Genomic DNA, 134,668 nt, shown 5'->3' on the forward strand with positions numbered 1-134,668 from the left:
TCAAAGAGTCAAATAGAATAAAAAGACGTATTTATTAATTTAAAATATTAGTAATTATAATTATATTATTTAAATGTATTTTTTAGAAAGAAATTTTAATATTTAAATTTTATAAATTAATTATAATAAAGAAATAACAATACTAAGAATAGATTAAGAAAAATATGTAATATGGATGCATTAAATTTTAATAAATAAATAAATAAATATAATGAAAACCAATAAAAATAATGTTCGAAATTAATTTTGTGGTGAAGAATTATTTACGAGGTAAATCATTGTTGAGAAAGGTAGTCATAAACACCAATCATTAATAGTAAAAGAAATATGAAAAATACAAAATAAGTTAAAGTTAAAATATGACATAAGACCTTGTATTTTTTGTAAATTTTGAATTTAATTTCTTTACTTTTAAGATTTCAAAATTTAGGTTCGACTATTAACACTATTAAAATTTATTTTGTTAAAATTAGTTTGATTACAACATCAATTTTAGTTACATTACTACCAAAATGTCATACAAATAAAATGTAAAAAAAAAAAATAGCAGATTAACAATTGGACCTGAATTTTAAAACACGAAAATAAGAGTATAGAGACTAAATTCCAAATTTGTAAAAATAAGGGACCTTTGGATATTTAACCAAATATTAGATATGTAAAATAATAATTAAGCCTCTATATGTTAAAAAAACTTTAAGAAAATACAAAAAAATAATTAAGCTTCTATATTAAATTACGCACCCAATTAAGCTGCTACCATTAACTAAAATAATATATTAAGCTCCTCCATTAACGGTGTCCGTCATTGACCATATTAACCATTAAAATAAATGGATGAACCAATTAGATGATAACACGTGACAGCTTTTGATTTCATATAATAGTTTTCCATAAAAAATTTTAAAAAAATTAAAATATATGAAAATTGATATAAAATTATAAATATTTTAAAAATTATAAAAATCTAAGAAATTATAAAATATATAATATTAATAAAATATATTTAAAATTTTATAAAAAGTATAAAATCATAAAAATAATATAAAAAGTATTAAAATTGATATAAAATTATAAAAATTATAAAAAAAATCGTAATAACTTGAACTAGATCGGATTAGTCGGTCGGACTAATTAGGCAAAAATCAACAAGGGTATCAATCCGGAGAAAACCATTAGACCGAGTGATCTAGGAACCAGATGGTTGAACCAATTTTTTATTTTTAATATTTTATTTAATCGAACTAGACAAACCAGTTGAATTGGCATACCGGTGGCCTGATCAGTTCAACCATCAATCCAGTTCTAAAAGCATTAGTTAGAATATTTCATTCTGACATATATTAATAATTGGGTAATAAATTTCGGTTTGATAAAATTATTAAAAAAACAGTTAAATCGCCCGTCCGGTTCCTAAATCAACCGATGTAATGACTTTCCTTGGACCAGTACCCTTACTGATTTTGGGCTAACTTCAAGTTTTTATGATTTTCTTTTTGTAATTTTTATAAGTTTATATCAATTTTAATATATTTTTATTATTTTTAAAAAATTTAATACTTTTTTAATATTTTTTAATTATTATATTTTTTATATTTTACAATATTTATAATTTTATATCATTTTTAATATTTTACAATTTTTATGATTTGTTAATAATTTTTTATGGGAAAAATATTAGATTAAACCAGAAATTTTCACGTGTCACCATCTGATTGGTCTGTCAATTTATTTTAACGGTTAACATGGTCAATGATAAAAACTGTTAACGGATGGACCTAATTAATTATTTTAGTCAACAAAAAATATTTAATTAAGTGCGAATTTAATATAAGAGCTTCATTAATTTTTTGCATTTTTAAGAGGGGTTTTTTTTTTACATATAAGCTTAAATAAAATATTTGATAATTATTTAATTCCATTTATTTCTTTCCCTAGGTGGAAGCCCAAAAGAAGGAATTAATCAAACAATTATACCTTTTTGAGTTTTGAACAAGGAGAAAGGATTACAAGTACGAACCTGCCACCTACCACCATTTGTCGAACTAAACATTTAACACGTTTCCTCCACCTGTGACGCCATTTCTTTTGACAAAAAAATTTCCCTACTTAAATGTCTTTTTTGAATAACCTACACAAAGTATCCGCATTTATTTTGAATAAGGATTTTCAAAATATAGAGCAAAACATTGGCCACTGTTCGATGATTAATGCATTATTGTCAAACATGTGGAAACCCGCTGTATACCATTGTCCGTTTCTGCAATTGGGTTGGTGAATTAACGTTAGGTATATCCGTTTAAGGTCTTAATTAAATTCTCATCTATACAAGCATCCGCTTATTGCAGTCCGCATACTGATGAAAGCATGACCCCCTCCCCCATCAACTTTTGACTTTTCAATTCTAATCTGATTTTTTTCTATATTTTCATAACTAATCCTGATTAATGTTAACAACACAACAAGAGGTTTTAACTTTTTCTTTTTGATCGTATACTGCATGTGGGATATGAGTGGCTACCTTAGATCCCCCACTTGCATGATATATTTATCTTTTTGTGTTTGACAAAGATGTTTCCAAGGATGGGATGGAGTCAATCTTGTACCCAGGCTTCCCATTCCAATCCAAATTCAGCATGCAATTTCACACGTCAAGTTACCTAGTATTTTAATGAACAAAACATTTGTTTATCTTTCTCAAAACACTTGATTGTTTGCTGCAAACATCTCTATAAAGATAAAACGACAGAAACTATAGACATTATAAGCAAACTGTGCCTCACTAGATCTGCTATTTTTTAAAGCTTTGGAAAGCATTCCCAACGACCACAAGTCTTTGTTTGTCTTGATTTTCATAATATTGTTATAAATATATTACAACACAACTCGCTTTATATAGAAATGATAGTTTCTAACACTACATAAAGTCTATGTTTTATTTAAAGATAGTATGATATGGTATTATTGCAGGCATGGAACGAACAATTCTCACCTTCCTTCTCCAAGTATCTCCTGGAATTCAGTAATATTGACTGGAGAGTGTATTGTTTGATCATCTGTCCCTACAGTAGTTTTGTTGTTACTGTTGACGTTATTGCTGCTATGATCCGATGCATTGGATGTTTGTGATTCTTCCTTCATGAAGCTGCGTGTTATATCCTTATACGCCCAGTCAGTTATGTAACTTGGTTTTGTTGTAACTTTGCTCACTTTGAAATCTCCTGCGAGCATACCAACAATACGGGACATGGGCGGCCGCATACCAAAAAGGAAACGATTGGGCTAGATTGAAGAAAAGAGTAAATAAGGTGGGCCAAAGCAGAATTTTTTCAAGATGTAATTAGCTGAAATTTTATGTTGACTTAGTGTGAGATTATGTAGGGATTTTTATATATCATGGAATATTTTATTTCCTTGATTTTCTATGGCTAGTGGCTCTTAATTTAGCAAAGCCACTAGTATAAATAGGGGACTACTTTGTTCATTTTAGCATCAAGTCTTGAATCAAGTCATTAATCAAGTTTTTAATTACCAAGTTTTTATTATTATTAAGTATCCATTTCAGCTTTAGGCCGATGTTAACTTCGTCAAGATCCGTGAGTTACGAACCCGAGCAATTTGACTCCTAAATTCCAGTACTTATTATTTCTCCGGATTAAGAGTATGACTTCGTCAACTCACAAAGTCAAATCAACACCAAGTCAAAAAAGACGTCGTTTGAGTTAGTGTGGTTAGACGAACAGTTGGAATTCCGAAAGGATCGATTGTCTAATCGGTTTTCTGTGAACACATTGGCGTGCCAAATGGGGATTGTTGTTTGGTTCCGCCAAGGGAAGTAGTAACCGGATTTAAATGTCCCATGCAGTTGAGGGCATTGGTTCGAGCTAGGCTCTTCTAGAACGCAAAGCTGCCAGAGTTCTAAATCACGAACGTTTTGTTGGTTGTTCAATCGGTAAGGGTTAGTTATTGGACGTTCCATAACTAATTTACACAAGGAAGAGTTGGTGTCCGAGGCGTCCTTGGTAGCTATAACTAGCTTATTGGAAAAGAGAAGTTCATCTAATTTCGAGGATCGGTTCAGAGACGAGAAAAACCCGTACCTAAAACTGAGCTTAGTTTAATTTATTTTTCTTCAGATTTATTTAACTGTTTTTTATTATTTTATTTTCAGCTTTTACTTTTCATGCATTTTATTTATTTATTTCAGATTTCAAATTTTATCCCCCCGAACTTCTTGGGCACGACAATTGCCCTGACATAAATCTGGTCAAGAGAGCAACAATTTGCAGTTTGCAGTAAACCCAGTCTCTGAGGGATCGACCCTACTCCCTATACTGCTTAAATTGCAAATTAGGCGTAGGTTTATATTGGTGGATTCGACACCTATCAAATTTAATTTCTTTACTTTTTAAGATTTCAAAATTTAGGTTCAACTATTAACACTATTAAAATTTATTTTGTTAAAATTAATTTCATTATTACCAAAATGTCATACAAATAAAATGTAAAAAATAATAATAACAATATTAACAATTGGACCTAAATTTTAAAACCTGAAAAATAAGAGTATAGAGACTAAATTTCAAATTTGTAAAAAGTAAGGACCTATGGGTATTTAACCAAATATTAGATATGTATATATATATGTACATATAAATAAAAGGCTTATATGGAAAAAAACTTAAGAAAATACAAAAAAATAATTAAGCCTCGATATTAAATTTGCACCCAATTAAGTTGTTACCATTAACTAAAATAATATCTTAAGCCCATCCGTTAACGATTCCCGCCATTGATCATATTGACCATTAAAATAAATGGACAACCAATCAAATGATAACACGTGACAACATTTGGTTTAATATAATAGTTTTTCCATTAAAAAATTTAAAAAATTATAAATATTTCAAAAATATAAAAATATAAGAAATTATAAAAAAAATATTAATAAAACATATTTAAAATTTTATAAAACGTATAAAATCATAAAAATAATATAAAAAAGTATTAAAATTGATATAAAATTATAAAAAATTATAAAAAATCGTAAGAACTTGAACTAGATCGGATTAGTCGGTTGGATTAATTAGACAAAAATTAGAAAGGGTATCAATCCGGAGAAAATCAGTTGAACTGGCATAACGGTGGCTTGATCAATTCAACTATCAATCTAGTTCTGAAAGCATTAGTTAGAATATTTCATTCTGACATATATTAATAATTGGGTAATGAAATTTGGTTGATAAAATTATTAAAAAACAGTTCAACCACCCGTCCGGTTCCTAAATTAACCGATGTAATGACTTTCCTTGGACCAGTACTCTTACTGATTCTAGGCTAACTTTAAGTTTTTATGATTTTATTTTTGTAATTTTTATAAGTTTATATCAATTTTAATATTTTTATTATTTTTAAAATTTTAATATGTTTTTAATTTTAAATAGGTTTTAATATTTTTAATTATTATATTTTATATTTTACAATTTTAATAATTTTATATCATTTTAATATTTTATAATTTTTATGATTTTTAATAATTTTTATGGGAAACATATTAGATTAAACCGAAATTTTACGTGTTACCATCGATTGGTTCGTCAATTTATTTTAACAGTTAATATAGTCAATGATGAAAATGATAATCTAAGAGACCTAATTAATTATTTTAGTCAACGAAAAATATTTAATTAAATACGAATTTAATATAAGAGCGTCATTAATTTTTGCATTTTAAGAGGTTTTTTAAAATATAAGCTTAAATAAAATATTTGATAATTATTTAATTCCATTTATTTCTTTTCCTCGGTGGAAGCCCAAAGAAGGAATTAATCAAACAATTACACCTTTTTGAGTTTTGAACAAGGAGAAAGGATTACAAGTACGAACCTGCCACCTACCACCATTTGTCGAACTAAACATTTGACACGTTCCCTCCACCTGTGACGCCATTTCTTTTGACAAAAAAATTTCCCTGCTTAAATGTCTTTTTTGAATAACCTACTTAATTGACACCGAGTATCCGCATTTATTTTGAATTAGGATTTTCAAAATATAGTGCAAAACATTGGCCAAAGCTGTTCGATGATTAATGCATTATTGTCAAACATGTGGAAACCCGCTGTATACCATTGTCCGTTTCTGCAATTGGGATGGTGAATTAACGTTAGGTATATCCGTTTAAGGTCTTAATTAAATTCACATCTATACAAGCATCCGCTTATTGCAGTCCGCATACTGATGAAAGCATGACCCCCTCCCCCATCAACTTTTGACTTTTCAATTCTAATCTGCTTTTTTTTTTCTATATCTTCATAACTAATCCTGATTAATATTAACAACACAACAAGAGGTTTTAGCTCTTTCTTTTTGATCGTATACTGCATGTGGGATATGAGTGGCTAGCTTAGATCCCCCACTTGCATGATATATTTATCTTTTTGTGTTTGACAAGGATGTTTCCAAGGATGGGATGGAGTCAATCTTGTACCCAGGCTTCCCATTCCAATCCAAATTCAGCATGCAATTTCACACGTCAAGTTACCTAGTATTTTAATGAACAAAACATTTGTTTATCTTTCTCAAAACACTTGATTGTTTGCTGCCAACATCTCTATAAAGATAAAACGACAGAAACTATAGACATTATAAGCAAACTGTGTCTCACTAGATCTGCTATTTTTTAAAGCTTCGCAAAGCATTCCCAACGACCACAAGTCTTTGTTTGTCTTGATTTTCATAATATTGTTATAAATATATTACAACACAACTCGCTTTATATAGAAATGATAGTTTCTAACACTACATAAAGTCTATGTTTTATTTAAAGATAGTATGATATGGTATTGTTGCAGGCATGGAACGAACAATTCTCACCTTCCTTCTCCAATTATCTCATGGAATTCAGTAATATTGACTGGAGAGTGTCTTGGTTGATCATCTGTCCCTACAGTAGTCTTGTTGTTACTCTTGACGTTATTGCTGCTATGATCCGATGCATTGGATGTTTGTGATTCTTCCTTCATGAAGCTGCGTGTTATATCCTTATACGCCCAGTCAGTTATGTAACTTGGTTTTGTTGCAACTTTGCTCACTTCGAAATCTCCTGCGAGCATACCAACAACACGGGACATGGGCGGCCGCATTAATGGCGATCCCTGAGTGCATAAAAATGCCACCCCTATCACCCTGAGAGCTTCGTCTTCGTTGAACTCCAGTAATGTTGGATCAACCAAGTTCAAGAGTTGGTTATTTTCATGCAGGGTCCAGGCCTGGAGACATTGTAGAAACAAATTGATGATCAAGAGCAAGTCTTTCAGAATTTAATAGGTTCTTCAACAAATAGTACTGCAAAGGGAAAGATTTCTTTATGCATTACCCATTCAAGAAGATAAATTTTGTCATTTTCTAAGGTGTTATCAGCGTTTGGTCTACCACTTAAAATCTCAAAAGCAACAATCCCAAAGCCGAAAACATCAGCTTTCTCTGTAAGATGCCCGCGCATTGCATACTCCGGTGCCAAGTAACCACTTCAAGATAATTACATTGCATCGGTGAATAATCTAACCATTCAAAAACATAAATCCTATGCTGCTAATTAGGCAGGATTCATGAACAAAAAGGTTGAAAGGTCTTACATTGTTCCGGCAGCGCGAGTGGTGACATGTGTTTTCTTGTCATCATAAAGTTTTGCCAACCCAAAATCAGATATCTTTGGGCAGAGCTCTGCATCAAGCAAAATATTGCTTGCCTTGACATCCCTATGAACAAACCTTGGCCTAGACTCCTCGTGAAGATAAGCTAGTCCTCTTGCAGTTGATAAGCAGATATTGAAGCGGGTTGGCCAATCAAGACGCAAGTCAATTTTTCCTGCATTTATGGTGCAAGGAAATCAAACAACTGATTCATTAATAAACAAAGGTATAAAAACATGGTATTATCATATTAGCATGTTCTGTTACCAAAGAGTGCCTGATCAAGGCTTTTGTTCTCAAGATACTCGTAAACAAGGAGGCGTCGTTTTCCCGCAATGCAACACCCTAATAGTTTGACAAGATTACGATGTTGCACGGCTGTTATGGTAGCTATCTCAGTAACAAATTGTTCTTTCCCCTGGTTTGATGCTACAGAAAGTCGTTTCACAGCTACAACTGTCCCATCAGAAAGTGTACCCTAAAGCATTATACGATTTAATAACACTGTAATAAATCATCCTCTCTCTCGATAATTTCATTATCGTATGACAAGCTATTATCATAGTTAAGCATGCTAAGAATAATAAGACATTGTTTACCTTGTATACAGGTCCGAACCCCCCTTCTCCTAACTTATTTGAAGAACTGAAGTTTTCAGTGGCAGCTTTTAACTCTGAATAACTGTATGTGTTTGGTCTAGGGTTGATGCCAAGAAGCACTGCAGAGTACTCAAGTAAGTCAATTAGTAGTCTGTAATTACAAACATGATATATATTATATGATACAGAATGATGCTCTTACATTCCTCATCATCATCATCTCTTTGACTCTTCGCATAAATAATTACAAATACAAGAATGAAAGCCAATGCCACAATAGGAACTGTAACACCAACAATTAATGCTACGTGGTTCTTCTCTTCAGGAATGCCCGGTGGTATCCCACTGACATTTGGTTTAAAATCTGAGAAACAAAATAAATGTATTAGAAAGAGAAAAACTAAATATAAGCACATGAAGCTTATGTTATATAAAGATTCACATGTGTTAAGGTGTCTTACTTGGAACAACAGTAATAGCCGAAATGGATGGACCGTAATAACCTTGTGTTGGTACGCAGCAAGTCCCCTTACCAGCCCAAAACAGGTGAATTTCAAGATGGTTCTCAGTTACATTAGCAGTAAAATTCGTAATTATTGCTCTCTCAACACCACCTGCTGCCTTCGATATATCAAAATCCCTCAATCGCCGAGTTCCCTGATAAAGCATTATAGCAATAAAGATTTCTAAGTGTGAAATTAAGTGAACATCATTATGATCATGAAAGCATTGCAAATAGGGGTATGAAATGAATGATATACAGCTTAGAATGATATGAATTTCTACATTAAAAAAAATATTACCTGAATATAAACATCAAAAACTCGCCTTGCTAGACTCTTCCAAGACTGTGTGGTTCGGTCTGGGAAACCTGTTTCCGCAAAGAACAATCTTACAGTATAGGGTCCATTCTGAAGGCCTAGGCCATAGTATCTGAGTGATCCAGGGGATAGCCTTGAAGTCTGATACAGCTCCGGAGTGTTGGTACTTTTCACTTGTGCTGAAGTGTCCTGCACAAACAGTGGATCCTGTCTATCTGCAAACAAGCCTGCATTGCTGACTGCCCATTTCTGTGTGCTGGTTACATTAAATGTTGCTGCCCCGAGTTTGCTATTCTCAGCCTCAAATAGTATCCCAGTAGATGTCATCTGTGGTCCACCACACTTGATCGCGAAGTTTGCATCTACCAATGGCGACACCGAAATATGTTAGCAAATTATTAAGCATTAGTCATGACTCATGATTAAATCTTATAATTAAGACCCTGACAACATATACTGGTTCAAAAGTTTTAGTTAGTACATCGTGGAGCATTTCTATTGCATGGGAAGCTCCTTTGAAGGCATTCTAATCCTGGTAAAAGCCTGAGGAGATCAAAACAATTTCTGGATTAGGAAATTTAAAGGGATGCGTTGCATAGTAGGTAAAATAGTAAGCACCTGTCTTCGTAGAGGTGAAAGAACTCTTTCAAGGTAGGTGTTGCGGAAATGATAACTCACCTTATGTTTGTGCTGTTAAGAGTGAAGTTGTTGGCTACAAGGTTCCTACATAAAATTCCATGAAACAAGCTCTTATTGGTATTGATTTTCAATTGGTTCCTTGTCAATAATAATAATCTCCATTTGAGCACCATAAAGGCCATAATCTACAAAGAGGTGTTAAAATTTGAAAGCAAAGGTAAGTTTAGTATTCTAGTTTAAGATACATACAGTTGTAAGCCTGAGTTTACCCAAGAAGGCAAGTTTCCTGATAGAAAATTATATGATAAATCTCTGCACGGAGAAGTAGATTAGCAGAAAGTGAGTATAGAGTATGAATATATTACCAGAATCAGGAGATTTAATTGCTTTCTCTATTTGATGGTTCACTAAATGAATATTATATGAAATATGTTGGTGTGACTGTGATATAATGGCTTACATAGTCCGAAGACTTTCACTCTTTTGGCTGGGAATGGCACCTGATAGACTATTATTTCCAAGAAACCTGACACATTTCAATTGCATGAATGAGGGGAGTAATGTCAAAGTGAAAACCGTAAGGCCAGAGCTGAGATTTTCTACTGATAGTGGGCATGCCTTTTTTTTTTATTTACTTACAAGTATTGGAGAGAATTCATTGTGAACAAAGCTCTTGGAATTTCGCCTGTTAAGTTGTTAAAACTCAAATCTCTGAAACAGACAAAAATTAGAAACATAAAGCAAGAAAATACAGCACTTAACTTTTAAATAAAACTTACAGCTTTTGTAAAGATTGTAATTCCGTGATATAAGATGGTAAAGTACCCGTAAGCAACACATTTCTTAGAACCCTATTGGAAAAACAAGTATATTAATTCATAAATTTATATAAATACATGGCTAATGTATTAAATAAGCCTTTAAACTTTATCATATATATAAGCTTTATACTTTTCTTACATCCAAATAACCCTTTAAACTTTAATTGATATTCAAATAAACTTTTAAATTAATTTAAAAACTTATATTGAATTATCTATAATTATAATTACGTTAGAATTCATCTAATCAAAACATCATATAAACCCATATAAAAATAACATGCTATATATGTTAAAATTTATATAAAATGAAGTTGGTATACACTTATTGTTATGTATTACAATTAATTAAGCTTTTAATATAAAAATAACATGCTATGTCAAAATTTATATAAAAATGAAGTTGGTATTCACTTATTGTTATATATTACAATTAAGCTTTTAATGAAGCTGGTATCATGAATTAACTGGACACAATTTAATAGAAAAATGATAAAAGACACATTCTTTTTATTAAGTAGTAAATATAACTATGAAGATATTTTTATCTTTTATGTTTTATGTTAACAAAATCTAGTTAACCCAGAATAAATTTATAAGAATAATCACATATGATAGATTTAAACTTGAGGAAACTTTAAAGTTTTAATTTTATCATTTCAACTTTAAAGATTTAATTATACGTATTTTTTTCATTTAGATTGTGGGTGACTCATAATCTAGTATTAAATATTTTATTTATATATAAATTAAAGGTTAAGAGCCTATTTGGATACAATACAAGTTAAAAGCTGAAGGGCTTATATGGATACCAATTAAAGTTGTAAAGACTTAGTTGGGCGTAAAAAAGATATAAGGGCTTATTAAAAAATAATAATAAATTTCAAGTACTTATTTAGTCTATTAGCCAAAAAGAGAATAGATTAATATAAGTAAACGTATGCACTCACAAGTCAGTCAGGTTCTTTAGATTTCTTACAAAGTTAAGAGAAGAACTCCCATTGTATATACGGCCAATTCTCCTACATGACGTACGAGCTTAAGATTACAATACATGTATACATGCACGTATAAATTAAGAGAGTCCACCAGTGGTAGGGAGGAGATACTATTAGAAAAGTAAGATATCTCTACTTACAAACAAGTCAATGAGGTTAAATTCGCAAAACTGGATGGTATTGGTCCTTGAAAAGAGTTCCCTCCAATTCTCCTGTATAAACATTTGACAAACTAGTCAATCGCATAAAAAATTTAGGTAAAAGCTATCATTCTTGATGTCTTATTCATAAAGGACTTATATGAAGATTATAACAAAGATGTTTCGATAAATTACAATGATGTAAGCTTCGTCCAGTTATTGCCAATAAAGTCCGGTATTTTGCCTGTGAATGCAGTATCAGATGCCCACCTAAAATTCAACAAAGCTTACTGTTAGATAAGGTAGACAAATTTGCAGGAGCAGGAAATAGAAAAGGGTCTTTCTTACACAATTTCCAGGTTTTCAAGGTTGGCAAATGTTGAGGGAATCTCACCACCTAATCCACAACTGTTAATGTATCTGTCAAATTCATAAACTACTCATTGTCATAATTTCATATGGTAGCCTGTAAACTTGATCATGCACATTCCCCACAAAGAAATAACTTACATTTGCTGAAGTTTGACTAAACTACCAAGTTCTGGAGGCAATGTTCCAGAGAAGTTGTTATTACCAACAGACCTGCATTACGTTGATCCACATATAATTTCGTTTGAAGAAACTTGAAAACAAAAATAATAAAAAGGCATTTTTATTTCTTCATAAATTATATCCTTAATTTTAATAGAGAGAACTTTAGATTCATATGGTATTGATGCAACCACACTATTACCTTTCCAATCAAAAGTTTTCAATTATTAATCCTTTAAAGGCCATATAATAGTATTTTTAAGAGTAAAAATTTTCTCAAGAACACCACTATTCGATCCTTCACATGGCCATGGAAACGGAAAGGATTTCATTGGGACTACTTTTCAGTTCTTACAGTAAACATAATTCCTTAAGGTTTCCAAGCTCCCGTGGAATGGATCCATAGAAAAAGTTGTGGGCAACTGACCTATACAAATAAATAAACCAAAGAAATTAGCCAACAAGTAATGTAAGAAAATGAAAAATATACAAATGCTTTTATCAAAATATGTTTGCGCACTCACAGTGTCCCTAGTCTAGACATATTTCCAATAAATGCTGGCAAAGGACCAGAGAAGAAGTTTCGATCAATCCTCCTGCATTGTGAAACAATAAAAATGATTATCATCAGTTACTGTAAACATTATAAAATATGTGCTCATTTGGAAAATCAACATTGGCTTATGAAGATCAAAAGTGGGAAAACATTCTTACAGGAATGTCAGATAAGGCAAATCCAAAAGCTCCTCTGGTAATTCTCCTCGTTTATCTAGACCATCTATCTTCCTGGTCAAAGTGTTCAAAAATATGTGAAGTAATAATACAGATGATATATTAATTATTATAAACTTCCCAACAAAAGCCCTTTAATAGTGAAGATCTTTGTTGTTGAAAAACCATGTGCGCTTAAACTTTTCTTTACCCTCAATATTGAAGAACCATTTCAACTTATTAGTAATTAACACGAATGGGGTAGCTTTTGGATTGTTATACTATAATGATAAAACTGGCTTAAAAGTATTGCAGAAGAGTGAGAGTGCAAGAAGCATACAGCCGAGTAATGTGGCAAACAGTACTAGCGTTGAAAGAACAATCACATCTGATCGCAGGGTTATTAGAAGCAGCCTCAAACACAGAATCAACTTGGCTGAGAGCAGATCCACTGCATGGGTCTCCTGTGGTGTTCCATGAATCCACTGCTTGTACATCCCATTGTTGGAAGATTGAATTCAATGCCCTTACTATTTCCCCATTCATTAAACAATTGGCAAAAGAAAAAGGAAATCATGTTAAGTGATTACCATTTTTAAAAATTCCTAATTACTATTAACATTAATAATCAGAAAAAATTAAATAACACTTAGGATAAATTTGGTTAGTATAAATTTTTAAAATTGTTTTTTGTTAGGGTTTGTGATCCAAATTCCTGTTAAAAAAAAAGTGGTAAGATAGAAGGATCTGTAGGGCGGTACGGTAGACTGTGTTGCTTCTATCAAACTTTGATTAGAATAAGGTTATAAATAGATATAGTTGTCTCTCTTATTGTATTATTTGAATTCAATAGGTAGTGAATTTTTTTTCCCTTCTACCTTTCTCGAAAAGGTTCCCACGTAAAATCTGTGTGTTCTATTTTTCTCTCTTTTTTTGTGATTCGTTGTTATTATTAATAAATTTTGTTGGCACTGCCAAGGTGTCCTTCATGTCTGTTTTACAGTCCATGAAGACTAATCTTTTCAGGGATCTATGACTACCCCTCTCAATAATATTGTATTCAAGGTTTGAACTTGTGTTCTTCCTTAGTAGTGTAATATGTATAACCACTATATTCAATACTTGTTAAATATGAAATATGTTACTTGGTTTGAATCCATTTCAATGTATTAATTTTTTATTTTATTTCTTATGTTTCAATTATAAGAAAATAGGTAGTAAACATGTTTTTCTATTTTATTATTTAAAATAAATTTTATTTCTATTTATCAAATGTATTTTTTTCAATTTAAAAATGTAAAAATGTAAAATGAAAATAAAAATAAAAATTATTTTTAGAAAACAAACGGAGGCTAAAAGATGCCGAGACCTTCGCCATGCTATTATGCTACGACCTCGTTAACTAAAATATATTTATATTTAATCAAAGATTTAATTGGTTTTATGAAAAATGGCTATAATTTTTATAGTTTTTTTCTCATATAACTAATTATTTGGATAAATTTTAAAATTATACATTAATTTTGTTTTAATGATAATGTGATACATAGACTTTGATACGATGTTGATATGAGTTTAAGTAAGATTTTAGATATTTATTTTAATTTAGGATTTTTATTAAAAGCTTTATATTTAATTATTAGAAACATATTGTAAATAAAACTCTTTGGTTAGAGAAGTTAATTTAGGAGATTTAATTAGAGGTTTGGTTAGATAAAACTTATAAAATCAAATTTTAATTAGTTTTTAGGAGTTCATATTTACTTTAAACTGTAGCATATTAAAGGCCTATAAATGCTTGAAAACTTGCCTATGAGCTTTTCTTTTCGATTTCGATTCATCCTCTTTTTCAAGGATTTCATAATTGGACATTGAACTCATTTCATATGATGGGAGTTGCCGGTGTATTGGGCACGGCCCTGCTATGCACTATTCATGGTGCTACCGTAGAGAATACTTTATTTGAAGATGGTGATGATGCAATTCCGTGCTTTTAACCCAACTCAAGTCGAAGAAACTTATTCAATGGTTACTGCTAACCGCTTTTGGTCCCAAATCTTTGGGGCTGCTTTTTCCAATAAACGTTGGTTACATTTCTTTATGTTATTTGTACCAATAACCGATTTATGGATGAGTGCTCTTGGAGTAGTCGGTCTGGCTCTAAACCTATGTGCCTATGACTTCATTTCCCAAGAAATCTATACAACAGAAGATCTTGAATTTGAGACTTTCTACACCAAAAATATTCTTTTAAACAAAGGTATCCGTGATTGGATGGCAGCTCAAGATCAGCCTCATGAAAACCTTATATTCTGTAACAGCCTGATTTTAAGTGGTGTCAAAAATAGTGGTTTGAGGCCACCAAATCCAACGATTAACCTTGTATATTATATTATTTAGTATTTACTAGTCAAATGTGATTTTAGAAAGATGTTTTTTTGAATTCGTGATTTGTGTTTTATAAGGATTTATTAGGTTAAATGGTTTAGAAAATGAGGTATCGAGACCTCGATTTTATAAACTGAGCCATAAATATTTTTATAAATATTTACGGAGAGCCATTAAGGTAGTGTTAAAGTTTCGTTAGAAAATTTTAACTTTTTCATAGTTAATTAATTAAAAAGGACTAAATTGAAAAAGGTAAAAAACTTGCTAATTAAAGAAATAGTGATTAAATAGCCCAAATGATAAATAAGGGAGGACCAAAAGGGCAAATTGACACACAAGGGATGGCTGAGGCGGCATAAGCAGAAAAATCATGAAATTACGTGAAACAAGGGCAAAATGGGAAATAAAATAAAAATTAAAATAGCTAAAATGGGCAATTCTTCATCAATCTTCAGCCTAAAAACACCATTGAAGAACCCTTAAGAAGCTGATTTTCATATTTTGCTACAAGTGAGTTCAATTCTCATCTTTTTCTTGGAATGTTCATTTTTTAAAACTTTTACAATTACATCCAACCATCTATTTCATTAGTTTTTTATTTTATTGGAAATTTTTGAAGTTACCATTGATGAATATGGGATGAATTAGATGAATAACCATGGATTTAGAGCTTTAATTTTGTTATATGATGATTTTATGAAGTGATTTTGTTAAATATTGATTTTAGGACCAAATTGTGAAAAGGATAAGTATTAGGGTTTGATATTAAATTTCTGTTTACTAAGGGCTGTATGATAGCGTAGAATATTTAGATGAATTGTCAATTTAGAAAAATAGTTCATTTGATAGACTAATTAGTAAGGGACTAAATTGAAAAATTTGTAAATATTGGGGTAATTGTGTAATTTTAAAAATTAAGGGTATTAAGTGTGATGTGAATTGGAACTAAAATATATGCTAATGAATGAATAGTTTCATATTTTAGATCAAGAGCCCATAAATAATCATAAAAAGAGAAATTAGCAGAATAGCCCCTGAACTTCTACAAATCTTACAATTTAACCCAGGTAAGTTCGTATGGTTAAAGTTTAATAATTATATTGAATTAATGTATGATATTATGTATTTGTTATATCGTTGAAAAATGGAATATTGTTAAATTATGAATTTGAAGTGAATATCCGATTTAAATGGAACGCGAGATTGAGTACAATCGTTGTGTGGCGATCAGCAAAGGAAGAACTGACAAAAAATTACCCAAGTAAACCGAGGTTCAGCATTTGTTGTGAACTTTTGTGTTTACTTTCCATTTAGCTCTCACGAGCTTCTGTTTAACTCATATAAGTTTCCATTCAACCCTAATAAGTTTTCGTTCAGCTCTTTTAAGATTCTGTTTAACCCATACGGGTTTTCGTTCAGCTCTTATGAGCTTTCGTTCAACCCTTACCGGTTTCTGTTTAGCACTTAGGTGCTTCTGTTTAGCCTTCGTGCTTTTGAAAATGATGTACTCATATCCGTAACCCGTTCTCCAATCCGGTAAGATTTGATAAATGACTTATGTGATTGAAATTGAAAGATTTATTGTTTATTATTGATATTGATTTGAAAGAAGTGTGTTCATCGATTTATGTTGTGTTTAACAGGGAAAGTGCATGATTAATTTACTATTTAATTTATTATATTAAGTCCGGCAAGATTTATGTTTAACCTATCAAACTGACTAAGCTTCATTAAGCTTACTTGTGTTGTTTAATGTTCTTGTAGATTAACGTGAGGTCGGGAGATCGGATCAACACATCAAGCCACACTATCCAACTTAATCTGGTATCTTTTTCAACATGTACTAAGATTTATTTGGCATGTATAGGGTTGGAATGATTTTGAGTATAGTTGGTTTGTGTAAATGCTATGAGTTACATTTTGTTTGTATTTCCAATCAACTTATATAAGTATGGTTTAATCATACTTGATGTGTGTTTGAAATGGTTAAATGATGATATTTAATAGACATATTGAGGCATGGTTTGAGCTAGTGATTTTGTAAAATATGCATATATATGTGTATGATTAATTTGGTAAGATTAGATATTTGAACATATATGATGATATGTTAGGTATAAAACTTAGTTTAGCTTGAATTGAAAGCATTGTTGTGATTTGTGAATGTGCAAATGGTTATGCTTAGGTTGATACAAAGATTGGGTGAGAAAAGTGGCTATTTTCGTCCACACGGACAGGGACATGGGTGTGTGTCTCAATCGTGTGTGATACACGACCTAGCACATGGGTGTATGGTCTGGCTGTATGTCCCCTGCATCCTTAAAATTAAGAAACAGAATGCCTAGGTTTTTGCACACAAGCGTGTGGCTTGGCCGTGTGACCCAAGTCAGAGTGTTACACGGGCATGGACACGGGCTGAGACACAGTCGTGTGTCTCACATCGATGTCCACAAAGCCTAAGACACAGGCGTATCTCTTGGCCATGTGAGCCACACGGGCGTGTGATCCCTGTACTTAAGGAAAAATTTTAGAATTTTAGGAAAAATTCTCTGAGTTTTTGGTTTAGTCCCGACTTATTTCTATTGCATATTTTGGGCCTCGAGGGCTCGTACAAGGGATAATATGAATGATTTATGAATAATTTCTGTTATGTATGTTAAATGATATAAGATATTTATTTTTGATCTGAAAAGTTAGGTAATGTTTTGTAACCCTATTTTGATGACGAATAAGGGTTAAGGGTATTACATTTAGTAGTATCAGAGCTACGATTTAGCCGATTCTCAAATTGAACGTAGCGTGTAAAATGTTTAGAAATACATGCCATATAAATCTGTGATAGTGTAATTTGTGATGTGTATGATCTAATTTAACCTTTGTTTTCTTATAGATTGTAAAGATGTCAGAAAGATCTAAACGTGCTAACCATGATGAGGTTAATAGTAGAGGACCAACTTCTGAACATGGGACAAGCAGTAATGTCTCAATTCCTACGACTCAAGAACAAGAACTTAAAAATATGTTCTTTGGGTTTATGAATTAATAGTTTAGTGAATTCATGCAAGAGAGAAATTTGGCTCAACAAACTCCTCCCCCTACTATACCACCTGTAGAGCCTCTGGTTGCAACTCTACCTCCTCCAGTGACTGAATCCAGTAAACATACTCTAATAGAAAAATTCAAAAAGTGTGGAGCCGAAGAATTTCAGGGTAGGTCAGATGATGACCCAGTCAAAGCTGAATATTGGCTTCAGAATACAATAAGAGTTTTTGAAGAAATAATTTATTCTTCCGATGATTATCTGAGATGTGATGTTTCATTACTGAAAGTGGAAGCTTCTAATTAGTGGTCAACAGTAGTGGCTGTAATGACAAAAAAGAAAATTTCTTAAGAATTCTTTCAGAACGAATTTAAAAAAGAAATATGTTGGCAAGAGGTATTTAGACAAGAAAAAAGAGGGAATTTCTTGACTTGCGCCAAGAAAATAGATCCGTAGTCGAGTGTGAGAATGATTTTGTATACATCAGTAAATATACCCTAGAAATTGTACCACTCGAAGAAGAAATGTGCATTTGGTTTGAAAAAGGGTTGAATGATGAAATTAGAATGATGATTAGGAGCATTGAAATACGATAATTTGTCGTTCTGTCAGATCGTGCACAATAGATAGAAGAGGTGTATAATAGAAAAATGCAGCGAGATAGACGAAATAAAGAGTCTTACAAAAGAAGTTCTTCCAAATCATTTTCAGCATTGCCGGCTAAAAAGTCTAGAGATGATTTTAGTCGAGCCACCTCAATGCCTGAACGATCAAATAAAAATAAGGTGACTCAACCTGATTACGGGGTATCTACTAGAACTGTTGCTAGTATGGGTAGTGTCCAAAATGCTCCTCAGCCTAAATACAAGTACTATGGGAAATGCTATCCTAGTGAATGTAAAAGTAAAGTGGGGGCTTGTTATAAATGTGGAGCCACTGACCATTTTATCCGAAATTGTCCTCAATTGCAAAAATAAGAGCAAGAGCAGAAAGAAAAGCAAGTGGCTACTTCTCAGAAAAGTAGGTGTTCGAGCTAAAATAGTGCCACTAGGACTACTCGTTCAGGAATGAAAGATACGACTGCTCAGTCAGAAGCTAAAGTACCTGCACGTACTTATATTATTCGAGCAAGGGAGAAAGCTACTGCTCCAAATGTGATTACTGGTATATTATATCTCTTTGATGTTACTGTGTATGTACTGATTGACCCTGGGTCGACTTATTCTTATATCTGCACTCCATTGGTAACGAAAAAGAAATTGCCTATTGAATCTATTGATTATGATATTCAAGTTACTAATCCATTAGGTCAAAGTATGATAGTTAATTTAGTGTGTCGCAATTGTCCACTGAAAGTGAAAGGCTGTGAATTCCCTGTTGATTCGATGTTGCTACCTTTCCTAGAATTTGATGTTATTCTGGGAATAGATTGGTTATCTTTGCATAATGATATAGTAAATTGGAGACAGAAACGGATTGAGTTGAAATGTCAGATAGGAGAGATTATTTCAATTGAGTCTGAGAATCCGAAAGATATTGTTAGAATCATTTTAACTTTTTTAGCTCATAGATTGATGCGAAAAGGTAATGGGATATTTCTAGCTTACATTCTTGATACCCGGAATTCAGAATTAAAGCTAAAACAGTTACCGATTGTTAGTGAGTTTGCTGATGTATTTCTTGAGAAATTACTAGGTTTACCACCTGATCGTGAAGTTGAGTTTGTAATTGATGTGATTCTTGAAACTGCTCCGATATCAGTAACACCATACCGTATGGCACTAGTTGAACTAAAGGAATTAAAGACATAGTTGCAAGAGTTATTAGACCAAGGGTTTATCAGACCGAGCATATCTTCCTGGGGTGCACCTGTATTATTTTTGAAAAAGAAATACGGTTCTTTGAGACTGTGTATAGATTACAGACAGTTGAACAAGGTCACAATTAAAAATAAATACCCTTTGCCACATATCGGTGACTTATTTGATCAACTGAAATGTGTTGTGGTGTTTTCGAAGATAGACCTTAGATCTGGGTATTATCAGTTGAAGGTTAATGAGTGTGATGTGCCAAAGACTGCTTTAAGAACTCGATACGGTCGTTATGAATTCTTGGTAATGTCATTCGGTTTGAGCTTTCATGGATTTAATGAATCAGATTTTTAATCTTATTTGGATAGATTTATGGTTGTGTTTATTGATGATATACTAATTTATTCCAAGATAGAATCTAAGCATGCATAACATTTGAGAGTTGTACTACAAACCTTGAGAGAAAAGTAGTTGTATGCAAAGTTTAGCAAATCTAAATTCTGGCTTTGTGAGGTACAATTTTTGGGTCACATTGTATCAGTTGATGGGATTCGAGTTAATCCAAGCAAGGTATTTGCAATGCTAAATTGGAATACTCCGAAGAATGTTTCAGAAGTGCGAAGTTTTCTGGGTTTAGCAAGTACTATCGATATTTTGTCAAAAACTTTTCGATGATTGTTTCACCTTTGACTTGATTATTACAGAAAAATGTTGAATTTGTTTGGTCTGATGAGTGTCAGCAGAGTTTTGATCAGTTGAAGAATCTGTTGACAGAAGCTCCGGTCTTGACTCAGCCAGAATCTGGTGTATCGTATATTGTTTATAGTGATGCGTCTCTAAATGATTTTGGTTGTGTATTGATGCAGTTAGAAAAAGTAGCCGCTTATGCTTCTCGGCAGTTAAAGCTGCATGAGAAGAATTATCCTACATATAATTTTGAATTGGTTGTAATTGTATTCACTTTGACGATTTAGAGACACTATTTATACGGCGAGAAATGTTACATGTTTACGAATCACAAGTTTGAAGTATTTGATGACTCAAAAATAGCTAAATTTGAGATAGAGACGGTGGCTAGAATTACTGAAAGATTATGACCTGGTTATTGATTACCATCCGGGAAAGGCTAATGTAGTTGCGGATGCACTTAGTCAAAAGCCATCATTGTTTGCACTTCGAGCTTTGAACGCTCATTTATCTCTTGATGAATATGGTTCCGTATCAGCAGAGTTGTGAATGAAACATCTGTTCCTTCAACAAATTCAAGAATTGCAAGATGATGATCTAAAATTGGTGCTAAAACGACAAATGGTTCAGGACGATCTAAGTTCAGAGTATTGCATTGATGAAAGTGGTATGTTGCGTTATCGCAATAGAATTTGTATTCCGAATAATTTGAATTTAAAAAATAATATTATTTCTGAAGCTCACAGTAGCATGTACTCTATTCATCCGGGTAGTACGAAGATGTATTGTGATTTAAAACAGATGTATTGGTGGTCGGGTATGAAATGGGAAAATTATGAGCTTGTAGCTAACTGTTTGATTTGTCAACAAGTGAAAGTAGAACACAATGTACCAACAAGTTTATTACAACCTGTCATGATACCTAAATGGAAGTAGGAGCATGTCACGATGGATTTTGTATCCGATCTACCTGTGACTCCGAGAAAGAAAGATTCGATTTGGGTGACTATTGATAGATTAACACATTTTATCCTAGTCAGAACAGACTTTTCACTTGAGAAGTTAGCAGAATTGTATATAGCAGTGAGGTTACATAGGGTCCTAACATCCATTATTTCAGATCGAGATCTGAGGTTTACATCGAGATTTTAGAGTAAATTGCAAGAGGCTCTAGGTACAAAGCTAAATTTCAGCACATCGTTTCATCCTCAAACCGATGGGCAATTTGAACGAGTGATTTAGATTCTGGAAGATATTTTGAGATGTTGTACATTTCAATTTAGAGGTAGCTAGGAAAAGTATGTACCATTAGCTGAATTTGCGTATAACAACAACTATTAATCCAGTATAAAAATGACACCGTTTGAAGCTCTTTATGAGAGAAAATATAAGACACAATTGTATTAGTCTAAATTGAGTGAATCCAAACCAGTGGGAATTAATTTGATCCGAGAGGCTGAGGATAAAGTTTGGATTATTCGGATAGTTTGAAAGTTGCTTCTGACCGTCAGAAATCATATACAGATTTGAAAAGAAGAGATATAGAATTTGCGGTTGGTGATCCAGTGTTCTTAAAATTCTCTCCATGGAAGAAGGTGTTACAATTCGGTGGAAAAGAAAAACTAAGCCCAAGATTTATTGGACCGTGTAAAATTGTTGAAAGAATCGACTCAGTAGCTTATAGATTAGCTTTGCCTTTGGAACTTGAGAAAATTCATAATGTGTTTCACGTATCAATGTTGAGATGGTACGGAGCTGATCCTTTACACGTAATTCTTCATAGCGAGATTGAGCTACAGCTAAATATGACGTATTCAAAAGAACAAGTGAGAATTTTAGCTCAAGAGGTTAAAGAATTGCGGAACAAACGAGTACTGTTAGTAAAAGTATCGTGGCATCGTCATGATTCGGAGGAGGCTACTTGGGACATAGAAGAATCAATGAGATCACAATATTCGAACTTGTTCCCAGGTAACAATTTCGAGGTTGAAATTCCCTAAAGGGGGAGAGTTGTAACAACCTGATTTTCAGAGGTGTCAGAAATAGTGGTACGAGACCACCAAATTCGACGATTAAGCTCATAAATTATATTATTTAGTATTTACGAGTCAAATATGATTTTAGAAAGATTTTTTTTGAATTAGTGATTTGTGTTTTATAAGGATTTATTAGTTTAAATGGTTTAGAAAACGAGGTATCGAGACCTCGATTTTATAAACCGAGCTGTAAATATTTTTATAAATATTTAAGGAGAGTGATTAAGGTAGTATTAAATTTTCGTTAGAAAATTTTAACGTTTTGATAATTAATTAATTAAAAAAGACTAAATTGAAAAAGGTGCAAAACTTGCTAATTAAAGAAATAGTGATTAAATAGCCCAAATGATAAATAAAGGAGGACCAAAAGGGAAAATTGACACACAATGGATGGCTGATGCGGCATAAGCAGAAAAAAATCATGAAATTAGGTGAAATAAGGGCAAAATGGGAAATAAAATAAAAATAAAAATAACTAAAATGGGATTTAATAGTTTCTTGGCAATTCTTCATCAATCTCCAGCCTAAAAATACCATTGAAGAACCCTTAAGAAGCTAATTTTCATATTTTGCTACAAGTGAGTTCAATTCTTGTCTTTTTCTTGGAATGTTCATGTTTTTAAGACTTTTACAATTAGGTCCAACTATCTATTTCATTAGTTTTTACTTTTATTGGAAATTTTGGAAGTAACCATTAATGAATATAGGATGTATTAGATGAGTAAAATGGATTTAGAGCTTTAATTTTGTTATATGATGATTTTATGAAATGATTTTGTTAAATATTGATTTTAGGACCAAATTGTGAAAAGGTTAAGTATTAGGGTTTGGTATTAAATTTCTATTTACTAAGGGCTGTATAATAGCCTAGAATATTTAGATAAATTGTCAATTGAGAAAAATTGGTTCATTTGAGAAAAATTGAGAAAAATTGTGAAAATGTATTGAAATTGTTGGTGAGTTTTATGAATAGGGTTTTGTGAGGGCTTGAATGGTGGTTGGGGAATGATGTTGCTCGGTGGTTTTGATTTAGAAAAGGTTGTTGGATGATGAGTAGGTTAATGGTGATGATGGTTTTTGCAATCGGGAAATTGAGAATTTGAAGTGTGATGGTGATTGGATTTGTGTGTGGGTGTCAAGTGAGTGATTTAAACGATGATGAGTTTAGTTTTTAGTGGCTTAGGGTGAGTAATAGTTAATAGTTTAGGTTGAGAAGTGATGATCCGATGGAAGACAATAAGGATAGAGTGAGATTTGACATAAGTCAATGCGTGAGAGAAAAACAAAAGGAATAAATTTTAATAATGTTTATAGTTTTTCTCTAGTTTTTTTTATATTTTAACTTTATATATATTTATACTTTTATACTTTTCCATAAATTTTGTCTAATTTTATAAATTTTGATAATTTTAATTCTTTAAAATTTTATATATTTTTATAAAAGTAATATTTTTAATATTTCTTTGTCGCGCTAATATGAGTAAAATGTGACATGTCACGTGTCATTATCATATGTTGTTTGACATTAGCCATTAAATGAAATAGCTGCACATTCCTAACCTATTTACTTCCTCTTGAAATGCCAAATAGCCATTAAATTAAAAATAACAAATTCAAAATAAATACTAAAAGTTTAAATTTAAAATATATTTTAAAATTATTTAGTACCGATTGATACCCATATTTCGATTAGTACGGACGAAATCAAGTAATACGTATCAATACCGATAATATCACCAAAATTTGCACTAAAACAAAACATATGAATAAACCCTATGATTAACCAAGTTTTCAAATCCACCCTACCCACCAACCTAAACTAAGATTAAAGAGTAGGTTTAATGATAAGGTTGGTAGTTTAGAAATTTGACTTTTATGTATCATATGTAAATATCTTATTAAATCCATACTATATTTTAGTGTTTGATTTTATTTATATATTTGTAGCTTGTTAAAAAATTCAAACTTATACCAACAAAACCCTTTAGGAACAAAGATTAAGACTTTCAAGATTTTTTCAAAGATGAAAATGGAACTTAAATCTTTTAATATATATCTCAAAATGAATGAGAGATATTATATAAAGAAAAAGTCAATGTGACAATAGGAAGGCTTCAAAGTTTCAACATATTGACAAAATATATACCAAGTTAAAATCATTGAATCCTGACAGCAATTGTCAGGTAAGTCTCATTGTACATCGTCATGGTTTGATTATGTTCACTGAAGAAAATTTCAAATGTCTTAAAAGTATATGTTTGACACAGAGATAAATGAGAGATAATTTTTTAGTATTGTCAATTGATAAAAAAAATCTTATGATATTTATTATATAATTGTCAAACCCGAACAAGTTTCAACATATTAACATGATTACGAGAAGTTAAAATCATTGAATACATGGATAGCAATGAAGAGACGAAATGATGGAATCGCTAGAGTGCATTAATATTCGACTTAAAACTCACAAAATATCTGTAAGTGGTTATAAAGTGATGTATAAAGAGAAAGACTATAACAATGAAAAATTGAAAAGGTGCAAAACTTGCTAATTAAAGAAATAGTGATTAAATAGCCCAAATGATAAATAAAGGAGGACCAAAAGGAAAATTGACACACAATGGATGGCTGATGCGGCATAAGCAGAAAAAATCATGAAATTAGGTGAAATAAGGGCAAAATGGGAAATAAAATAAAATAAAAATAACTAAAATGGGATTTAATAGTTTCTTGGCAATTCTTCATCAATCTCCAGCCTAAAAATACCATTGAAGAACCCTTAAGAAGCTAATTTTCATATTTTGCTACAAGTGAGTTCAATTCTTGTCTTTTCTTGGAATGTTCATGTTTTTAAGACTTTTACAATTAGGTCCAACTATCTATTTCATTAGTTTTTACTTTTTATTGGAAATTTTGGAAGTAACCATTAATGAATATAGGATGTATTAGATGAGTAAAATGGATTTAGAGCTTTAATTTTGTTATATGATGATTTTATGAAATGATTTTGTTAAATATTGATTTTAGGACCAAATTGTGAAAAGGTTAAGTATTAGGGTTTGGTATTAAATTTCTATTTACTAAGGGCTGTATAATAGCCTAGAATATTTAGATAAATTGTCAATTGAGAAAAATTGGTTCATTTGAGAAAAATTGAGAAAATTGTGAAAATGTATTGAAATTGTTGGTGAGTTTTATGAATAGGGTTTTGTGAGGGCTTGAATGGTGGTTGGGGAATGATGTTGCTCGGTGGTTTTGATTTAGAAAAGGTTGTTGGATGATGAGTAGGTTAATGGTGATGATGGTTTTTGCAATCGGGAAATTGAGAATTTGAAGTGTGATGGTGATTGGATTTGTGTGTGGGTGTCAAGTGAGTGATTTAAACGATGATGAGTTTAGTTTTTAGTGGCTTAGGGTGAGTAATAGTTAATAGTTTAGGTTGAGAAGTGATGATCCGATGGAAGACAATAAGGATAGAGTGAGATTTGACATAAGTCAATGCGTGAGAGAAAAACAAAAGGAATAAATTTTAATAATGTTTATAGTTTTCTCTAGTTTTTTTTATATTTTAACTTTATATATATTTATACTTTTATACTTTTCCATAAATTTTGTCTAATTTTTATAAATTTTTGATAATTTTAATTCTTTAAAAATTTTATATATTTTTTATAAAAGTAATATTTTTAATATTTCTTTGTCGCGCTAATATGAGTAAAATGTGACATGTCACGTGTCATTATCATATGTTGTTTGACACATCAACAAATTTAAAGTCCAACACGGTTAACGTTAACAAAGAGGTCTAATTAATTAATTTATTGTGATAAGGACTCAATTAGAAAATCAATAAAATAAAAAAATATAAGAATAGTAAAAGATATATATAAATATTAAATATTAAATAAAAATAATTATGTGCAACTTATGTGCAACTGCAAGCTGATGAACCGTTTGCTAGCTTAGCAGCATGGTTTTGGAAATATGAAGGGAGAGAAAGAAAGAGAAGAGCACCTTCGGAAGGATGGGTGGTGGCAGTGACGTTAGCCTGGGCATTAATGGATTGGTTGCATGAAAACAAAACAACCACCAAGATTAAGAACAAGCCTTTCCAAGAAGATGGTACTCGTGGCTTCATCATTAATCTTAAGATTATCTATCTTCTTTTTTCTTTTTTCACTTCAGAAATGTTTCTCATAATCTGTGATCAGCGATCACCACTTATATTAGTATCTAGTCGTACGGTAACTAGATATTTTTTTCTCATCATCATACCACGCCATGACTCCAATGCTTCTAATCTTCGTCTTGGTCACCACTGACATGAATGGACAGAAACTGAAAGCTAGTAAGTTGGCGGTGTCTCATTCGATAGGAAATACTTTTAGGCAATATTGAATTGGAAGCCGTACCCCGCGGAGGAAGTTTTGTGAAGACAGTTCAAAGGTTTATCGTCCACCCTTTGGCCTACAAACTGACAATCAAGAAAAAAGCGGTCGAATAAATTATAATGACAATCATAGTACGATGGAAGTCGGTGATGGCAAAAGTTATTGAGACATTGCCCATGTGATATGTGCGATGACGGTGGGAAGTAGGGACGCAAATGTGCTAAAAGCTAAAAAAACAAATTGATAGATAAAATAAAATTTAAAAGATAATTCTAAAAAAAATAAAAGAAAATCTAAAAATTCATTTCGGACACTTGAACATTCTCAAATTGTTTCTTTTTAAGAACCAAAAAGATTTGTGCAAAAACAATAGATGTGAAGAAGAACAAAAGATCTTGGATGCGTAGTGGGTCTTGAAGTACTATTTTTACATCTCCTGACCCCTTTAATTAGTTTCTCATCATTAGGGAAAAATAATTAATTACGGATCTTAACATTAAATGTTGAGAGTTAATTACATGATTAATTTTATTTATAATTTAATTAAGATATTTTTTTATGTTTTATCAATATAAAATATAGTGTTAAATCATTATTTGGGATTTGAACTAGAGGTGCTCATGGGCCGGGCCAGGCCGGGTTCGGGCCGGGCCCAGAAAAAATTTTGGCCCGGGGCTAGCGGCCCGGCCCGAAATATGGGCCTAGAATTTTGCCCATGCCCGGCTCGGGAAAAAATTCATAAGCCCGGGCCCAGCCCGGCCCGTTTTTAAATAAATACCAAAAATTTATTTTAAAAATTAAAAAAGTATTTTAAAAATATTTTAAAATTAAAAAAATTAAAAAAGTATTTAAAAAAATTTTAAAATTTAAAAAATTTTAAAAAAAATATTTTAAAAGTATTTTAAAATTAAAAAAAATATTTATTATATTCGGGTCGGGCCGGGCCGGGCCCGGGCCAAAAAAGTGGTGCCCGAGGCCTAGCTCGTTTTTTATCGGGCCTCATTTTTTTGCCCAAGCCCATATTTCGGGCCTATATTTTTACCCAAACCCTCCCATATTTCGGGCGGGCCGTCGGGCCGGGCGGAACTTGGTAACTTTTTCTACACTGGAGTATAATTTTTTTTTGGTTCAAGTTAGACTTTGAACTTGACAACTGTTCTCACATTGGGGTCTAGCCTAGGCAATTGTTTTCACATTGGGGCTTGAATTTTTTTTCAAGTTAGTTCAAGAACTTGACAATTATTCTCACATCGAGGCTTGACCTGAACTTTTAGGGTTTTTAAAGACTAATTTGGAAAAAAAAATTCAACCCTAATATTACAAAAATTGTTAATTCAGGATCTATCTTGAATAAAAAGAGTTTAGTTCCCAATGGAAGAACAATTGCTAAGTTCATGACCTAACTTGAAAAAAAATTCAAACCCCAATATAAAAATGTTACCATGTTATATATGTGATTTAACTTAGTAATGATTCATTATCATTATCGACGTTTAATTTTAACATCGTGTATATATGTCATATCATATCATTACCAATTACCATATCATTAAACAATAATTACATATATCATTATTCTTTCATATTTACGTCATATCTCGTTTTCATTAAACTATACATATTGCAAATCATCATACCAATACACCATTTTATTAAACATATATCAAAGTTCTGATGCACCCTCAAAATATTTGTTCGATCTCATATGCCAAACATGCCACATTTCAGTACTATATCATAACTGCATTCCATTTATATATGTTTAGCCCTGTTAATAGAGTGCTAACTCAATGATTAGATATATGGGATTATCCATCGCACCAATGAACTCACAAGAGCATAATCATCCAATACACCATATAGTATAGAGCCCGAAAGTATTGTATCATATCCCCCAACACATCAAGACACATAAGTGCAAGGCCAGAAAGCATAGAATTCCATAGCACATATCATTTATATTACTCATACTAATAACTCTACCAAATTGCCATATCACGAAAGTCATTTTCAAACCATTAAATCATAGTAACATATTTGATAATGTCAAGCCATTCATAAAAGTTTCTTAAGCCTAATTACTTAATAAATTCATATAAAGAAAGAAAATTATATCAAAACAAACCAAAGCTGTCACGCGTCTATTGGTTTTTTTTTTTTAGCATTTTCGTCTTGACTCTAGCTACAGTAATCGATCCAAATCTTAATATAAAATTAGATTCATAGTCAACCAATAAATCATCTAAATTCAAACATGCTATGCATAACCTCAACTTAACTTCTTAGAGCCCATAATGTTCAATTTTCACATATCTCATAATTATCCCCTTTGTATTTGATTCTAATTTTAGAACTATAATTTAAGTACTTCAAACTACCCAAAAACATGTTTATCGTCCAAGTTCTTTTCTCTCTCTCTAAGCTTTCTAAGTACTCATTTTTTTATCAAAATTTAAGCTTCAATCATGGCCATTAAGCATTTTCCTATCAAAATTCAAGCTTCAAATGTATGGGTTCATACCTAGCTATCACCTAAAGTCATCAATTTCACTAAAGGTTCAAAGAAGACTTACCATTTTTTATGAGCAATCCACGGCATGACTAGCTTCCTTCCAATATACTATATATTTTTATAATTATTTAATTTAATTAATTATATAATCTAATGGCTAACAAGTAATCTTAAAAATGTTAGTCGCTATCCACGACTCTTGTAACACACTATATACCCGACTCAATCGTCGGATCCAGCTACAAAGTACTATGCTTCATATTTGAAATTTAACTAATACATTGTTTAATATATATTCTGCCATTCATGCTCAATATAGTTGTTATCAAAACACGATTATCTAATTGACCTCACCACCTACATGAATTTAATTCAATTATGTAACTTTAATTTAATATATAAATTATTTCACAAAGTAGCTTTCACACTTAAACACAATTTCAACCGTGATCCTGAGGCTCCGCCTCTAGGTTTTCTTGCTATATGCATATTAAAAATTTGGAGGTTTGAGGTAAAAATGTAAAATATTATTGTTTAGCATTCGGTTTATTCAAATTATTCGAGTTATTCGAAATAAAAAATTGAACTCGATTCGAACTCGAAATTTGAAAAAAAAAATTGAATTGACTTGAATAACTTAAAATTCAAAAAAAAAATTGATTTTTTTAATAGAATCAAATTTTAATCACCCTAAATCAGATTAACACAATCAACGGGTTTTCAAAACTAAGTTTGATGATGAGAGAACCTGTTTTTCGCCTCATACTTTTCACTGAATGAATTACCTCGTTAGCTATAAGCACTGTGTCCAAAATTTGACGTCCAGCTATGCAGGCGGTTTGAGTGTCGCTGATGATACTCCCCATAACTAGTTTCAGCCTTCTCACAAGGAGTTTAGCCAGAATTTTATACAACGAACTAACCAAGCTAATGGGCCCCTAATCTTTGAGGTAATCAATACGAGAAATGAAGAATTAAGGCCAGGTTCAAATTTCCCTTTCGTGACGAAATCATTTGCAAACTTCCAAAGTAGATCCACGTTGCTCTGAAGAACCCCAAGTTGAATCCGTCAGGTCCGGTGACCTTGAAGCTATCACAACACCAAACTGTTTCTTTTAGCTCATCTAAAGTACAGGGATTATCTAGTAGATAAATAAAAATATATTTTAATACTAAGATAAACTCATCATAATATTTTAATTCAATATTGAATTTTGCGTTTATATGTGATTGATTGAATTTTACTAGTAAATTTTTATTTTGAATTTCCTTTTGGGATTCAATTTTAATTTTGAATAATTTGAAAACAAGACTGAATTAAAATAAATTTTTTTATTTTTTTATTTTAACATTTAAAAATAATAAATTCGTTAACGAAATGTTTATTTTACACAAACTAAATTTAGTTTTTGTTTTTGTTATTTTTAAAATTTTCAAGTTTTTTACTAAACAAAAATTATTTATTTTATTAATGTTTTATAAATTGATTTCTTCAAACCCAAAATCAATATTGAATGGTAAATTTTAATTAAAAATAAAACTAGTGGCAAAATTCAAAGTTAGATGTAAACAATATTTTAAAATTAAATCAATGATTAAATCGCAGACTATTGATTTTTGATTGAGACGTTAGTTCAACAATAATTAAAAATAAAATTCATAAGAATTGTTAAAATTATAAAAGATTTCATAATCGGTTAAACAAGTTGAATAATTAATTTTATTATCTTGATTTTTTTCGATTCACAACAGTTTGTTCTAATATCTTATTATATATCACTAATCGGATCGCTGGTTTTTAGTTCAATCAATTGATTCGGTCACATTCTAAAATTTTAAATATAACTATAAATTTATAAAATAAAATGACAAATATCAATTTGGTGGCAAATTTCATTATTCACGTATGGCGACAATTTGCCCAATAACCTCTTCTTCCTTTTTCATTATTCCATATATTTTTTTAAGACCGACTCATATGCCATTATAGCATGCATGCATGGAACAAACAACTCACCTTCCTTCTCCAATGCTCTCCCTGAATCCAGAAACATTTACTGGGGAGAGCATCCGTTGATCATTTAGCGCTGAAAGAGTATTGTTCTTACTCTTGATTCCATTGCTGCCTGAGTGCATAAAAATGCTACCCCTATCACTCGAAGAGCTTCGTTTTCATCGAACTCCGCTAACGTACGATCAAGAAGGCTCAAGAGTTGGTTATTTTCATGCAGGGTCCATGCCTAGAGCCATTTGTAGGAACAAATTAATAATGCGTAAGTCCTTTAAATTTTAATAGGTGCTTGAATAAAAAGTATTGCAAAAGGGAAAGCTATCCTTTTGGATTACCCAATTAAGAAGATAAACTCTACCATCTTCTAATCTATTGTCAGAGTTTGGTCTACCAGTTATAATCTCCAAAGCAACAACACCAAAGCTAAAAACATCTACTTTCTCTGTAAGATGACCGCGCATTGCATACTCTGGTGCCAGACAGCCACTTCAAGATAATTACATTGCACTGGTGATTAATTTCTGCTAATAAAACTACTAAATCTAGCAATTTGGGAACATAAGTTACATGCTACTAAGGTTGAAAGGCCTTACACTGTTCCAGCAGCGCGACTGGTGATATGTGTTTTCTTGTCATCATAAAGCTTTGCCAATCCAAAATCAGATATTTTGGGGCACAGCTCTGCATCAAGCAAAATATTGCTTGCCTTGACATCCCTATGAACAATCTTTGGCCTAGACTCCTCGTGAAGATAAGCCAGCCCTTTTGCAGTTAAAAGGCAAATATTGAAGCGAGTTGGCCAATCAAGATGCAAGTCCTTTTTTCCTGCATTAGTAGTACAATGACTCTCGTACATCTATTCAAAAAAAAAAAATGGAAAGCACAAAATTTTATATTTGACTTTTCTTGTACCCCAAAGTGCATGATCAAGGCTTTTGTTCACAAGATACTCGTAAACAAGGAGGCGCCTATTTCCTCCGATGCAGCACCCGTATAGTTTGACAAGATTACGATGTTGTACTGCTGATATGGTAGCTATCTCAGTAACAAACTGATCTTTCCCCTGGTTTGATGCTACTGAAAGTTGTTTTACAGCTACAACTTTCCCATCTGAAAGTGTACCCTAAAGCATACTAGGATTTAGTAACACTGTGTAATAAATCATCCTCTCTTCGTAATTTAATCATTACATGACAAGCATGTCAGCATGCTAAAAATGATAAACACTGTTTACCTTGTACACAGGTCCGAACCCCCCTTCTCCTAACTTGTTTGAAGGATTAAAGTCTTCGGTGGCAGCTTTTAACTCGGAATAACTAAATGTGTTTGGTCTAGGGCTGATTCCAAGAAGCACTACAGAGTAAAGTAAAGCAATTAGCAACATGTGACTCAGAATAACCATAGAATATACAATATTTTATAATAAACTAATGCTCTTACCCTCATCATCATCATCATCATCTTCTTCTTCTTTTTCTCTCTTCATATAAAGAATTGAAAATATAAGTATCAAAGCCAATGCTACTACAGGAATTGTAACAACAGCAATCAATGCTGTGTGCTTCTTTTTGTTCCCGTGGTAACCCACTGACAGATGGTTTGAAATCTCAAGAACAAAATAGATGTATTAGAAATAGAGAACCAAAGATAGACACGTGAAACATATATAACATGAGGATTCATAAGTTTAAGGTCTCCTACTTGGAACAACACTAATAGCTGAAATGGCTGGACCGTAAGTACCGGTTGTTGGTATGCCAGTAGTCCCTTTACCAGCCCAAAACAGGTGAATTTCAAGATGGTTCCCAGTTACACTAATTAGGAACTTGAAAAGAATGCATCGCATAGCAGAGATAAAGCAAGCCTTTCTTTCATAAAGGTAAAAGAATTCTTTCAATGAAGTTTAGAAGGGAAAATCGAATGCTCCGATACGATAACTCACCTATTGATTGAACTGTTAAATGTAAAGTTGTTGGCCACAAGGTTCCTACATAAAATTCCATGAAACAATATCTTGTTGGTATTGATTTGTAATTGATTCCTATTTTGCAATGCGATATGAACAATAAGAAAATAAGGTCCATTTGAGCATTAGAAAAGTCACAAGCTACAAAGTGGTGTTAAAATTAGAAAGCAAAGGTAGGTAAAGTATCCTGGATTAAGATACATACAGCTGTAAGCGTGAGTTTACCCAAGAAGGCAAGTTCTCTGATAGAAAATTGTATGACAAATCTCTGCATAGAAAAGTATACTAGTCAGAAACCTGACAGACTGTGACTTCTATTTGATGGTTCACCAAATGGAAGAAGCTAACAATGGTTAACGTTCAGATGGTAGACATCTAAAACTAACAGTATATGGAATAAGTTGACGAGATAGTGACTTACATGGTCGTAAGAGTTTCACTCTTTTGGCTGGGAATAGAACCTGACAGACCATTATTTCCAAGAAACATAACCATTTCAATAGCATGAAAGAGATGAATAATGTTAAGTGAAAACCATAAGTCTTATGCTATATTTTCAATTCTTGATGGGATGGTTTTTTTTTTTTTGTTGTTCTTGCTTACAAGTATTCAAGAGATTTCATAGTGAACAAAACTCTTGGAATTCGGCCTGTTAAGTTGTTGAAACTCAAATCCCTGGAGCAGAAAGAAATTTGAAACATGAAGCAAGCAAATACCATAGATTTTTGAAGCAGTTAACTTTTAAATGGAACTTACAGCTTTTGCAAATATTGTAATTCCGTGATATAAGATGGCAAATTACCAGTGAGCAACACATTTCTTAGAACCCTATAAGAAAATGAAAAAATATATTAATTCCACAAATTTAGATGAAAACATTTCATCTTTTTCCCAAGAAAAGAAAACATAAGAATTGTTGAATGTTGGTCAGCATGTAGCAAAAGAGCAGGCAGCAAGCAAGCCATGCAGAAGCTAGTGCAGCTAGTAGAACTGTTCTTATTTTACTCATTTTGTAACCTTAAGTTGATGTAATGTGATTTAGTTCATTTTGAACTAAGTTAAGTTATTGAATGATGTAATTAGATGGTGTATGAGCTGTAAATTCAGCTTTATCCATGCTTGCAAGTTTTGTTTTACAAACTTCAATGTATTAGTGGAGGTAGGTATAGTTTAGGTGATTACTGTTTTTTGACAAGCTTAATGCTTGGTTTATGTATTGGCATTATGCCATTATTCAAATTTGAATGAAATCAGTTTGTTTTCTTCCATATACTAAAAATTTTCTTGCTTTTTCTTCTTTCTTTTTGCTTCAAATCTGATTGTTTGCTCAGCAAGTATCGAGGCTTGCTGCACAAGACACAAGCTGAGCTTGTCTGTTCCTTGAGTTTATTAACACCAACAATTGGTATCTAGAGCTGTAATCTTGAGAGACCTGTTGAACAAAAGATGGCCTCATCAAACTTCTCACCAGCTGCACCACAAGTCTTCAATGGAGAAGGCTATCACATATGGGTGGTAAAAATGAAGACCTACCTGCAGGCTTTCGATCTGTGGGAGGTGGTCAACTCCGATGTTGAACCAGAGCCACTTAGAGTCAATCCAACAGTGGCTCAAATTAGGCAACATGCTGATGAAAGGACCAAGAGGCACAAGGCCATGTCTTGCATCCAGAACTCAGTATCAGATGTGATTTTCACAAGGATTATGGCCTGTGAAACACCAAAGCAAGCCTGGGACAAGTTGAAAGAGGAGTTTCAAGGGATAGAGAGGACAAGGCAGCAACAGTTGTTGAACTTGAGAAGGGACTTTGAGAATTTGAAGATGAAGGAAGAAGAAACTGTCAAACAGTACTCAGACAGGATTATGGCTGTGGTAAACAGCATAAGACTCCTTGGTGAGCAGTTTAATGAAGCAAGGATAGTGGAGAAGGCTATTTGAACCTTGCCTGAGAGGTATGAGGCAAAAATCTCATCCCTCGAAGACTCAAGGTATCTGACCAGCATCTCCTTGATAGAGCTGATCAATGCTCTTTATGCACAAGAGCGGAGAAGAGCTAGCAGACTGGAGGAGCACCAAGAAGGTGCCTTTCAGGCAAAGACTAATACTGCCTACAAAGGCAAGAAGGCCTGGAAAGACAAGCCAAAGTATGATGCTGCAAGGAAAGGAGATCAAATTTGTAGGCATTGTAAAAAGCCTGGTCATCCAGAAGAAAAATGTTGGTTTAGACCAGATGCCTTGTCTCAACATTGCAAGAAGAGGGGGCATGTTGAAAGGGTCTGCAAAAACAAAAGCAAACCAAGGCAGAATCAACCTCAACAGATGAAGGCTGAGGCTCGAGTTGCTAAGGAAGATAGTGTAACACCCCTAACCCATATCCTTCCCCAGAATAGGGTTATGAGCATTACCGGAGTTTACAAATAAATTTTCAGACATTTCATTTCATCAAGCATTCATATTTATAACCAATCAAAATCAAAACATTTATGAGCTAACATTAACCAATTTAACTTATATAAGTCATTATAACCAGAATCAAATCATTCAAAATTACCGATAGAACCAATGGATAATATGATATATCTCCAACAAGCTTCCAACCCAATTAAGCTTCCGATAATCATTTCAAAACATCTAATAATTATACATATTACCAATAATAATTCAATTCCAATAATAAAACACACATATATATAATATTCATTACCAAATAGCATTCAATTCAATTAAAATTACACAAAATATAGTTCATACGAACTTACCAAGCTAAATTGCAGAAATACCAAAATTCGGGGACGTTTTAAAAAATTTCTATTTTTTCTCAATTTCCACCCAACCTTGATCTAAATTAATATTTCATTCAATTTAGTAATTTAAATAATAAAACAATTCATTTCATGCAATTTGGTCACTTTTTGACATTTTTATAAATTTACCCTTAAAGTTTCACATTTGTTCAATTTAGTCCCTGAACCTATAACATGTAAATTGGCCATTTTTAATGAAAACTCATGCTAGTTGAGTAATCATATATTTTCCTCCTCCTCCTCTCCATTCCACATCCTTAATATATATAACATGCTTATATGTAACATTATCTATAATTTCACATTTATTTATATTCATTCAAAGCTGTCCACTTGAGTCATAGTCACTAAATTATTTATATCTTAGGCTAAAGAACTCCAAATTGAGATCCGTTAATTTTATCTGAAACTAGACTCACATATCTTCTTACCATAAAATTTTCAGAATTTTTGGTTTATCCAATAAGTACAGTTTATTCTCTAAAGTCATCCCTGTTTTACTGTCTGACAGTTCCGACCCTTCACTAAAACTTAATTATCTCTTCATACAGAATTCAAATTATGTTACCGTTTGTTTGTATTGAAAATAGAATCATTAAGGATTTAAAAATATAAATTTAAGTCTCTAATTATTTTTCTCCAATTTTTGATGATTTTCCAAAGTCAGAACAGGGGAACCCGAAATTATTCTGACCTTATATCACAAAACCTATTATATCTCATAATTTACTGTTCCATTTCTTAAATATTTCTTCTATGAGAAACTAGACTCAATAAGCTTTAATTTCATTTTTTTTTCATCCTCTAATTTCTTTTCCACAATTTATGGTGATTTTTCAAAGTTAACCTACTGTTGCTGCCCAAAACTGTTTTAGTGCAACATGTTAATTACTAAGTTTATAACTTCCTTATTCCCTTTCTCCATAATATTTCCCATCACTTTCACTTATTTTTCTTCACTAATATATCAAGAACATAAGACTTTATATAAGAAAACTCTACTATAACATCTTTTCCATGCTATTTTCAATAATATCAAACTCAAAAGTACATAAAAGTCTTGATGTTCTTACCTTGTGCTATTTATTTCAATCTTTAACTTGATTTTCTCTCTCCTCCAGCTTATATTTCTTGAATCTAACTTGATATTCTAGCTCCCCATAGTCTCCTTGTTATCTTTCTCTCTTGATGAATATGAAAATTCTTTTGATTTCTAGGTGAAAACGATAAATTTTTGGTAAAATGACCAAATTGTAAAGGAAGCAAGATTTTCTTTCTTCCCTTCCCTTCTAACGTGAAATGCGTGAAAAGATGGTGAAATGGTTGCTTTTCATCTTTCTTTTCATATATATATATACTAAATAAATTAATAATAAAATAATAAAATATCATTTAAAAATCAAATTAAAATATTAATAAACTAATATTTATTTAATTAATTAATCTAAAATATCACCAACATCATCATTGCCTTCTAGATTTCTCTCTCTTCTAATTGACCATTTTGCCCTTTATGTTCTTTTAAAATTCCATGTCATCACTTAATTTGGTAAAATTATAATTTAGTCCCTCATAATTCCTTCATCTATTCAATTTGGTCACAATTCATCCATCTTTCTTAGTTTCTAGATTATTCCACCCTTTAAATATTTACACTATTGGTCCTTCGACTTTTTAATATTTACACTTTAACCGCTCAATTTTTTAGTATTTACTCTTGGGTAACAAAACTTTTCTCACTTTTGCAATTTAATCCTTTCTTGGATCAATATGTCATAATATACTTTCCAATGTTGACATAACTCAATTACCCTTTTTATCACTTTATTTCCTTATTTTACCATATCAGTATTTTCATGCAACATTCCTATCATAATGCAACCCATGTCATAATTTTAAAATAAATTTTTCCTTGTCGGATTTGTGGTCCCGAAACCACTGTTCCATCTAGCCCCAAAATTGGGCTGTTACAGATAGTGACCATGAAGAGCAAGTTTTTGCTGTATCTTGCTCAGCTGCTCAGGAGAAGCTTACATATGGCTGGCTCTTAGACAGTGGAGCACCAATCACATGACACCAAATGCAACCATCTTCAAGTCCTTAGACAGAAGCTGCAAGACCAAGGTAAAAATTGGAAATGGTCACTTTATAAAGGCAGAAGGTAGAGGAGATGTGTTGATATGCACTCCTACACGTAACAAACTTATCTCAAATGTGTTGTTGGTGCCTGAAATTGACATAAACCTGCTCAGCATAGCTCAGTTGTTAGAGAAAGGGTATTCTGTGGTGTTCAAAGGTAAAGAGTGCCAAATCAGTGATCCAAATGGATCCTGTAACACCCATTACCCGTATTCGACACCGGATTAGGGTACGAGGCATTACCAGGACACATACACTTGTAAACGTATTGAACCGAGTTATAAAATTTCATCCAAATTAAAATTTTTCAAATTATTAACATACTTTTATAATTCTTCACAATATTTATAATGTAACATTTCCTGCCAACCACAAATTCAAATAATGAATTTACTCAATTGAGCTCAATATCATATGTCAACTTATATTTCAACATTTAGCTTCAATTGCACTACAAATACTTGTCAAATTAAGGATCGTCTTATGGATTTGAGTACATCGTTTGCCCGGTACCACGATTTGCTTGAATGTTTCACAATGCTATAACTCAGTATGGTTTTCTTCACGGAAATACCATACCTACTTTTCACAACTCGGTATGGTTTTCTTCACCGAAATACCATACCTACTTTTTACAACTCGGTATGGTTTTCTTCACCGAAATGTCATACCTACTTTTCACAACTCGGTATGGTTTTCTTCACGAAAATACCATACCTACTTTTCACAACTCAGTATGGTTTTCTTCACCAAAACACCATACCTACTTTTCACACTTTGCCATGGATCCACCATGGACTTATTCGTCAATTCATCATTGGCTACTGAACGCACGTACTCAATCCTGCGTATTCCTTAATTTGAACTAACAATCTCATTTTCTTCTCATTTTTACCATAATCATAATTCAACAAAAATATACAAATTGTTACATTATATCATTCCCACATTAACAATTAATTATAAAAGTTCAGCCGTATGAACTTACTATTTCATTACCTTTCCACACCCATTTTCTATGCACATTGTTGACACCATTTTTTTGATAAAACGGGGTCGACTTGGATTTTGAAAATAAACGAAAATAGGAGTCGCCACCAATCTTTTTTTGATGAGGTGTGATCGGGTCACCTCGTAAAATGATTATTTTTTTATAAACAATTTGATTTTATTAAAACAACGAGTTTGGTCTATGAAATCCAAAAAACGGGTTCGGGAGTCGGTTACGCACGAGGAAGGATTAACACCCTCGTAACGTCCAAAATTGGTACCTAGTTGATTATTTAATGTCTTTATGTCGAAAGTTGAAAGTTTGAAAAGATTTAAAATACGATCCCTCTTTATATTGTGTTATTTTAAAAATTACTCGAATAAATCAAAATGAAAAATGCCTTCTTATCTCGAATTAACAAGATGTCACATCCAGTAAGTTAGGACACGGCACCTCGTATTTTGAGAGTAAGCTTGCCTTTTATTTTTTCTTTAAACCTCATTTATTTTAATTTTAAAAGGATATTCGGTTATTTAGAATCAACGAAAAAAAAATCGAAGCCCAGTAAGTTAGGACACGACTTCTCGAATTTCCTAAATATAGAATGTTACCTTTATTTTTGAAATTTTATGCGTTTGGAAATTTAAAAGGATATTTTTCTATTTAGGTTTAACGAAAAAAATCGAGACCCAGTAAGTTAGGGTACGATTCTTCGAATTTCCTAAAACGCGAGATATTGCCTTATTTTAAAATTTTTCTTTTTGAATAATGACAAGTGTAACACTTGTGCGAGGTGAATTTGTTTTTTGTGATAAAATAAAACGGTTTATTATGGGTATATAAAAATACATTAAGTGCCCTTTTAGAAATGATAGAATGATAGGATGCTTATATAAAACATAGAATGACAATTTATAAATAAAACGTTACAATAATGAACGACAAATATGCAAAAACAAAAGAGCACATGATGGTAATAAACGCATGATGTATATCATTTTAATACTAACATTAACAATCAAGTAAGCAAAACACAATATCATGCAAATCAATTCAAAGTAAATAATAAATAATTTACAACAACAATTAAAAAGTAATAATAAAAGGCTTCAAATAAACAGCATATAAAAACTTAAAACGAATAATAATAGTTTAAAACAAATAAATAAAAGACACACAACATTTAAAATATATATATACATATACATATACATATAAGAGTTCAAAAGATTATGTACATATAATGGTTTAAAATGAATAACTTATTAAGAGAATTAAATAAATAGCATGTAAGACAATTTACCATAAATGGTAAATAATAACAAAATTAACAAAAATAATAAAAGAGTTTTTTGAAAACAAATAAATGAATTAAAAGGACCAGGGATGATACTGAAATCAAATCAAAGCTTGGGGTTTTAATTGCAAAAACCATGAACAAGACACGAGGGATTAAAAAGGCGCGCGCATGAAGAGTAGAGGACTAATCGGGCAATATACCCCAGTCCTAGAGTGCAACGTTTCAGCGCAAGGGACTGTACATGGTCAAAGGACCTGATTGAAGCAAAAACAAAATTTGCAGCCCAAATCAAAAAAACAAAAGGTTGGATTGCGCTTCAGCGCAAGACGGAGGGACTAAATGCATAAATTACCCATTAGGGCAAAGCACGCGCAAATCTCCCCCTTTGAACGGCGCCGTATCACAATCACAATAAAGGCTAAAAATTTGTTTTATTTTCTGCTACTTCATTCTCTACAGAGAACATAAGGAAAAAAATTTAAAGGGAAATCCCCTTTCTCTGCTAGGGTTCCAAGGCCCGCCGCCGTCCCTCCTTCCCACTACTCTGATCGCGCCGCCGTAATAGTCGACGGGCAGAGGCGAAAGACGGGGCTTTTAATCCCGCTTTTAAGTGTGGTGGATGACACCAGTAAGGAGGAGCCGAAAGAGAAAGAGGAGAAGTCTAACCCCCTTTAGCTCGACCCCGACGACAACGAAGGGATCTCCGTCGACGAAGCCACACGGAGGTTTCAGGTATTTCCTTTTCTTTTCTTTTTATTATTAATTTTTTTACTAAAACCGACTTGCAAAGGAATGAATAAAAGAAATAAAAGAGAAAAAAAACGCAAGGAAAAACAGTAGAGCAAAAGGAAAATGATCAGATTCAACCTTTTAAAACTCCGTTCTATTTCTGATTTTTCTTATGTGCATTCGTAAAAAAAAAAGTACAACGAGCATATCTTGGCTTTTATAGCCCTATTACAACTGTTCGTTTTTCATTTTTTGTTTTCTTGCTCTTTATTTCGCCTTCTTCTATTGCTTTGCATTCATTTCTCTCTGCAGGTGTCAAAGAGGCGTGACGATGGCGTGTAGTGGCAGAAGCAGGCGTGAGGAGGCTGGAGGTTGGGGGTGGCAGACGAGGAGGCATGCGGCACAAAGAGTAGCCAGGGTTTTAGTTTCCTGGGCTAGGGGTTTTGTTTTTTAATTTTGGGCCTGCTAGGTTAAACTTGATTTGGGCTGGTCTCTTGGGTTTGTTATTATTTGGGTTATTTGTTATTGGGCCCCGGACAGATTTTGGGCTTTACACACATCACACAGAATATAAACATATCATTCAACCATAGTCGCAAGCTATTGTATTTAAATATAACCCTTTTTGGGGCTAACCACATGATAAACCATTTCACTATAGATTACATAATTTAAATCTTACAGCCCTTTTCATGATCACAAGCATATTTCCAATTAGGCACTTACCATTTCAGTGCATAACTTATAAATTTAACGTGGCATAATCCAACAACTACTTGGCCAAAGCCAACATGTGTTAATTCATAAACCATTCATGACATTATTTCATGCCAAATCATATCCTGAATATACCATACACACATACTATGAAACTCTATTTTCACACGAGTTTAGACCATAACCAATAATGCACAAATATAAGCATCATTTCTATTTCATCGTTTATCAATTAAAATCAAGCATATGACCAATTATACACAAATCATTTATATATTCCCCAATTTTTCCTCCTCCTCCTCTCCATTCCACATCCTTAATGTGTATAACACACTTAAACAACATTAACTATAATTTCACTATTCACTCACATGTATATTCAAAGCTGTTTATCCGAGTCAGAGTCACTAGATTATTTTTCTCCGGAGCTACAGAACTCCAAATTACGATCCGTAGATTTTCCCCGAAACTAGATTCACATATCTTCTTACCATAAAAATTTCAAAATTTTTGGTTTATCCAAATAATACACTTTATTCTTCAAAGTTTCCTCTGTTTTGCTGCTCGACAGTTCTGACCTCTCTTCACTAAAAATTAATTATCTCATTGTAAAAAATTCGGATGATGTTTCCGTTTGTTTCCTTTGAAAATAGACTCATTAAGTATTCTAGGAATATAAATTATAACTTGTAATTATTTTTGTACAATTTTTAAAAATTTTCCAAAATCAGAACAGGGGAACTCAAAATCATTCTGACTTTGTCTCACAAAATTAATTATATCTCATGATTTACAATTCCATTGCTTACATCATTTCTTCTATGATAAACTAGACTCAATAAGGTTTAATTTCATATTTTATTCATATTCTAATTCAATTCCCAAAATTTTTGGTGATTTTTCAAAGTTAGACCACTGCTGCTGCCCAAAACTGTTTTAGTGTAAAATATTGATTACCAATTTGACTCTAAACTTTTAATACATGACAACTTCGTCCCTAGGCTCGGAAATGAAATTCTTGCAATATAATCCTTGATTCAAGACTAATAATTCTCATACATATCAATAACAGCCCATGGATTCCATGAAATTTCAGAAGTTATCCACAATTTCAATACTTTTCAATTTAATCCCTAAAACATGTTTTCATCCAAAATTCTTTAATAAAACACCTTTAAACATCCATTAACATCTCAATTTCATCATAAAATAATAAAAATCATATGAACTTATCATTGGTATCTTCCAAAACTTTCAACAAAATGAGAAACTAGTAGAATACTAAGTTAGACCTAATTGTAAAAGTCCAAAAATATAAAAATTTCAAGGAAAAAGCAAGAATTAAACTTACTTGAAGCCAAAATATGGAATACCAGCTCCAAACCCTCTTCCATGGCTGTTTCCCACCGAAATTTCAAGAAGAAATGGTCTTGAAATCCTTAAAATAAAATTTGGCCACATAAACTTTTTGTAATTCCAATTTTGTCCTTAAATACATAAAAATCCTAGATTTTTTTAACGGTACGCCATCTCAGCCACTTAAATTGGTCTATTTGCTCTTTTAGCCCTTCCTTATTTAATTGTTAAACTATTTACTCACTTTAGTAAGTTTTGCATCTTTTCAATTCAGTCCTTTTTAATTAATTAACTGCCGAAACATTAAAATTTTCTGACGAAACTTGAACACTACCATATTGACACTTCGTAAATATTTATAAAAATATTTACTGCTCGATTTATAACATCGAGATCTCGATACCTCTTTTCCTCAATTTCTTGACTTAATAAATTTTTATAAAACACAAATTACTAATTCAAAAATCTCTTAAAAATCATATTTGGCTCGTAATTATTAATAATAAAATTTACGAGCTTATTTTCTAAACTTGATGATCTCGTACCACTATTTTCGACATTTTTGAAAATCGGGCTATTACAGATCCAATCTCATGGCAGTCACCATGGCTGATAAGAGCTTTGTTGTAGACTAGACAAATGGCCTAGATACTGCCTATGCTGCCACAACAGGTGAATCCAAGCTTTGGCATCAAAGGCTTGGTCATGCTAACTACAGATCATTGGACCAGTTATCCAGAGAAGACTTGGCAGAAAACTTCATTGGTTCAGTTGAAAAACAAGAAGTTTGTGAAGTTTGCCAGCTAGGAAAGTAAGCTAGGCTCCCATTTCCTTCAAATCAGGCCTGGAGAGCCTCAGAAAGGCTGCAGCTCGTGCACACTGATGTGTGTGGCCCTATGAAGACTGAGTCACTGAATGGAAGTAGGTATTTCATCCTATTCATTGATGATTTCTCAAGATTTTTCCGGATTTACTTTTTAAAACAGAAATCAGAGGTAGGCTCAGTGTTTTCAAAGTTTAAAATTGCTGCTGAAATTGAAACAGGCTGCAAGCTGAAAACTATAAGGTTTGATAATGGAACTGAATACACATCAACTCAGTTCTAAGCCTTTTGTGATGAGGCAGGCATAAAACACCAGCTCACCAACACCTATACTCCTCAACAAAATGGAGCAAGTGAGAGGAAGAATAGGAGCTTAATGGATATGGCTAGGTGCCTACTGTTTGAGAAGAATCCGCCAAAAACCATATGGGCAGAAGCAGCCAATACTGCTATGTACATTCAAAATAGGCTTCCAACCAAAGCCCTGGCTCATAAGACTCCATTTGAAGCCTGGTTCGGGTTCAAGCCTTCACTAGATCACCTAAGGGTCTTTGGTAGCATATGCTATGCACATGTACCAAAGAAGAAGAGAGACAAATTAGGCGAAAAAAGTGAACTCGTATATCTTGGTAGGGTATAGCTCAGTCAAAAAGGGCTATAGGATCTTGGATCCTTTAACCAAGAAAGTGCTAGTGAGCAGAGATGTGGTGTTTGATGAGAAGTTATGCTGGAATTGAGAAAGGAATGAGCCACAAGTAGTTTCTGAAGATCTTGCAACAGATCAAGCTGAGCCAGATCAAAATGGTCCTGAATTGGATATTGATGATGAACCAGTCAAGGGCACTAGACCATTGGCCGAGATTTATGAAAGGGCTCATGTAGCCATAGCAGAACCAATCTGTTTTGAAGAGGCTGAAGCTCAGCAAGGGTGGAAGCAAGCAATGACTGAAGAAATCAGTATGATTCAGAAGAACTAGACTTGGGAATTGGTTGAAAGACCAATCAAAAGGAAGGTTATTGGAGTGAAATGGGTGTATAAAGCCAATCACAATGCTGATGGGAGTTTGAACAAGCTAAAAGCAAGGCTCGTTGTTAAGGGATTCTGCCAGAAATATGGCTTGGACTATCTAGAGACCTTTGCACCAGTGGCCAGGCTCGATACCATCAGACTGCTGATTGCCTTAGCAGCTCAAATGGAATGGAAAATCCATCAGCTTGATGTGAAGTCAGCCTTTCTCAATGGTTTTCTTGAGGAAGACATCTATGTTGAACAACCACAGGGCTTTGTGATAGCTGGCAAGGAGCATATGGTTTACAAGCTAAAGAAAGCCTTGTATGGCTTGAAACAGGCTCCAAGGGCCTAGTATAGCAGGATCGATAGCTATCTGGTTAGTTTGGGGTTTGATAGAAGCAATAGCGAGCCAATTTTGTATGTTAAGAAGGTAGGAGTACAAACACAGCTTATTGTGTCTCTGTATGTTGATGACCTGTTGGTGACAGGAGGAGACCAAGCAATGCTAATTGATTTCAAGACCAGAATGAAGGAGATGTTTGAAATGTCTGATCTAGGGAAAATGTCCTACTTTCTTGGGATGGAGGTGACACAAACACAGGATGGGATATTCCTAAGTCAGAAGGCCTTTGCCTCGAAGATTTTGACCAAGTTCTCCAAACAAAACAGCAAAGCAACAAAGACTCCTGTTGTTGTTGGAGAGAAGCTATCGAGCCATGGTGATTTTGAAAGGGTTTGTGAATCAACTTACAGAAGTTTAGTTGGTTGTTTGCTGTATTTAACAGCCATTAGACCTGACATTATGTTTTCTATAAGTTTACTCTCAAGATTCTTGCATTATAGCAATGAGAAACACTTTCAAGCTGCAAAGAGGGTGATCAGGTATATCAAAGGTACATTGAGCTATGGCTTGATGTATAGCAAGACTGAAAGCTTGAAGTTAGTTGGCTATACTGACAGTGACTGGGCTGGCTCGATGGATGACATGAAAAGCACCTCAGGGTATGCTTTCAATCTTAGTTCAGCCATGTTCTGTTGGAGCTCAAAGAAGCAAACTTTGGTGGCTCAATCTACTGCTGAAGCAGAATATGTTGCAGCAACAAGTGCTGTTAACTAAGCCATTTGGCTAAAGAAAATCATGGCTGATTTAAATGTGGATCAAAGGGAAGCAACAGAGATCTTTTGTGACAATCAATCTGCTGTTGCAATTGCAAAGAATCCAGTGTTTCATGGAAGAACAAAGCATTTCAGCGTTAAACTTAATGTTGTTCGAGAAATGGAGCAAGCACAAGAAGTGAACTTGATTCATTGCAGTTCACAGGATTTGCTGTGTATAATACTATTCAAAGATAAAAAATAATTGAGAGATTAATATTAACTATATGTATTTTTTATAAGAATATTACTATGTATCAAGTCGGTAAAAAATACCACAAAATTCTTTATATTATATTATAAATTATATTTTAGTTTCTTTATTGAAAAATGGGTAAATTAGCTCTTGTAAAGTTTGGTGTTTATACACAAATTTATCCTCAACCTTTACACAATTATTCAATTTGACCCTACTCTTTTATTAGAAGTAAATTAAATATTTTGAAACTAATAAGACTAAAGGTCAAAAGACTTAGTAACAAATTAAAAGTTCAATTAAACCCTTTTAAATTTTAAAAAATCAAAAAATTTATAAACAAAATCTATAACAAAAAGTTATAAAATTTTTAAATTTAAATATTTATAAATAATTTTATGCCCATAATTATCTGTCTTTTGTATTATAATTTTCAAGGGATAAAATACGGTGCCGTTTCACTTCGTTTCGTTTTATCACTTTAAAAAATATATATTATTTAATATTTTCTTTTAAACCCCACCTAGTGCGAGGAAACTAGTGAATAACAGCTGCAGTAGTACTTCGAAAATTAACCCAAATTCCTTATGTAAGCTAGCTTAGCTGCATATAATATAGAGGTGCTCATGGGCCGGGCGGCCCGGCCTGGCCCGACGGCCCGCCCGAAATATGGGAGGGTTTGGGTAAAAATATAGGCCCGAAATATGGGCTTGGGCAAAAAAACGAGGCTCGTTTAGAAAACGGGCCGGGCCTCGGGTACCACTTTTTCGGCCCGGGCCCGGACCGGCCCGGCCCGATATAATAAATATATTTATTTTTTTAATTTTAAAATATTTTTTACATACTTTTTTAATTTTTTTTAAATTTTAAAATATTTTTAAAATACTTTTTTTTAAATTTTTTAATTTTAAAAATATTTTTAAAATACTTTTTTAATTTTTTAATTTTAAAATACTTTTTTAATTTTTAAAATTTTAAAATAAAATGGGCGGGCCGGGCAGGCCCGGCTTATGATTTTTCTCGGGCGAGCCAGGCAAAATCTTAGGCCCATATTTCGGCCGGGCAAAATTTTTATGGGCCCGGCCCGCCCATGAGCACCTCTAATATAATATATACAAAGTTAGTTATTAAATTATGGGTAAATCTCCGTTTTAGCCATTTAACTTAAAAGAGTTATAATTTGATCATTAACGTTTATGAAATTATTTTCTTATCACTCATTTTTAATAAAATTATCATCCAATTGTTAAGTGGCACTTTTAAATTAATATAATAATAATTTTAGTCCTCAACTTTTATATTTTCTATCAACTTGAACTTGATTCTATATAAAACTTATAAAAAAACTCAAATTTATTTAAAATTGAAAATTCTATATTAAGACTCTAGAAAAATAAAACAGAACAAAATTTAAAAAAAGAAGAAGTTAAATCATTACATGCTTCCTCAATATTTCTCTAAGGCAAATTAATAATATTTTTAAGCCGAGTTTCATATCCTTTAAGAACATCTATAGTTGATATTACATAAGCTTGTGAAATTAACTTTGATGTCAATTTTTAGCCAAAAATACAAAATATACCACAATTTTTTCAAACTCATTTTAAATTTTAATTCAATTAAATTATTTTTCAAAACCCTAATTTTAAAAACAAATTATATTCTGATTTTTTCTTTTCTTATGACAAAGAAACTACGTCAAGAAACATAAAAGGTAAAAAATAGAAAAAGGTAAAAAAATAGAAAATCAATATTTTTACTTTTTATGTTTTTTAGAGAATACATAAAAGGTAAATAAAATAGAAAATCAATATTTTATTTTTTATGTTTTTAGGAATGGATATTCGATATTTCTATATAGACAACAGAAAGAGAAATTTTGGAGAGTTTAAAAGCAATTCTCCTTACTTTCTCTCCCTCTATCTGCTTTTAAAATTATTATCTACTTTTATTTAAATTCTATTTTTAGAATTTTATAACTTTTGAAAAGAGAATTTCAAATTTTTATCATTGCATATATAATAAGGGTTAAATTAAACAAAAAATATAAAAATTAAGTACTAAAATTGTAATGCCACTTAATAGTCGGGTGAAAAAGAATAATTTCGAAAATGTTGATAGTTAAATTATAATTTTTTTAATTAAGTGACTAAAATAAAAATTTATTCATAATTTAGTAACAGTTTACCATAATATATAAAGAGAGAGAGAGAGAAGAAAACCTTCGGAAGGATCGGTGGTGGCGTTAGTCTGGGCAGTAATGGATTGACTGCATGAAAACAAAACCCCCTAAAATCAATTATTTGTTCGTTGTTATACATATATACAGAGAGAGGGAGAGAGAGAACCTTCAGAAGGATCGGTTGTGGCGTTAGTCTGGTTAGTCTGGGCATTAACGGATTGGCTGCATGAAAACAAAACAACCAAGTAGAAGAAGAGCAAGCCTTTGGAAGATGACAGTGGTGGCTTCATCATCAACCTTAAAGCCATCTCTTTTTTTGTTCTTTCTTCACAAAATAAATACGGGATTTGGGCGTACAAGTGTTTCTAATTATCAGTCACCACTCACATCTACTCCACGCAATGAGCCAATGGCTCTCTCGACTTCGTCTTCGATAAGAATTATTACTGGGCATGAATTAATCTGAGCTTTATTTGCTTGGAGATTTCACCATACTTCAAATTGTCAAATTTCTGTTGATGCCCAGGTCAACTTGAAAACATTATTGGTGCTCAACAAAAAAGAAAAGAGAGAGAGAGAGAGGAAGAAGACATGATTGCTGAACCAAAAGTATCAGCAAGTTGGAATAAATTAATAGCCCACTCCAACAGATATTAAAAAAATATTATTCGATATTTAGTTTTAACTAAACTCCTTTTGGATATTTACCAAAATTAGAAGGCGAAAGGAGACTCAATCCCCAAAATTGTCAACAACATTTAATTTCTATTTTGACCGCTGATCTTAGACTTTGCTCACCGCTCCCATCCATCTGTTTCACATTATGCTAGGAAGTTTTTAGACTTTACAAAGAGTCAAATAGAATAAAAAGATGTATTTATTAATTTAAAATATTAGTAATTATAATTATATTATTTAAATGTATATTTTTAGAAAGAAATTTTTAATATTTAAATTTTATAAATTAATTATAATAAAGAAATAACAATACTAAGAATTGATTGAGAAAATATGTAATATGGATGCATTAAATTTTAATAAATAAATAAATAAATATAATGAAAATCAATAAAAATAATGTTCGAAATTAATTTTATGGTGAAGAATTATTTACGAGGTAGATCGCATTGTTGAGAAAGGTAGTCATGAACACCAATCATTAATAGTAAAAGGAATATGAAAAATGCAAAATAAATTAAAGTTAAAATATGACATAAGACCTTGTATTTTTTGTAAATTTTGAATTTAATTGATTAAATGCTAAAGTTACATATTTTGTGTAATTAAATTAGTTAATTTATGAGAGTGCACCACTAATTTTTCCATGTTTATATTGAATTTTGTGCACGGGTGCAATTTGGGGCTAAATAGAAGAAAAAGGAAACAATTGGGCTAGATTGAAGAAAATAGTAAAGAATGCGGGCCAAAGCAGAATTTTTTCAAGATGTAATTAGCTGAAATTTTATGTTAACTTAGTGGGAGATTATGTAGGGATTTTTATATATCATGGAATATTTTATTTCCTTGATTTTCTATGGCCAGTGGCTCTTAATTTAGCAAAGCCACTAGTATAAATAGGGGACTACTTTGTTCATTTTAGCATCAAGTCTTGAATCAAGTCATTAATCAAGTTTTTAATTACCAAGTTTTTTTTTATTAAGTATTCATTTTAGCTTTAGGCCGGTGTTAACTTAATCAAGATCCGTGAGTTACGAACTCGAGCAATTTGACTCCTAAATTCCAGTACTTATTATTTCTCCAGATTAAGGGTATGACTTCGTCAACTCACAAAGTCAAATCAACACCAAGTCAAAAAAGACGTCGGTTGAATTAGTGTGGTTAGACGTACAGTTGGAATTCCGAAAAGATATTTGTCTAATTGGTTTTCTGTGAATACATTGGCATGCCAAATGGGGATTGTTGTTTGGTTCCGCCAAGGGAAGTAGTAACCGGATTTAAATGTCCCACGCAGTTGAGGGCATTGATTCGAGCTAGGCTCTTCTACAACGCAAAGCTGCCGGAGTTCTAAATCACGAACGTTTCGTTGGTTGTTCAATCGGTAAGGGTTAGTTATTGGACGTTCCATAACTAATTTACACAAGGAAGAGTTGGTGTCCGAGGCGTCCTTGGTAGCTATAACTAGTTTATTGGAAAAGAGGAGTTCATCTAATTTCGAGGATCGGTTCAGAGACGAGAAAAACCCGTGCCTAAAACTGATCTTAGTTTAATTTATTTTTCTTCAGATTTATTTAACTATTTTTTATTATTTTATTTTCAGCTTTTACTTTTCACGCATTTTATTTATTTATTTCAGGTTTCAAATGTAACACCCCTTACCCATATTCGACACTGGAATGAGTACGAGGCATTACCAGAATACATGCACTTGTAAACGTATTGAATCGAGTTATAAAATTCCATTAATTATTAAAACTTTCAAATTAATAATATGCTTTTATAATTCTTCATAATATAAATAATACAACATTTCCTACCAACCACAATCGAGCTTCCGATAATCATCTCACTACATCTAATAATTGTACATATTACCAATAATAATTCAATTTCAATAATAGAACACATATCTATATAATATTCATCATCAAATAACATTCACTTTAATTAAAACTATACGAATATAGTTCATACGAACTTACCCCTTTTTAGCACTTTATTTCCTTATTTTACTATATCAAAGATATTATCTTACTTTCCTTCTTGTAGAAATTTTCGGCTATTACATTTCTCTCCCCTTAAAATAAATTTCGTCCTCAAAATTTCATTGTTTTATTTTGATCATGAACTTCATCATTTCTATATTCTGTCAATTATCCTTTTTTATTCATTCCTATCATTAACATTTCAGCTCTGGAATTTCATCGTAGCAAAACAGTACACTTTTTAAATATGCATGCAAAACAGAACAATAACTGTTCACAAACCGGCCAATCCAATAGGGCTTTTGTCTGACATCATAATTAGTTAACATTCTCATAACATAAGAACTCCATTAGAAACTGAACAGTTATACAAATATCTCTAAGGATAAAAGAATATATAGAATATCCAGAAAAGATCATTGTTTTCATTTCGATTGTAATCGTCTCACATAGGCATCTTTACCACTTAATTATCATTTCTCTGACTAATTCTGTTATCACGGACCTCACATTATTTTATTCACTAACAATCTGATATTTCTTTAAAAATTGAGTTTATTTATTATACTATACTCAACTCTGTTTGCATTACTAATTATTTGACCACTGAACTCTTTAGTTCACATTTATGAGCTTATTCAACATAATTATCGTAAAAATTTTCTTCATAAAGCAATACTAATAAAGGGGTGATGGTGAGGTCATAAAGCCTTTAACTTATTCTCATAAATACATATATACATATATAAGACTTAACATTCCTCTTCAATGTAATACCATCATAACCACCTAGTTCATTCATATATTTTCTCACATATAGGGGTCACACGCCCATGTGTCTACCCGTGTGGACAAAAATCAAGCTATTTTTCAAGCCTTATTTCTCACCCATTTGATCTTTTAACTTCACCATTTGTTCACTTTATAGCCACATCAATAATCACCATTTTCTTATATTTCAGATAAATACATATAACCATACATAAGCATGCAAATCACTATTTCTTCTTGTCAATCACAATTTCAACTGACAGGTTCATGTAAATGAGCTCAATATTATTATCTGTTTAATTTCTATCACTTAAATTCACATACATATAATTTATTAACATAATCTGACAAACATAATCTCTGAATGGTGAGATCACATAATTGAGCTTAATTTTATTGTTCAATATGTTTTATCACATAAAATTTGCTTAACACTTACCACAATTTATCAAATTTGAGAACGTCTTACGAAATTGAGTACCACGTTTTCTCGATACCATAGTTCAACTATGGTCTTACATGTAATCACTTATCATACACCGATGCCATAGCCCAGCTATGGTCTTATACGGAATCACATATCACTTATCGAAAGTACTGATTCCTGCGTTCTACTCAATTTAATCTTCCAATTCAATTTCCAGCAAGCTGATTTTCTGTGTCACAGTCACTAATTTATTTTTATCTGGAGTTATAGGGCTCCAAATTGAATTTTGTAAATTTTCCCTGAATCTAGACTCATATACCTTTCCACCATAAATTTTTTAGAATTTTTGAATTTAGTCCATTAGTACAGTTTATTCATTAAACCTTCCCCTGTTTCACTGCCCGACAGTCCTGACCTCTCCTTACTAAAATTTACTTATCTCCCTGTACAAAATTCAAACAATGTTCTCGTTTCTTTCTCTTAAAAAAAACTTACTAAGGATTTCAAGAATGTAAATTTCAAGCCATAATTATTTTTTTACAATTTTTGGTGATTTTCCAAAGTTAGAACAGGGGATTTCAAAATCAATCCAACCCTGTCTCAATAAAATTTAAATATCTCCAAATATACAATTCCTTTGCTTGCTCTATTTCTTTCATATGAAAATAGACTCACTCAGCTTCAATTTCATATATTATTCAACCTCTAATTCATTTTCCACCATTTATGGTGATTTTTTCAAAGTTGCCCAACTGCTGTTGTTCAAAACAGTTTTGTATTTAAATTGTTTCTTTTGTATTTTTGATATCTCCTCCCATCTTATACATGGGTCGATTAAGTATCAAACCCAATATTCCTCCCATAAACTTTTCCACCACATATAAATATTCACCTTCCCAATTTACTCGTTTAACACTTGGAATATTAACCGTTATCGGTGGATTCAGCACTTAGCAACCACCAGTGATTCGGGGAATCATCACTTAGCAACCTCTTGGGGGAATCAGCACTTAGCAACCCCCTTTATATTCAAGATATGGTGGAATCAGCACTTAGCAACCACCAATGAGTCGGGGAATCAGCACTTAACAACCCCCTAATAGTCAATGATACCCGGTTCACATAGTAGCCTGCACATAGTACTACACATGTGACCATTTTCATCCGATACACGTAGTAGCCTGCACATAGTACTACACACGTGATCGAAGCTATTCGGTATGCATAGTAGCCTGCACATAGTACTACACATGCGACCCATCATTCCGGTACACGTAGTAGCCTGCACATAGTACTACACACGTGAGCATCACTTTCACTTTTACATAGTGGCCTACACACAGTCTGTGCCACACATGTGGTCATTTCTATCACTTCATTCGTATCCCCTTTTTATTCTGAAGGTTCATTCGAGAATTTTTCTCTTTTTCTCACTTCTCTTTTTATCGATCAATTTCAATTTCTCGTCTTTCTTGATTTATAACAATACATTTAACTTATATAACATTCACACTATTCATTCCAGTCCAAAAATCATACTTTGGAAAAATTATATTTTTACCCCTAAAGTTTCACAAAATTATGATTTTGCCCCTCGGCTTGTAAAATATTTTTTATTCAATTTCCTTGCATTTTAGGACTAGTTGAACCATTTTATGACAATTTCAATCCAAAATTTTCACTTATTCACACACTTATGAATAAAATAAATCTCATCAAGGTCGGGAGATATCACACTATCACAGATTATATAATGATATGTATATTCCAGACATCACATATGCTACATTCGGTCCGAGAATCGACTAAATCGTAGCTCTGATACCACTAAATGTAACACCCCTTACCCATATTCGACACCGGAATAAAGTACGAGGCATTACCAGAATACATGCACTTGTAAACGTATTGAACCGAGTTATAAAATTCCATTAATTATTAAAACTTTCAAATTAATAACATGCTTTTATAATTCTTCATAATATAAATAATACAACATTTCCTACCAACCACAATCGAGCTTCCGATAATCATCTCACTACATCTAATAATTGTACATATTACCAATAATAATTCAATTTCAATAATGGAACACATATCTATATAATATTCATCATCAAATAACATTCACTTTAATTAAAATTATACAGAATATAGTTCATACGAACTTACCAAGCTAAATTGCGAAATACCAAAATCTAGGGACATTTTGGAAATTTTTATTTTCTCAATTTCCATCCAATCTTGATCTAAATTAATATTTCCTTCAATTTACTAATTTAAATAATAAAACAATTCATTTAATGTAATTTGATCCTTTTTTACATTTTAAAAATTTACCCTTAAATTTCCACATTTGTTCAATTTAGTCCTGAAACATATAAATTGGTCATTTTAATAAAAACTCATGCTAGTTGAATAATCATATATTTTCCTCCTCCTCCTCTCCATTCCACATCCTTAATGTATATAACATGCTTATAGGTAACATTATCTATAATTTCACCATTTACTTATATATTCATTTAAAGTTGTCCACTTGAGTCGTAGTCACTAAATTATTTATATCTCGAGCTACAAAACTCAAAATTAAGATCCGTTAATTTTATCTGAAACTAGACTCATGTATCTTCTTATCATAAAAGTTTCAGAATTTTTGGTTTAGCCAATAAGTACAGTTTATTCTTTAAAGTCATCCCTATTCTGCTGTCTGACAGTTCCGACCCTTCTTCACTAAAAATTAAGTATCTCCTCGTACAGAATTTTAATGATGTTACCGTTTATTTCTATTAAAAATAGACTCAGTAAGGATTTAAATATATAAATTTAAGCCTCTAATTATTTTTCTCCAATTTTTTATGATTTTCCAAAGTCAGTACAGGGGAACCCGAAATCATTCAGACCTTATCTTACAAAACCTATTGTATCTCATAATTTACAATTCCATTGCTTACAATGTTTCTTTTATGAGAAACTAGACTCAATAATATTTAATTTCATATTTTGTTCATCCTCTAATTTAATTTATACGATTTTTGGTAGATTTTCAAAGTCAGACTACTGCTGCTGTTTCAAAACTATTTTAGTTTACAATGTTGATTACTAAGTCTATAACACTCTTATTTTCCTTCACTACACTATTTCTCAACACTTTCTCTTATTTTCTCTTCACTAACATATCAAGAACATATAACCTTATACAATAAAACCCTACATTAACATCAATCTCATACTTTTTTTAATAATATCAAACTCAAAAATATATTGAAATCATGATGTTCTTACCTTGCTCAATTGACTTCAATCTTTAACTTAATTTTCTCTCTCCTCCAGCCTCTATTTCTTGAATCTAACTTGATATTCTAGCTCCCCATAGTCTCCTTGTCAATTTTCTCTCTTGGTGGCTATGAAAATTTCTTTGATTTCTAAGTGAAAATGGTGGATTTTTGGTGAAAGGACCAAATTGTAAAGAAAACAAAGATTTCTTTCTTCTCCTCTTCTTCTCACGTTAATGCATGCAAAAATGGTGGGGATGGATGCTTTTCATCCTTCTTTCCACTTATATATATACTAAATAAATTTATAATAATAAAATAATATCATTTAAAAAAAATAAAATTAAAATATTAATAAACTAATATTTATTTATTAATCTAAAATATCTCCAACAACATCATTATCTTCTAGATTTCTCTCTCTTCTAATTGACCATTTTTCCCTTTATGATCTTTTAAAATTCCATCCTTGAGTCATCGTTTAATTTGGTAAAATTGTGATTTAGTCCCTCAAACTTCTTCACCCTTTTCAATTTGGTCCCAATCCTTCCATTTTTCTTAGTTTCTACATTATTCCACCCTTAAAATATTTACACCATTGGTCCTTCAACTTTTTCATATTTACACTTTAACCCCTCAACTTTTGAGTATTTACTCTTGGGTAACAAAACTTTTCTCACTTTTGCAATTTAATCCTTTATTGAATTAATATGTTATAATATACTTCCCAATATTGCTATAACTCAAAATTACCCCCTTTTTAGCACTTTATTTCCTTATTTTACTATATCAGAGATATTATCTTACTTTCCTTACTGTAGAAATTTTCGGGCTATTACATCAAATTTTATCCCCCCGAAATTCTTGGGCACGACAATTGCCCTGACATAAATCTGGTCAAGAGAGCAACAATTTGTAGTAAACTCAGTCTCTGAGGAATCGACCCTACTCCCTATACTGCTTAAATTGCAAATTAGGCATAGGTTTATATTGGTGGATTCGACACCCATCAAATTTAATTCAGTACTTTTTAAGATTTCAAAATTTATGTTCAACTATTAACACTATTAAAATTTATTTTGTTAAAATTAGTTTCATTACTACCAAAATGTCATACAAATAAAATGTAAATAATAATAATAATAATATTAACAATTGGACCTAAATTTTAAAACACGAAAAATAAGAGTATAGAGACTAAATTCCAAATTTGTAAAAAGTAAGGACCTATGGATATTTAACCAAATATTAGATATGTATATATATATGTACATATAAATAAAAGGCTTATATGTAAAAAAAAAAACCCTTAAGAAAATACAAAAAATAATTGAGCCTCTATATTAAATTTGCACCCAATTAAGTTGTTACCATTAACTAAAATAATATATTAAGCCCATCCGTTAACGATTCCCGTCATTGATCATATTGATTAAAATAAATGGACGAACCAATCAGATGATAACACGTGACAACGTTTGGTTTAATATAATAGTTTTTCTATTAAAAAAATTTAAAAAATTATAAATATTTCAAAAAATATAAAAAATATAAGAAATTATAAAAAAATATATAATATTAATAAAACATATTTAAAATTTTATAAAACGTATAAAATCATAAAAATAATATAAAAAAGTATTAAAATTGATAAAAAATTATAAAAAATCGTAAGAACTTGAACTAGATCGGATTAGTCGGTTGGATTAATTAGACAAAAATTAGCAAGGGTATCAATCTGGAGAAAATCAATTGAACTGGCATACCGGTGGCCTGATCAATTCAACCATTAATCTAGTTCTGAAAGCATTAGTTAGAATATTTCATTCTGACATATATTAATAATTGGGTAATGAAATTTGGTTTGATATTTTAAAATTATTAAAAAAACAGTTCAACCACCCGTCCGGTTCCTAAATTAACCGATGTAATGACTTTCCCTGGACCAGTACCCTACTGATCTAGGCTAACTTTAAGTTTTTATGATTAAGTTTATATCAATTTTAATATTTTTTATTATTTTTAAAAATTTTAATATGTTTTTTAATTTTAAATAGGTTTTAATATTTTTTAATTATTATATTTTATATTTTACAATTTTAATAATTTTATATCATTTTTAATATTTTATAATTTTTATGATTTTTAATAATTTTTATGGGAAACATATTAGATTAAACCAGAATTTTTACGTGTTATCATCGATTGGTTCGTCAATTTATTTTAACAGTTAATATAGTCAATGATGAAAACTGTTAACGAAGAGACCTAATTAATTATTTTAGTCAACGAAAAATATTTAATTAAATACGAATTTAATATAAGAGCGTCATTAATTTTTTGCATTTTTAAGAGGTTTTTTTTAAAAATATAAGCTTAAATAAAATATTTGATAATTATTTAATTCCATTTATTTCTTTTCCTCGGTGGAAGCCCAAAAGAAGGAATTAATCAAACAATTACACCTTTTTGAGTTTTGAACAAGGAGAAAGGATTACAAGTACGAACCTGCCACCTACCACCATTTGTCGAACTAAACATTTGACACGTTCCCTCCACCTGTGACGCGATTTCTTTTGACAAAAAAATTTCCCTGCTTAAATGTCTTTTTTGAATAACCTACTTAATTGACACCGAGTATCCGCATTTATTTTGAATTAGGATTTTCAAAATATAGTGCAAAACATTGGCCAAAGCTGTTCGATGATTAATGCATTATTGTCAAACATGTGGAAACCCGCTGTATACCATTGTCCGTTTCTGCAATTGGGATGGTGAATTAACGTTAGGTATATCCGTTTAAGGTCTTAATTAAATTCACATCTATACAAGCATCCGCTTATTGCAGTCCGCATACTGATGAAAGCATGACCCCCTCCCCCATCAACTTTTGACTTTTCAATTCTAATCTGCTTTTTTTTTTCTATATCTTCATAACTAATCCTGATTAATATTAACAACACAACAAGAGGTTTTAGCTCTTTCTTTTTGATCGTATACTGCATGTGGGATATGAGTGGCTAGCTTAGATCCCCCACTTGCATGATATATTTATCTTTTTGTGTTTGACAAGGATGTTTCCAAGGATGGGATGGAGTCAATCTTGTACCCAGGCTTCCCATTCCAATCCAAATTCAGCATGCAATTTCACACGTCAAGTTACCTAGTATTTTAATGAACAAAACATTTGTTTATCTTTCTCAAAACACTTGATTGTTTGCTGCCAACATCTCTATAAAGATAAAACGACAGAAACTATAGACATTATAAGCAAACTGTGTCTCACTAGATCTGCTATTTTTTAAAGCTTCGCAAAGCATTCCCAACGACCACAAGTCTTTGTTTGTCTTGATTTTCATAATATTGTTATAAATATATTACAACACAACTCGCTTTATATAGAAATGATAGTTTCTAACACTACATAAAGTCTATGTTTTATTTAAAGATAGTATGATATGGTATTGTTGCAGGCATGGAACGAACAATTCTCACCTTCCTTCTCCAATTATCTCATGGAATTCAGTAATATTGACTGGAGAGTGTATTGGTTGATCATCTGTCCCTACAGTAGTCTTGTTGTTACTCTTGACGTTATTGCTGCTATGATCCGATGCATTGGATGTTTGTGATTCTTCCTTCATGAAACTGCGTGTTATATCCTTATACGCCCAGTCAGTTATGTAACTTGGTTTTGTTGTAACTTTGCTCACTTCGAAATCTCCTGCGAGCATACCAACAACACGGGACATGGGCGGCCGCATTAATGGCGATCCCTGAGTGCATAAAAATGCCACCCCTATCACTCTGAGAGCTTCGTCTTCGTTGAACTCCAGTAATGTTGGATCAACCAAGCTCAAGAGTTGGTTATTTTCATGCAGGGTCCAGGCCTGGGGACATTGTAGAAACAAATTGATGATCAAGAGCAAGTCTTTCAGAATTTAATAGGTTCTTCAACAAATAGTACTGCAAAGGGAAAGATCTCTTTATGGATTACCCATTCAAGAAGATAAATTTTGTCATTTTCTAGGTGTTATCAGCGTTTGGCCTACCACTTAAAATCTCCAAAGCAACAACCCCAAAGCCGAAAACATCAGCTTTCTCTGTAAGATGCCCGCGCATTGCATACTCAGGTGCCAAGTAACCACTTCAAGATAATTACATTGCATTGGTGAATAATCTAACCATTCAAAAACATAAATTTTATGCTGCTAATTTGGCAGGATTCATGAACAAAAAGTTTGAAAGGTCTTACATTGTTCCGGCAGCGCGAGTGGTGACATGTGTTTTCTTGTCATCATAAAGTTTTGCCAACCCAAAATCAGATATCTTTGGGCAGAGCTCTGCATCAAGCAAAATATTGCTTGCCTTGACATCCCTACGAACAAACCTTGGCCTAGACTCCTCGTGAAGATAAGCTAGTCCTCTTGCAGTTGATAAGCAGATATTGAATCGGGTTGGCCAATCAAGACGCAAGTCAATTTTTCCTGCATTTATGGTGCAAGGAATATCAAACAACTGATTCATTAATAAACAAAGATATAAAAACATGGTATTATTATATTAGCATGTTCTGTTACCAAACAGTGCCTGATCAAGGCTTTTGTTCTCAAGATACTCGTAAACAAGGAGGCGTCGTTTCCCCTCAATGCAACACCCTAATAGTTTGACAAGATTACGATGTTGCACTGCTGATATAGTAGCTATCTCAGTAACAAATTGTTCTTTCCCCTGGTTTGATGCTACAGAAAGTCGTTTCACAGCTACAACTGTCCCGTCAGAAAGTGTACCCTAAAGCATTATACGCTTTAGTAACACTGTGTAATAAATCATCCTCTCTCTCGATAATTTCATCATCGTATGACAAGCTATTATCATCGTTAAGCATGCTAAGAATAATAAGACATTGTTTACCTTGTATACAGGTCCGAACCCCCCTTCTCCTAACTTATTTGAAGAACTGAAGTTTTCAGTGGCAGCTTTTAACTCTGAATAGCTGTATGTGTTTGGTCTAGGGTTGATGCCAAGAAGCACTGCAGAGTACTCAAGTAAGTCAATTAGTAGTCTGTAATTGCAAACATGATATATATTATATGATAAAGAATGATGCTCTTACATTCCTCATCATCATCATCTCTTTGTCTCTTCAAATAAATAATTACAAATACAAGTATGAAAGCCAATGCCACAATAGGAACTGTAACACCAACAATTAATCCTACGTGGTTCTTCTCTTCAGGAATGCCCAGTGGTATCCCACTGACATTTGGTTTAAAATCTGAGAAACAAAATAAATGTATTAGAAAGAGAAAAACTAAATATAAGCACATGAAGCTTATGTAATATAAAGATTCACATGTGTTAAGGTGTCTTACTTGGAACAACACTAATAGCCGAAATGGATGGACCGTAATAACCTTGTATTGGTGTGCAGCAAGTCCCCTTACCAGCCCAAAACAGGTGAATTTCAAGATGGTTCTCAGTTACATTAGCAGTGAAATTCCTAATTATTGCTCTCTCAACACCACCTGCTGCCTTCGATATATCAAAATCCCTCAATCGCCGAGTTCCCTGATAAAGCATTATAGCAATAAAGATTTCTAAGTGCGAAATTAAGTGAACATCATTATGATCATGAAAGCATTGCAAATAGGGGGTATGAAATGAATGATATACAGCTTAGAATGATATGAGTTTCTACATTAAAAAAAATATTACCTGAATATAAACATCAAAAACTCGCCTTGCTAGACTCTTCCAAGACTGTGTGGTTCGGCCTGGGAAACCTGTTTCCGCAAAGAACAATCTTACAGTATAGGGTCCATTCTGAAGGCCTAGGCCATAGTATCTGAGTGATCCAGGGGATAGCCTTGAAGTCTGATACAGCTCCGGAGTGTTGGTACTTTTCACTTGTGCTAAAGTGTTCTGCACAAACTGCGGATCCTGTCTATCTGCAAACAAGCCTGCATTGCTGACTGCCCATTTCTGTGTGCTGGTTACATTAAATGTTGCTGCGCCGAGTGTGCGATTCTCAGCCTCAAATATTATCCCAGTAGATGTCATCTGTGGTCCACCACACTTGATCGCGAAGTTTGCATCTACCAATGGCGACACCGAAATATGTTAGCAAATTATTAAGCATTAGTCATGATTAAATCTTATAATTAAGACCCTGACAACATATACTGGTTCAAAAGTTTTAGTTAGTACATCGTGGAGCATTTCTATTGCATGGGAAGCTCCTTTGAAGGCATTCTAATCCTGGTAAAAGCCTGAGGAGTTCAAAACAATTTCTGGATTAGGAAATTTAAAAGAGGTGAAAGAATTCTTTTAAGGTAGGTGTTGCGGAAATGATAACTCACCTTATGTTTGTGCTGTTAAGAGTGAAGTTGTTGGCTACAAGGTTCCTACATAAAATTCCATGAAACAAGCTCTTATTGGTATTGATTTTCAATTGGTTCCTTATCAATAATAATAAGCTCCATTTGAGCACCATAAAGGCCATAATCTACAAAGAGGTGTTAAAATTTGAAAGCAAAGGTAAGTTTAGTATTCTAGTTTAAGATACATACAGTTGTAAGCCTGAGTTTACCCAAGAAGGCAAGTTTCCTGATAGAAAATTATATGATAAATCTCTGCACGGAGAAGTACATTAGCAGAAAGTGAGTATACAGTATGAATATATTACCAGAATCAGGAGAATTTAATTGTTTTCTCTATTTGATGGTTCACTAAATGAATATTATATGAAATATGTTGGTGTGACTGTGATATAATGGCTTACATAGTCTGAAGACTTTCACTCTTTTGGCTGGGAATGGCACCTGATAGACTATTATTTCCAAGAAACCTGACACATTTCAATTGCATGAATGAGGGGAGTAATGTCAAAGTGAAAACCATAAGGCCAGAGCTGAGATTTTCTACTGATAATGGGCATGCCCTTTTTCTTTTTTTTACTTACAAGTATTGGAGAGAATTCATTGTGAACAAAGCACTTGGAATTTCGCCTGTTAAGTTGTTAAAACTCAAATCTCTGAAACAGACAAAAATTAGAAACATAAAGCAAGAAAATACAGCACTAATTAACTTTTAAATAAAACTTACAGCTTTTGTAAAGACTGTAATTCCGTGATATAAGATGGTAAAGTACCCGTAAGCAACACATTTCTTAGAACCCTATAGGAAAAACAAGTATATTAATTCATAAATTTATATAAATACATGGCCAATCTATTAAATAAGCCTTTGAACTTTATCATATATAAGCTCTATACTTTTCTTACACCCAAATAACCCCTTTAAACTTTAATAGGTATTCAAATAAACTTTTAAATTTAAATAAAATTTTTTATTGAATTATCTGTAATTATAATTACGTTAGAATTCAACCAATCAAAACATCATATAAAACCCATATAAAAATAACATGCTATGTTAAAATTTATATAAAATGAAGTTGGTATATACCTATTGTTATATACTACAATTAAGCTTTTAATGAAGTTGATATCATGGATTAACTGGACACAATTCAATAGAAAAATGATAAAAGGACAAATTCTTTTTATTAAATAATAAATATAACTATGAAGATATTTTTATCTTTTATATTTTATGTCAATAAAAATCTGTTTAACCCTAGAATAAATTTATAAGAATAATCACATATGATAGATTTAAACTAGAGGAAAACTTTAAAATTTAATTAGACATATATATTTTTCATTTAGGTTGTGGGTGTCTCATAATCTAATATTAAATATTTTATTTATATATAAATTAAAGGCTAAGAGCTTATTTGGATACAGTACAAGTTAAAAGATGAAGGGCTTATATGGATACCAATTAAAGTTCTAAAGACTTAGTTGGGTGTAAAAAAAGATATAAGGGCTTATTAAAAAAAATGATAAATTTCAAGTACTTATTTAGTATATTAGCCAAAAAGAGAATAAATTAATATAAGTAAACGTATGCACTCACATGTCAGTCAGGTTCTTTAGATTTCTTACAAAGTTAAGAGAAGAACTCCCATTGTATATACCGCCAATTCTCCTACATGACGTACGAGCTTAAGATTACAATACATGTATACATACGTATCAAGAGAGTCCACCAGTGGTAGGGAGGAGATACTATTAGAAAAGTAAGATATCTCTACTTACAGAGAAATCAATGAGGTTAAATTCGCAAAACTGGATGGTATTGGTCCTTGAAAAGAGTTCCCTTCAATTCTCCTGTATAAACATTTGACCAACTAGTCAATCATATAAAAAATTTCATAAAGAACTTATATGAAGATTATAACAAAGATGTTTCGATAAATTACAATGATGTAAGCTTCGTCCAGTTATTGCCAATAAAGTCCGGTATTTTGCCTGTGAATGCAGCATCAGATGCCCACCTAAAATTCAACAAAGCTTACTGTTAGATAAGGTAGACAATTTGCAGGAGCAGGAAATAGAAAAGGGTCTTTCTTACACAATTTCCAGGTTTTCAAGGTTGGCAAATGTTGAGGGAATCTGACCACCTAATCCACAACTGTTAATGTATCTGTCAAATTCATAAACTACTCATTGTCATAATTTCATATGGTAGCCTGTAAACTTGATCATGCACATTCCCCACAAAGAAATAACTTACATTTGCTGAAGTTTGACTAAACTACCAAGTTCTGGAGGCAATGTTCCAGAGAAGTTGTTATTACCAAAAGACCTGCATTACGTTGATCCACATATAATTTCGTTTGAAGAAACTTGAAAACAAAATAATAAAAAGGCATTTTTATTTCGTCATAAATTATATCCTTAATTTTAATGGAGAGAAATTTAGATTCATATGGTATTGATGCAACCACACTATTACCCTTCCAATCAAAAGTTTTCAATTATTAATCCTTTAAAGGACATATAATAGTATTTAAGAGTAAAAATTTTCTCAAGAACACCACTAGTCGATCCTTCACATGGCCATGGAAACAGAAAAGATTTCATTGGGACTACTTTTCAGTTCTTACAGTAAATATAATTCCTTAAGGTTTCCAAGCTCCTGTGGAATGGATCCATGGAAAATGTTGTGGGCAACTGACCTATACAAATAAATAAACCAAAGAAATTAGCCAACAAGTAATGTAAGAAAATGAAAAATATACAAATGCATTTATCAAAATATGTTTGCGCACTCACAGTAATCCTAGTCTAGACATATTTCCAATAAATGCTGGCAAAGGACCAGAGAAGAAGTTTTGATCAATCTTTCTGCATTGTGAAACAATATAAATGATTATCATCAGTTACTGTAAACATTATAAAATATGTGCTCATTTGGAAAATCAACATTGGCCTATGAAGATCAAAAGTGGGAAAACATTCTTACAAGAATGTCAGATAAGGCAAATCCAAAAGCTCCTCTAGTAATTCTCCTCGTTTATCTAGAGCATATACCCTCCTGATAAAAGTGTTCAAAAACATGTAAAGTAATAATACAGATGATATATTAATTATTATAAACTTCCCAACAAAAGCCCTTTAATAATGAAGATCTTTGTTGTTGAAAAACCATGTGCGCTTAAACTTTTCTTTACCCTCAATATTGAAGAACCATTTCAACGTATTACTAATTAACATGAATGGGGTAGCTTTTGGATTGTTATACTATAATGATAAAAATGGCTTAAAAAGTATTGCAGAAGAGTGAGAGTGCAAGAAGCATACAGCCGAGTAATGTGGCAGACGGTACTAGCGTTGAAAGAACAATCACATCTGATAGCAGGGTTATTAGAAGTATCCTCAAACACAGAATCATCTTGGCTGAGAGCAGATCCACTGCATGGGTCTCCTGTGGTGTTCCATGAATCCACTGCTTGTACATCCCATTGTTGGAAGATTGAATTCAATGCCCTTACTATTTCCCCATTCATTAAACAATTGGCAAAAGGAAAAGAAAATCATGTTAAGTGATTACCATTTTTCAAAATTCGTAATTACTATTAACATTAATAATCAGAAAAAATTAAATAACACTTAGGATAAATTTGGTTAGTATAAATTTTTAAAATTGTTTTTTTTGTTAGGGTTTGTGATCCAAATTCCTATTAAAAAAGTGACAAGATAGAGGGATCTGTGGGGCGGTACGGTACAGACTGTGTTGCTTTTATTAGACTTAGATTAGAATAAGGTTATAAATAAATATAGTTGTCTCTTCTATTATATTATTCGAATTCAATAGTTAGTGAATTTTTCTTCCCCTCTGCCTTTCCCGAAATGGTAATCACGTAAAATTTGTGTGTTCTATTTTTCTCTTTTTTTGTAATTCATTGTTATTATTAATAAATTTTGTTGGTACTACCAAGGTATCCTTCACGTTGTTTTACAGTCCATAAAGACTAATTAATCTTTTCGGGGATCTATGACTACCCCTCTCAATAATGTCGTATTCAAGATTTGAACTTGTGCTCTTCCTTAGGAGTGTAATATGTATTACCACTGCATTCAATACTTGTTAAATATGAAATATGTTACTTAGTTCAAATCCATTTCAATGTATTAATTTTTATTTTATTTCTTACCTTTCAATTATAAGAAAATAGGTAGTAAACATGTTTTTCTATTTTATTATTTAAAATAAATTTTATTTCTATTTATCAAATAAGTTTTTTTCAATTTAAAAATGTAAAAATTAAAATTAAAATAAAAGTTATATTTTAGAAAACAAACGGAGGCTAAAAGATGCCAAGACCTTCGCCACGCTAGTATGCTAACTAAAATATATTTATATTTAATCAAAGATTTAATTGGTTTTATGAAAAATGGATGTAATTGTTGTAGTGTTTTTTCTCATATAATTAATTATTTGGATAAATTTTAAAACTATACATGAATTTTGTTTTAATAGTAATATGATACATAAACTTTGATTCGATGTTAATATAAGTTTAAGTAGGATTTTAGATATTTATTTTAATTTAAGATTTTTTTATTAAAAGCTTTATATTTAATTATTAGAAACATATTGTAAATAAAACTCTTTGGTTAGAGAAGTTAATTTAGGACATTTAATTAGAGATTTGGTTACATAAAACTTATAAAATCAAATTTTAATTAGTTTTTAGGAAACTATAGCATATTAAAGGTATCCGTGCTTGGATGGCATCTCAAGATCAGCCTAATGAAAACCTTATATTCTGTAATAGCTTGATTTTTAGTGGTGTCGAAAATAGTGGTTCAAGGCCACCAAATTCGATGATTAAGCTCATAAATTATATTATTTAGTATTTACGTGTCAAATGTGATCTTAGAAAGATGTTTTTTTGAATTAGCAATTTGTGTTTTATAAGGATTTATTAGGTTAAATGGTTTAGAAAACGAGGTATCGAGACCTCAATTTTATAAACCGAGCTGTAAATATTTTTATAAATATTAACAGAGAGCCATTAAGGTAGTATTAAAGTTTAGATAGAAAATTTTAATGTTTTGATAGTTGATTAATTAAAAAGGACTAAATTGAAAAAAGTAAAAAAACTTGCTAATTAAAGAAATAGTGATTAAATAGCCAAAATGATAAATAAGGGAGGACTAAAAGGGCAAATTGACACACAAGGGATGACTGAGGCGGCATAAGCAGAAAAAAATCATGAAATTAGGTGAAACAAGGGAAAAATTGGAAATAAAATAAAATAGCTAAAATGAGATTTAATAGTTTCTAGGCAATTCTTCATGTTTTCTTGGAATGTTCATGTTTTTAAGACTTTTACAATTAGGTTCAATTATTTATTTCATTAGTTTTTTATTTTATTGGAAATTTTGGAAGTTACCATTGATGAATATAGGATGTATTAGATGAATAAACATGGATTTAGAGCTTTAATTTTGTTATATGATGATTTTATGAAGTGATTTTGTTAAATATTAATTTTAGGACCAAATTGTGAAAAGGTTAAATATTAGGGTTTGGTATTAAATTTATGTTTACTAAGGGCCGTATGATAGCCTAGGATATTTAGATAAATTGTCAATTGAGAAAAATTAGTTCATTTGATAGACTAATTAGTAAAGGGACTAAATTACAAAAGTTGTAAATGTTTGGGTTATTGTGTAATTTTGAAAATTGAGGGTATTAAGTGTGATGTGAATTGGAACTGAAATATATGCTAATGAATCAATAATTTCATATTTTAGATCAAGAGCCCGTAGACAATCGTGAAAAAGAGAAATTAGTAGAATAGTCCCTGAACTTCTACAAATCTTACAATTTAACCCAAGTAAGTTTGTATGGTTAAAGTTTAATAATTATATTGAATTTATGTATGACATTATGTATTTTAGTATATTGTTGAAAAATGGAATATTGTTAAATTATGAATTTGAAGTGAATATCCAATTTAAATGGAACGCGGGATTGAGTACAATCGTTGTGTGACGATCAGCAAAGGAAGAATTGACGAAAAATTACCCAAGTAAACCGAGGTTCAACATTTTTTGCGAACTTTCGAGTTTACTTTCCGTTTAGCTCTCACAAGCTTCTGTTTAACTCATACGAGTTTCCGTTCAATATTAATAGGTTTTCGTTCAGCTCTTATGAGCTTCCATTGAACCCTTATGGGTTTCTGTTTATCACTTATGTGCTTCTGTTTAGCCTTCGGGCTTCTGAAAACGATGTACTCATATCCGTAAGTCCTTCTGTGATTCGGTAAGATTTGATAAATGACTTATGTGATTGAAATTGAAAGATTTATTGTTTATTATTGGTATTAATTTGAAAGAAGTGTGTTCATCGATTTATGTTGTGTTTGACAGGGGAAGTGCATGATTAATTTACTATTTAATTTATTATATTAAGTTCGGTAAGATTTGTGTTTAACCTATCGAACTTACTAAGCTTCATTAGGCTTACTTGTGTTGTTTAATGCTCTTGTAGACTAACGTGAGGTCGGGAGATTGGATCAATACATCAAGCCACACTATCCAACTTAATCCAGTATCTTTTGCAACGTGTACTAAGGTTTATATGGCATGTATAGGGTTGAAATGGTTTTGAGTATAGTTGGTTTGTGTAAATGTTATGAGTTACATTTTGTTTATATTTCCAATCAACTTATATAAGTATGGTTTAATCATATTTGATGTGTGTTTGAAATGGTTAAATGATGGTATTCAATAAGCATATTAAGGCATGGTTTGAGCTAGTGAATTTAGTAAAATATGCATATATGTGTATATGGTTAATTTGGTAAGATTGGATATTTGAACATATGTGATGATATGTTACGTATAAAACTTGGTTTTATCTTGAATTGAAAGTCTTATTGTGATTTGTGAATGTGCAAATGGTTGTGCTTAGGTTGATACAAAGATTGGGTGAGAAAAGATGCCATAAAATGGTCTATTTTCGTCCACATGGACAGAGACACGGGTGTGTGTCTCAGCCATGTGTGACACATGACCTAGCACATGGGTGTGTGCTCTGGTCGTAAGTCCCCTGCATCTTTAAAATTGAGAAACAGAATACCCAGGTTTTTGCACACGACCTAGCATACGGGTGTGTGGCTTGGCCGTGTGACCAAAGTCAGAGAGTTACACGGACATGGACACGGGCTGGGACACGACCGTGTGCCTTACATCGAATGCCCACATAGCCTAAGACACGGGCATGTGACCCCTGTACGTACGGGAAAATTTTGAAATTTTAAGATAAATTCTCTGAGTTTCCGATTTAGTCCCGACTTATTTCTAATGCATATTTTGGGCCTCGAGGGCTCGTACAAGGGACAATATGAATGATTTATGAATAGTTATTGTTATGTATGTTAAATGATATGAGGTATTTATTTTTGATTTGAAAAGTCAGGTAATGCTTCGTAACCCTGTTCTGGCGACGAATAAGGGTTAGGGGTGTTACATATTCCCTGAAGAGGTTCTATCCCGTGGAAACGCTCTTTAATGGAACTTGAGAGATTTCTTTTTGTTTATTCATTCAAGATTGAGATATAAAAGATCACATTGTTTACCTATTATCAATGTTTCTAAGTACAAGTTATAGGGGTGTGATAAGGGGCCATCCAATTATCGTTGTTACTAGTCACAAATTGATTAGAGATGGCGTAGGATAAATTACCTTCAAATGCATGTTGTATTATCAATTTGCTAAACTTGTTTATTGCCCTATTATCCATGTCTCTAGGTACATGTTATTTAGGAGTATGGTAGGAAGTTATCTGATTATCGTTGTTGCTAGTCACAAGTTAATTAGTGGGGTAAGATAAACTATCTCTTGTTTTTACATCAAAAGTATGTTCACTTGTTGATTTGCTAAATTTGAAGATATGAGATATTTTTTTTAGATCCTAAATTTCATATCATTTAATATTCAGAGCTTTGGTTTAAGTGTTAAAAAATCGTCTTTTGTGAATCTCATGTGATGGTTTGATGGTTAAAGGTATTTATCGTCCTAGGTGTGGCTTGGGTTTGAGTCACATTAGTCACATTGGTTATTCGGGCTTTAATGCAAAATTTCTGAAGATATTGGTAAACTTAAAAATATATTTTTTTTAAAATAGTTTTAAAATCTACTGTGGCTGTAAAATTGTAAGTTGGATTTTTAAATTATTAAATATAAGTAAATTAAAAGAATTTATTATGTAAAATTATGTGATTATTGAAATTGTTGGTGAGTTTTATGAATAGGGATTTGTGAGGGCTTGAATGGTGGTTGGGGAATGATGTTGCTCGGTGGTTTTGATTTAGAAAAGGTTGTTGGATGATGAGTTAATGGTGATGATGGTTTTTGTAATAGGGAAATTGAGAATTTGAATTGTGATGGTGATTGGATTTGTGCGTGGGTGTCAAGTGATCGTGATCTAAACGATGATGAGTTTAGTCTTTAGTGGCATAGTTTAGGTTGAGAAGTGATGATCCGATGGAAGACAATAAGGATAGAGTGAGATTTGACATAAGTCAATGTGTGAGAGAAAAACAAAAGGAATCAATTTTAATAATGTTTATAGTTTTTCTCTAGTTTTTTTTTAATATTTTAATTTTATATATATTTATACTTTTATACTTTTCTATAAATTTTGTCTAATTTTTATAAATTTTTGATAATTTTAATTCTTTTAAAATTTTATATAATTTTATAAAAAATAATATTTTAATATTTCTTTGTTGCACTAGTATCAATTAAACATGGCATGTCACGTGTCATTATCATATGTTGTTTGACACATGGTTAACGTTAACAAAGAGGTCTAATTAATTAATTTATTGTGATAAGGACTCAATTAGAAATTCAATAAAAGAAAAATATATAAATATTAAATAAAAATAATTATATGTTTAAGGAGTAAAAAAATAATATGGTGGACCTAAATGAACTCAAATTATTTATTTATAAATATAGACGAATTAGGATAAAATTTGAGATCAATATGCTACCAATATCGTGCATGATCTTGATTTAAACTTGGTTTGGCCCATCTATAAACACATCTACTTTGTGAGATGATTCACCCTAACCCTTTAATACCATTCAATTTTTTTGTTGATTTGATATTCTCCTATCAACTAATGAACTGTGTATGCTAATATACAATTGGAGACAAAGATGAAGTTATTTGAGATTGATAATATTATTTAAGAATCACCCCAAACTGATGTCAATATATGTTTTAGAAACCGAACCGAAGATGAAATTGATTTAACCTTCGATTTCTCGGCTGCCATTAAGCCATTAAATGAAATAGCTGCACATTCCTAACCTATTTACTTCCTCTTGAAATGCCAAATAGCCATTAAATTAAACAATAACAAATTCAAAATAAATACTAAAAGTTTAAATTTAAAATATATTTTAAAATTATTTTTAGTACCGATTGATACCCATATTTCGATTAGTACGGACGAAATCAAGTAATACGTATCAATACCGATAATATCACCAAAATTTGCACTAAAACAAAACATATGAATAAACCCTATGATTAACCAAGTTTTCAAATCCATACCCACTACCCACCAACCCCTAAACTAAGATTAAAGAGTAGGTTTAATGATAAGGTTGGTAGTTTAGAAATTCTGACTTTTATGTATCATATGTAAATATCTTATTAAATCCATACTATATTTTAGTGTTTGATTTTATTTATATATTTGTAGCTTGTTAAAAAATTCAAACTTATACCAACAAAACCCTTTAGGAACAAAGATTAAGACTTTCAAGATTTTTTCAAAGATGAAAATGGAACTTGTAAAATTCACTTTTTAATATATATCTCAAAATGAATGAGAGATATTATATTAAAGAAGAAAGTCAATGTGACAATAGGAAGGCTTCAAAAGTTTCAACATATTGACAAAATATATACCAAGTTAAAATCATTGAATCCTGACAGCAATTGTCAGGTAAGTCTCATTGTACATCGTCATGGTTTGATTATGTTCACTGGAAAGAAAAATTTCAAATGTCTTAAAAGTATATGTTTGACACAGAGATAAATGAGAGATAATTTCTTTTAGTATTGTCAATTGATAAAAAAAATCTTATGATATTTATTATATAATTGTCAAACCCCGAACAAGTTTCAACATATTAACATGATTACGAGAAGTTAAAATCATTGAATACATGGATAGCAATGAAGAGACGAAATGATGGAATCGCTAGGAGTGCATTAATATTCGACTTAAAACTCACAAAATATCTGTAAGTGGTTATAAAAAGTGATGTATAAAGAGAAAAGACTATAAGCCAATGAAATTATAAACCATTGAAGTATATGAGACCAAAGGTATATGAATGTATTTTCACCAACATATATGTTAAACAAGTGTTTATAGGTATGAGGGGAACGATTATTCAGATTGGATTAGAAACTAGACTAGTAGTATATATACATCAACTGAATGATGTATAAAAAGTTGACATACCTGAAAAAATAAACCCTAAACTTATGTGCAACTGCAAGCTGATGAACTGTATATGCTAGCTTAGCAGCGTGGTTTTGGAAATATGAAGGGAGAGAAAGAAAGAGAAGAGTACCTTCGGAAGGATGGGTGGTGGCAGTGGCGTTAGTCTGGGCATTAATGGATTGGTTGCATGAAAACAAAACAACCACCAAGAATAACAACAAGCCTTTCCAAGAAGATGGTGCTCGTGGCTTCATCATTAATCTTAAGATTATCTATCTTCTTTTTTTCTTTTTTCACTTCAGAAATGTTTCTCATAATCTGTGATCAGCGATCACCACTTATACTAGTATCTAGTCGTACGGTAACTAGATATTTTTTTCTCATCATCATACCACGCCATGACTCCAATGCTTCAATATAAAAAAAAAATGGGCATTTGTACGATATTATAGTATAGGCCCACCACTGACATGAATGGACAGACACTGAAAGCTAGTAAGTTGGCGGTGTCTCATTCGATAGAATATACTTTTTGGCAATATTGACCATGGTCAATATAAAAACACTTCACAATTGAAACATAAATTTACGGTGTACAAGGTAATGCTTTTGGCCTGCCTGCCTTAAACATATTCAAGAATAGTTTTGAAGTGGGAAAACAAAAATGCATTGCAGACCTTAAGAATAAAGACGAAGACAAATTCGTATCACGTGGAGGAAGTTTTGTGAAGACATTATCCTAGGTGGCTGGTTAAGACAGTTCAAAGGTTTATCGTCCACAAACTGACAATCAAGAAAAAAGCTGTCGAATTAAAATAATGGGTCCGTCAATTATAATAGGAAACATAATCGGGGCCGTGGTGAATACGTTCAGGACAATAAAACTAACATTTATATATGTTGGTCCAATAATAATTCTTATCGAAACACACAGTATACCAACTTGCTATTAGATTGAAGTCCGCGATGCCAAAAGTTATTGAGACATTGCCCATGTGATATGTACGATGAAGGTGGGAAGTAGGGATGCAAATGTGCTAAAAGCTAATAAACAACTTGATAGATAAAATAAAATTTAAAAGATAATTCTAAAAAAATAAAAGAATATTGTAACCATAATATCAACCACTTGATGTTCATCCAAAGCATCCATTATGGTTATAATTCATACCCCGTTTTCTTTTATAAAACTCAGGGTTTTTTTATTAGAAAAAACTAAAATTAATTCTTAAAAAGTAAAGAAAATTTATACATTCTATCAAATTGGTTTTGATTCTGAATTTGTTGATAACCGATAAAGGTTAAATTTGTTATTATACCAATCAAAAGTAAAATAAATTGATCGAAAAAAATGATCATTAGTTGCTCAGTTTCGAAATTGATAGGGGCTAAATTGCTTACTTTTCGTTCTAATTATGAAAGGTCAATTTGCTCAATATCAAAATTGAAAGGGACTAAAGAGATTTTTTTTGACCAATTTTTTTCTCTAATTCCTTTCCTACTCTCCTTTCTCTTTCCCTCTCCTCTCCCTCTCCCTCCCTCCCTTCTTTTACTTTAATTGTATAATACTAAACAATTAATTAGACACAGAAAATTAACGATAAATCAAGAGTAAAATACGACTTATTAATAGAAGTATAGACCAATTGGTAAAAGGTTTAAGTATGTGGTTAAGCATAATCAGTAAAGTTGGAAAAGGTGGAGCCTATAATTGCAATTGAACCAATAAACGATGAGGTGATGGTTTGGAAATAAACCAAAATAGTTAGTGCTTCATCGTCACGCTTAATATTGTCATCTTTTTCTTCTTTTCTTTTCACTCCACCAATGTAATGTTTTCCTTCTATCGCCCACCACTTGGATTAAAATCTAGTAGTAGGGTTACAACTAGATATTTTCACATTAGCATACCACGCAATGACTCGGATGCTTCTCGCCAAATTTTTGTTAAAAATAAAATACAAGTGGCAAGATAGTAGATCTACGGTACATGTTGCACAAATAAAATCAGTATAAAAGTTCACTTTCTTTATTTGATGTTTTAATCTTACTGTATTACTTCTATTTGATTTTAATTAAAATAAGATTTTTAAACCTATAAATAGACGTAATCATCTCTCCTGTTGTATTATTCGAATTCGACATAGTAAATTTTCTTCTCCTCTGCTTGTGATTTTTTTCCGAAAGGGTTTCCACGTAAAATTCTATGTGTTCTATTTTTTTCTTTTTCTTTATGATTCATTATCATTATCGACGTTCAATTTTAACTTTGTGTATATATGTCATATCATATCATTACCAATTACCATATCAGTAAACAATAATTACATATATCATTATTCTTTCATACTTGCTTCGTATCTCGTTTTCATTCAACTATACATATTACAAATCATCATACCAATACACCATTTTATTAAACATATATCAAAGTTTTGATGCACTCTCAAAATATTTGTTCGATCTCATATGCCAAACACGTCACATTTCAGTACTATATCATAACCGCATTCCATTTATATATGTTTAGCCCTATTAATAGAGTGCTAACTCAATGATTAGATATATGGGATTATCAATCACACCAATGAACTCACAAAAGCATAATTATCCAATACACCAAAGTACATATAGTATAGAGCCCGAAGGCATTGTATCATATCCCCCAACACATCAAGACACATATAAGTGCAAGGCCCGAAAGCATAGAACTCCATAGCACATATCATTTATATTACTCATAATAATAACTCTACCAAATTGTCATATCATGAAAGTCATTTTCAAACCATTAAATCATAGTAACATATTTCATAAAGTCAAGCCATTCATAAAAGTTTCTTTAAGTCTAATTACTTAATATAAATTCATGTAAAGAAAGAAAATTATATCAAAACAAACCAAAGCTGTCACGCGTCTATTGGTTTTTTTTCTTTTACCTTGGTTTTTATCATGTTCGTCTCGACTCTAGCTACATTAATCAATCCAAATCTTAATATAAAATTAGATTCACAGTCAACCAACGAATCATCTAAATTCAAACATGCTATGCATAACCTCAACTTAACTTCTTAGAACCCTAATGTTCAATTTTCACATATCTCATAACCGTAATCTTTGAGGTAATCAATACGTGAGATGAAGAATTAAGGCCAGGTTCAAATTTTTTGAAGAAATCATTTGCAAATTTCCTAAGTAGATCCCACGTTGCTTTGAAGAACCCCAAGTTGAATCCGTCTGGTCCGGAGGCCTTGAAGCTATAGCAACACCAAACTGTTTCTTTTAGCTCATCTAAAGTAAAGGGATTATCTAGTAGATAAATAAAAAATATATTTTAATACTAAGATAAACTCATCATAATATTTTAATTCAATATTGAATTTTTTGTTTATATATGATTGATTGAATTTTACTTGTAAATTTTTATTTTGAATTTCCTTTTGGGATTCAGTTTCAAAATCAATATTGAATGGTAAATTTTAATTAAAAATAAAATTAGTGGCAAAATTCAAAGTTAGATGTAAACAATATTTTAAAATTAAATCAATGATTAAATCGTGCGAGACCATCGATTTTCGATTGAGACGTTAGTTCAACAATAATTAAAAATAAAATTCATAAGAATTGTTAAAATTATAAAAGATTTCATAATTGGTTAAACAAGTTGAATGATTAATTTTATTATCTTAATTTTTTTCTCGATTCACAACAATTTGTTCTAATATCTTATTATATATCACTAATCAGATCGCTGATTTTTAGTTCAGCCAATTGATTCGGTGAGATTATAAAATTTTAAATATAAGGATAAATTTACAAAATAAAATGACAAATATCAATCAAAGCTTGGTGGCAAATTTCATTATTCACGTATGGCGACAATTTGCCCAATAAGACAGACTCGTATGCGATTATAGCATGCATGCATGGAAACAAACAACTCTCACCTTCCTTCTCCAATGCTCTCCCTGAATCCAGAAACATTTACTGGGGAGAGTATTGGTTGATCATTTAGCCCTGAAAGAGTATTGTTCTTACTCTTGATTCCATTGCTACTATGATCGGATGCATTGGACTTTTGAGATTCTTTATCCATGAAGGTGTCTGTTTTATACTCATAATCCCCTGTTACATCCTTAAAGTCGCAGTCGGTTAAATAGCTTGGTTTTGTTGTAACGTTGCCCACTTCAGTATCTCCTACAAGCATAGCAATAACACGAGACATGGACGGTCGCAATGACGGTGATGCCTGAGTGCATAAAAATGCTACCCCTATCACTCGAAGAGCTTCGTTTTCATCGAACTCCACTAACGTAGGATCAAGAAGGCTCAAGAGTTGGTTATTTTCATGCAGGGTCCATGCCTAGAGACATTTGTAGGAACAAATTAATAATGAGCAAGTCCTTTAAATTTTAATAGGTGCTTGAATAAATAGTATTGCAAAAGGGAAAGCTATCCTTTTGGATTACCCAATTAAGAAGATAAACTCTACCATCTTCTAATCTATTGTCAGAGTTTGGTCTACCAGTTATAATCTCCAAAGCAACAACACCAAAGCTAAAAACATCTACTTTCTCTGAAAGATGACCGCGCATTGCATACTCTGGTGCCAGATAGCCACTTCAAGATAATTACATTGCACTGGTGATTAATTTCTGCTAATAAAACTACTAAATCTAGCAATTTGAGAACATAAATTACATGCTACTAAGGTTGAAAGGTCTTACACTGTTCCAGCAGCGCGACTGGTGATATGTGTTTTCTTGTCATCATAAAGCTTTGCCAATCCAAAATCAGATATTTTGGGGCACAGCTCTGCATCAAGCAAAATATTGCTTGCCTTGACATCCCTATGAACAATCTTTGGCCTAGACTCCTCGTGAAGATAAGCCAGCCCTTTTGCAGTTAAAAGGCAAATATTGAAGCGAGTTGGCCAATCAAGATGCAAGTCCTTTTGTCCTGCATTAGTAGTACAATGAATCTCGTACATCTATTCACAAAAAAATGGAAAGCACAAAATTTTATATTTGTCTTTTTTTGTACCCCAAAGTGCATGATCAAGGCTTTTGTTCACAAGATACTCGTAAACAAGGAGGCGCCTATTTCCTCCGATGCAGCACCCGTATAGTTTGACAAGATTACGATGTTGTACTGCTGATATGGTAGCTATCTCAGTAACAAACTGATCTTTCCCCTGGTTTGATGCTACTGAAAGTTGTTTTACAGCTACAACTTTCCCATCTGAAAGTGTACCCTAAAGCATACTAGGATTTAGTAACACTGTGTAATAAATCATCCTCTCTTGGTAATTTAATCATTATATGACGAGCATGTCAGCATGCTAAAAATGATAAACACTGTTTACCTTGTACACAGGTCCGAACCCCCCTTCTCCTAACTTGTTTGAAGGATTAAAGTCTTCGGTGGCTGCTTTTAACTCGGAATAACTAAATGTGTTTGGTCTAGGGCTGATTCCAAGAAGCACTACAGAGTAAAGTAAAGCAATTAACAACATGTGACTCAGAATAACCATAGAATATACAATATTTTATAATAAACTAATGCTCTTACCCTCATCATCATCATCTTCTTCTTTTTCTCTCTTCATATAAAGAATTGAAAATATAAGTATCAAAGCCAATGCTACTACAGGTATTGTAACACCAGCAATCAATGCTGTGTGCTTCTTTTTTTTAGGATTGTCCGGTGGTAACCCACTGACAGATGGTTTGAAATCTTAAGAACAAAATAGATGTATTAGAAATAGAGAACCAAAGATAGACACGTGAAACATATATAACATGAGGATTCGTAAGTTTAAGGTCTCTTACTTGGAACAACACTAATAGCTGAAATGGCTGGACCGTAAGTACCGGTTGTTGGTATGCCAGTAGTCCCTTTACCAGCCCAAAACAGGTGAATTACAAGATGGTTCCCAGTTACATTAGTGGTGAAATTCCTAATTATTGCTTTATTAACACCACCAGCCTCCTTTGATATATCAAAATCCCTTAGTTGTCGGGTTCCCTGATGAAGCATTGATAAGATACTATAGCACTAAGTATTTTTAAGTGTAAAACTATGGGAACATGATTGTGATCATAAAAACACTGCAGATAGAGGGAATGGAATGAATATATATCTATAGATATATACTGCTTAGAATGGTATGAATTCTACATTAAACGACATATTACCTGAATATAAACGTCGAAAACACGCCTTCCTAGACTCTTCCAAGACTGTGAGGCAAGCTCCGGGAAACCAGTCTCTGCAAAGAACAGTCTTACAGTATAAGACCCGTTCTCAAGGCCTAGGCCATAGTATCTGAGTGATCCGGGGGATAGCCTTGAAGTCTCATACAGCTTCGGAGTGTTGGTACCACTCACTGTTCCTGCGAAGTTTTGCACATACTGTTGAATTGGCCTTTCTGCAAACAAGCCTGCATTGCTAACCGCCCATTTTCGTATACTGGATATATTAAATGTTGCTGGGCCAAGTGTACTATTATCAACATCGAATGATATCCCATCAGCTATCATCGCTGGTCCACCACACTTGATCGAAAAATTTGCATCTGCCAATGCCGACATTGAAATATGTTAGCAGAGCATTAAGCATTGGCCTTGATTCAATCTTATAATTATGACCTCGACAATAGGTACTGGTTCAAAAGTTTAAGCTAGTACATCGTGGAGCATTTCTAAAGCATGGGAAGCTTCTTTGGAGGCATTCTAATCCTGGTAAAAGCCTGAGGAATTTCAAAACAATTTCTTAATTAGGAACTTGAAAAGAATGCATGGCATAGCAGAGATAAAGCAAGCCTTTATTTCATAAAGGTAAAAGAATTCTTTCAATGAAGTTTAGAAGGGAAAATCGAGTGCTACGAGACAATAACTCACCTATTGATTGAACTGTTAAATGTAAAGTTGTTGGCCACAAGGTTCCTACATAAAATTCCATGAAACAATATCTTGTTGGTATTGATTTGTAATTGATTCCTATTTTGCAATGCGATATGAACAATAAGAAAATAAGGTCTATTTGAGCATTAGAAAAGTCACAAGCTACAAAGTGGTGTTAAAATTAGAAAGCAAAGGTAGGCGAAGTATCCTGGATTAAGATACATACAGCTGTAAGCGTGAGTTTACCCAAGAAGGCAAGTTCCCTGATAGAAAATTGTATGATAAATCTCTGCATAGAAAAGTATATTAGTCAGAAACCTGACAGACTGTGACTTCTATTTGATGGTTCACCAAATGGAAGAAGCTAACAATGGCTAACATTCAGATGGTAAACATCTAAAACTAACATTATATGGAATAAGTTGATGAGATAGTGACTTACATGGTCGTAAGAGTTTCACTCTTTTGGCTGGGAATAGAACCTGACAGACCATTATTTCCAAGAAACCTAACCATTTCAATAGCATGAAAGAGATGAATAATGTTAAGTGAAAACCATAAGTCTTATGCTATATTTTCAATTCTTGATGGGATGGTTTTCTTTTTGTTGTTGTTGTTGCTTACAAGTATTCAAGAGATTTCATAGTGAACAAAACACTTGGAATTCGGCCTGTTAAGTTGTTGAAACTCAAATCCCTGGAACAGAAAGAAATTTGAAACATGAAGCAAGCAAACACCATAGATTTTTGAAGCAGTTTACTTTTAAATGGAACTTACAGCTTTTGTAAATATTGTAATTCCGTGATATAAGATGGCAAATTACCAGTGAGCAACACATTTCTTAGAACCCTATAAGAAAATGAAAAAATATATTAATTCCACAAATTTAGATAAAAACATTCCATCTTTTTCCCAAGAAAAGAAAACATAAGAATGCAAGAAGTAAAGAGTGTGGTTAACTCACAAGTCGGTCAAGTTCTTTAAATTTCTTATGAAATCAAGAGAGGAAGAACTCCCGTTGTATATATCGCCAATTCGCCTACATGATGTACGAGTATTAAAAACATGTCTATATGCGTAGATATATCAAACAAAGGAAGAGAGCCATTCGGTGGTAGGATTACTATCAGAAAAGCAAAATATCTCTACTTACAAAGAAGTCAATGAGGTTAGATTTCCTAAACTGGATGGTATTGGACCTTCAAAAGAGTTCCCTTGAAATCTCCTATATAAACATTGGGCTAGTCATATTGATGAAACATTTAAGCAAAGTCTTGATGTCTGATTCAAGGAGAACTTAAATGAAGATTAACCAAGATGTTTTGATGAATTACAATGCTGTAAGCTTTGTCAAGTTACCAAAAAAGTCTGGTATTTTGCCTGTGAAAGCATTATCAGACGCCCACCTGAAATTCAACACAGCTTATCACTCAATCTATGAGAGAGAAAGGGCAATTGGCAAGACCATGAGGGAGAAAAGGCAAGTCTTTCTTACACAGTTCGCAGGTCTTTAAGTTTAGCAAATGTTGAGGGGATCTCACCACTTAATGCACAACTGTTAATGTATCTGCCAAATTCATAAACCAATTGTTGTCATAATTTCAAGGGTGACTTGTAAAGACAATCATGTACACCCCCTACAAAGAACTAAAGAAAGTTAGAACTTACAGTTCTCCAAGTTCGGCTAAATTACCAAGTTCTGGAGGCAATTTTCCAAAGATATCATTATTACCCAAAGACCTGCATGATATTGTTCCAAATAAAAAATTTCTTTCAACAAGTGTTTGCTTAAAAATGGATTGTTTTATCCTTTATAATGGTGATAAAAAAATTCCATTGAGTGTTTCTTCAATTCTTACAGTAGGTATAGCTTCTTGAGATTTCCAAACTCCTTTGGAATAGTTCCAGAGAAATTATTATGAGCAAGTGATCTATACAAAGTAAAATAATTAAATAAATAATTCAAAGAAATAGGAATAGAATGATTTATTATTCTAGCATGTGGCAATTGTCTGTCATGTAAACAACAAAGTGGATTGGGAGGTGTTGATCCATAAAACAATTGAAATGCTTTTTATCATATCATAGTTAAGTACTCACAGTAAACCCAATCTAGACATATTTCCAATGAATGCTGGCAAAGGACCAGAGAAGAAGTTCCTATCCAGCTTCCTGTATCACCCAACAATACAAATGAGTTGCTGTCGAACTAAATACACGTTGTAACCATTTGTATTCATTTGGTAAATATTCAAAATGAATGTTAGCTTATGAAGATGTAATGTAAGGAGAAAATAGAGAGGAAAAAGTAAGATTATTCTTACAAGAAATCCAGATAAGGCAAATCCAAAAGTTCCTTTGGTAATACTCCACGCTTATCTAGTCCAAATACCCTTCTGAGAAAAAAATTTAAAACATTAGACTACCAATAGGAGTACCCATTTCAACTTTTTCAATTGTTATACTATAATGGCTTAAAAATATTGCAGAAGTGTGTGAGAGCAACAAGCATACAGCCGAGTAATGTGGCAAACTGTGTTATCGTTGAAAGAACAATCACATGTGATAGCTGGGTTATTAGAAGGATCCTCAAATTCCGATAGTCCTTGGCTAAGAGCAGTTCCACTGCATGGGTCTCCAGTGGTGTTCCATGATGCCACTGCTTGTGCATTCCATTGTTGGAAGATTGAGTTCAATGCCTTTACTATACCCAATTCATTAAACAATTAATTGAAGAGGGAAAAAAAAAGGTAAAAATAAAACAATCATCGTGATTATCATTTTATCACATCTGTAATTACTATTAAATTATTGGTAAATCTCCGTTTTAGTCATGTAACTTAAAAGAGTTATAATTTGATCATTAACGTTTATAAAATCATTTTCTTATCACCTATTTTTTAATAAAAGTATCATCCAATTGTTAAGCGGCACTTTTTAATTAATATAATAATAATTTTAGTCTTCAACTTTTATATTTACTATATTTTCTATCAACTTGACCTTGATTCCATATAAAACTTACCAAAAACCCAAATTCATTTAAAATTTAAAAATTCTATATTAAAACTCTAGAAAAATAAAACAGAACAAAATTAAAAAAAGTTAAATCATTACATGCTTCCTCAATATTTCTCCAAACCAAATTAATAATATCTTCAAGTGAGTTTCATATCCTTTAAGAATATCTATAGTTGATATTACATAGGCTTCTGATTTTTCTTTTCTTTTCATATGACAAAGAAACTACGTCAAGAAACATAAAAGGTAAAAAATAGAAAATCAATCTTTTTACTTTTTTGTGTTTTTTAGAGAATACATAAAAGGTAAAAATATAGAAAATCAATATTTTTTTTTTTATGTTTTTAGGAATGGATATTCGATATTTCTACATAGACAACAGAAAGAGAAATTTTGGAGAGTTTAAAAGCAATTCTCCTTACTTTCTCTCCTCTATCTGCTTTTAAAACTATTATCTACTTTTATTTAAATTCTATTTTTAGAATTTTATAACTTTTGAATAGAGAATTTCAAATTTTATCATGGCATATATAATCAGGGTTAAATTAAACAAAAAATATAAAAATTAAGTACTAAAATTGTAATTCCACTTAATAGTCGGGTGAAAAAGAATAATTTCGGAAATGTTGATAGTTAAATTATAATTTTTTTTAGATAAGTGACCAAAATGAAAACTTATTCATAATTTAGTAACTAATGGTGTAGTTTACCACAATACAGAGAGAGAGAGGAAAACCTTCGGAAGGATCGGTGGTGGCGTTAGTCTGGGCAGTAATGGATTGACTGCATGAAAACAAAACCACCACCACCAAGAAGAAGAAGTAATAGAGCAAGCCTTTCCAAGAAGATTTTACTCGTGGCTTCATCCTCAACCTTAAGATTGTCTTCCTTAATTTTCTTTTTCCCTTTCACAAATGGTTCTCATCATCGGTTATCACCACTTATATTAACAACTAGTTTATTTTAACTTTTCTTTTTTCATTTTTTTTATTTTTTTCATTGACTTTTAGCTCAATTTGGGTGGGCCTGCTATAAATTTTCTGTACTATGAAGCTCATCACTCACCGACGAAAATGGCAGCAACTTTCCATTCGCTATCAAGTTGAGGGGATTCTTCCTGTCCCAATATTATTTTATTATTGGGCTATGACTTGGATGCTATCGTCTTCGTCAACCTCAATAATTTTTATAGATGATCACTTAATTATTTAAAAATTTTATTTTTGATATTTATAATAAAAAATTTGTAATTATAATTACTTTATTCTTATTATTTCCTTTCAAAATTTCACCTAATATTTAAAATTTCAAGTTTAAACCTAATAAAATTCAAACTTCAACTGTACCCTAAACAGGTTCCAACATTTATTTTTCAATTTGCAGAGGGAATCGAGTTGAAAATTAGAGAAGAGGAAACTCATAGTGGGTAAGTTGAATAGTTGATGTGGTATAAGACTCCTTTGGATACCATTTCACCCCTAGTTAGATGGAATCAACAGTGTCTATACTTTTAAACTGTGAAGTAACTCTTTTTTTACACCTGTGATGAACTGTGGTGGGGTAACTGAATTGCTCCACACCCCTTAATTTTGGCTACTGCTTTATGCTCCAATGAGAGTAAATATATTTCGGTAGAGAATTGTTTTACAAAAATAACCTTTTTTAAATAAAATAAATTTTATTATTATCTTTTATTCTCATGTTATTATTACAATTACCTTTAAATTCAAACACGTATTTCACCATTACTTTTATTCTCTTTACTATAATATTTAATTTCACCGCTATCATAATTAATCTCATTATTATTGTTATTTTAATCTCTCCCTATTAAACCTAAATTAAGTAATCACCAAAGCTGAAAGATTGATGTAAAGCGCCCACTGACATGTGAGATCGTGATGATGGGTATGCTAAGGATAGAGCTAATAATTAAATGGTGTTTCAGCAAAACAACATGATGAAAAGCAAAAGGTTTTAGATCAGAATGGATGGATGGCCCCTGTTGGTTTGTTGCCTATTAAAGCGGTGCTAACTTTTTAACTGATATGGCACATGAGCCAATTAAAAGAGGACGCCTGTTCCTACTGTTGACTAAATTGATCAGTGGCATCTAAGCAAATTGTCCATTTTATTTTTATTTCTTTTAACAAAATTAAATTAAAACTAAAACTTACTTTTGTAATTTCTTCCTTTATTCTTTTCACGATGGTTGTTTTGTACTCTTCAATCTTCTCAGCCACCATCAACCGGAACCACCGCAACGGTGTCGCCTTCGAACTAAATAATGCCACTGGACAGTTGTTTACAAGTGTTGACTCATGTCAGCAAAAAAACGAAAATAAAGTACAGGAGTTTAATTGAACATGTGAAAGTTTAAGGGCTACATTAGAACAAACTCCTATGTACAGGGGCCATCCATGCATTAACCCTATTTTTCTTATGTAACGAAGATATTTAAAGTATAATTTTTTTTATTTTGAATGCTTAAATTTTTTTTATAGTTAAGTGAATATTGAAGTTATATAAGTCCACTCTGAAGCATCCCTTTAATTGAACACGTTTTCCTTACATTCAACAACACGTGGAAATTGGAAGCCGAACGTTGACTGACTTTAAACCCCGTACCAAATAGAGAGATGAGTTCGCAAATTTTCTCTCTACTTTTTAAAGTATGAGTGGAATTTTGTGATGAAAATGGAAGGGTTTTTTATAAAAATACTCAAAACTTTTGATTATTTATAAAAATGACTTATTTTGAAAATTGTGTATGTAAATGACTTATTTTAAACTGTAAACATTGGTGACGCCATTTTTATTGGCGTTACCACCTCCAATTTAAAAGATAATATTTTTTTGGATATTGTTGTTGCCATTGGCGTTATTTTTTTTTAAATAATTAAGAATGGGCTTTATTAATAAAGAACAAAAAACAAAATCAACCTAGAAGAGTCCGGCCCAGAACAGATGGCCAAAGTTGAGAAAAAAAAACAAGATATTAAAAGAGAATTCTGGAAAAAGAAAATTCTAGAACTTAAAATAAAAGCACCGATTAAACGCCCAATCAAAATTTATTGAAAAAACTGCCATTTCATCTTCCTGTCATTTCATTTCAATTCAGACGATTTCTCTGGCAAAGCTTCTTTTGAAACGTTTCTCTTTCTTTAGTTTTGAAGCATCTCCCCCTTTCTGTTCTCATCTTCTTTCATTTTCCTAATCTGGTTCACGCAACCAGTCAATTCTTCTCTGCTCCTTTGCTTACTCAGGGACCTCTATTTCAAGGTAAACCTCCTCTTTCCTCTTTAGAGTTTCCGTTGCAAGAATGTGTGCGAGATTATTTGCAGATCTTGGTGTGTACTGAAATCTGACATTATTAAACTTACTGATTTGCTGCTGAATATCATGGATATAAACCCCTATCATCGATCTATCTTGACCTGTAGTATTGCATTTTTTTATTGTTGCGAGTGAATCTCCCTCAATAATGACTGATTGCCATCCCCGATCCACTCCAATTTGGACTGCTCTCCAACAAGCCACTGCTTCAACGGCAAATGCAGAGGTAATGTCTTCTTGTAACTCAGTATAAGATAGCAAAACTCTCCCTTCAGCATCTCTGGCCACAATACCTATGGCTGAGCAAGACTGACTTCCATGATATGCTCCATCAAAATTAATTTTTATAAACTCATGATGCGGATGTTGCCATCGTTGTTTTTCTGTGATTTATGCCGATCTCCTTCTTTCAAAATGAGTTAACTCAGTGATATAATTGTTGATGAAATTTGCGGTATCTTTGCCATTACTAAGTTTTCCTTCGTGTATTCTTCTGTTACGGTCTCCCCATATGGCCCATAAAGCGCAGCAGAATAAACGACTTCGGCAAGGATTGAGTTGTCCAAATACCCAGGTAATCCACTGAACGAAATCCATACTCTGATCAATTAGAAAACCTTGAAATGATAACACATTCCAGACCTCAATTGTGACAGGGCACTCTCGGAAAATATGGTCCAATGTTTCCGCTCGTGCTTCATATCTAGGGCATGTTGTGATGTTTAAAAGCTTTCTGTGCTGCATATTCACTTTTGTAGGCAAGAAATTCCATGATAATCTCTATATTGTAATTGCAATTTTAGCTGGTAGATTTAGGCTCCAAAGTTTTTTGTAGAATTTCCTATAGATAAGTTGTAACGCATAAGTGCTAGGATCTTCATTCGAACTCTGTAATAGTTTATAAGCACTACAGACTGTGAATTCACCCGTCAACTCACCTCCCCAGATGAGGAAATCTTCATGAGGCGTTCGTGCCAAAGGGATCCGAAGAATTCTTGCAGCGTCATCTTCTGTGAAGGTATTGTTTATCAACTCCCTCTTCTAAAGCCTGGTATCGCTATCAATTAGCTCATTAACTTTTAGATTGCGCATTAAATTATTCACTGTTGATACTCTAAAATTTACTGCCTCCGGAACCCAAGCATCATCATTAATGGATATGTTATACCCCTTACCAACTCTCCAGCATAACCCATTTTCCAATAAAGCCTTCGCTGCCCAAATACTTTTCCATACATAAGAGCCATAATTTCCCAAACGAGAATTTAAAAAATGGTCATTTGGAAAATATTTCGCTTTAAAAACATGCGTGACAAGAGCATCCTGATTATTGATAATTCTCTAACCCTGCTTAGCAAGTAAAGCAATATTAAACTTAGCCATATCTCTATATCCCAATCCGCCCTCCTCTTTAGAGCTGCACACATCTTTCCATTTGCACCAATGAATCCCTTTCGTTTTCTGACTTTTTTGCCACCAGTACCTAGCAAAAATACTTTCGAACTCCTCACATAATGATTTCGGTAGAAGAAAGCATGCCTTCGCATAAGTTGGTATAGCCTGAAGAACGGATTTTATAAAAACCTCTTTTCCCCCTTGTGATAGAAATCTTGTACTCCAATTCCCAATCTTTAATTTAATCCTATCCTTAAGGTTCTGAAAGGATTCCTTTTTCCTCATTCCTACCATATTAGGCAATCCTAAGTACTTCTCCATATTTGTTGAGCGCCTTATTCCCAGTTCGGTTGATATAGCTGCTTTGTCCCCTTCCATCATATTGGAACTGAAAAAAACTGTAGACTTGCTAAAGTTCACACATTGGCCTGAACACCTCTCGTATTCCTTCAGAATGTCTTTCAGAGTCCTTGTTTTATCCTTTGTAGCTTCACTAAACAAGATACAATCGTCCGCAAATAATAAATGTGAGATCGCCGGGCCCCTTCTACTAGCCTTAACCCCTTTAATCAAACCTTCTGCTATTGCAGTTCTGAATAAAGACGAAAGTCCCTCACTACAGATTAGAAAAAGAAACTGACTAAGAGGGTCCCCTTGTCTGAGTCCTCTCGTAGGTTTGAAAACATTACTCCTCTTTCCATTGATATTTATCACATAAGAAACTGTAGAAATGCATCTCATGATTAGTGATATCCATTCCTCCGCAAAGCCCATTCAAAGCATTACTTCTTTCAAAAATGTCCACTTAACTCTGGCATATGCTTTCCTCATGTCAAGTTTCACTGCCATGAATCCTTTTTTCCCCTTTTTTTTTTGTCGAAGTGTATGCATAAGTTCATAGACAACAAAAATATTGTCAGAAATTAACCTCCCAGGAATAAACGCACTCTGAGCATTATCAATACATCCACCAATGAATTCCTGAAGATGATTAGCAATAACTTTGGCTACTATCTTATATATAATTGTGCATAAGCTGATAGACCTGAAATTAACAAGATTTGTGGGATTGGGAATCTTCGGAATAAGTACTATTTCAGTAAAGTTGAAATCGCCAAGGGTTTTTCCATCATTCAAAACTCCCAAGCAAAATTCTTCAATATCTTTACCCACAATATGCTAGTAATTCTGGAAGAAAAGTGCTAGAAAACCTTCATAACCTGGTGCTTTCATGGGACCCATACCTTTTATTGCATTGAAGATCTCTTCAGCCGTATACCGTGCAAGTAGAACTGTATTTATGTCTGGCGAGATGCTATTCTTAATACCTAATAAAAGGTGGGAAAGATCCCCTATCCCATTAGATAGAAAAAGATTCTAGAAATACTTTTGCAGCAGTCTCAATTATTTCTGTTTCTTCAACAATCTCATTTCCATCATCTGTATCCAGTCTGTGAACCGCATTAACTCGTTTTCTCATCAAAGCGAATTTGTGAAAAAATGTCGTATTCCTGTCCCCTAACTGAAGCCAGTTTGCTCTTGCTCTTTGTTCCCAATACATCTCTTCTTTATCAATTTCCAAATTTAAGTGGGTTCTCGCATTTATTAGCTGTATCATTGTATCGTTATCTCTGTCCTTTTCCAGCAGACTTTCTAGCTCCTTTGAGAATTTATGCGTTAATTCTTTCCGGGTCCTCCTTATTGATTGTGCCCATTTTGACAGACTAATCTGTAAACTTTCGAACTTTCCGACTAAAGACCCATTTAATGCCTCCCATGATTTTCTAATCTCCTCTTCAATTGATTCCTCTGCAGTCCACCATGCCTCAAACTTAAATCTTGGAGTTCTTTTTAACCTACCCCCATTTGTTGTACTAACCAAAAGAGGGCAATGATCAGAAAGTGAAGACGTTAAGTGGTGAACATTGCGACATGAGAAAGACTCCATCCATTTTTCATTTGCCACGCCACGATCCAGTCTTTCTCTAATATTCGTACTCGGTAGATTTCCTCTCTCCCACGTATACCATACTCCTGTATATCCCACATCAATAAGTTGGCATTCTCCTAGTACATCACGAAATGCTTCCATCCCTTTTTCTTCCCTTACCTGTCCTCCCTTTTTTTCAAAAGAATACATTATTTCATTAAAATCTCCACAAACAAGCCAATGATAGTTCTGTTCCTGCCCCAAAGTTCTTAATAAATTCCATGAGCTAGTTTTATCTTGTATATAAGGTGACCCATAAAACCCTGTGAATCTCCATTGTGTACCACCATCATCTTCGCTTATCAAAACATCAATATGATTGTTTGAGAAGGTTTTAAGACTAACCTGAGTCTGCTCTTTCCATGCTAGACAGAGTCCTCCTCACGAACCTACTGCTCCAACTTCAAAACCATTCAGAAAACCACATCTTCGTCTAATATTCTCCATGCATTTTTGTAATAGCCCAATTTTAGGCTTAGTCGGAACAGTGGTTTCGGGACCACAAATCCGACGAAAAAAAAATGTAATGGCTTGAATTTTCAGAGGTGTCGGAACGGTGATTCGAGATCACTAAATTCGACAAATGGGTAGAAAATATTATTAATTTAGTAAGTATAAGTTAAATATGAAGTTAGGAAAATTTTTGAAATAGTGAATAGTGCACTAGAAATAAATATTAAAATAATTAGAATCGAAATGAGGTATCAAGACCTCGGGATTTTAAACTGAGCCATAAATATTTTTATAAATATTTATGGAGTGTTAAAAGTTAGTATTAAAGTTTCGTTAAGAAATTTTAAAGTTCGATAATTAATTGAACAAAAGGACTAAATTGTAACAAATGCAAAATTTTGGGAAATGATTAAATAGCTTAAATGATAAAAGGAAGAGGGCTTAAAAGACAAATAGACCCAAGGTCTATTTGGGCTGGACAACAGAGGCATGAAATCAGCAAGAAAGTAAGGAGAATTAAGGGCAAAATTGGAAAATTGCAAAATTTGCTTAATAAAGTTAGGACCCAAGTGGAATTATCTAGATTTCTCTTCATTTTCTGAATTCTCATCAGCTAAAACACCATGGAAGGGCTTCTTCAAGCTGGTTCTTCATATTTTTATTACAAGTAAGTTCAATTCTTGACTATTTCTTGAAATTTTTGTATTTTTATGACTTTTACAACTAGGCCCACTTGTTAAATTCATTAGTTTTGATTTTATGAAAGAAGTTGAAAGTTGATATGAATATGTGCTGGAAGTATATGATGATTTAGCATGAAATTAGAGCTTTAAATTGTTCATATGCTGATTTTATTGAAAGAATTGAATAGAAAGTGAATGTTTGGGACCTAATAGTAAAAGAGTTTGAAGATAGAGTTATATGTGGAAATTCTGAATTTCAATAGTTGTGGAACAACTTATAATGTCTAGTAAAGTACTAATTGAGAAAATTAGATTAATTGAGGGGTTAATTGAGAAAGGACCGAATTGTATAAACTGTGAAATTTGGGGCAAAATGGAAATCAACATTTTGCACTAAAGCAGTTTTGGACAGCAGCAGTAGTGTAACTTTGAAAATCACCAAAATTGTAGAGATTGAATTAGAGGATGAATAAAATATGAAACTAAAGCTTATTGAGTCTAGTTTCTTATAAAAGAAATGATGTGAGCAATGGAATTGTAAATCATGAGATATAATAGATTTTGTGAGACAAGGTCAGAATGAATTCAGGTTCCCTGTTCTGACTTTGGAAAATCATTAAACATTGTAAAAAATGATTATGAGTTATAGTTTATATGGTTAGAATCCTTAATGAGTCTATTTTAGAAGAAACAAGCTAAAACATCATCCGAATTCTGTACAATGAGATAATTAATTTTAGTGAAGAGTGGTCGGAACTGTCAGACAGCGAAACAGGGAAACTTTAAAGAATAAACTGTACTATTTGGCTGAACCAAAATTATGAAAATTTTATGGTATGAAGATATGTGAGTCTAGTTTCAGGTAAAATTAACGGATCTTAATTTGGAGCTCTGTAGCTCCGGATAAAAATAATTTAGTGACTCTGACTCGGATAAACAGCTTTGAATATACATGTTAGTGAATATTGAAATTATGGTTAATGTTGTTTAAGTGTGTTATACACATTAAGGATGTGGAATGGAGAGGAGGAGGAGGAAAATTGGGAAATATATGAATGATTCGTGTATAAATGGTCATATGTTTGATTATAACTCATAAACGATGAAATATGAATGATGCTTATTTTTGTGCATTATTGGTCATGGTTTAAGCTCATGTGTGAAAATAAAGTTTCATAGTATGTGTGTATGGTATATTCAGTATATGATTTGGCGTGAAATAATACCATGAATGGTTTATGAATTAACACATGTTGGTAAGCCTGATATATGAATAAATGATCAAATTGAGCGGAACGCCGTATTTGAGTACTTCTGATCAAGTGACAAAGTGATAAGTGGTAGCTTTAGCTACACTTATCTGATCAAGTGACAAGTGGAAAGTGATAAGTAATAGCTTCGGCTATACTTATCTGATCAAGTGACAAAGTGATAAGTGATAGCTTCGGCTATACTTATCTGATCAAGTGACAAAGTGATAAGTGATAGCTTCACTACACTTATCCGATCAAGTGACAAGTGGAAAGTGATAAGTGATAGCTTGGCTACACTTATCGATCAAGTGACAAGTGAAAAGTGATAAGTGATAGCTTCGCTATACTTATCGATCAAGAGACAAAGTGATAAGTAATAGCTTTAGCTACACTTATCGATCAAGAGACAAAGTGATAAGTGGCTACACTTATCGATCAAGAAACAAAGTGATAAGTGGCTACACTTATCGATCAAGAGACAAAGTGATAAGTGGCTACACTTATCGATCAAGAAACAAAGTGATAAGTGGCTACACTTATCTGATCAAGAAACAAAGTGATAGGTGGCTACACTTATCCGATCGGGGACAAGTGATAAGTGATCATACGTAAGACCATAGTTATACTATGGCAAAGTGAAAGTGAAGTACTCAATTTTCCGTGACTGCTCCTAATTTGATTAAGGATGGTAAGTGACAAATGGGCCCGAAAGAATTAAAGTAAATGGATAAGTGGTAGTGTATTTATATCAGGACGATGTTGTTATTCAAACTAAAGTGATATTTTCATTGCTAAATTGAGAATTTCATAAATGTGTTATTGAATGGTATAATCAATAAACATTGAGTTAAATGGTAAATACGTATTAGTTTTGAATTTGATGTCATTGAATTGTACGTGAATTAAATGGAAATTGCTAGTGATATGATTTAAATTATGAGCATGAGAAATTGCGAATTGAATGAAATGGAAATGAAGCATTAAATTGCATGAGTATGTATCGGGTCTCATGAGCCCTAATTATTATGATTATAATATTTTGAGGATATATTGTGAAAAGTTATAGAAACATGTTAATTATTTTGAAAGTTTTAATTTTGATGAAATTTTATAACTCGGTTAAATACGTTTACAAGTGTATGTGTTTTGGTAATGCCTCGTACCCTATTCCGGTATTGGATACGGTTAAGGGGTGTTACAATTTTTCACTGACTTTAGTCTCCATGATGAAGACTATTTGGGGATTATTCTGTTTCAGTAAAAACCGAAACTTTCTTACTGCCCGTGGACTCCCCAAGCCACGGACATTCCAACAAATGATTTTCATTGCATCCGGTCGGCTTGTCTTCTGGCAGCCGCCGATCTATACTGGTTAAGGTTTACAACTGGCATATTTATTTCCACCTCATGTGTTAACTCCTTTCCTTCCAATCTCTTCCTTTTAATTGTCTCACCCCGTGCTTCTTCTGTGTTAGAATCAACAATATCTGCCAATTTTCTCTTCTGCAATTTACTTTCAGCACCATGACATTCCATCGGTTCTGACGGTTTAACTCTTCTCCAACTGAATTTCTTAATTGGCTGTAACAATTCTTCGTCTGTTTTATTTTCTTCCAAATTATTCCTATCTTGTTCTCCTTCCATTGGCTCCCTTCCCTCTGTTTCTGTTATTGTCGCCCACACCTCTTTTTGCAATACTGTAATCTGACCACTATTTTTGCCATCAAACAAGCACGTTTCCTGATTCGCTGTGACTCCTCCTGTGTACAAGCTCTGTGATTGCAATTTTTTCCCTATAGCATTAAATTTTAGACACTCCTTTCCAATCAGATTTAATTCTGCTTTAAGTGCTAAAGAAAAAGGTGGGTCTTCTCTAATTTTGTCTTTTTCTGCAGGTTTCACTGCTGCACAATTTTGAAGATCATGCCCCATTAATCCACAACCAAAATAGAATTTCGGTAATTTCTCGTATTTGAAGGGGATCCAGTATTTGCTTCCATTGCTCCGTAAGACAAATATTCCCCTACGTAATGATTTCTGTATATTTAAATTGACTCTAAGGTGACAAAACTCACCATTAACTTCAGATCTAAAAACACCTCCAAAAGTAACCCCTATGGCATGCAAGAGATCTTTTTTATCAAATTCTGGTAGACATGGCCCAATCTTAATCCAAAAAGGGGATGAAACTAATCTGATCTGACTTCTTTCCACTGGTTTAGTCAATCGATCAAAGATGACTAAACTTTTCCTAAACAACCATGGCTGTCCTTCCAAGATAGTTTCTAAATCTTCCTCTAAATCAAACACAATCATAAACAGGTTTTGCCCTACCGATTGGATTTCAAACTTTTTCTTTATTTTCCAAGTACTTCTCATCTGCGCTTTGAAACTATCTGGATTGTATGATTTCTCTGTCCAAATAGTACAGATTAGAGTTGGTTTCTCACTTGGTTCCACCATCGAAGCTTTGACCGATAATTGTATTAATTCCTCTGCCAGCAGTGAGATCTCATCGCCCCCAAACCCGTCGTTGCCACCACTTTCCATCGTCCCAAGCCGCAGCAGCCACTGTTCTTGCTAGGATACTAGGGATAGCACTCTTGGCTTCTAGGGTTTTTTAACTCTTTGTATTTTTAAAATAATGTGTCATTGGCGTTATTAGACTGAAGTATAATTATATAAAAATTTCAGAGACCTAATGAAGCAATTACTTTTTTTAAATTGGATGAAGAAGTGGTGACGCCATTCCTCTAGCTGCACCAATTAAATGCTTTTAAACTTTTAGTCTATTTTCATGTTAGGTCTGTCCCATTTTAAAAGTAAATTTAAATATCCCTTAAAAATATAAGAATAAAAAAATAAATTATTTTCAAATTTTATTATTTAAAAAAAACAAACTTGAAAAGGACTTATTTTTTTATTCTTATATTTTGTAAGGACTATTTAAATTTAATTTTAAAAGGGGACAGACCTAACATGCAAATAAACCAAAAGTTTAAAAGAATGGGTCACAACTTTTTTCATCAAATTAAAAAGGGTAATTGCTTCATCAAATCTCTGAAATTTTTATATAATTATATTTCAATCCGATGACGACAATAGTACCTATAAATGTTATTTTTAAAAAAAATTGGAGGTGGTAACGCCAATGACAATCATTTACGCACATAAATTTTAAAGTGAGTCATTTTTATAAATAATCAAAAGTTTTTGGTATTTTTATAGAAAAGCCAAAATGGAATGAATCGACATGGGTTGCATTTTTGTCCTATGCTTTTAACTTTTCTTTTCCTTCTATTATGGTGGCTAACCTTGGACTTCTCCACCATCAAGAATGCGTTTCCCATTATGATAAATGATATTCTAGGTAAAATCACTATAAAGTCATTGTATTAAGAATTAAATTACATTCTACTCTCTTTATTTAAAAATATTAACACATTAATCCCTATAGACTAAAGAGTAAATTGGTCTTTTTTGTTAAAAATTTTAATCCATTTATATTATTAAAAATTGGCGTAGCTGATAGAATAATTAGACTATGACACATGACATGTTATATGTACCTTATGCTGACGTATAGAGACCATTTTTTAAAAGTAAAAATAGATAATTTTTTTAACAAAAATACTAATTTAATCTAATGTATAAGGAATAGTTCGCCCATTTTTTAAACAGAAAAAAGTAAAATGCAATCTAACTCCTAATACAAAAACTTCTATAATATTTTTATTAGATATCCCTATAATTCAACAATTTCATTTTCTAAGGAATCCGTAGCTGTTCAACATATGAAAGCAATCCCTTAGCTCAAATGCCACTCTCGTGAAGGCAAAAAGAAAAGAAGGCTACAATTTTTCCCAAAAACATTTCCTTGCAAACCATACCAATTATGAACTGACTCGTACAAGCCTTTGATGGGTAGGCAAAATTTGAGCCCTGGTCAAACTCTACATTCACATTAGCTCACGGTTGATAATATTTTAATTTTTTATTAGAAAAATAATAAATTAATCTTCGTATTTTATATGAAAGGATGTTGTTAAATGATTGTGTTGCAATTGACATATAATAGACATGTATATGAGTCAGGTCATCCGGCTTGATCTGAAGACTCATTTGAAAAGTAGGAGGGTTCAAGTAAAAATATAAAGCTGAAAAATGAGCTTAGGCAAAAAAAATAAAGTCCGTTTAGAAAACAGATGGGCCTCATGTAAGGCTTTTTTCCAGCCCAATCTAGCCCAAATATCAAAAAAAGATCTTTTTTTTACTGTTTTCTTGTTGTTTTTTAATGTTTTGTTGCTAACTTTTTTTTACTAAATTATGTTGTTACTATTTTGTTGTTTTTATTTAAATATTGTATAAATATTATTTTATTGTTGATTTTGTTACTATTTTAAAGGCATTTTCTTGTTAAATTGTACATATCTTAGTGTTATTTAAATATACATATTGTTTTTTAATTTATTTTCAATTTTTGTAGGAAAACATTTACTTTAATATTTTTAGTATTTTCGATGTATTATATTTTTTAAAAGGAATTATATATAAAATAATTAACACAGCGGGCCGGGGTCAGATTTTAGCATTTTATCCAAGTTGGATTTAGATAAAAATTTTATTTTATTATTCAAGTCAGGCCCAAACCTAACAATCGGACCTGAAATTTTGGTTGAACCCAGTAATATATAATAATGACTTGAAAGAAGAAATAATTAATCTGGAAAATGAATTAAAAAATTACTCAACCCAAATTATTAAAAAGAAAAAAAACCAATAATAGGGTTTGTCTACTTGTCCAGCTTAGTTTCAACTTGTGGGGCCTTAAACTCCGAAGCCCCAATTCCCATTTCCTTCGGTCTGATCCATTGTCACTGCTTCTATTAACTGAGCCCATTTGTAGAGTGTGGTAATCCTATTGTATTTGAATGAGTATTCCCACAAGTTAAGCCATCATTAATATTATCTCCTCCTGGATATTAGCTGATAAACTAAAAATTGATCCCCAATTATACCGCCTGAATTATCTCCTAATTCCAGCTTTCCTTTCCCCCAAGTCTCCTAGGCCGTTTCTCGACCACCATCCACAACCCCTAACTCTCTTTCTCGAACGGGCATATGGCTCGCAAGTCTCCTAGCCCGTTTTCAAAAATTAGATCGACGAAATGTCGTCTATTATATTTGCGACAACATAAGTCTCTTAATTTGTTTCCGAGATTTAGATCGGTGAAATGCCGTCTAATGTATTTGAGGCAACGTAAATCTCTTAGGCAGTTTTCAAAAATTAGATAGATGGAATATCATTTGCTATGTTTATGATAAACGTCACCATCAATAAGATCTATATCTTCACCCAATCATTTCATTTTAGATTGGTTATTACTTGATACTAAATTCATCAAGCGCATCTAAATGAAGCACAACTCCCCTTCAAAATCTTTATATTATAAAGCTGTGTAATTAATAAATGAAGAATCGGAAATTAATTATATATTATTGTAGTTCATATCATATATGTTAAATTAATTTTTAATTAGCTCATTACAACTATGTATAAATTGTTTATTAATTAAAGTAGTTGCATTTTCTTGTAATAACAAGAGATTATATATGGTTAATTTAATTTCTTTGAATAATTGTAAAATTGAATGAATAAAATAAAAATTTAATCCAAACTTTAAAATAAATTAAATATGATATTATTTGAAATTGAAATAATCTATAGTTAAACTGAATTAAGTTTGCACATAATTTTTAATATAGTAAACTTGAAAAAAAATTTAACAAAATTAGAATTGAATTTTAGAAATTGTTAAAATATATAAATTAATTTTAGTTTAATAATTAAAAATTTTAGAAATTGTTTAATAATTAATGGGTTTTTATCCAATTCAAGAGAGAGGAGCCCAATGCAATGGACCACATTACTTGTCGGCCATGGGGTTTCTTAACCCCCTAAGAAATCCATAGGCAATGGGGTGTCCTTATAGGGCTAACACTTCCCCGCTTTGATTGTTTTGATCAAACTCTTGCATTTTCGATTTTTTTTTCATAATGTGTTAATCGGACACTAATTTAATTAGAAAAAGAAGAAACAATCAAAATTATATAATAAAAGTAATATATTAATAAAGTTATATAAGTAATTTATTTTTTAAAATAAAAAAATCACTATCTTGATACTTAATAATCTTATCAATAATGGTTATTTTTCATTATTTAAATATATTTAAAAATATTTTTATTACTTTCACCCAAGACTAATAGATTTTAGAAGTAGAGTTCATTCCTGTTGCAGGCCTTCCTTATGGATGGTGGGCCACACCATTGCACACTGAGTTTCGGATGGTATATGGGCTTATAAAGTAAAGCCCGACCGATGATTTATTTTTAGGTAAATTACACAAATAGTCACCTAACTATTCAAAGTTTTCATTTTGATTAATTTAGGCATTCTAGTCGAAATTGCATATGGAAAATATGGAAAACATAGGTGGATTTTTTTTTTCTAAATTAAAATATTGTTTAAAAAATTTCAGTTTATAATTTCATTTTCATGTCAGTGGGCAAAAAACTCAATTGGAGCTTAACCCTAACAGCATCTTTGGTTGCCAATATACCCCTAATCAGTGGACCCTACTTAAGCCCCTTTATTCCGTTGTTTGGTTCATGGTAATGCTATTACGGGTGTAATACGATACTTACTTAATCTGTGAAATCCACCGATTTGTAATACATCCCTTTTCCTCAGTTTAGGTCCTGATTCAATTTTCTTCCCTGTTTTAGGCTCCCGATTGACGCTTCTGTCTTAGCCAAAGTCTTCTGTTTCTTCCTTCTACCTTTCTTCTCCACTCTCCTCACCGTTTCTCCTTCTCCCTGTTATATATTTTTTTGTATTATTATTTTCTCAATAGATCTGCGCAGCAGCACCCACCATTTTCATTTCAGATTTCCCATCTAACCGGTTTTTTTTCTTCATCTAACCAACCCTAGCAGCGTTGTTTCGTAGGACGACCCTCGGTTTTGCCACTATTTACGGCGTTAACCCATTGGAAGAAACTCCACTCTTTAACTTCCTTTTTTGCGGTTGTATATATAGATTTCTGTTTTTTCCTAGGTTTTAGAATTTGTTTGTTTTTTGGGGAGTTTAGGGCCGTGCTATGAATAATAGAGGGAGGTATCCATCGGTGCTCGGCCGTGGCGGCGGAGCGAACGCGAACCCTAGCTTTCAATCGAGGCCGGAGCAACCGCAGTATGCGCAGAGAAATTTGGTGCAGAATCATCATCATTTTCAACAACAGCAACATCATCATCATCATCTGCAACAGCAACAACATCAACAGCAGTGGCTCAGACGAAACCAATTGCCCGGCGGAAATGACTCCACTGTCGTCGATGAGGTCGAGAAGACCGTACAATCTGAAGCCGGCGACTCAAGGTTCTTTTTTGTTTCTTCTCATTTCTTCTTTTTAATTGCATTTGTGATTAGTTTTTATTTAATTTTCTTGTACATGTTACGTATTGAATGTTCATAATTATATTTTTTTTCACAAATTAAATTTCTTGTGCATTGTTTACAGTTATTGATTTTTTATTGAATTTTCTTTTATGTATTTCATATTGAATTGTGCATGGTTTTACATTGTTTTTCATCTTTCAGTTCACAAGATTGGAAGGCAAGGCTAAAGATGCCACCATCAGATACACGCTACAAAACGGAGGTATTTTTGTTAATGATATTAATCGAGTAGATATTGAAGTTAATACAACCTTTTTAATAATATTGCATAGCTTACCTATCGTTTTAAAAATACCTTGAAGTTTCTGCTTTTACCAGTTATGGTTAAAGAAATTGTAGCATTGGTTTTGTTTATTTCGCTATATATAATTGCCATACCTTCATTAAACTATGAAAATTCTCGAAGGAAAATTTTCTGGCTTATGTTATTTAGGCAATGCAGGTGAATTACTCATTAATTTCCTATAGGGTATATGATTTTGAATGGACAGTTTCCAAAGATTATAACTTAAGGGCACTGATACTAGTTCCTTGATGTTGAGGCCTTCTGAACAAAGGGCCATTTTTAGGCTTGCAATTGCATTTCTTTATCCTCGATAGCACTCTATCTTGTTTCTCTGATATAAATTTCAACAGGGCATGGCAGTGCTTTTGTTGGTATTTGGATATTTTTTAAAATTTTAATTTTGACGCTTATGTACTGATCTGCCTATTAAATTTGTGCCAGGATGTGACTGCTACCAAAGGAAATGAATTTGAAGACTACTTTCTGAAACGTGAACTTCTTATGGGAATATATGAGAAGGGCTTTGAAAGACCATCTCCTATTCAGGAAGAGAGAATTCCCATTGCTTTAACTGGAAGTGATATTCTTGCTAGAGCCAAAAATGGAACTGGGAAAACTGCAGCATTTTGCATTCCTGCATTGGAAAAAATTGACCAAGATAACAATGTTATTCAAGGTTAGATTTCATCTACATTTAATTTCTTGATTGTGTGTGTTTGTGTTACCAATTCAAGCCCAATAAAATGGCAGTGGGTACTAAAAGTAGGATTCTTTGGCCATTTCAATTATTTATTGTTCTTCTAGTTGTCTGATCTGCTTGTCAATCTGATATTGGAGAAGTGTGAGTGTCATTTGTTTCATTTCTTTTAACTGATATTTGAATTATGGGCTTTGGCATGGACGGACTTAGTTGACTAACGATCAAATCTTTGTAGCAGTTCCTTAAACATGTGCATTAGGTCCTCCATTTTGTAAGTTGGTGCAACTTTTTCCATCAGTCCAAGCAGAAATTTTCACTCGTCTTTCTGAAACCTTCCAAATTAAGTTCTTTGTTGACCCTTTTGCTATAATTTGAAATATGAGTTATATTAGGTGCAATGCCGAGGGATGTTTTCAACACACTACCACCGTTTAGCTGTGGACTATAGGAACAATTCCAAGGTGTGTCTGCTTTTTGTTGGATAATATATTTTTTAAACTGAAGTTTATAGCATTTATAATTGGAAAATTATATTAGGTGCAGAGAGAGTGAATGAGATATTTTGAGTTGTACAGCATCAGTTTGAAGTCTTATCTGCCAATTTGTTTAGTGAAAATTTGTAAAATGCAGGGCTCATTGCTATTTTAGTGTTGATTTTTCCTTGAATTTAGTTCATATTCTCAGATTATTGAAATGTGCATTAATCAATACCTTCTGTTATTAAGAACCTTTAGGACAAAAAGATGTAGATGTATTTTGTTGTATTTATCTACATCTTTGTTTATAGAGAATCGACTGAATTGCAAAATTTTAGCATCTGCTATGATGAATGTCACCTGACTGGTAATCATTTCAGGGCTTCCTGACTCAGTACTATGAACAGCTGCCAGTAAGTCTAGAGAATTTGAGGCTGTATACGGGAAACACCGAAGCATGGGATCTGAAGACAAGTTGCCAATGCAAAGTAGTCTTGTAGTTTTTATTCGGGAACTAATCAGCCTTACACGCTTAAAGACATGCGAGGAGGGCACTTGTATTAGGTCATTGACTCAACTTCAACAGAGGGCAAGGATGCTTCTACATCAACATTGATTGAATGAAATCCATGTAATATTTGTAATTTTTCCCAGGGTCATTCATTTTCGGATATAGTTAGTGATGTGAATATGATTGTGACTAATATGCTATCTAGCATTTTGTAAAGTTTGGGTGGGCTAGAAAATTGGAAAACATATTAGTTGGTAGCTGGAAGGTTGAAATGATCTGACCGACATTTTGTACAATGCAGTTTGAATTAAGTAATTAGCAGTATTTGTGAAAATTTGGGTGATCAAGTTCAACATTGCTTAAAGGTCATAATGCTTGGCACTGGTTAAATGTATAAATTATATATCATTATTAAATTATATTTAATATTAATTATTTTAAATTATATAAATTCATATAAGAAAATTTATTATCAAGAATTTTATGAAATTATATATCATTATTAAATTATATTTAATATTAATTATTTTAAATTATATAAATTTATATAAGAAAATTTATTATCAAGAATTTTATGAAATTAAATATTATTATTAAATTATATTTAATAATAATTATTTTAAATTATACAAATTCATATAAGAAAATTTATTAGGTATAATTATTTTAAATTTTATTAAATCATATATTTTAATTAAAATATATTTAATATTAATTATTTCAAATTATATTTTATAGTATCATATATTATGATTTTAGTAAATTCATATAAGAATATTGATTATTAAGAATTTTATTAAATTATATATTTTAATTATAATATATTTAATAATAATTATGCTAAATTATCTATATTATGATTTGAGTAAATTCATATAAGAATATTAATTATTAAGAATTTTATTAAATTATATATTTTAATTATAATATATTTAATAATAATTATGTTAAATTATCTATATTATGATTTGAGTAAATTCATATAAGAATATTAATTATTAAGAATTTTATTAAATTATATATTTTAATTATAATATATTTAATAATAATTATGTTTAAATATGATTAAATTATTTATTATTGTTAATAATAATCTTATTAAAATTTAAATAACAATAACAATAATCATTTACCAAAATAAATTAATGCTAAGGGTATTCTAGTCATTTTAGTTTTTTCCATTATGCTATTACACCTTTATTCCATTCAACCAAACACAGGATTACTATTACGCCTCTATTCCATTACATTCAACCAAACAGTTGATTTGCTATTACACCTCTATTCCATTACACCTCTAATCAAATAGAGCGAACCAAACGTGCCCTAAGTCAATTGTTTCAGCGAGGAAAAAATTACAGAGAGAGTTGGGGCCTAGAGGTGAAACTTCGATTCTCCGTTATCATTTCTAACACCGACCTCTTGAAGTCTTCATAAGAATCTTCCGATTTCTTCATCACCACTACGCTCTCCGGCACCTTCCCTCCCGCCGATCTCGATGAACCTCTCCATGGTTGATTTTCATTCTCTGATGACAATCCTTTATGCTTCTTCTTTTTCGTTGTCATCACACTGTTTGCTTTCTTTCATTTTTCCCTCTCAATTTCTTGTCTTCACTGCTGTATCACTAGTACCAGAGAAAAGGGGCAAAAATAATGCAAATGTTCCCAGATTTTAAGGTCCTCTGCCACGTAATTTTTGCTAAAATGGGGAAGGTTTGGCTTTGGACCACAATAGAAAATTGGAATGAAACTGTAGCCAGCAACAGTTGCTTTGTTCCTTTGAAATTTTGGGGAAGATGAGAATCTCAAGTTGCCAATTTATCATCACCACCAGGAATCTTAAATGTAGCTTTCTTTTTTAATGCATTAGGCTGTGCTGGAAATTACATAAAATAGGTAGAAAATCAGAATGTTAGGAAAAAAATTCCACGTGGGTTTTCGTGTGCAAGTTTAATGGGAGTGCTCAAATTGATCAAACTATATAAAGTAAGTGTCTAAATCATAAAACATTTTTGCACCTAAAATGAAATTTTTTAATATCTGAATGATTATTGGTGTAATTTACATTTTTTTTACTTTCTTTTCTTTTATGTGTAAATAAATTCATCCTATTATTTTTTATTATTTTAATAGGTTTCATATACCATTTGATACTTATATTTAGAGCCAATGTTCAATTAAACCAAATTGTGTATTAAAACCAAATTCAAGTATAAAAATAAAAAAACATATAAATACCAAATCGAACTTTAAAATTAAATATAAATACCAAATAATATATTAACCCTCTAAATATTACACTAAATTATTTGAGTTGTTAGTTTGCTTAAATTCCATCAAAATTGGATTCATAAAATTTATCTTACCCATCAATGATAAAGTTCTTAAAAGGTTTAATGACAAATTTAGCCACTAACATTTATATGTTTTATCAAAATGGTCTTAATTGTAATTTTTAGTCTTTTTGGCCATCAACCTTTGATTTTTTTAAATTACATTTTCTAATAGATTTAATGAATAAATTCATGAGATTTAATGAATAAATTAAAGGTTTCAATCTTTCACATGTTTGTTTATTGAAAAGTTTTTTACTGAGTTAAATTTTTAGATAATTACGTTTATTTTATTTAAATTAAGATTTATTTTTAATTTAATGTATTGTTTATTTATTTTATTATTTTTCACATGCAATTATCTTATTGGGTTATCTAAGTAATAAATTACATATTATTAAAAATATTTCACACATGAACTTTCACATCATTCCCATTAACTTTTTAACGGTATTTTCATTAAAAATGTTAGAAAAACAAATTGAAAAAAGGAACAAAGGTTTATGGCCAAAACAAGCTCAAAAATATAATTAGGACCATTTTAACAAAATATGCAAACGTTAGTGGCCAAAATTATTATTAAGCCTTTTTAAAACTTGTTAGTAAGGAATATTTTAAAAACCATAAAATTTAAAACAATAAGAAAAACACAGGATATTATCTAGTATAATTAGAAGGCCCAGGGCCTTGGTCCCCGAAGTTATTTGAAAACTTTCTTTAAACCTTTTATTCTTTTTAAATTTTAATTAGATCCTTCCAAAATTTTTATCAATTCTCATTAGGTCTTTAAATTTTTAAAAGTTTTAATTAAATCTACCAAAAACTTTAGACATTCTCAATAAATTTTTGAAAATTTTAATTAGGTACCTCAAAATTTTTTTCCTTGGAAAATAAAAGAAATTTCTCACTTATATGAGTCCTTGAAAATATTAATGGGCAATTAAACCATATTTTTATGAAGTGTATATTCGTTTCTCATTTTAAATATTTTTTTATGATAAATGATGCATGTGGTTGGGATTTGTGGCTCTTCCATTACTCCCTCTTAAAAAAAAAAAAAACTAACGCACCCTTCTAATCTAAAAATATTTTGATTCCTTCTCTCTCATATTTTATGTACTTTTAAAGTACTCCTTTTTGTACCTTAACTCTTTCATTTTCACTCCGCTCTATGAAATAAAACGTTTTTTTTTTTTTACTCTCAGCTTTTTTTTTTCCTCTTCTTTGATCGTTCTTTTTTTTTTTGTTCTTTCTGTTTCTAGGTATAATGAAGAAACTGATGAGGAGACTGTCACGAGTTAGGGTAAACCACTCGACTCAGTACTCAATGCTCCGATCCGAGGCATCCGATCCTCCTGCGGACCCCACCAAGCGAAGACCCGACGTACCGGAAGGGCATTTCCCGGTTTACGTCGGGATGGATCAGACGTCGACGCGTAGGTTCATCGTCAGTGCTGAGTTGCTGCGGCGTCCGATCTTTGTTGAGTTGTTGAACAGATCGGCTCAAGAGTACGGGTACGAGCAAAGGGGAGTGTTGAGGATCCCCATTAACATCGTCATATTTGAGCGTGTTCTTGAATCTCTCAGGCAAGGTCGAGATCCCTCAAGCCTAGATGAATTGATCTAGGTTTTTTACATAATTACTAAGATAAAAATAAAATAAAATAAAAAAAGAAGAAAGAAGAAAGAATGTTGTTTTTCCTTTCTTTCTTTCTTTCTTTCTTTTTTTCAAAAAAAAAAAACCGATAATTCTTATTAGGTGAGATTCCTCGTTGTCCTTTGTATATAATGTGGTGAAGGGGAAGTAGGTTTCTTTGCTGTAAAATAGCAGTTAGTTGAAAAACCAGCAAAATTAAAGTTAAGACTCTTTTCTTTCCTTAAGAAATTTGATTATTATAAATAATAAAAAAGAAGCGAGTTTTTTTATCTTTTTTTATTTTTATTTTTGATAATTTGAGTGATTTTTTGCAGATATATTAGAATTACTTTGTTAATTACACTTATTTTAATATTATTGCTAAACTTAGCTGTTAAGCCAATTAAAAAAAGTATCTTATTACTATAGCTCTGAAATTAGTAGCTTAGATTAGAAAAGTAGACTTTTAAATTTTACTTTGTTCACAAAATCCTTAATTTCTGTTTCTCTCTTTCTCTCATCCTTCTATTTATCCACATACTTTTTATTTTGCTTCACAATTTCGATCTATTCATAATCAGATTGATTTTGTCTTTTACTTAATGCAAAAAAAAAAAAATTGCTATAATGATATGGCCAATATATCATATCTTGACTGATTCTTTGGATCCAGATAATCCAAAGCTATGAGTTGGTTATTAATGCTGTAGTTATTAGCTTATACTGTGGTCTGCCCAATTACCTTTAGAGAAATTAAGCAGTTAACCTCTTTTATTTTGAGGCTAAACTATCAAAATATAAAAATATTACTTTTGTTTTTTAAGTTATATTTTAATTATTTATTTTTAAAATATTATGTTTTAGTCATTTATGTTAACATATTGTAACATTTTAGTCACTGAATTGTTAATTGCCGTTAACGGTGTCACGGTAAGTTGATGTGACATGTTAAATCATCATTTCAAACAAAATTTTAAATTAAATTATATAATTAGTCCCCATATTTTTTCGTTTTGAGCAATTTATTCTTTTAAATTTCTTTATTTTCTATTATCTTTTGCTTCTCTCTATTTTCTCCTTTCTCTTTTAACTTAAAATTTTTATTTTAACATGTCACGTTAACTCACAGTTACATCGTTAACAATCATTAACGCTCAATTACTAAAATGTAACTTGAGAGAAACAAAAGAGATTATTTTAATAATTCATCCTTATTTTGATAGGTTAGAATTTAATTTTCGTATTTTATCAAATTGTTCAATTGTTTATAAATACATGGAAATTAATTATTAATTTTATTTATAAAAAATATAGTTTAAAATTGATGCCAAAAAATTAGGCGAATGAGTAGGGGGAATTGGGTTAGAATTCGAAAGGGAGGGATTACGGAACTGTACCGTCATTCAAAGAGTACAACAACTGTCGTACGGAATTCCTCAAATTAGGTTCTTAATAAAAAAAAAGGCTCCGAAAGTCACTTGTAACGTAATCTGCAACTGTAGATTCCTTTTTGTATTAGTATATTCTGATGTCGACACGTGGTACAACATAAAATAATGATTAAATTAAATTAAATTTTAGATGGAAAGAAGGGAGACGCATATTTTAAGTGCGTTGCCGTGTAGTCAATTACCAATTGCATTGCATGTGATTTATAGAAATTTGTTTCAACATAACTCACTTTAGTTATCGTGTAACTGCCATTTCTTCATAACTCTTCACCTTTTTTCTTTCAATATAAATAATAATTTTGGATTAATACGAGTTTTTTTCGTATTGGATAGTACTAAAGCTATTCAAATCATTCAAAAAAATGTAGTTGATCACGTGCTATTAATAATATGTAACAATTTACATGTATGATTAAAGTTACACGTACCTTCAGAGTGAGTAACAATGTAACTGATGGGTTAGCATTAATGGCGTTTTCAAGATTGGTGGGTAGATACTTTTTCATGCAACTGTCGGATAAAATCCTCTTGTTGTTACATAATGATTATTTTAGAGTGGCTTGACTCCGATTATTTTAAGCTCTGATTTAATCATTATCTTTGCACCAAAAATATATGTAAATTATTTTCTTGATTTTTAAGTTGGATAAACGTTGCTATCCTTTAGTGTAAGCATGTCTCGTTCAACTTTTCTTATATTTATGCTATTTTTATTATATATATATATAATATACATGAATGTATTTTATAAAACATTCAAATATTTTTTATACAATATTTCAAATTATTGTTGATATTTTAATAATTTAATCGTTGAATTTATCAATATAATTGTCCATTCGTGTATGTAAAATTTCGAATCGATCGATATCTCTATCGTATTGATTTCTAAGATTGTTTATAACATATGGTCAACTTTTGCTATTAGTCCATGTACTCTGCATGAGTTAGGGATTTAGTCCTTTTAATTTGATTAAATTTAGTTGCTATAGTACTTTTTGAATCATTTAATTTTAGTCCATGTGCATTTTAATTTTGAAATCTTAGTCCTAACCAAATGATAGTAGTTAAATACGTTTGGTTAAATTCTACTATTAATAATGTACTATGTGTAAAGTTGTAGGTTTAGTCCATGTTCTCCAACTGGATCATTCTTAGTCGCTATATTCCTCGAATTTCAAAATTTTAGTTTTAATGTTAACGGCCATTGTTAAATTTAGTAATTGGTGTTTTTAGTAATATCTGAAAATAATAAATTGACATAGCATTACATATACTATAATAAGTTTGCCGCATCCAATTTTGAAAATAGTAGAACTTAAAGTGATGAATTTAACAGTTGTCATTGTTCGCGACTGAAATTTGAGATTTTGCAAAGTACAAGGACCAAAAATGATCAAATTAAAGAATAAGGGCTAAATCCATAACTTATGTATAGTATAGGAACTAATATTAGAATTTAACATTTTATCATAAAAATGATCATCACTTTCGGGCCCAAAATGTAAAAGGTTAATGGAGATAGCTACTCTTAAAAATATAGGCCCAGAAATGTAAGAGGTGCCAGTGGATTACTGGGATCAGCCGAAATAATAACTTACAAAAAAAAAAAACTTTTGGGCCTCTATCCTAAAATGATTTTTTTTTAATTTTTAACGTGAATTCTATTATTTATGTTCCGAAATTATGGCTATAAAGATTTTAACAATTTTTTATAAAAAATTAAATTACACTATTAATAAATATAAATATATATTTTTAAAATTCAAACATTATTTTTGTCAGAGTTACCTTAATTAACAAATATTGATCAAATGAAGCATTTAAGACGGCACATAATAATTGAATAAAATGTAATTACTACTGTAGTAAATACACTTTTTGTATTACAAAAATTATAATTTTCTAGACATATTTGGTTGACAGAGTGTAATTACATTACAATTCCTATGTCATATTTTATACTACAAATTTTAATTATATAGTCACATAATTTAATTTTTTCAAAATTATTAGCAAGATAAAAAATTTCTAAACAAGTAATAAATTAAAATCAAATAAACATATGTATTATGTTAATCCAAAAAAGTAGTTGATAATGCAAATTGTTAATAAAAATAACAAGAAGAACAAACACCATATGTAAATTTACCTAATTGTTCTAGTGTCCTATATTTGTTGAGTTATTCCCTCTTTAATATTTAACAGAAGCTCATTTTTATCAATTGTTGGTCCTTGACTAAGTTCATCATCATCTGGATTTGAACCATTAAGATTATCAATATTTTTTTCCATATACTCTTTGAAGTATAGATCATCCAAAATCCACCTACGAATGAAGCTATGAAGTATGCAACGTGCTAAAACAATCTAAATTTGTTTTTTCTATACTATATTAAGGTGGTGTTGTTAATATTGGAAATATTTTTTTAGAACAAACAAAAGTCCTATCAAGCCTCACCTACATTTTGAAGCCTTAAATGTCCCAAATTAAAGAGTTCGTGAGTCATCTTTAGTGCTTGTGTCTAGCTCCATTTTCTCAAATTGTATTTTACCCCACGAAATGGTGCAATAAAATATTTTGTATTTACATAATTAACATCTACCATGTAATATTTGGATTCACAATGCAAATAGTATGTAGCTTTAATTATAAAAAAAATTATAAACTTAATTTGGAGAAAGAATTAGGCTAGGTTATAACCCTTTTTATAATATGTAAATTAAGTGAAAATAATATAAAATTTATAAGAAATAACATTGTAACACCCCTAACTCGAGTTCGTCGTCAGAACAGGGTTACGGAGCATTACCGAAGTTTACAAAATTAATTATTAGACATTTCATTTCATTTAGCATTCCTATTTGAAACAAATCAAAATTATATATATTGTCCCTTAAACGAGCCCTCGAGGCCCAAATTACGCATTAGAAAAAATAGGGACTAAGTTAAGAATTCAGAAATTTTTTCAGAAATATTTAAAATTTTCAACACTGCAAGGGTCACACAGCCGTGTTAGCATTCTGTTTTGTGCAAATTCAAGATACAGGGGATAGGTGGCCATGTCACCTGGCAGTGTGTCACACACGGTTGAGACACACTCCCGTGTGGACGAAAACAGACCATTTTACAAGCCACATTTCTCACCCAATTTGTTACTAACCTAGCCCCACCAATTCGCAAATCTACAAACTATAACATTGCATTCAACATAAGCTAAAATAAGTGGCTAATCTCAATAATTTACATATAGACCAACATTAAACAAAATACCTATACATGCCATTATGAACAAAATTAAAACATTTGAAATTACCGATAGAGCCAATGGATAGTATGATATATCTCCGACAAGCTTCCAACCTAATCAAACTTAATCAAGGAAAACAATTATGTAAACAATGAATGCTTAATAGGCTCGTATAAATTTTAATCATATCAATTCATTTTAAATAAGAAATTTATAAATATCCAGAATAATCCAATATTGATACCACAATATTCATAAAGTATATTCAACAACTTTAACTATTCCAAATTTCTAAATTTTCATTTGCATTTCTTTACTTTCCTCACTGATTCCATATGCATAACTCACCAGTCATAAACATATCATACCACCATAACTACAAGCTAATGCATTTCAACATAGCCATTTTTTTAAAATTAATCACATGATAAACTATAACACCCCTTACCCGAGACCATTGCCGGAGTCGAGCACGAGGCATTACTTAACTTATCTTACTAATTCGGAGCTTAAAAATTTACTTTGAAAATTAATTTCACTATTTATAGCAAACCTGTCCAATCGCGCAGCAGTTACTAAATTGATTATAACTCGAGCTACGGGACTCGAAATTTAATTCCGTAAATTTTTCCTGAAACTAGACTCATATATATTCCTACCATAAAATTTTTAGAATTTTTGGCTTATCAAATTAGTACAGTTTATTAGTTAAAGTCTCCCATGTTTCACCAATTGACTGCCCTGACCTCTTGTCACTAAAAATAAATTTTCTCACTGTAGGATTTTCATATGAAGTTATTACTTATTTCTATAGAAAATAGACTCAATAAGTAATCTAGACATATAAACTACATCTCATAACCATTTTTATACGATTTTTAATGATTTTCTAAACTCAGAACAGGGGACTCCAGAAATAGTTCTGACCTTGTCTCACTAAAATTCCCATATCTTAAAATATAAATTTCCTTTTGCTACACCGTTATTTTTCCATGAAAATAGACTCAATAGTATTTAATTTCATATATCATTCACCATCTAATTCATTTTATACCATCCTAGGTGATTTTTCAAATTCACGTCACTGTGCTGCCTGAATTCTGTTTCTTTGCAAAATTTTATCCTTTCATGATTTCCATGCATAATTTATCACCTAATCTTTCATAACAACAAACACCTTCATACTTAACCATTTTAATGACCATACATCATCAAATGCTTACACAGCATTTGTTAGCACAATCATAATTACAAACATGCAAAATAACTAAATCCCTATACATGCCATAACTTCAACGTATTTCATCATAAAATACCGAGCAGTTGTGGTTGATAGTGTGGACGATCTCCGACTTCTTTAGGATTCTTGAAGTAGCTTGCAATACTATACGAGGAAGAGAAATAAAAGAAGTAAGCATAAAGCTTAGTAAGTTTACTAGCAAATAAATAACAACATTAAACACAAATAATTAAACTCAAGTGTCTATATCTCTAGTTTACTCTTTAGTTAATCTCATTCTAGTTCTCTTGCTTATTTACTTAGAATACTTGTGTGCATAACTTACCCATCTCTTGCTGCATCGTTGAACATCAATTGATAGTATAATAAGTTCTTAACTCTTATAACTTACCTGAGCTTGCCATTTATGCTTTAAACTGAATTTTCATGAATATGATTCGCTTATTAGCCCGTTGAGCTACATTGGAACAATAAGGATACTCGGGTCTCTTCTGATAATAACATGCCAAAGCCATGTCCTGACATGGTCTTACATGGGATGTTCTCATCTCGGTGCCCATGCCATGTCCTGACATGGTCTTATAGGGACCTCTCATCTCGGTGCCAACGCCATGTCCTGACATGGTCTTACATGGGACCTCTCATCTCGGTACAACGCCATGTCCTGACATGGTCTTACATGTGACCTCTCATCTCGGTGCCAACGCCATGTCCCAGACATGGTCTTACATGGGACCTCTCATCTCAAGGATGCCAATGCCATGTCCCAGACATGGTCTTACATGGGATCTCTTTACCCAAATGTCATGACATTTGTATCCAATACTATCCTTATGTATCAACGGAACTTTTTAATTTTTATTCTCTACCATTTCATGCTTGGGTCATCATCAAATAAATTCATGAAATAAATATATAATTGCTGGAAAATAAAAACATTAATAATAATTATTAAAATATTGTATTTATTTACCGTAAACTTACCTCGGTATCAAATATAGTCCAATTCACCAACTTAGTCTTCAACTTTATTCTTCCCTTTGTCTAACCTCGAGTTTCGTTCTTCTTGATCTAAAGTAGCAAATTTAACTAATTTAATACTCACATTCATCAAAACGGCCCTCGACTCTAAATTTTTCAAAATTACAATTTTGCCCCTAAACTTTTGCATAATTACATTTTTGCCCCAAGGCTCGGAAATTAAAATTCATCCCTTATTCTTATGTTTTATGATATGCTGAACATTTTTCTCTTCTATGCCAACATCAAATTCCCACTCTAACATGTACTTATGAACATTAGGTATTTTTACCGATTATGTCGTTTTACTCGTTTTCGCTTAAAATCGGCTAGCAAAAGTTGTTTAACATAATTTATAGCTTCATATTCTATCATAAAACACCAAAATAAACACTTTTCACCTATGGGTATTTTTCCAAATAAAAACCCTAGGTTAAATTATTGCTAAAATAAGCTAAATGAAGCTACTAGAATCTCAAAAACGTAAAGAACATTAAAAACGAGGCATTGGATCACTTACTATGGAGCTTGGAAGCTTGAAAACCCTAACTATGGCTTCCCCCTTTGCTGATTTCGTCCTAATGAAGAAGATGATGATTTTTGCCATCTTTTTCCTTTTTAATTCTTTTTATTACTAGATTACCAAATTGCCCCTAATTTAAAAAATTTCTATTTCACTTATCTCATGTCCATTTTTGTCTACAAAGTTACCAATGGTCTAATTACCATATAAGGACCTTCAATTTAAAGTTTCATAACAATTGGACACCTTTAACATGTAGAACTCAACTTTTGCACTTTTTACAATTTAGTCCTTTGACTAAATTGAGTGCCTAAACGTCAAAATTTTCGAACGAAATTTTCACGAAATAATTTTGTGAAATTGTAGACCATAAAAATATAAGAAAAATAAAATTTTCCTTATCGGATTTGTGGTCCCGAAACCACTGTTCCGATAACCTTAAATTTGGACCATTACATAAACCATTTCATAAGAAATTGCATAACTTAAAACTTACCACTCTTTCATGAGCACAAGTATATTTTCATTTGAGCACTTACCCTTTCAACGCATCATATAAATAAATATATTACCATTTAACTAGTAGCTTGGCACTTGTCTAAGCATCAACAACAACACTTGTTAGCATACTTGAGCATGTTTCATATAAATTCAACATTGATAAACTTATTTTATCAACATATCACACTTGAATTTATTACTCATCACAACCTCAATCGATGAATACACTTATTTCAGATTAACACCAATAATAACATTAAGTCTTCAAACATTAATTTCATATGTCACTTATCAGATCTTATTGAATCGGGGAATGACTTACCGATATGAGTACATTATATTCAGAAGCCCGAAGGCTGCACAGAAGCATATAAGTGCTAATCAGAAACCCATAAGGGTTGAACGAAAGCTCGTAAGAGCATAACGGAAACCCATAAGGGTTCAACTGAAGCTCAAAAGAGCTAAACGGAAACCCATTGGGGTTAAAGTGAAGCTCAAAAGAGTTAAACGGAAACCCATTAAGGTTATAGTTAGCTGAAGCTCATGAGAACTAAACGAAAAGTAAACTGAAGCTCATGAGAACTAAATGAAAAGTAAACATGAAAGTTCGCAACAAATGTTGAATCTCAGTTTACTTGGGTAATTTGCCGTCAATTCCTCTTTTGCACAGAACGACTGTACTCAATCCCGCGTTTCATTCTTTTCGAACATTCAATTCAATTTCATAATTTTAACAATAATTTTATTTTCAACAATAACTATGAATAAATACACATTAATATCCATCAATTTAATAAATAAAATAAAATTTTAACCATACGAACTTACCTAAATTGAAGTGAAATATTTGCAGGAGTTCAGGGACTATTCCACTATTTTTACTTTTCACGAGTATATTCGAATCTTGTTCTAAAATAAAAATTTCTTATTCATTAGCATATATTTCAGTTTCAATTAATTTCACAATTTATACACTTCAATTTTTGAATTTACACAATTACCCCAACTTTTACAACTTTTATAATTTAGTCCTTCAACTAGTTAATCTATCAAATGAATTAATTTTTCTCGATTAATGTTTTATCCAAATATTGTAGGCTATCATGCAGCCCTTAATAAAATAGAAATTTAATACCAAACCCTAATATTTTAACTATTTTCGTAATTTGATACTAACATTAATATTCAACAAAATCAATTTACATTATCATTATACAACAAAATTAATGCTCTAAACCCACTTGATATTAATAATTTATTTCAATACATTAATTTATACAATAAAACAAATCATTTCATGCAAATTTGGTCATTTTTGACATTTTACAAAATTATCCCTAAAATTGTACTTTTATTCAATTTAGTCCCTAAAACATGCAAATTAGCTATTTTAATGTAAACCCATGCTAGCTGAATATTCATATATATTTTCTTCCTCTTCTCCATTCCATATCCTTAATGTATATAATATGCTTATATGTAACATTATCTATAATTTCACTATTTACTTATATGTTCATTCAAAGTTGTCCACTTGACATAGTCACTAAATTATTTATATATTCAGCTAAAGAATTCTAAATTAAGAACTGGTTGATGTTTTTGAAACAAGACTTGAATATCTTTCTACCATAAAAATTTTAGAATTTATAATTTAGCCAATAAGTATAGTAAAATCTTCAATTTTATCTCTGTTCTGCTGTTTGACAGCTTCGACCTTTCTTTACTAAAAATTAATTATCTCTTAGTACGAGGTTTGGATGATGTTTCCGTTTATTTTTATTGAAAATAAACTCCTTAATAATTTAAATATATAAATTCAAACCCCTAAGTATTTTTTTTAATTTTTGATGATTTTCCAAACTCAGAACAGAGGAACCCGAAATCATTCTGACCTTGTCCCACAAAATTTATTATATCTCATAATTTACAATTCCATTTCTTACACTGTATCTTCTATGAAAAACTAGACTCAATAAACTTTAATTTCATATTTTATTCAACCTCTAATTCGATTTCTACAATTTTTGGGGATCTTTTCAAAGTTGAACCATTGCTGCTATCCGAAACTATTTTAATGCTAATTTTACTCTTTCATGGTTCTTTGTATTAACTTTCATTTAGACATATATAATCATTTTACTCTTAATTATTGTCCAATCTAATCGTTAAAACTCACTCATCATCAATTTTTATTATAACTTCTCTTATTTCAATTATAAATTTCACAAGTTTACAATTTAATTCCTAATATCTTGAAAAATCATTATTTACTATAATTTCACTTTAACTTCACTTTGTAACTAATTCACTAACACTTAACATTCCATTTAAACTTCCTAACACAATACTTTATTTCACGATAAACTTTTGTTCACTTTACAATTTAGTCTTTATTATAAAAATTTAATGTAACTTGAAATTTTCTCACACATTCACTTTTAATATCATCACACTTCATTTGTATTCTCTTTTAAACATTCAAATTCACATAACCTATTTTGTTTACTTTACAATTTATTCTCTTTTCTACTACTTCAATATATATACATAATATTAGCACAGTCACAATTAATTCAACTGATTAAGCATACTCTATACTTGATTAAAATTAAATAAAGTAAATTTCTTGAAGTACTTACCTTGTCTCTTTAATTTCCTCACTTTTTCTACCATTTTCTCCACTTTCACTTCCAATTTCTCTCTTCCAAGATGATATTTTAACTCTCAAATGTATCTACTTCACTTCTTCTTTTGGGTGGTTATGAAAATTTCCAAAGAATTTGAGAGAAAAAGTGGGATTTCATAGTAAATGACCAAATTGTGAAGAAAAGAAAATTTCTTTTCTTCCTCTCATTCTCACGTTGTAGCATGGAAGGTGAAGAGAATTCTTCATATTTCTTTGCTTATATACTAAATATAATAATTAAATAATAATTAAATAATTAAAAATTAAATCAAAATATTAATAAACTAATTTTATTTAATCAATCTAAAATATCACCAACATCATCATTGCCTTTTAGATTTCTCTCTCTCTAATTGACCATTTTTCCTTTATAATCTTTTAAAATTTCATCATTGAGTCATTACTTAATTTGGTAAAATTGCGATTTACTCCCTCATAATTCTTCACCTATTCAATTTGGTCTTAATTCATCCATTTTCCTTAGTTTCTAGATTATTCCACCCTTAAAATAATTGACTATTGATCCTTCAAATTTTTATATTTACACTTTAACCCTCAAATTTTGAGTATTTACTCTTGGGCAACAAAATTTTTCTTACTTTTTGCAATTTAGTCCTTTCTTGAATTAATATATCATAATTTACTTCTCAATGTTGACATAACTCAAAATTTCCCTTTTATCACTTTATTTCCTTATTTTATTATATCAAGGATAATATCTTACTTGCTTCTTGTAGTAATTTTCGGTATTACAAACATTTATAAAAAATTCATAAAGTGTCCGATAATTTTCATAACACTTCTTATAAATAATATAAATTTTATCTCTAAACTATAACACTTATTTTTTACAAATAAACATATTATTTTTATAAAATATTGCATAAACACATAAATAAGTTATGTCCATATTTATTAATCGTAACTTTTTATAGATAAATATGTTATAGAACTTTTATGACATGTAAATTATTTTTATAATAAACTTTTTATCATAATTTTAAAAAAATTAAAATTTAAATAATATAATTTTTTGTTATAACTTTATAAAACACAAATAAATTATTTTTATAATATATTTTTTAGGATATATAATATAATAAATCTTTCGCTATAAGTATCCCAAACACTCATACATGTGATGAGCGTTCGATCGAATCGAGTGAAAAAATTTCGAGTTAGTCAAATTTATGAGTTCTATTTATCATCCTAACTCAATTTGAAGATTTTTCGAATCTAGTCGAGTGAAATTGTTCGAGTTAAATTTTAAAAAATTAAACATGTCAAATAAAAATATTATTACAGTATGACTAATTCAATGTTAGAGTACATAAATTTGAAATCATATATATTTGAATTTTTTAAAAGAATAATAATAATAATAAGATACTTGAATATGATAAATTTGAATAATGAATTAGGTCTCAAAATTATTATTTTAGAATTTTAACTTTTTTTTATATATTTTTTAGAATTTAATTGGTGTTTTTGTGGCCTTAAAAATTAGAATTACATCTTCATTCAGGGTAGATTTGGATGGGCGGTGGGGTGTAGTGCAGTGCGTTGAGTTTTCTATTTGTTTCACGTTACAATATCTAATTTCACCGTCACAACTATTTTTATACTAACCACAAATAAACGCACCGCCCATTCAAATTCACCCTTAAAAGCTTATAAAATTTTATCTACTTCTCGAATCACTAAAAATAAGAGACCATACCTAATAAAAACTAGTGTCAATAATAAAGTATAGCCCTCACCCTCCCTCCCAGTTTTTAGGTTTAATACGTAAAGTAACCCTTGTAAAGTAAGAAAATTATCAGTTTGGTACTTGAAAAAATTTGGTCGGTTCAACTTTCGTTCCCATCGGACATAGTAATAAATAACCAATAAATTCGTGAGACAAGTTCACAGATTTCCAACCTAAAAACCACATCATCTCATAAAAAAATCCAAGAAAAATAAAAGAGAAATGCAAAAATAAAATAAAATCAATTCTAAAACGTTTTCTTTTTAAAACAATATGAAATTTTCAGAAAAAATTGAAATTATGAAAAATAAAAAATAAATTCTCAAAAAATTGACAAAATTCAGACTTTTTACAATTTTTAAAAAGTTGGGCATTTTTAGTATACATAATTCTCAAAACATCTAAAATTTCATAATTCTAAAAGTTTGAAACTTCGAAAAAATAAATTTTCAAATTTCAAAATTATAATAACACAAATTAAAAAGCATAAAATTATCAGAAAATAAAAAATCCAAATATTCATAAACTTTTCTGAATTCAATAAAATTTGAAATAATAGTAACAAAAAAAAGAATTCATAAAATTCTGAAACAAATAGAAAAAAATCTCAGAAAATCCAGGAAGTCTAACAACAATATCCGAAACTATTCTATTTTTTGAATCTATTTTAGAATTTTATGAATTTTACGATATTCTAATTTGAGGGATTTTTTAGAATTTTAATTAAAAATCTTGTAACTTTTCAGAATTATAAGATTTTTTCTAGAATTTTATAAATTTAAAACAATTCTTTTACAATCTATTTGTGCTCTTATAATTTCTTAAAATTTCGGATTCTTATTTTTTTAATTTTCTGAATCTTTTCATTTTTCTATAAAAAGTTAAATTTATTTTCATTGTTTTAATTGCAATTTTATTTTATTATTTTAAAAAGAATCTTAATTTTTCAATATATTTATATTTTTTTGCAATTTTAAGCATTTTTATATTCTTAAAATTATATGATTTCGAAATAAAGAAATGACAACTTTCCTATGTTTAATAATTACATAATTTTAAAAATTTAGAAATTTTCTTTATATTTTATATTTTTATACAAATTATTTTATTTTATTTTATGAATTTTTAAAATTTGTACCATTCATTTTTCGTTATTATATTTTTTTATGGAATTTTTCGCATTTCTAATATTAGTTTTTAAAATTTTCTTTTATTATGACCTGGCATTTATTATGTGGCTTTAAGATTTTAGAAGTTCATTACTCAATGATAAAACGTAGAAGAATGAAGTCGAGAATTTTTTTTTTGAGAACTTTTAGGGTGAGTTTGGATGAGCGATGGGTACGGTGTGTTTAACTTACTTTTTGGCTTACGTTACAATATCACTACAATATCTAATTTTACCGCCACAACTGTTTTTACACCAACCGCGGGTAAATGCACAATCCATCCAAACTCACCCTTAATCTTTTATCGAAGATTTTAGATCTATAAGGACATTTATACTAAGAAAATCTTTGTCAATTTATTCCTTATATTTAAGACTTATTCAATTTTTGCAAGCCTAAAACATCTATTTAACAAAAGACTTGATAATTTTTATAGGAGACTAAAAGAGCATTTATTTTGTTTAGGCTAGGAACTTATTTGAGTCCAAATTCATTGTATATAAAATATTGTTGTTCAGTTTTCAAGGGTAATTAGTCTCGGTGGGAGAGTGATCTAAATTAAGTATAGGAACAAATGTACAATTTGTTGAATCTGGCAAGAGATGCAGGTTTAGTAGGAGGGGTGAAAGCTAGACATGGAAGGCCTTCGATTACACACCTATTATTTGCTGATGGTAGTTTCTTTTTTGGTGATGCAACAGTGGATAGGGAGGTGAATATTAAGTCTCTTATACAGAAATATGCAAGTTGTTCGGGGTAATGTATAAATTTCGAGAAATCATTGATTTTTTCAGCAGCAATGTTGATCATCGCAATTGGGAGATGATAAATAATGTGCTTGGGGTTTGAAGTTCTAATAATCCCAGACGGTATCTGAGCCTACCAACACTGGTTGGGATGAATAGGAAGGCTGCTTTTTATGGGCTCAAAGGTGAAATGCAGAGGACTCATGGTCTGCTGGAGTTAGGCACCGGGATGAAAGTAGGCTTGAGGAGCACGGTATCAGTACGGGATGATGTTCGGTTACATGGAGAGGGCCCCTACAAGATTCAATCACCAAGAGTTAGCGATATTGTTAAAGTTGTGTGACCCAAATTCTATGAGATTACTTACAAGTCAAGTTAATCAAAATATATCTTCTTTCTAGAAAATTTAGTATTTATGAGTATAATATATTTAGCATTTATTAGCATAATATATTTGAATTTGATTAGAATTAGGTTTTTTCAACTTATAAATAGATGTAATCGAAACTCCTCTTGTAATCATTTGAATTTGACATAGTAAATTTTTTTCTCCTCTACCCGTGATTTTTTTCCCGAAAGGGTTTTCACGTAAAAATCTGTGTTTTTGAGTTCTCTTTTCTTTATAATATATTGTCATTACCGACGTTCTATTTTTACAAATTGGTATCAGAGCTTCCGAGTTGTTCATCTCAGTCACGGTAATGGCGTCTTTGAAGTATGAAATTTCACTGTTGGATCACAACACTCGATTTGCATTGTGGCAGATTAAGATGCAACCAGTTCTTGCGCAGATGGATCTGGAGGATGCCTTGCTAGGGATAGATAAGATGCCTTCGACATTAACGGATGAAGAGAAGAAGCGTAAGGATCGAAAGTCGTTAACACAATTACATCTGCATTTGTCTAACGAAATTTTGTAGGATGTGATGAAGGAGAAGACCGTCGCTACATCATGGAAGAGGCTGGAACAAATATATATGTTGAAAACTCTAACCAGCAAGTTGTATATGAAGCAACATCTTTATGCTCACGTTTGGAGGAAAGTGCATCTGTGCACGAGCACTTAACAATGTTTAAAGAAATTCTCTCAAACTTAGAGGCCATGAAGGTTCAGTTTGATAAGAAAGATCTAGGGTTGAACACTTAGAGGTGGGATCTCTCATGTATGTTATGGTTTGTTCATGTTCAGATATGCTGTCAGTGTAATTAGAAAATACATGGCGAATCCCGGTAAAGAACATTGGAAAGCAGTTTAGTGGATTTTGAGATACTTACGAGGTACTACTGATGTTTGCTTATAGTTTGGAAGAACTAGAGATGGATTTGTTAGGTATGTTGATGCTGGTTTTGCTGGAGACCTTGATAGAAAAAGATCTCTCACAGGTTATGTCTTCACAATTAAAGGTTGTGCAATCGCTTTGTCTACCACTGAAGCTAAATACATGATGATTATTAAGGCTTGTAAATAAACTATTTGGTTGAAAGGACTCTTTAGTGAACTCAATGAAGACCTTCAATACAGTACAATATTTTGTGACAGTCAGAGTATCATCTTCTTTACAAAAGATCAAATGTTTTATGAGAGAACGAAATACATTGATGTTCGGTATCATTTTGTTTGTGATATTATTGCTCGTGGTGATATTGTTGTGAGTAAAATTAGTACTCATGAAAATCCTGCAGATATGATGACTAAGTCGCTTCTTATAACCAACTTTAAGCATTATTTAGACTTGGTTGGTGTTCATTGTGGAAGTTAAACCCTTAAGGGGTTTTATGGAATAGGTGAAAAACTTGTTCGTTGAAAATTCGTGTCAAGGTGGAGATTGTTAAAGTTGTGTGACCCAAATTCTAAGAGATTGATTACAAGTCAAGTTAAACAAAATATCTCTTCTTTCTAGAAGATTTAGTATTTATGAGTATAATATATTTAGCATTTATTACCATAATATATTTGGCTTTGATTAGAATTAGGTTTTTTCAACCTATAAATAGTTGTGATCAAAACTCCTCTTATAATCATTCGAATTTGACATAATGAATCTTCTTCTCCTCTACCCGTGGTGTTTTTTTCCGAAAGGGTTTCCACGTAAAAATCTGTGTTTTTTTATTTATTTTTTCTTTGCGATATATTGTCATTACCGATGTTCTATTTTTACAGATATAAATGTGGTTGTTGGAATGAAGAGCTGATCCGAACCTTCTTTACTGCTGATGAAGCTAGCAGGGTACTTTGTATTCCCATTTTGAAGTTCCCATTTAGGGTGTATATCAGACAACATCAACAATTTTCAAACATGGATGAGGGTTCGGTTCCTACTCTAGAACCATTTGTGAAGGTAAATTTTGATGTAGGATTTCATGCAAACATTAAGCAACTAGTTCAGGTGATGAGTGCTTACATTTGGGATATAAAACAGACTGCAAAAGGTTTTGATGGATTCAAAAGTTCAGCATCTCAAAAGATAAGGCAACAAAGTGGCACATTTGCCAGCAAAGGAAGGATATAGATGACGACGATATACCTGTTGGATTGAAGAAGCTCCGCCTAAGGTTGAAGAGACCACACAGATTGAGGCGATTACAGTCCATTAATTTCGCCATTGCTTTGGGCATCAACACACACTCTGTATTTTGTTTATATTGAAATAAAATAAAATCATCTTCTATTATTCATACAACAAGTCAAGAAATTTAATCAATAATATTTTTATATATAATCACCTTATCAGTCAAGCTTTATTCATCCTTTAAAAAATATAATATTTATATATATATAACCGGTGGTGGAGCAGGATGTTAATCTTGACAGAATCAAACTAAAATTAAAAGTGCTATGTAAAGTTTTTTTCCCTATAATATATATTATATATGTTAATTAAACAATAAAAATTAGATAAAATTTTGATCTGTGTTATATTTTCAAATATAAGTAAAAAGATAACATGAATAGATATTTAAAAAGAGTGGGGACGATTTTTTCATATTTCAATTTTACCCTTAAAATTTGGTTTCTTTAAGAATATTTTTTTGCTTTTATCAAAATATTTTTTAAGATTATTTTAATATTATAAAAATATTGGACGGACCCTACTTCTATATTTGAGAGGGCATTAGTATATATATAAAGGGGAAATTGAAAAATCTTCGACCTTGGTGTCATGGCCCCCTTAGGTTTGTTAGTAGCTCTACCATTGTATAAACGAATATTTTTTAAATTGCACAGTTAGAAATTTCAATTATAGTTGGATTTCATATACAATAATTTTCACCTATGTATTTAATTTGATTAAATTAAATAAGTGCATTTAAGATGTTGATAAGCTTTTTTTTTAATTTAATAAAATTTTAACTTTGTTTATTGTCATTTAAATCAGATCGAATCAATCAGTTAAACCAATTGGAATGGAAATTGACTAGAGTATTGGTCTAGATAGGAGTTAGATTGATTGACTCACGAGCCATTCTAAACTAATTCAAATTGGCTAAAATCGATTGAATCGATTTTCTTTATTTTTTATTTTTAATAATTTATTTAATTAAACCGGACAAACCAATTACACCGATTGAACAAAAAGAACTAAAAATCGGCAATTTAACTGATTTGACTACCGTTTTGATTTTGAAGACCTTGATTTTATTTGTAACCTTTTTATTTTACTAATCTTAAACAAAATAGCAGCCCATCAAATAATGCACCCTTATCTAAAGCCAATTCAATCGATTTATGTAATTTAATTAAATAAATTATTAAAAATAAAAAGTAGAAAAAATATTTTTTATTTTGAATCGATATCTCAATTAATTCTTTATTGAATTGGGGAATTCCATTTGGTTTTTTTTTTTTTATGTGTGTGAAAAATAAGTAAAATTACATCAACTCAATTGTTCAAAAGCATCACATCCTGTATCTTGTTGAATAGTCCCCAATACATCATTCGGAGGCACATCGAAAATCTATAGGCTTAACTTCTATGCTAGACAGAGTTTGGCCAAACGGTCCGCAACTAAATTATCCCTTCTGGCACATACCGAATCCGCTACTGCCCTTGAAATCGCATAGTCCTTTGGCCCTTCGATGCACCTCCTTATGGATCAAGGCCTTAATCACCTCTAAATTGTCTGTCAGAATTGTAGCTCGTTTGTATCATTTTTTTAATGTAACGAGGACCCCATCAAGAATACCTCAGAATTCTACCTCAAAAGAAATACACGATTATATCCTAAAATCTAATTAACGAGTAAGGTTTCTCGTTCCAAAATTTGACTCCATGATGGATTATATATATTTTAATTAAGGTTGAGATTATTATTTTAAAATTCCATACATTATTCAACAATTAAAAAGGGACGTGGCATCCGTAAACTAAAAAAATTCAAAGTTAAGGAAACACTACAAAATATACTTAAAAGAAATAATTAAGGAGAATTTCAAGGCATTTTCGTTAACAACATATTTGAAATTGACAAACGGGATCTAAGCATTTAATGGCGTCGTCCAATTATATGCTGAAAAAAATGAAAAGAGGAAACGGGTTTATCTACTACAACCCATCCATGGCGTCTAATGGGATTGCGTACTTTATGCGCCTACCCGTGACGGTCTTTAAACTATAAAATCTGCCTTAGACTTTGTAAAAATATTAAAGCCTTCCCTCACCCAAAGGGCAGCTCCTCAACAAAACAGTACAAATGGCATTTAATGCCGCCATTAATGCCTTCTCTTCAATTTTTTCTTCATTCTTTGGTTTCTATCTACAACACCAATTAATTCATGATTGTTGAAAAGTCTGTGTCATCCCTCATCAATGTTATTTTTTAATATTTTAATTACATTTAAATGTTTGATTGTGACCTTTTTATGTATATATTAAAAAATCTCTCATAAAATCACATTCATAGTATAAGTCCAAACCCTTTTTACTGATATTCAGTTGAACCATAATTTCCTTGAAGTAGACTGTTATTTACGCTATTTAAAACTTCATTTGCTTTCGTTTTTCCTTAGCCTCTGTTTTTAATTTTTTTTTAATTTTTGGGTTCATCTTTCTCTCTTTTGTTGTTGGGTTGAAGAAAAATGACAGCACAAGTGAGCAGTTCATTGGTAAGGGTATTGAGTGGTCACATGGAAGAGCAGCATGCTGGGAAGTCTGATATCTTGATTACAAAAGATTTGCTGGGAAATTTGTCAAATGCTAAACCAACAACACCCAAAGCTATAGATCTTGAATTTAAGGTGAAAAATTTTAGATTTATCTTCTTCTTTTTTAGCTTTGTTTCTGCAACAAATCCCAAGAATTCATTTATGTCGATTTAACTCTCTGTACTATAGTTTTCAGTTCACAATTAGTTTGCTTCTCCATTTATATTGAATTTAAAACAAACAGAGTATTTATTATAGTTTTTTAATGTTCTTCACTTTATCATTATTATTTATGAAACCATCTGACATCTTTTCTGGGTTTTTGCTTATATATTGAAATCTTTTTACCCTGTATATAGTTCATGATCTAAGCATCCTTTTTTTTTTTGTTTTTCTTTTTGTGATTTGGGTTTATAACCATGCAGGGTGGGAGAGTAGAGGCACAAAAGTGCAGCTCATCATCATCATCATCACCATCAGCATCGGCGTCATCACCAAAGTCACCATTATCAGCAAAAGGATCGGCTTCTCCAGATGGGAAATCGTTCAAGACTCCATTGTCGAATTTCCTACAAGATTCCAAGCTCCAAGACTTGAACTTCCCACCAATCAACCTGTTTGATGAAATGACAACAACTTCCCTCGATTTAAAGCTCCAGTCTTGTTCAACCCCAAGCCCTTACCAAAGTGTTTGTACCCTCGACAAGGTTAAACACGCCCTGGAAAGAGCCGAAAAAGGAGGAAACATGAAGAAACGTTCATCGTCACCACCACCGCCACCGTCATCGCCGCCTGCAACGTCGTCTTCATCAACACCAAGAATGTTTGCAGCTGCATGCCCTGGTTGCTTATTATATGTCATAGCTTCAAATACAAATCCCAGGTGCCCTCGCTGCAATTCTTTTGTTCCATCTTCCCTGCCTATGAAGAAGCCTAGGATTGACCTCAATGCATCATTTTAATCCTTTCTTCTCTTTCTCCTGAGAACATCGATTGGAGATTTAAAAAAAAAAATGTTGTATAACTCTTCAGTCCTGCAAATATTCTTGATTCATGTAAATTGAAAAAGAAAAAAAAAACCATAGGTTCAGAATTCAGATATGGGGTTTACTTTAATTTAGTGTAGGGGGGTCCAATGATGATATTAATAGATGTTTTGTCAGTTCAATTTCATTTGTATTTTGGAAGACATAGAAAATTTCAATCTGATGTTCTTACTCTATATATTTATTTATTTTACAAATATTTCACATTACTGTTTCTTCATGTTTGATGATGAAGAAGAGCACAAAATTCTTCCAAAAAGAAGAAAAATGAAGAACACAAACTCATGTTTATTTAGACTTGTCAATTTTAGTTGGATGGAGGATAATGGTTAGGTGAGGATCTAGTATTTCCTAATAATAATTAATTAATGCAATAATTAAATAACATTAAATTAGATCCATTTTTAGATTTTGGCATAACACCCATACCTTACTGAGTATCACTTTCAATGTATTTTACTTATCAGATGAAAGTGGAGTAACTGAAGGCATCTGCTCATATATGGCAACCGACCTAATATCTTATGTATTATATGGTAAAAAGTAAAAGTTAGGAATACACCATCTATAATTGTACTAGTATGTGTTCAATTCTTTTCAAATTCGTCGGGTTCTGTTGGATTATTCAATGTGATTTGTACTTGTTGCTAAATTTTCCTTTAAAAAAAATAATTTAAATATTTTTTAAAATTTCAATTTTTTTTTGGTAAAAGAAAATAAAGGTTCAGATTTGAATGTAGATCCAAAATAAACAAAATAAGTTAATAAATACATAGGGTAATATAAACAAACTATTAATGGAAAATGTTAACAAGTTTTTAGTAGTAATAGTTAAAGATAATATCGTTGGACATTATTAAATATATATATATTTTTAAAAGATATTATATAAAATGGAATAATAGCATAAATAGTCCTTCTATCACAAGCTGACATCATTTTCCACATTACAAAAGCAATAAAATTCTAATTTTTAACCAAAATATTAAATATTTTTTCCTCCTAAATCAAATATTTGAAAATAATATATTTAGATATTTTTTTGAAAAATAATGGTTGGATTTTGAAAGTTGAAACCCACGTCAGCATCATACTACATATGACTGTGGGGGGTAGTTATTGAGGAAGGCTCCAGGGCATGTGTATCCATTTAGATTATTTGCCACGTGTGAAGCCTTCTGCTGACCCTCGCATTTAATGCGAATGTCATTTGGGCACGAAATTATAAAAGAGTTTGGTTTTATTTTGCTACTTACGACGAAACTCATTAATGGAAGACTTTGATTGATGGGCAAAAGAAAATGAAAATAAATAAATAATTAATTGAGAAAGCAATGATGGCAAGCAACTCATTTATTTATTTTATAGTTTTTAAATTTAAATTTGTTTTGTGCTGGTGAAGTATTTATTGCGTGGGTTGAGTTTGAGGTCAAGAAAATTGATGGGATTGAAAACCACAATTTGAAAACATTAAAGCCTTTTGAATTTCCCTCATTGCATTTCATTTAATTTACGATGCATTGCATTCTTGAAGTCCACCAAATCGTACTATTTTGGTGCGGGGTTAAAATTTTTTGGAGTAAGAATTATGAATCGAAAAGAGAGAGAGAGGGAACTCCCTCTAATCCCGTGCCCTAAAATTTTATTATATAGGTTAAATTTCGAGTCGAGGTATAAATATTATTCATTTAAAGTTTTGATTATAAAAAAGTAGTTGAAATTAGAAATCAATGTTATGGGCAGGGATACCAAGTTTAACTAAAAATCCATAACCTTATGGTTTGATAGTGACTAGAGGCCTACAAAATCAGAAGATAAATTATAAGGGTAATGATACCATGTTTGCGCTTCCCAATGTTTTGATATTAGGAAAATATTTAGGCAAGATACAGCACTCAAACATGAGGACGAGACTTTCATTCCTTTTATGTTGTTAGTTGTTTTTCTAGGTTATTTGTATCTGATTAATATGATGGATTTGAATTACGAAATATCACATTCGCTCTTGAAGTAATTACTACCGATTACAATTCAATTCAAACCATCTAGACATGCTATTAACTTCATTACACTATCACATTCTGTTTTACACTTGTATTCAAGTCTTATACAACCTTACAAAAGCTCTTAGATAATTCAAGGACAAATAAGGACTACAATACAAAATTTCCAAATTTTAATGAGTTGGTGTCGCAACTTCAGATGCGCAATGTTGTGACTTTAAAAGTAGTAAGTTGACGTCGAAGCTTCAAACAGAACACGTCGCAAAGTTGGAAGCTTATGTCGCAACATCAATAACACTGTGTAGTGACTTTGAGGGCAAGCTCCCTCAAAATCTACTCACTTAATTTAACCTACTTAGACTCATCATATATCAAAGACACATATCGACATATGAAGCCTTCACATTTTATAAAATATTTTGTTGTAACACTTCCCGCACCTAACCGGTCAACTGGCGACCTGAGGGTGATACCAAAAATGCAATTCTTGATGTACAATTATGTGCGAATTAAAATTCTTCCCTGGGGCAATCATCGGAACAAATATCAAAGTGCAATGATATGACTATCACCAACTTATTTAACAAGTTAGTACACAGCAATTTTTACAAAAACTATTCAATACCAACCGTTAGCATGGAATTAAACAGGTAGTTACTGATAATAAAGTATACAAGAAGACATAATGTAACTCTTGGCCGAACATTTAACTAACAAGTATATATATACAAGGTTTGTCTAAGTACAACAAAAGAATACGAAGTCAAAGGAAGGTCGTGAGCCACTAGAGACGATGCTCAAAAGAGATGAGGCTAGGATTAGGATTAGAGGTGCTCATGGGTCGGGCCGGGCTGGGTCAGGTTCAATTAAAAATTTAGGTCCATTTACTAGGCCCAACTCTGCCTGAAAAATGTGCTTAAAATTTTCTCCAAGCCCGACTCAGATAAAAAGATAAAATTTGGGCCCGACTCGTCCCGCCCGTATTAATTTTTATATTATTTTTATATAATTTTTAAATATATATGTTAGGATCGTCCTGATTAAGCAACAAACAAGTAAAAATAGCAGAAAAAATTGAGAAGATGAACACACAAATTTAACGTGGAAAAACCCCTCCAAAGAGGATAAAAAACCACGGGCAAAGATAATTTTACTATAATGGCAAAAAAATGAAGAGTACAAAAGATGGAGATAAAACTAAACCCTGAAAACCCGAAAAACAAAGAACCCTCAAAACGTAAACACAAAATTCTCTGGATGTGTTATGAGTTCTAATCTAATGAGTATTATTTCTAAGATTGTAAAAGAGCCTATTTATAGGCTAAATTAGTAAGCCAAATAAACTATACTAATAAATGCTAAATATATTATACTAATAAATACTAAATCTTCTAGAAAGAAAATATATTTTGTTTAACTTGACTTACAAGTAATCTCTTAGAATTTGGGTCACACAACTCTAACAATATATAATACATAAAAATACTAAAACATCAAAATAAATATTTCCCAACAAATTGAAAATAAATCTTAAAAATATGTAGACTTAAATAACACTAAGATAAATGCAACTTAACAAGCAAATACCTCTAAAATAATAACAAAACTAACAAATGTATTTAAAATAATAACAAAATTAACAATAAAATAAGTTTTATATAATATCCAAACAATAACAACAAAATAGTAGTAACATAATACTAAAATGGTAGCAAAATAGGGAGAAAACAACAAGAAAATAACATTCAAAAATAAAAAAAATAAAAAGATTTTTTTTGTCATTTAATGAATTCGGGCTGGGCCTGGGCCAAAAATGCCTTACCCGAGGCCCAACTCGTTTTTTAAACGGGCCTTAGTTTTTTTGTTCAAGCCCATTTTCGGGCCTATATTTTTGCCCAAACCCTCCCACATTTTGGGCGGGCCTTCGGGCTTGGCCGAGTGGCTTGTCCCGTGACCAGGTATAATTGGGATAGAGGGTAGAGGGAGAATGATTTCTTAAGGGGGAGTGAGTGGTAGAGGGAGATCCCTTTTCTGCTAGAGTTGTGAACATTTATATCTTTAGCTACGGTTGTGATATGACACGTGTCGTGTCTAGACCTGTCCATGGGGCGGGCCGGGTTCGGGCCGGGCCCGGAAAAAATTTCGGCCCGACTCTTAGGCCCGAGCCCGGCCCGACCCGAAATATGGGCCTAAAATTTTGCCCATGCTAGGCCCGGGAAAAAATAATAAGCCCGAGCCCGGCCCGGCCCGGTTTTTAATAATCACAAAAAAAATATTTTAAAAATAAAAAAAAAATTTTAAAGTATTTTAAAATTAAAAAATAAAAATAAAAAATATATATTTATTATATCGGTAGGCCCGGCCAAAAAGTTGAGTTTGAGCCCGGCCCATTTTTTAAATGGGCCTCGTTTTTTTGCCCAAGCCTATATTTCGGGCCTATATTTTTACCCGAACCCTCCCATATTTCGAAAGGGCCGTCGGGCCGGGCCGGGCCACCCGGCCCATGGACAGGTCTAGTCGTGTCCCTATTAGTAGGTAAAAAACAAGTGGCCAAGTGATTCACCATTATAGGCTAAGTAGGATAGTGATTGGACATGCTATCAATCATTTTAGATAGGAAATGGTAGATGAAGTTAGACGTGGTGATTAACAAGTGGGGCCTTCATCGGTGCTAACTCGAGGAATGCTTCTTAGGGGGTGTGCCTGTGGCCCATCTAAGGGGTATATCTTAAGGGTTAATCTCGATCCCAAGGATAAGGGTAAATAATTGCCCCCCAATCAAGAGGGATTTTTACTTTGGCCTTTCTTGAGACGCTATTGAATTAGTGCTAACAAAGGATAAGTTATTGTGAATAATAAGAAATGTCCAAAGTTTGAATTGTTGTACTGTTGTTGGTTGGTTGCACATTTGGTCCACATCGTTACAAAAGATGTGCGTTTACAAAAGTTTTAATGATGGTGCGTCAAAGTGCATCTTCGAGAAATCCTAGCAATTATTACTTTTGTTTTGAACGTTTGGTATTTTCAGGTGTTGGGTTTTTACTAGCATTTGGGATACCACTCTTACTGTGTTTTAGAAGAGTCTTGCAACTCAAGTGGTGTAAAAAGTGCTCAAACATTGTACTTTACCATGATTACTAGAGTTTTTTTTTTTTAATTCTAAGTTTTCATATCTATTCTTTAATCTTCAACTTAAGATTTTGTTTTTGTGGCATAGTTCAGGGAGACTTGCTAGGTTTTTCTATTGGTAAGTTTGACTATTTGTTGTAGCTTTTTAAGGTTTCATTTATACACTATTAGAGGAAAATGGTGGAAGGTAAACTGGATAGAGGGGCATGTAGCAATGTGGGTGATGAGGGTAAAAGAAAGTTGACAGTAAAGAGGCCGTAAATGACTACCTATGTTGACGGCCTGGTTAAATGTGCCATTGAGCATAACGAGATGCAACAACTATTGAGAGTTAGCATTTTGGTTTTAGGGTGTGTAAGTTTGGTTTTGGTAATTGGGATACGTTTCATAATACCTCTATTATTACGAGTATGGTGGGGCATAATAATTGTAAGGGTCATAATAATAGGTTTCGATATTTTGGTTTTGCTAGGCTTGATTGACATTTTGAATTTGATTGGTGGGTATATTTGTTTTGAGGTTTGCCATCGAAAAGGTATCATGGTAGGAATGAGACTATGCTCATTGCTCCAATTGTTGATGTTGGATCTGATCAGCAAGAGAATGAGATGAGGATAGGTGGTTCACCTCACTTAGAGTAAGGCGGAAAGTCACCGGAGACGGTGCTTAAAAGAGAATAGGTTAGGATTGAGAAAGAAACTAGAGGGGGAATGGTTTCTTAAGGAAAGAGAGAGGAAATGAGTCCCCTATTTTTTGTTGGAGCTATGAGATTTTATAACCTTAATTGTGGTCCCAAGGTTCCCTGTGTCAAGTCTCTATTAGTGCGTCAAAGCTAAGTGGCCAAGTGATCCGCCACTAGAGACTTAGGTAAAGTGACGATTGAACATGCTTTAAATTATTTTATATGGGACATGGTAGTTGAAGTTAGAACTTGTAATTTATAAGTGGGGACCTTACAGGTGTTAAGTTGAGGAACGCTTTCAAAGGGGTGTGCTTGAGGGGTCTATACTAGGACTCCTTCTCAGGGGTTCGTCAAACTCGGTACTTGGTTCTAGATATAAATGTACGAAAAAATCTACAATAAAAAAAACTTAAAATTGGCGAATAAGATAAAATTAGTTTTTATTTTTATTTACTAAAACTAAAAATACTTAATTTTGTATTTATGAATGAAACCTATGAATTTAACTTTATTAAATTCTGAATGACAAATTAGTTTTAGTTAACAACTAAAGACATAAGGTAATATACATCCAATATTATTTGCATTCAATTTATTAGGTAAAAATTAGAAGAAAAGTTTGAATATTATTATTTTCTTTTACACTATTATTATGGTTTGAAATATTTTTATTTCTTTATAATATTATAATAATCAAAGTAGTTAATATATTTACAATTTTATTGTTGTAGTATTTTAATTATCAAAAAATTAATATATTTACTTTAATAAATAGTTAAAATAACCATTTCAAGAACTTGAATAATATTATGTTTATTTAATATATTTTAATAAAACAAGTGGTTAAATATCACATAATTTACGCTACATTTGTTTCAATGAAAATATTTTTCAGTAAAATAATTTTTATAAAATGGATTGATTTTTAAAAAAGATGATATTTTCGATATTTAGATAATTTTATGTAAAATATTTTCCATTGTTTGGGAAAATTTTCTTGAAATAATTTTCTAAAAGTTGTCTTGGTAAAACAAACACAAAATAAATTTATATTACATAATTTATAGTAGCATTTCTCTTTACAATCAAAATTTATTTTATATTAAGATAATATTGTATAACAATTAATATTGTATATAAATTGCCGATTAAGTCGTATGGCTATTGTTGGCAATGTAGGAGGACGTGGGTTCGAGTGCGCTGAAGCACGTTATACTCTTACTTATGGGTTGGGGCTATAGGTAGCTCTAAGCATTGTCTAGAGCAAAGCCTGAACAACAAACGCAACTAGTGCGACTCGAACCCAAGCCACACTTGGGACGATGAACACCCTTGACCATCAGGTCATCACCTGGGGTTCTAATTAAAACTTAATTTATTTACATATATGACACAAATACTTTTATTTATACATGGAAAATATTTTGTACACCAGGAGTTTTTAGATTGCACAAGTAGGGTTAAGGGTCTGACTAGTGTCCTATAGGAGTATAATAAAATATTTTAAAATAGGACACATGACAAATTTTTAAAACTGCTCGTGGAATAAAAAAAATACTACCAATGTACTAAAAACTAACTTAGTTATATAATTAAAATATTCATAATTTATACTATAAAACATTTACTATTAAATATTTATAAATTTTAAAATATATTTATTATATTAATATAAATATTTTCAATAATATATTAATAATATTATATAAAATTTAAAAATATCATTGTTAAAATGTATTATAATATATTAATAATATTATATAAAATTTAAAAATATTATTGTTAAAATGTATTAGTAAAAGAAAATTGTAAAGTTAGAAGGGAGAATATTTGCTACATTGCAAGTGTGGAGTTTTAGATTCTACAGGTAGGATCAGAGAATTGACAGGTGTCGTATATGGTATAGTAAAACATTAAAAAATATATCACATGACAATTTTTAATATTGTTTATAGAATAAAAAGTATATTTACCAACTACTAACCCATAAATTATTATATTATTAAATATAAATGATTAAATTTATATGTTTAATAATATTAGATATTAATATTTTAATATTTAAAATATTTTTAAAAATAAAATAATTATTATAGTAATATTAGGCTCGGTTTAAGTTAATATTTTATTAAAATAAAATTACTCATAAACAAAAAAATTAGTCAATGATATAACTTTTTTATAAATCATTTATCAAAAATAAAATTATTTTTATTACATATAAATTATTTTCATTGATAAAATTATTTTCAGGAACACAAAAATGAAAAATAAAATATTTTTCGTAAAATGATCTTAATTATATTTTTTAAAATCTGGGCAAGGATTATGTTGACGTTGATAAGAGGAAAGAGTGGTGGTAGTTTAGAAGTTGAAGATAATGATAATCTATATTAGATGATGAATGTATATTATTTTTTATTTCCAAATATAATATTTAACCAATGCAAACCCTGCTGCTGCACTTTCACCCAACCAAACTACAACAATTATTATACCATAAAACCTTTAAAAACTTTTTTTTTTAAGTTGTTTGCTTCTTATATTTTGTTTTGTATAACGACGATGTCAGTTTCTAGGCTGGTTATC

General features: G+C 31.5%; 6 protein-coding genes, 3 long non-coding RNA genes and 1 other non-coding gene across 13 annotated transcripts; 4 read left to right on the top strand and 6 right to left on the bottom strand.

The window, feature by feature from the left end:
• Window positions 1–6,611: 6,611 nt before the first annotated feature.
• On the bottom strand, window positions 6,612–73,608 carry LOC105784780 (probable LRR receptor-like serine/threonine-protein kinase At1g56140). Of its 2 annotated transcripts, none has more exons than XM_052621618.1 (24): window positions 73,365–73,608; window positions 13,292–13,481; window positions 12,955–13,026; window positions 12,765–12,836; window positions 12,596–12,667; window positions 12,220–12,291; window positions 12,058–12,129; window positions 11,905–11,979; window positions 11,710–11,781; window positions 11,522–11,593; window positions 10,530–10,601; window positions 10,390–10,461; window positions 10,211–10,276; window positions 10,000–10,062; window positions 9,790–9,834; window positions 9,593–9,654; window positions 9,094–9,473; window positions 8,752–8,947; window positions 8,493–8,654; window positions 8,291–8,409; window positions 7,959–8,169; window positions 7,635–7,866; window positions 7,376–7,526; window positions 6,612–7,268 (listed from the first exon to the last, which is right to left on the bottom strand). In XM_052621618.1, the coding sequence occupies exons 1-24, from the start codon at window positions 73,489–73,491 to the stop codon at window positions 6,870–6,872; spliced, it is 3,126 nt and encodes a 1,041-aa protein (XP_052477578.1). In that variant the 5' UTR covers window positions 73,492–73,608; the 3' UTR covers window positions 6,612–6,869. The 2 variants fall into 2 exon arrangements, with proteins under 2 accessions (XP_052477578.1, XP_012454041.1); XM_012598587.2 differs by lacking the exons at window positions 6,612–7,268; window positions 7,376–7,526; window positions 7,635–7,866; ... (18 more) ...; window positions 12,955–13,026; window positions 13,292–13,481 and adding exons at window positions 60,064–60,223; window positions 60,386–60,480; window positions 60,589–60,820; ... (18 more) ...; window positions 65,709–65,780; window positions 66,047–66,236 and having other exon boundaries at window positions 73,365–73,605.
• On the bottom strand, window positions 32,739–33,181 carry LOC105784779 (uncharacterized). The gene is made up of 2 exons (XR_008189672.1): window positions 33,062–33,181; window positions 32,739–32,937 (listed from the first exon to the last, which is right to left on the bottom strand). It is a non-coding gene; the product is annotated as an uncharacterized LOC105784779 (transcript).
• Window positions 43,679–49,782, bottom strand: LOC128033689 (uncharacterized). The gene is made up of 3 exons (XR_008189673.1): window positions 49,364–49,782; window positions 49,238–49,284; window positions 43,679–43,911 (listed from the first exon to the last, which is right to left on the bottom strand). It is a non-coding gene; the product is annotated as an uncharacterized LOC128033689 (long non-coding RNA).
• A 3,459-nt stretch (window positions 73,609–77,067) lies between the features above and the next one.
• On the bottom strand, window positions 77,068–84,111 carry LOC105776101 (probable LRR receptor-like serine/threonine-protein kinase At1g56140). Of its 2 annotated transcripts, XM_012598578.2 has the most exons (24): window positions 83,897–84,107; window positions 82,654–82,843; window positions 82,464–82,535; window positions 82,240–82,311; window positions 81,999–82,070; window positions 81,808–81,879; window positions 81,635–81,706; window positions 81,474–81,545; window positions 81,293–81,364; window positions 81,104–81,178; window positions 80,917–80,988; window positions 80,764–80,835; window positions 80,582–80,647; window positions 80,366–80,428; window positions 80,137–80,181; window positions 79,924–79,985; window positions 79,432–79,811; window positions 79,066–79,261; window positions 78,806–78,970; window positions 78,600–78,718; window positions 78,278–78,488; window positions 77,962–78,193; window positions 77,704–77,854; window positions 77,068–77,597 (listed from the first exon to the last, which is right to left on the bottom strand). In XM_012598578.2, the coding sequence occupies exons 1-24, from the start codon at window positions 84,024–84,026 to the stop codon at window positions 77,178–77,180; spliced, it is 3,153 nt and encodes a 1,050-aa protein (XP_012454032.1). In that variant the 5' UTR covers window positions 84,027–84,107; the 3' UTR covers window positions 77,068–77,177. The 2 variants fall into 2 exon arrangements, with proteins under 2 accessions (XP_012454032.1, XP_052477577.1); XM_052621617.1 differs by lacking the exon at window positions 77,704–77,854 and having other exon boundaries at window positions 77,421–77,597; window positions 83,897–84,111.
• Window positions 84,112–86,739: 2,628 nt separating this feature from the next.
• On the top strand, window positions 86,740–87,578 carry LOC105776108 (uncharacterized). Its single transcript, XR_001127859.2, has 2 exons — window positions 86,740–87,070; window positions 87,153–87,578. It is a non-coding gene; the product is annotated as an uncharacterized LOC105776108 (long non-coding RNA).
• A 259-nt stretch (window positions 87,579–87,837) lies between these two features.
• Window positions 87,838–90,031, bottom strand: LOC128033827 (uncharacterized). The gene is made up of 3 exons (XM_052622041.1): window positions 89,279–90,031; window positions 88,820–89,070; window positions 87,838–88,483 (listed from the first exon to the last, which is right to left on the bottom strand). The coding sequence occupies exons 1-3, from the start codon at window positions 90,029–90,031 to the stop codon at window positions 87,838–87,840; spliced, it is 1,650 nt and encodes a 549-aa protein (XP_052478001.1).
• Window positions 90,032–98,942: 8,911 nt separating this feature from the next.
• Window positions 98,943–102,099, top strand: LOC105776106 (DEAD-box ATP-dependent RNA helicase 8). Of its 2 annotated transcripts, XM_012598588.2 has the most exons (5): window positions 98,943–99,711; window positions 99,934–99,994; window positions 100,520–100,754; window positions 101,171–101,239; window positions 101,635–102,099. In XM_012598588.2, exons 1-4 carry the CDS (start codon window positions 99,434–99,436, stop codon window positions 101,224–101,226), a joined length of 630 nt encoding a protein of 209 aa, XP_012454042.1. In that variant the 5' UTR covers window positions 98,943–99,433; the 3' UTR covers window positions 101,227–101,239; window positions 101,635–102,099. The 2 variants fall into 2 exon arrangements, with proteins under 2 accessions (XP_012454042.1, XP_012454043.1); XM_012598589.2 differs by lacking the exon at window positions 101,171–101,239.
• A 3,056-nt stretch (window positions 102,100–105,155) lies between these two features.
• On the top strand, window positions 105,156–106,025 carry LOC105776110 (auxin-responsive protein SAUR71). The gene is made up of 2 exons (XM_012598599.2): window positions 105,156–105,227; window positions 105,363–106,025. Exon 2 carries the CDS (start codon window positions 105,368–105,370, stop codon window positions 105,725–105,727), a length of 360 nt encoding a protein of 119 aa, XP_012454053.1. The 5' UTR covers window positions 105,156–105,227; window positions 105,363–105,367; the 3' UTR covers window positions 105,728–106,025.
• Window positions 106,026–111,487: 5,462 nt separating this feature from the next.
• LOC128033762 (uncharacterized) lies at window positions 111,488–113,276 on the bottom strand. Its single transcript, XR_008189797.1, has 3 exons — window positions 113,219–113,276; window positions 112,663–112,749; window positions 111,488–111,822 (listed from the first exon to the last, which is right to left on the bottom strand). It is a non-coding gene; the product is annotated as an uncharacterized LOC128033762 (long non-coding RNA).
• An 11,713-nt stretch (window positions 113,277–124,989) lies between these two features.
• LOC105777714 (uncharacterized) lies at window positions 124,990–126,441 on the top strand. Its single transcript, XM_012601103.2, has 2 exons — window positions 124,990–125,312; window positions 125,645–126,441. The coding sequence occupies exons 1-2, from the start codon at window positions 125,154–125,156 to the stop codon at window positions 126,179–126,181; spliced, it is 696 nt and encodes a 231-aa protein (XP_012456557.2). The 5' UTR covers window positions 124,990–125,153; the 3' UTR covers window positions 126,182–126,441.
• The last annotated feature ends 8,227 nt before the right edge of the window (window positions 126,442–134,668 follow it).

This window comes from Gossypium raimondii, chromosome 10 (assembly GCF_025698545.1).
Source record: "Gossypium raimondii isolate GPD5lz chromosome 10, ASM2569854v1, whole genome shotgun sequence".
NCBI lineage: Eukaryota > Viridiplantae > Streptophyta > Magnoliopsida > Malvales > Malvaceae > Gossypium > Gossypium raimondii.

Excerpts from the sequence above, each read along its gene's own strand:
- LOC105784780 (XM_052621618.1), bottom strand. The coding sequence starts at position 73,491 with ATGATGAAGCCACGAGCACCATCTTCTTGGAAAGGCTTGTTGTTATTC. Across the intron at positions 10,462-10,529 it reads TTACAATCTTTACAAAAGCT|AGATTTGAGTTTTAACAACT; the intron begins GTAAGTTTTATT and ends TGTCTGTTTCAG. Across the intron at positions 8,410-8,492 it reads AGATGATGATGATGAGGAAT|TGCTTCTTGGCATCAACCCT; the intron begins GTAAGAGCATCA and ends AGTACTCTGCAG.
- LOC105776101 (XM_012598578.2), bottom strand. The coding sequence starts at position 84,026 with ATGAAGCCACGAGTAAAATCTTCTTGGAAAGGCTTGCTCTATTACTTC. Across the intron at positions 81,880-81,998 it reads CTCAAGAAGCTATACCTACT|GTCTTTGGGTAATAATGATA; the intron begins GTAAGAATTGAA and ends AATATCATGCAG. Across the intron at positions 78,719-78,805 it reads AGAAGATGATGATGATGAGG|TGCTTCTTGGAATCAGCCCT; the intron begins GTAAGAGCATTA and ends TTTACTCTGTAG.
- LOC128033827 (XM_052622041.1), bottom strand. The coding sequence starts at position 90,031 with ATGTATTCTTTTGAAAAAAAGGGAGGACAGGTAAGGGAAGAAAAAGGG. Across the intron at positions 89,071-89,278 it reads TAATTGAGACTGCTGCAAAA|CATATTGTGGGTAAAGATAT; the intron begins GTATTTCTAGAA and ends CAGAATTACTAG. Across the intron at positions 88,484-88,819 it reads AGTGCGTTTATTCCTGGGAG|AACTGCAATAGCAGAAGGTT; the intron begins GTTAATTTCTGA and ends GTCTTTATTCAG.
- LOC105776106 (XM_012598588.2), top strand. The coding sequence starts at position 99,434 with ATGAATAATAGAGGGAGGTATCCATCGGTGCTCGGCCGTGGCGGCGGA. Across the intron at positions 99,995-100,519 it reads ATACACGCTACAAAACGGAG|GATGTGACTGCTACCAAAGG; the intron begins GTATTTTTGTTA and ends AATTTGTGCCAG. Across the intron at positions 100,755-101,170 it reads AGATAACAATGTTATTCAAG|GTGCAATGCCGAGGGATGTT; the intron begins GTTAGATTTCAT and ends GAGTTATATTAG.
- LOC105776110 (XM_012598599.2), top strand. The coding sequence starts at position 105,368 with ATGAAGAAACTGATGAGGAGACTGTCACGAGTTAGGGTAAACCACTCG.
- LOC105777714 (XM_012601103.2), top strand. The coding sequence starts at position 125,154 with ATGACAGCACAAGTGAGCAGTTCATTGGTAAGGGTATTGAGTGGTCAC. Across the intron at positions 125,313-125,644 it reads CTATAGATCTTGAATTTAAG|GGTGGGAGAGTAGAGGCACA; the intron begins GTGAAAAATTTT and ends ATAACCATGCAG.